Genomic DNA, 101,118 nt, shown 5'->3' on the forward strand with positions numbered 1-101,118 from the left:
GCAACTGTGCAAGTAGCAGGCAGTCATGTATTATAGTAGCCTTTCATTGCTTTGCAACTGTATAGCAAATCATTTTTAGCAGCAGTCATGCAACTGTGTGACAGCTTACCCAAATTAAGGTAGCTGAGGAACAGCTGTGCAACTGTGCAGTTGTGATTTGAGTAGAGTGCATCACAAATGTTTTGGAATTGGTATTTGTCGAGCATTGGGAATTGGGAGGGGAATTCTGCACTCTTTCCTCTACAGAAATCTGAGTGAGTCTGGTGCACGAATGAAGTCTTCTAACCTGGAGCATGTAGTAAGGTGTTGGTTTACCTTTCATATCTTAATTTCAATCAAACTTAAGACCCCTGCCATGTTTTAGTTTGGTTCAATGGACATCTTATTGTTTCTGTTAACCTCAATCATAAATAACCATCGTCAAACCATGCTTTACCAGCATACACCCCCTTTGGCCCCAGAGCCCTGCTTTGCATCTTTAACAAATTAAATAGAACTTCATGTAGGTATTGTGAGTACTGTCTGGTGGGAGAATGTGTGTGTAGAAACTTCTTCGTTTCAGATCGTCATTCTCTCGTCTCACTGTCCACTATGATTGCGCCTCCTGCATCTGAATGTAACGCCGTCGCTGGGAGCTGTGAACAAATGAGTGGCCCCTGAATGAAGTACCTACCATCTCCCCCTCTATGCGCTTGAGCTTAACGTCAACCCCAGCGTTCTTCACCGAAGTTTCTTCTCCCACTGTGCTGTGTGTTTGTGCCTCTTTTGGTTTCTCAGGTTAAATGTTTTTCATCTGAAGTTAAACTGTCTTGAATTGGGATCTGCCCCCCTAACTGCGTGATGGAACACTGAGAATCCAGTCACTTTCAGATCAAGAGCCACAAGCTTGTCTTGCTGCTATTTGAGCATCACTTCAGTTTCTTGGTTACTAAGTTAAGTAATTTTGGTTCCCTTTTTAATTTAACCACCCCATGGCTACGTGTAACTCAACCATTTGACTCTGCATGCACATCAGCTCTGAATAACATTTTGATTTTCAAAATGCGTTTACATGTTCAATGTAGCGAATGCGTAAGATGGGCACATTTCCGGTAGTGTGGGTGGACGCGGGGAGGGTGGGAACAACACTTTCTTTCTTCCTTTCAGATGTCTCTTGAGCCAACTTGTCGCTACTGAGCCCTGGGACAGCTTGCAGCTGCAGGGAGTCATGGGAAGTGCGTCTGTCTTGGTTCGATCCAGTTCTAGGAAGTTAAGCTCTTCAGTGTGGAAAACCCGGTTGGTCGTGGTTTGTACTGTTTATCAGTCAGTCACAGTAAATGGCCATCTCAAAATAATTTAAATTGAGTATCGGGGGCTCATTGGGGTGGGGGGGGAGGTAATTGTTCCTCTTTTCTCATTACAGCTTCAAATCTAACACCGCGATCCTTGCAAGTTTGACATCCTCTGAATACGGACCCATTTCGTTGATAAGATTGAAAGTAAAGTCTTTAAGTACTTGTATCATGGCTGTCAGTAATGTTGTGGAATTACTCATGGTATTCGTGCACCAATGCAGTGTTCTCGGGTTTGCTGGGGATGGGGGAAACGCAGTTGTCTTTTCCTCTAGTTTCAGGCTCGCGATGAAGCCAAAGTCCACAGGTTCGCGTAGAGCAGCAGGTGTTAAGGGTTTTTCTTTTCCTGGGGGAACAAACTTTGGTTTGTTCCTCCAGGTTTTGCTTTTTATCCTTAAAACCAAAAAAAGCAAAAGACTCCGGTGGTGGCACTCCTGATTCCTCAGGATGGGGTTCAAGTCCCTGCGGTGTCTTTGCTTTTCTCAACCTGCTGCTTAGTCAGGGAATATTAATTAAAATGAGTTTAGTGTCATTGCGTTCTTAGTCAAAGGTTCCTGTGAAAATAATCCCTGTAGTCATTTTACTGCTATTTAATATGCATACCTCCTGGCTAAGCGTCTCACTATCCAATTTAGTAATGTCATAGTTTGTCGCTTGTGTCCTGGTAGTTAATTTGGTCTTATTGTTTTTAAAGGTGTGTAGTCTCGCTGTTAGAACATCCCAGTAACAAAGGTTGTGCTTTTACCAAATCAAGGTAAATCAGTTCACTTGCTAAGCAAGGCTGTTAACTGTAATCACTCCCTGTTGGCTGTAATGGAATCATTTTGGTACATATGAAATAATTAAGGGTAAGAGTGACGTGTATCGTGGCTTTCAGTTGAAGAACAAGGATATTTGTGGATTACTTATCTACTGTTAACTTGAAATAAATTAAAGTACTGAGGTTTCATGTAATTTTTAATGCAAATACTCTGACCTACCTGGTTTCTATATGAATACAGGCCTGTCTCTTGCGGCTGAAACAGAACAATGTCAATGTACCGCTTGAACTTTCAGATGTTGTAATTTGTTAAACTATTTTAGTTGATCTGAATGTTTCCCAGAGGTTAATTTCAGGTGAGTCCAAGAGGTTAAGAGGCTTGTTTGGTGTATCTGCTACATAAGTGCATGACTGAAGAGACTGGTGTTAATATTGTAGGCAGCCAGCCGCAGGGACCACTGCATTCTCATTCATTGACAATGATGCATGAAAGATGCCTTATGTATAATCTGTTTAATGGGGGCACATGTCAATGGAGAGCAAAGGGTGGTGTGGTATACATTGCTGTATTCTAATTTTTTTGTTCTGATATTGAGCTACTGCATTGCAGATTTCCATGAGTTGTGAACTGTAATCAGGATTGAAATAAAAGGTTTTCTGTTTCACTGTCTAAAATGTATGGTGTCACTGATTTGCATTGTGGGGGGAGGGGGGCAAATCAACCTGTCCAAGACCATTTTCCCACACACAGCCATTGAGACACACAGTGCACTAAAATTGTAGTGATGTGGATTTTACCCAGTTAATGGATTACATGAATTGTAACAGCACGTTGGCCCACAGTTATGTCTTGAATTTAACTATGGTTTAAAGTTTTGGTGTTTTAACATCAGCTAGTTACTATAATACTAATTGACAATAGCCATCAAATGAATGGTTTGAATTATTTGCTGTTGCTGGTGTACCTACGAGTGTAGATTCATAAAGCATTCTAGCAACTAGCTATTGCGCTCTGGATAACTTTGCCAAACGGGCAAGTATTGTAAAGCTTTAACTATTTGGATTGCAACACTGTATACATTGTTATATAGATGTAGCCTATTGTGTACATATTTCTATATATTAGAACTAGCCAATGACCTGGACCTACTGGAAAGGGTTGGTGGGCAGCCCAGCTTATTTCCACAATACTGTTTATAAAGGAATGTCAAAGGAAAAGGGGCTACAGAGGTTTCAACTAATGGACACCCAAACCATGTCCACATTGGACTCTAACTGAAACCTCCCATCTGAGTGTTTCAGACAGGGTGTGTCCCTTTCTCGAAGAGCCACTTGAAGCATCCTCAGCAGAAATCTATCGGGAGAGGGTGATCAGACCCTGCTTGGATGTTTTAGCATTCCCTAATGATTATCTGTTTGAGCATTACTGTTTTCTGCATAATCAATCATTTACCGGAACACTGTTCTCAGCCCTTATATCGTTTCTATGATACATTGTGAACATGCTCTTAGTTTGGAACAAATCATTTGTGTTGCAGTTGTCTGTATAACATTGGTGACGCTGAAGTCCAAGGCAACCGTCTCTGTCGGGGTTTCAGAAATGAGACTTGCACTGAAACATGTTTTGTAGTGTTCCCAAGTCACAGACTCACAAAACTCATCAAAAAGATCCACTGAATTAAAGATATAAACATAAGCAGAAATCAGTTTATTTAGTATGACGCTTTGAGACTTGAAGCACTAATTAGCAGTACGGACGGGGGATCACCGGATGTTGAGCAGGACGGACGGCGATGAGTGACGTTTTGTAATGCAAGCCGGTGGAGGGTACCATCAGGACGCGCACAGCAACCTGTTGCTCACTCGAGAAGTCTGCATTTCCTATTTTTGAAAGTCCTAAGATTTGTCACATATTATGTTTAATTAAATATAAAAAGGAAAAATAATAAAACCCCATGACAATATATAGTTTAACAAGTGGCTACGTTAATATATTGGAAAAACAGAGTACCTTATCAATTTATAAAAAATACTCTGTTATGACACATTTGATAACCTTTCCGTTTTCAACTTCTGTTTTTGAATTCTTTCAGTACTCAATAAATGGTTCACGGGGGAGGTGATTGGAGCAGCGAATCAGCCACCCCAAGAATACGCACAAAGCACACTATCCGTATGACAATTTCTTAGGGTGCTATCCGACTTGTTGTAGCCTAGTTTTCTTCTTTATTACAAAATAATTGTCCCTTGTTTTTCTTTTCAAATGACACAACTGACGGGAAAATGTTACAGCAAAATACATTTTTATGTTGACTACTTCAAAATGTACTTTGTATGTTCCGAAAATATGCATCAACCCGACTGATCTTAGAACTTACTAATTACCAAGAGTTACTGTTAGCTTATTTAAAATTAATCAATTAACAAGGCTGTAAAGGACACATTCATTATATTGTTAGTTATAATACTAGCAGGAACAACAACAACAAATATATAAAGTCGTGGACTGTTCTTCAACATTGGCAACTATGAAATGTATTGAACGACAGTATTCAAAAACATTTCATATTTTGAAACAGAGCAAACATTTTCGTCTGAGGAGAATTTCTGCAGGAAAGCCGACGGCCTCGACTGTGCATATTGTATAGCGCAACAAGGTCTACGGCCCTAGCCAGCTCTCCTCGTGTAACGGCTCATCTCTTTGTATCTCCTATATGCTCTTGAGACTATACTCCGAGACACAGGAAACCTTCTAGCGACGGCACATATGGATTAGCCATCCTGGAGGAGCTGGACTGCCTGTGCAACCTGAATGGGCTGCAGGTACCGCCTTATGCTACCAGTAGTGACAATGACACTAGTAAAACGCAAAACTGAAATGCTGTCATTGTTTTGGTGGAATTTAGTATATATATTTTAACATTAAAATAAGGCCACCTGCAATTGTACTTACATTTCCTTGTTAATCATTATTTTCTATTTGTAGGACTTACACTACCGTTATTGTTTTGTTGGGAATTTAAATAAATAAAAAACCTAATTATCAATTAATGAGTTTTTTTCGGTATAGTAAGAAAGTTTAAGGTTTAAGTTTCAGTTTATTTATCAAATGCACCAAAAACATAGCGTCATCCTGCACAATGAAATTCTTGTCACATAGCACCCGAAATCTACGTAGTATGAATTAAGCAAAAAATATAGCGATACATAACACTGTAAACTATAGCCTAGCGACTATTTGTGCTACAAAACACATCATAACATCTTAAGACTTCAGTATCGTTTTTGTCTGAAACAAAACATAAACCCAATCGAAGAAAACAGACAGCCTAGCGTGCATTCTAGCATAATAATCACAGAAATAATGTTATTGGATAAAAGTAATTATTTGATTGATGATCGCTTCATTCTCCATTTTATTACGTTCAAAATATGTTGATACACAAGATATCCAGTTCGCTTCAATGTACATCCAGTTAGAGCTGGATGCTGACATCCAGGCCACTTTCCTGTCCGTCCGGACCATGCCCTCCATCCTCATCGCCCGTCTGCTCAAATTCCGCACACCTATGGGGGGTGGATTCTGCCACAGAGATGTAGATAAGCGACCTACCGTCAACTTGCTCCCATTTAACGTCGCTGTGAGCGAATCTCTTTGGCTTTACGTCGCCGTGAGTGAATGTCTCATGCTTTACGTCGCGGTGAGTGAATGTCTTATGCTTTACGTTTCCGTGAGTGAATCTCTTGTGCTTTAGGTCGCTGTTAAAAGTTTCGTTTGTGCTGATGCAGCGTTTTATATATTAGACATTTAATTTTAGCTGTCACCAGCCCCACAACCTCAAAATAGGCTCAATCATTTATGCTCGATTTGTGCCGCTGAAAGGTTTGTTTGTGCTGCTACAGTTTTTGGTACATACCTATTCCTACTGGATAGCGCACTGGCTTTACTATCTTTCCACTATAGCTCTGTAACTATCCGTAAGAAAGCAGTCGCAAAAACAAACCTTTATCAGCACAAAAAGAGCACATATGATGGAGCCTATTGAGTGAATTTGACCTATAAAATATTGTTTCATATCTAAAAAAGTATAGCAGCACAAACAAACATTTTTTCAACGCCCCTGGCCCCTTTTGCCGTTACTACTTTCATTTGGGCTGCTTCGGTGTTTTAAATATTAGATATTTAATTATAGGGAATGGTGTCACCAACATGCTCAAAATTCCATCTAAATAGGCTCAATTGTTTCTTCTCCATTTGTGCATTTACATTTTACTGATTTACTGATGCAGCGTTTTATATATTAGACATTTCATTTTAGATTACCAGCGCCCGAACCTGATCCAAACTGCGTCAAATTAGGCTCAATCATTTGCGTTCCGTTTGTGTCGCAAAAAATTAAAAGGCCACTGCACCTTTTTCTTTCCTTTCCAAAAAAAGTTGAAAAGGAAGGATTTGAGTGAGGAACAGAAGGTTTATTTCTCATGAGCTGTGGCTCTCATTATCCGTAAGAAAGACATTTGCAAAAACAAAACCGACCCAAACGAAGCACAAACGATTGAGCCTATTTTGAGTGAATTTGACCTATAACATATTATTTAATATTTAAAAGATGAAAGCAGCACAAAAACTATAACGGCACAAACAAGACTTTTATGGGTGGATTTGGTGGGCTGAGTGACTTTAGAATTAACTATAAAATATTTTTTAGGACTAATACTTAAAATGACAGCAGCCCAACTGGAGTAGAAGCGATTAAAGGTTTTTACCTGTGTAAAGATTGTCCCCCATCCAGCGCAAATTTACGGCGAAATAGGCGTAACCGTTCGTGCTGGTGTGCCGTCATTTTTTTTTGTTTGTGCTGCTATAATTTCTTAGATATATAATGATATTTTATAAGTAAAATTAATTAAAAATAGGCTCAACAATTTGTGCTCCTTTTGTACCGATAAAGGTTTGTTATTACAAATGCTTTCTTACCACTGCTTTCTTACCGATAGTGACCTAGTTATAGTGGAAAGAGTTACTGATATGGCCTAAATTGACTAACTTGCCTTGAATCTTGACAGTTTTTTCATGTTCACCACTAGAAGATGTACCAGGATAAGTATGAAGGACCGGTGCCCACTAACTGTTGATCGTCCTGTAGCTGGTCTATACACCATTGGGGGTGTGACAGGTAATAATGTCCAGCAGAGCAGGTAGCCTAACCACCAACCCTTCTCTATAAGGTATGGAGGCTGACCATGTCAGCTTAGTTTACACAAAATATATGTACTGCTTTTATTATAAATGTTGCCTTGTGGGAGAGATCAGGATGTCAGGCCAGACTACAATTTCTCTTACTACAGGTGTTTGAAAGGCATAAGTAAAAAAGGGCATTGACTTGGATTCTCCTTTAGCTATTACTGTAGAATATATGATTAGTTGAATATTAGTAAGAATGACAAGCATGGCAAACTGAAGAAGTTCTGTCTGTATGTTTATGGAAGTTCTCTGCATCCCACTGCTGGCTTGTGCCTCTGAAGCTAAGCAAGGTCGGGCCTGGTCGGTCCTGGGGTGGGAGACTACAAGGTCGGGCCTGGTCGGTCCTGGGGTGGGAGACTACAAGGTCGGGCCTGGTCGGTCCTGGGGTGGGAGACTACAAGGTTGGGCCTGGTCGGTCCTGGGGTGGGAGACTACAAGGTTGGGCCTGGTCGGTCCTGGGGTGGGAGACTACAAGGTTGGGCCTGGTTGGTCCTGGGGTGGGAGACTACAAGGTCAGGCCTGGTCGGTCCTGGGGTGAGAGACTACAAGGTTGGGCCTGGTCGGTCCTGGGGTGGGAGACTACAAGGTTGGGCCTGGTCGGTCCTGGGGTGGGAGACTACAAGGTTGGGCCTGGTCGGTCCTGGGGTGGAAGACTACAAGGTTGGGCCTGGTCGGTCCTGGGGTGGGAGACTACAAGGTTGGGCCTGGTCGGTCCTGGGGTGGGAGACCTGTTGCTTAAGTGTTGTGCACAGGTGCTGTGATTGGGATTGGATGGTAAATGGGTGTCCAGACTATTTGTGGTCTCCATAGGTCCCATGTCACTGATTGTAAGAGAAGGGGTGTTTACCAGTGTGATGGCAATATGTAATCATAACAGCATAGCTACCTAACCATCCCCAGCTTCCAATTGGTTGATCTCTCCTTCTCCTGTAACTATTTCCCAGCTTGATGCTCTAAATTAGACTTTTTTTCTCAGGCAACATACCTGGTAAAATAACAGGCTAGATAAAATAATCTCACACAACATGATTCATTCATTTTTCTTAATTGCTCTATCTTTAATGTTTCAGTCAATCCCCACACTCACCACAATGGTCTTTATTTCAGAGCTCTGATGTTGCAGACTACCAAAAGACAGACAAGGCCCACTGCAACGGTACTGGCACTGAAAAATATTAACAAAACATTATATCCGCTCACATCACCCAGTAATTGGGGAAAACTGGAGAGTAGGCTGGCTTTTAGTCATTTGCTAGTTAAAATTCTCCAGGTTACATGGTGAAACATGCCTCTGCCTTTACGCGAGGCACCTAATCCTAAATACTACTGTAAATTGCCCTGTGTAATAGTGTCTGATAAATTACTCCAATGTAAACATTTGTACAGATTAATGATGGGTGGGATGATCAATTCCAAATAAAAAGGGCCTTGCTGCATAAGGAAATTTGGCCATAACCAGACAAGTAATAACCAGACAACCAGATAAGTTTCAGTTTTGTCACAGTTTTTGTCACTCACCTGTCTCATAGTTTTCCATTCTTCATCTCAACCTCTTTCCAGGTTAACTGCCTGGGGCCCTACACTCTGTCCCCAATTCTGGCCACAAGGGTTCTGGATCACCATGTTCCACCATGGGTCCTTACTACTGAGAACACTACCGGGCTAAACATGCTCAGAGACACATGTCACTTATCCTTCTTGTAATGCCAAACAAGCATCTGTGTGTTAAACTATTCCATAATATTACTTGGATACTGCATACCACATAGTCTCCAACACCCCCGTCTCAGTCCTTAGTTTTTATGCTGCAAGTGTTTGTGCCTGGGGACAAGGGTCAGTCTGAATTCTGATGTATCCTTTTGGTGGAATGCCCCTGCTAATTACTGTTGTGTCCTGTTGAATCTTAAGATAACCTAAGTCCTTGGACTGTGTTTTAGGATTACCTGGCCTGATGTCTCCTAGTTGTCCCTGCTCAAATTCCACCTGGCTGTGTTGCAGATCTAAACAGTGATGACGGGCCACCTGGACACCCCTCTTTGTCCACCTGTTTGTGCTGCTGATCTGGATTCTGCCTAAAGACTCAGCCCACCTGTATTTACTGACCCGCCAGTTATTGGAACATGCAAAAATATTGAACCAAAAAGGTGATGTATTCTTATGAATTTCCCCCAGAACAGCTGAAGAGGAGCCCTCAAACTCTGTCTACACTCTAAGTTTCTTCTTAGGTCCCGTTCCCACTAGTGCCAATGCAAAAAGTGTTCTATAAAATACATTTGATGAATACCAGTGGGTGAGTGGAACAATTTATAACCCACCCAACATACGGTCTGTATTCCAGGAAATAAATCCTCCTGCTCTGATTTGTATTGAACACGGATACAACCTTACAGCATGAATATTTACAGATGACAAAGGAGAACCAATAGATTTACACACAGAAACGACAGCAATCAGTGTTCAATTGTAAATGAGTGCTAATTTCAAGCACACAACTTACTAGTAATAGATTGGGTGGACAGCCTGGCAGAATTTCTTAAGTCCAGCCTGACCCTCAACAACCAGTAAAATGTTTGATGTTCTAGTCCATTTTTTTAAATATATGAGAATCACATGAATGCCTGGACCTGTATAGCACACGTATTTTGGAGACATGATTTTTTTCTTAAAATCTAACATCACCAACATTGTCAGACTGTGGCAGAACAATTAAAACTCCCCAGTTTGAATCCTGCCTTGGTCTGATATAGAATGTATTAAACACTAGTACTTAGTGTGAAATGTGTTATTTACATTAGTGATGAAATAGAGATCTTACTGTTAACTCTATCGCCTGATTAGTACTACAGAATTATAAACTGAGCTGTTCAAACACTAAATGTTGATTACCTAACAGCTTTATAACAGTAATAACACGGGACGTTTCAGGTGAAGGCTGATATTCAATGTGAAGAACTGTATCCAGACATTCTGCATCACATCGTAAAACCCATACTCATACCATCAGTGCCATTGGATCTGTAGGGATCAGTCAGGACCCCGTTTAACAACCCATCCAAAAGTCAGCACAATGTTCAGGACACTTAGAGCAAGTCTGGTCTCCCAAATATGGACCTACCCTGATAACTTGAGAGATCAGCCAGCAATGGGAGACTTAGAACTTCAGAATGCCATGCTTACCATTCTCACAAGTACTCATGTAATCGCTACCTGCTCTGCTGGACATTATTGCTTGTCACACCCCCAACGGTGTATAGACCAGCTACAGGACGACCAACAGTTCGTGGGCACCGGTTCTTCACACTTATCCTGGTACATCTATCTCCTAGTGGTGAACATAAAAGTCAGTATTCAAGCAATTGAATCAACCAAGAATCAAGTTTAGGCTATATCAGTATCTGAAGCAATGGAGTGAATTTAATAAATACATTATTTATTGTTTGCACTTGTTTACATTGATTAACTAACAAGATACACATTACTGGTAGCATTTGTTATTACTAACGATTAGGTATGAGACTAACTTAGCAAACATTAGGTTAATGTAATTTAGCAAAACATTTGCTAACTCAGCACACAGTAGCTATTAGGACTCTATACTGGGGACTAGCTGTATCTAACAGTTTGCCGTAACTTGTGTCCACGGTGTCATCATGTTAATTTAGTTTACATAAAACATCTAGATACCTAACATTCATATAATACGAAACTAATGATGTTCACTTAAAGCAAATGTAGCTAAAACTCATACCTGAATCAAATGGATGTGCAAGCCAGGATGTCCTGAATTGGAGCTCACACCCCGTCCAGTCGAGGCGGGTGGCAGCCTCTCTCAATTCTGAGAAGCTTTTCTGGGAGACATATTTATTTAATATAGACTTCAATGGCATTCCCTAAACCACTACTTTACCAGCCCATCAGTGCATGCCACGCTTAAAAATAGTGCGTCCTACCACCGCCTGGTGGCAAAACATACAAATCTCCAAACTTATTTGCTGATGATCACTGCTGCGGTAGAAGTGTAGCATAAGTCACGTGTAAAAAGACAGCGAATTGAGATGCGGGTCTGAGTTGTTACTGATGAATTGTCCGTATATTTACATATTTGTCTACACATTCACTGATTTGTCTACGCATTTACAGATTATTTTACACCTTTACAAGTCTAATAACGCGCACACGGATTGAGATACGGTTACACAACTCTCCACACACATTTGTAAATAGTTTTGAGACAATAATGCCCCCATACGCTATCCAGTAGAATATTTGGTGTCCCAGAAACTGTAACAGCACAAACGACTGAGCCTATTTGAGTCAGTCTAGAGCAGGTTGGGCGGCTGGCACAAACTAAACGTGTAACGCACAAACGAAGCACAAACAAACGAGACTATTTCGGGAGAATCTGAAGTATGTCGGGGGACTGAGTGATCTCAGAATGACCAGTGAAATATTGTTTAATGTCTAAAAAAATATAGCATCACAAACGAAAATTTGAACAGGACGAACAAGCCCAAAGGACCATAAACGATTGAGCCTATTTTAGTCCGTTTGGACTTAGGTGGCTGAACAAACCGGCACAAACAAATGACACTATTTTGACCAATTTTGGAGGGTGTTGGGGTGCTGGTGCCTAATGTCTAATATTTAAAACACCCAAGCAGCCCAAACGAAACTTGTAACGGCACAACCCAGCACAAACGAAGCACAAACTTGTAACGGCACAACCCAGCACAAACGAAGCACAAACAAACAATACTTTTATGGGTGTATTTGGGGGGCTGAGTGAACTCGAGTTATCTATAAAATATTTTTTAGGACCAATATCTAAATATTTGAGAGAGGCTGTATAAAGATGGTCCCCCATCCATCACAAAACTATGGCAAAATAGGCTTAATCGTTCATGCTGGTTTGTGCAGTAAAAATGTTTGTTTGTGCTGCTATCATTTTTTTGATATTAAATAATATTTCATAGGTCAAATTCACTCAAAATAGGCTCTATCATATGTGCTCCTTTTGTGCCGATAAAGGTTTGTTTTTGCGACTGCTTTCTTACCGATAGTAACAAAGCTATAGTGGAAAGAGAGTAAGCCAGTGCGCTATCCAGTAGGAATGTAGCTATGTACCTAAAACCGTAGCAGCACAAACAAACCTTTTTGTTGTGGGGCTGATGACACCTACAATTAAATGTCTAATATATAAAACGCTGCATCAGCACAAACGAAACTTTTAACAGCACAAACCAGCACAAACAAAGGAGACTATTTTGGTTGAATTTGGAGCATATTGGGGGTCTGAGTGAGGTAATCGACAATTATTAAATGTATAATATTAAAAACACAGATGAAGAACAAACGAGCATTTTAACAGCACAAACGAAGCACAATATAGTTCAGAATTAACTATAGAATATTATTTAATAGTCCATCCTCTCTCAAGGAGTGTGGTTCATGGTCCTCAGTCGGAAAAGGGTGGCTTGCCCACTTCAGGTTGGTGGAGAGTGCCTGCCTCAAGTGGAGGAGTTTAAGTATCTAGGGGTCTTGTTCACGAGTGAGGGAAGGATGGAACGGGAGATTGACAGACCGATCGGTGCAGCTTCTGCAGTTATGCAGTCGATGTATCGGTCTGTCGTGGTGAAGAAAGAGCTGAGCCGCAAGTCGAAGATCTCGATTTACCAGTCAATCTACGTTCCTACTCTCACCTATGGTAATGAGCTTTGGGTCATGACCGAAAGGACAAGATCCCGGATACAGGCGGCCGAAATGAGCTTTCTCCGCAGGGTGGCTGGGTGATCCCTTAGAGATAGGGTGAGAAGCTCGGTCACCCGGGAGGAGCTCAGAGTAGAGCCGCTGCTCCTCCACATCGAGAGGGGTCAGCTGAGGTGGCTTGGGCATCTTTTTCGGATGCCTCCGGAACGCCTTCCTGGGAAGGTGTTCCGGTCCCGTCCCACCGGGGCCTGGGAACGCCTCGGTGTCCCCCCGGAAGAGCTAGAGGAAGTGTCTGGGGAGAGGGAAGTCTGGGCATCCCTGCTTATACTGTTGCCCCCGCGACCCGGCCCCGGATAAGCGGAAGAAGATGGATGGATGGATATTATTTAATATCTATAAAATGATAGCAGCACAAACGAAAATGCTAACGGCACAAACGAAGCACAACGATTGAGCCTATTTTCCCGAAGTTTTGCTTTGATTCATGTAGGTTCCAGATGGTGGTGAAGTCTGCGGAGCGCGTCATCGGCTGCCATATTCCCCCGTGCAAGGCATCTACCATACACGCTGCCTTGGGAAAGCACGGAACATCATCAAAGACTACAGCCACCCAGGCTATGGTCTATTCAAACCGCTGCTGCCGTCTGGTTGACTCTACCGGAGCATCACATTTGCAGACTCACAGTATTTTTCCTGAGGCCATAAGGCTGCTCAACTAGAAACAATGATCTATGATCCTACTGATCACACAATAAAATTCCAAATGCTCTGATGTCTTTCTATGTACATTTAATGTACATTAGAATATTATTTTCTATGTACCATTCATAGGCATATTACACATTATATTTATAATTTTCAATACTTCTACCCATTTTGTTCATATTTCCCATCCTACTCTCTTTAAAATTGCTGCTGGTTTACATTTTTATGTATATTATTGCTATATTTTTTTTATTTATATATGGCACACACGTAGATGTGTGCCATGTCACAGGAACGTAACTGTTCAGAACGACGCTGTGTTATTCAGTGCATTTGATAAATAAACTCTGAACTTGATATTACACACACACACACACACACACACATTATATACATGTTTAATGAGTGGAACACTCGTTTTTTTCAATTAATACTAACGCATTGTCTCGGTCAGCAATTTTCTGCCATTTTCTGTTCTTTTGATTTTGCTATTATATAGCTTTTTTTCTTGAATATATTCTCATATCCTGCATGTGCATTAATTAATATATCTAACTCCACTGGGGAGAAGTACGGGGTCCAAGACCTTTTTCTCCTCTTGCCATGATGAATCACGTTATCTGCATTCCATTGATGAGGGCTTTTTATCTCCTCGTGTTAACTTACTCAGAGTTGACTGAACTAGTATTACCACCTGTTCTGAAACCGTCAACTCTGAGTTTGACAGAGTCAGTCAATATTTGTATAAATATTTACTCTTTGTACACATATATATTTAAAAGTAACAACAATTTAATAACTGATCATTGAGGCTTAAACATGAATCCTGTTAGGTTTCATGTTTATTTGAAAACAAACGTTATTGAGAGTGAAAATGAATAGCTCCTGCCAATGCAAAATACATGTCTGGTTTATTTAGTGCTAATTGTTCTACAGGCAACACTTGATGCTTGAAAGACAAGTTGTATAATTGCATAGCCGGCTACATTAAGTGTTCAAAACCCCTTAATGAAGAATAACATTTTGAGTACCGTGACGTCGCCCGGTATGGCGCAGCCGGGGCCCCACCCCGGAGCCAGGCCCGGGGTTGGGGCTCGAATGCGAGCGCCTGGTGGCCGGGCCTTCCCCCATGGGGCCCGGCCGGGCTCAGCCCGAACGGGTGACGTGGGGCCGCCCTCCCGTGGGCTCACCACCCACAGGAGGGACCATAAGGGGCCGGTGCAAAGAGGATCGGGCGGCAGTCGAAGGCAGGGGCCTAGACAACCCGATCTCTGGACACAGAAACTGGCTCTAGGGACGTGGAATGTCACCTCGCTGGCGGGGAAGGAGCCTGAGTTAGTGCGTGAGGTTGAGAGGTTCCGATTAGAGGTAGTCGGGATCACCTCTACGCACGGCTTGGGCTCTGGAACCACACTCCTTGAGAGAGGATGGACTCTTCACCACTCTGGAGTTGCCCATGGTGAGAGGCGGCGGGCTGGTGTGGGTTTGCTCATAGCTCCCCAGCTCTGCCGCCATGTGTTGGAGTTTACCCCGGTGAACGAGAGGGTCGTTTCCCTGCGCCTACGGGTCGGGGATAGGTCTCTCACTGTTGTTTGTGCCTACGGGCCGAACCGCAGTGCAGAGTACCCGACCTTCTTGGAGTCTCTGGGAGGGGTGCTGGAAAGTGCTCCGACTGGGGACTCTATTGTTCTACTGGGGGACTTCAACGCCCACGTGGGCAACGACAGTGACACCTGGAGGGGCGTGATTGGGAGGAACGGCCCCCCTGATCTGAACCCGAGTGGTGTTCAGTTATTGGACTTCTGTGCTAGTCACAGTTTGTCCATAACGAACACCATGTTCAAGCATAAGGGTGTCCATCAGTGCACGTGGCACCAGGACACCCTAGGCCGCAGGTCGATGATCGACTTTGTTGTCGTCTCATCTGACCTGCGGCCGTATGTCTTGGACACTCGGGTGAAGAGAGGGGCGGAGCTGTCAACTGATCACCACCTGGTGGTGAGTTGGATCCGATGGTGGGGGAGGAAGCTGGACAGACTCGGCAGGCCCAAGCGTACTGTAAGGGTCTGCTGGGAACGTCTGGCCGAGTCTCCTGTCAGAGAGATCTTTAACTCCCACCTCCGGCAGAGCTTCGACTGGATCCCGAGGGAGGTTGGAGATATTGAGTCCGAGTGGACCATGTTCTCCACCGCCATTGTCGAAGCGGCCGCTCGGAGCTGTGGCCGTAAGGTCTCCGGTGCCTGTCGAGGCGGCAATCCCCGAACCCGGTGGTGGACACCGGAAGTAAGGGATGCCGTCAAGCTGAAGAAGGAGTCCTATCAGGCCTGGTTGGCTTGTGGGACTCCTGAGGCAGCTGACGGGTACCGACAGGCCAAGCGGGCTGCAGCCCGGGTGGTTGTGGAGGCAAAAACTCGGGCCTGGGAGGAGTTCGGTGAGGCCATGGAGAAGGACTATCGGCTGGCCTCGAAGAGATTCTGGCAAACCATCCGGCGCCTCAGGAGAGGGAAACAGTGCCCTACCAACGCTGTTTACAGTAGAGGTGGGCAGCTGTTGACCTCAACTGAGGATGTCGTCGGGCGGTGGAAGGAGTACTTCGAGGATCTCCTCAATCCCGCTGACATGTCTTCCATTGAGGAAGCAGAGGATGAGGGCTCAGTGGTGGACTCGTCCATCACCCGGGCTGAAGTCACAGAGGTGGTCAAGAAACTCCTCGGTGGCAAGGCACCGGGGGTGGATGAGATCCGCCCTGAGTACCTCAAGTCTCTGGATGTTGTGGGGCTGTCTTGGTTGACACGCCTGTGCAACATCGCGTGGCGGTCGGGGACAGTGCCTCTGGGATGGCAGACCGGGGTGGTGGTCCCTCTTTTTAAGAAGGGGGACCGGAGGGTGTGTTCCAACTATAGGGGGATCACACTTCTCAGCCTCCCCGGGAAAGTCTATGCCAGGGTTCTGGAGAGGAGAATACGGCCGATAGTAGAACCTCGGATTCAGGAGGAACAGTGTGGTTTTCGTCCGGGCCGTGGAACACTGGACCAGCTCTATACCCTCTACGGGGTGTTGGAGGGTTCATGGGAGTTTGCCCAACCAATCCACATGTGTTTTGTGGATTTGGAGAAGGCATTCGACTGTGTCCCTCGCGGCATCTTGTGGAGGGTGCTTGGGGAATATGGGGTCCTGGGTCCTTTGCTAAGGGCTGTCAGGTCCCTATACAACCGAAGCAGGAGCTTGGTCCGCATTGCCGGCAGTAAGTCAGACTTGTTCCCAGTGCATGTTGGACTCCGGCAGGGCTGCCCTTTGTCACCGGTTCTGTTTGTAATTTTTATGGACAGAATTTCTAGGCGCAGCCAGGGGCCGGAGGGTGTCAGGTTTGGGGACCACACGATTTCGTCTCTGCTCTTTGCAGATGATGTTGTCGTGTTGGCCCCTTCTAACCAGGACCTTCAGCATGCACTGGGACGGTTTGCAGCCGAGTGTGAAGCGGTGGGGATGAAAATCAGTACCTCCAAATCCGAGGCCATGGTCCTCAGTCGGAAAAGGGTGGCTTGCCCACTTCAGGTTGGTGGAGAGTGCCTGCCTCAAGTGGAGGAGTTTAAGTATCTAGGGGTCTTGTTCACGAGTGAGGGAAGGATGGAACGGGAGATTGACAGACGGATCGGTGCAGCTTCTGCAGTAATGCAGTCGATGTATCGGTCTGTCGTGGTGAAGAAAGAGCTGAGCCGCAAGGCGAAGCTCTCGATTTACCAGTCAATCTACGTTCCTACTCTCACCTATGGTCATGAGCTTTGGGTCATGACCGAAAGGACAAGATCCCGGATACAGGCGGCCGAAATGAGTTTTCTCCGCAGGGTGGCTGGGCGATCCCTTAGAGATAGGGTGAGAAGCTCGGTCACCCGGGAGGAGCTCAGAGTAGAGCCGTTGCTCCTCCACATCGAGAGGGGTCAGCTGAGGTGGCTTGGGCATCTTTTTCGGATGCCTCCGGAACGCCTTCCTGGGAAGGTGTTCCGGTCCCATCCCACCGGGAGGAGACCCCGGGGAAGACCTAGGACACGCTGGAGGGACTATGTCTCCCGGCTGGCCTGGGAACGCCTCGGTGTCCCCCCGGAAGAGCTAGAGGAAGTGTCTGGGGAGAGGGAAGTCTGGGCATCCCTGCTTAGACTGCTGCCCCCGCGACCCGGCCCCGGATAAGCGGTAGAAGATGGATGGATGGATGGATGGCTACATTATGAACGTTAGCTACCACATTGCTATTGGAGAGCAACTTGTTCATGTCAACACTTGGCTGGCTTTCATAACAGACATGATAAACTTTCATTAACAAATAATAAGGCTTTTTTTTTATTCTGGTTGTTTTAAAGTTATCATAGACCACCTTGTATTTAGATTTGGAGTTGTAGGACCGATGTAGTTTCTTTAAAAATAATTAAAATGTAATTTGCATAAAATCTGATTTCTGAAAAAAACACGTTTTGCACTGCATAGTTTGTCCTAAGGCTGCACAAAAGTATTTATTTACATTTTATTTTAACATATATATACATTTTCTATTTTGCAACAGCATACCATTCTTACCTTTACCACTGTAGATCAGCTTGTGAGCGTCCCAGAGCAAAACCAAAACCACTTCTGCATGTAGAAAATATTTGTTATTGTTTATAGATCCAACAGTAAATGTAAGGAATTTATTTGTAAGGGCACATACTGGTGATTTTACATTTTGACCAGCTATTCCTAGCACGCTTACAAGCCTAGTTGACATAATTCACACAGAAATTAATCACTTCAAACTCCTTGTATGAACAAGATGTGTGCCAGGAAAATGGCCTTGCCCCCCCCCCCAAAAAAAATAATATTTGGATACTCAAGTGGTCAACATGCAAAGGGTGACAACTTTTTGCTACGAAGATCAGTATAATATGTAGGCTAAACTGTCCTCTGAACAAGCAAACAAGTCGCCGCAATGAGTGCGCGTTCATGCGAAGGGGGGTGATTTCGGCACAACACCGGAACCGCTCGTTGATAGCCTATACACTCTAGCCTGTGAGACAATGGACTGGTACTCTGCTTCCGCCAAGCGGTGAGCCGAAGGATTCCTACCGAATAGCCAGCTTGCAGTTTACCATAGTCGTTGTTTGCTTTATGAATGCTAGTGTAGGAAAGGAGAGATGTGGTCCTTTTTCGCTCGGGATCCAGTCAAAGATTTTAATTATGACATTTTACCGGACACACAAGAAACGTCTGGAATATGGACTCTACATCGGGGAAAGCGAAAGGTACATGTCGCGAGTCACAATACTGTAAATATCCAGTAGATAGGACATGTTTAGCCTTGTTAGCAGGCTAACTACATTACCGAACTACATATGCTAGCTAACTGCTAACAACATGGAATTTGGGCAAGGCCTAACTGTGCTTTCATGATTTCGTTCGTATTGTGATAAAAAAAAATAGAAATCGCCAGCATTAGTATTTATTGTCACGTTGGGTGAATAGATAACGTTCTCAAAAGGGTATTGACTATTGACAAATTAGCTACCACATCACCGCTTGCTGCTACCAATAATACAGAGCTAGTCGTATTAGCTCGCTTGCTAGGTTTGGTTTACAGGGCCACGTATTCTCGCCACGTCAAACTCTGCTAGCAAAAATACACATTTACAGCTAGCTACAGGTACTAACAAAATAGAATAGAGGTTACCTAGTTAATTTGGACAAATGTGCTAATAATATCTTCTCTACCTATAGTGTGCTAAAAACCTGCCTACATAATCACATCCTAAGAAAATACTTAGGAGAAAGTGGAGTCGCTGTCATGTAGCGAAAATATAGGGAAAGTAGCTACTGTAGCTATAATCGTTTATTCAGGTTTTGACAGGTACAATAATGACCAGCAGCTTACGCTTGCTCACTCCTGCCATCAGACGTTCCTCTGCATAGCTAGTTGATTCATTTGTTAAATATTTTCAATGTATGCTTATTCAACTGATGAACATGTCATGATGATATTTTAGATAAAAGTCAGTGTTGTGTGGCTGTTTTTATAGATTTAACAACAGTACATCCTAAGTGTTCTCTCATCTGGTTTGACAAGCATTTTTCTGACCATGTGAAATGTGATGGCCTGCTCCCTACAGATCTTGCTGTATCTATGGGTTTTTCCTCTAGGTTCGAAATACTCTGTAAACCGTGGATTAAAACTAATAAAATGTTAACCTTGATTTTACCAGGCTAGTGAACATTTTATTTATACTAATGGCCTGACACGTGTGAAAAAGGCCTGTAGGGAATGGCATTTGGTATGAAATAAAGAGACACATGGCAACAGTGCAGTACTAACAAAGTGACAATTAATACTAAGCATGTTGTGAGACCACTAAATTACAGATAAAAAAAAAAAAACTATAACTCAGACAACAGATCCTGGCGGGCGCATGACAACAGCATACATGATTAAAAAAATATAGCCAAACAGCAGGACACAGACATGTTTGTGGTAGACAGTGGCAACAACCGGACATTGTGGCAGAACTGCAATGAACAGGCAGTTGTATCTGAATCAGGATGTGATGAAACGATTGGGTAAAGGATGAACAATTAAAGGTAGAGAACCAACTATTTAACCTTGGCCTGTAGCTTGGAGATGTGGTAAGGACAATATGCTGTCCATCCAAACTCCCAAGTACTTGTATGATGAGACTTGCTTCATCTCCTCATCGGGGAAGAGGTGCTGTTCTTTCTACCTAACAGCCTGACCTTTAGAGATGTTCAGTACCAGGTTAAGCGAAGAGAAAGCACTTGTAGAGCCCTTAACAGAAGTGCTCTGTTAAGTGCTCGGACCGATTGACTGAGTATAACGCAATGTTACATTTGCATACAAGTGGATGGGAAAGCTGTTACTTATGTAAATAGAAAAAAGTGTAGGGCCTAAAATCAAGCCTTGGTACTCCTTTGGTGACAGGTAAGGCCTGGGACAGCAGATGTTCTGGCTTTTCACTTTGGACTCTTAAAGCCTAGTTGGCAAACCAGACCAAGGACAGCTGAAACACACCAAAACCCGTTATCTGAAAAGAAGCATGGAATGGTCTACCATGTCTTGAGATTTTGCAAGGTCAATAAAAATTGCTGCACAACATTGCCACGGTAAAGGGCAGTGGTAACATAATTTAAGACATTTAGTGTTGCGGTGACACAACCAAAATCAGAATTGAAACCAAACGTGCATGCCAGAAAGGATACTTTAACATCAAGAAAATATGTCAGTTGGTTATTAACTGCACCTTTGAGATGCAGGGCAAGATAGAAATGGGCTTATAACATTTAGGGTCAGCTTGATCTTCCACTTTAAATAAAGGACACACTTACTTGCGTCTAAGCATTGGGTATTTATGCACAGTGAATTGGTGTTGTGCCCTTCACTGAATAGGCTAGGTGCTTCAACCCTTCATAGCTTTAAATCACATGCAACATGACTTCTACTCCTTGAAGGAAAGAAAAAAACCAAAACGTATGCTCTTTAAGTGCCAAAGGACCTTTCAAGATTTACTTTTATTACACCTCACTCCTTATATAAACAATACCAGCTGATATCTGATCAGTCTATCCACTGAATCCGTCAGACCTACTGTGCATTCGGGAAAGTGTTCAGACCACTTCACTTTTTCCACATTTTGTTACGTTACAGCCTTATTTTAAAATGGATTAGATCGATTTCTGTCCCTCATCAGTCTACACACATCACCCCATAATGACCAAGTAAACATATTTGTTTACAAATTTATAACCCACCCTGAAATTATCACATTTATATAAATATTCAGACTCTTTGCTATGACACTCAATTGAGCTTTGTTTCCATTCATCCTTGAGATGTTTCTACAACTTGATTGGTAAATTCAAATGCAAATGATTTAGAAAGGCAAGCAACTGTCTATATAAAGTCTCATAGTTGACAGTGTATGTCAGAGCGAAAACCTAGCCATGAGGTCGAAGGAATAGTCCATAGAGCTGAGACAGGATTGTGTCGGGTCAAGATCTGGGGAAGGATGCAAAAAAAAATCTGCAGCATTGAATGTCCTCAAAACCAGAATGGCCTTTTCATTAAATGGAAGATGTTTGGAACCACCAACACTCAGGGAGGTGACCAAGCTCCAGAGTTCCTGCCTGGAGATAAGACCACTTTCCTGAAAGACAACACCAATCAGGCCTTTACAGTAAGGTTGCCAGGTGGAATTCACTCCAGCGGCAGGGACTGGGAGACTAGTCCGAACAGAGGGAAGGGAGAAAGGTGCAAAGTACTGACTGATCCTTGGTGAAAACCTGATCCAGAGCACTCCAGGCTTGAGACGGGGGCAAAGGTTCACTGTCCAACAGGACAGCATTCCTGAGCACACAGCCAAGACTACAGCGAAGTTGCTTCGGGATGAGTCTGTGAATGTCCTTGAGTTGCCCAGTCAGAACACAGACATGAGTGTGATTGAACACCTCTGGAGAGACCTGAAAATGTTTGGTCATTGTGTTATTGAGTGCAGATTAAAAATAAATGAATGTAATCAATAGAAAAAAAGGCTGTAACATAAAATATGGATGTCAAGGGGCGTGGATACTTCCCAAATTAATTGTATCTACACTGAACAAAATTATAAACACAACACTTTTGCCCCCATTTATCATGAGCTGAACTCAAAGATCTAAGACTGTATGTACACAAAATGCCTATTTCTCTCAAATATAGTTAACATATCTGTCTAAATCTGTGTTAGTGAGCACTTCTCCTTTGCAGAGATAATCCATCCACCTCACAGGTGTGGTATATCAAGATGCTGATTAGACAGCATGATTATTGCACAGGTGTGCCTTAGGCTGGCCACAATAAAAGGCCACTCTAAAATGTGCAGTTCCATCACACAGCACAATACCACAGATGTTGCAAGTTTTGAGGGAGCGTGCAATTGGCATACTGACTGCAGGAATGTCCACCAGAGCTGTTGCCTGTGATGTTCATTTCTCTACCATAAGCTGTATCCAAAGGCGTTTCAGAGAATTTGGCCGTACATCCAACCGGCCTCACAACCGCAGACCACGTGTAACCACACCAGCCCAGGATCTCCACATCCAGCATCTTCACCTCCAAAATCGTATGAGACCAGCCACCCAGACAGCTGCTGCAATAATCGCTTTGCATAACCAAAGAATTTCTCAGAAACTGGGAAGTCCATCTGCATGCTCGTTGTCCTAATCTGGGTCGTGACCTGACTGCAGTTTGTCATCGTTACCGACTTGAGTGGGCAAATGCTCACATTTGATGGTGTCTGACACTTGGGAGAGGTGTTCTCTTCACAGATGAATCCCGGTTTTCACTGTACAGGGCAGATGGCAGACAGCGTGTATGGTGTTGTGTGGATGAGCGGTTTGCTGATGTCAACGTTGTGGATCGAGTGGCCCATGGTGGCGGTGGGGTTATGGTATGGGCAGGCGTTTGTTATGGACAATGACCACAGGTGCATTTTATTGATGGCATTTTGAATGCACAGATATACCGTGACAAGATCCTGAGGCCCATTGTTGTGCCATTAATCCACGACCATCACCTCATGTTGCAGCTTGATAATGCACGGCCCCATGTTGCAAGGATCTGTACACAATTTCTGGAAGCTGAAAACCTCAGTTCTTGCATGGCCAGCATACTCACCCGACATGTCACCCATTGAGTATGTTTGGGATGCTCTGGATCGGCATATACGACAGCATGTTCCAGGTCCTGCCAAATCCAGCAGCTTCGCACAGCCATTGAAGAGGAGTGGACCAACATTCCACAGGCCACAATCAACAGCCTGATCAACTCTATGCGAAGGAGATGTGTTGCACTGCATGAGGCAAATGGTGGTCACACCAGATACTGACTGGTTTTCAGACCCCCCCACCCCCCCCCCCCCCCCAATACAGTGAAACTGCACATTTTAGAGTGGACTTTTATTGTGGACAGCCTAAGGCACACCTGTGCAATAATCATGCTGTCTAATCAGCATCTTGATATGACACACCTGTGAGGTGGATGGATTATCTCGGCAAAGGAGAAGTGCTCACTAACACAGATTTAGACAGATTTGTGAACAATATTTGAGAGAAATAGGCATTTTGTGTACATACAGTCTCAGATTTTGAGTTCAGCTCATGATAAATGGGGGCAAAAACAAGTGTTGCGTTTATAATTTTGTTCAGTGTATGTATTTTGCTGTATTTAGTTTTTATTTGATTTTTGTCAGTCTTTTTGTATATTTTTGGTTTGTATTAATATTATTTTTTACATTATGTGGTTTTGTGTGTTAAATCATCTTGCAGGCAAGGTTTTCATTGAACATTCATTAACTGAAATTGTTGTAGCCTGTTAACTTTCATTATTATGTTTTTCTTTAAAACACAACATCAGTTACCTAGATTAACAGTATTTTGTTCAGTAACAACCAACCCTTATTCCACGGAACAGTGCCAGTCCTGTGATTTAGACATCTCTTCACACCCGAGATGGTGTGACTTCATCTTTCTCAAGTTCAGTAACATATCTCTGTCCTGTAAATAATTCTCATGCCGATGATGAAACCTCATTCAGTCACATGAATGTTTTCCTCTGTGTCCAACTCCAGACGGGTGGGGAGCCCGTTTCGGTGTTTGTTTATGAGATGTCAGCTGGGACAGAGGAGCAGACCCAGCTTGCCAAAGCTGCGTTTAAACGCATGAAGACCCTCCGACATCCCAACATCCTGGCCTATGTAGATGGTTTGGAGGTGTGTAAATGTTTGTGTGTGTTTCACCAGAAATGCAGCTAGCATGACATGCTTACTTCAGGATTCAGTATAACACGTGTTCTTTTGTGACTTCAGTCTGTATTTTTTCTCTTCACTATTATTCATGCAGAGTGTGGTGAGTATTACAAGTCTGGATCAGTTAGGTCAATGTCTACTTAGAGAGAAACAGTACCTAGCTGTATTGCTTTAGTTGGTGAACTGCTTAGAAAAGACTCAATGCTCCTTTCTACCAATTACCAAGACTTAATTAATATAGTGTTTATCTGGTGCCTTGCAGACAGAGAAGAGCCTCTACCTGGTCACAGAGCAGGTCACTCCCTTGGCAACTCACCTCAAGGCCCAGTCAGAAAGGGGGGGATCTGGGGAGCTGGAGGTGTCCTGGGGCCTCCATCAGATTGTGGTTAGTAGACTGAAGGGGAGATGGGCGCTCTGATTCCTGATGCTTCTGTAAGTTGTGTGCTGCCTGCGCTTTATCAAATCTATTTTTTTTTTCTCGACGGCCTTTCTCTGTTAATCACTCAGCCTGTTGTTTACAAAACCATCTGTGCTGAGAGGCTTAGTCAAACCATCAGCTGCTACAGAATCAGTGCCTTGGGCTCATTCCAATGTTAAACTTTAAACAACATTAAACACATACATTTTATACTGTATTTAAATAGGTCAAAGGTAGGAACAGCAGTACTTTCTTGCCATAGATGATTGTGGACTAAATAGTGAGAACTACTTAAGTAGTCATATATTTGTACCCTTTGACAGGAAGAAAATGGCTGATTTGGCCATTGGTGAGCAGTGTCTGCAGGGTACCATGCTGTACAGTCAGCCACTATGTTAGTGTGTACTCATGTTTATAGTAGTTTGTGCTCGTTCAGAGGGCATGGTAAGTTCTCAAGAAACACAGAATTTTAGGGTTCAAAGGTCAAAACGATTTAGGACTACTGTAGTGAAAGGGTAATCATCGACACGTTTCATGACAGTTTATATAGCAATGTGAGTGACACTGATGATATATTCTTTTGTGATCATTCAGTATATTGTGTTTCACCATACAACATTATCATATAATAAACTAAGATTTATTATATGACAGATTATTTTTTCTCGTTGTCCCAATCCCTCCTGCTTATCTGGCAACGTCTGATGTCAATTGCTTTCTGCAACTTTAAGAGGACTGAAAAGATGGGAAAGCATTATAATAATACTTTGATGTCACAAATTTAAAAACAATGTTTTGCCATCAAAACAATTATTGGGCCTATTTAGAGAAAATTTAAAACTGAAATACCTGCTGACTTACTTTTATTCTGGCCCTTTAGAAAGCTCTTAGTTTCCTGGTTAATGACGGCCATCTCCTCCACAACAACCTGGGTATCTGGGCTGTGTTTGTGGACCGAGCCGGAGAATGGAAGCTTGGTGGTCTGGATCACATGACACCAGAGAATGGGGATGCCTCCACGTTACTACCCTCCGCCAAAGACGTTCACCCTGACATGGACAAATACGAGCCCCCAGAATCCCCAAACAGTGGGGAAAAATGGTGAGGTAGAGACAATGGGAGTAGAAATGAGAAAGTGAGACCAATATCATGGCAAATTGTGTCCCAAAAAATATTTCAGTACCACGCTTCGTGCATTCTGAAGATAGATAAGTATCTTATCTTATTCGGTGTCTTTGTCCTTCAGGGCTGGGGATGTGTGGCGGCTGGGCTGTCTGATATGGGAAGTGTTCAACGGTCCACTGCCCAGAGCCTCCTCTCTCCGCTCCCTTGGGAAGGTACCTTACTCCCACACCCTTGACTTTCTATGGTCTTCCCATATTATCAATGCATCTTAAGTTATGTTCTCCTGTCAAAAAGATTAAAGGTAATTCATTAACTGGAAGTGATATAAAACAATCTTCTTCTTTTTTTTGTCCCATAGATCCCTAAATCATTGGTGCCACACTACTGTGAGCTGGTGGGAGCCAACGCCAGAGCTCGCCCCAACCCAGCCCGCTTCCTCCAGAACTGTAAAGCTCCCGGCGGATTCCTTAGCAACAGCTTCGTGGAGAGCAACCTTTTCCTAGAGGAGATACAGGTACACAATTGAAATTACACCGCTTCCGTTTAAATGTTGAGTGAGCAATTCAATGTTTTATTTTGTTACAAATCCAATGTATCGATCTGTACATGATTCAGATCAAAGACCCAGCGGAAAAGCAGCAGTTCTTTCAGGACCTAAGTGAGAACCTGGACTCGTTTCCAGAAGACTTCTGTAAACACAAGGTTCTGCCACAGCTGCTTACTGCTTTTGAGTTTGGCAATGCCGGCGCTGTCGTCCTCACACCTCTGTTTAAGGTACGTGTGCCGTGGAGACAGTGAGGAGGGATTCGGCTACAGGATCATCAAACTGCCATTTAATTGTGTCTTTGTATCTTGTACAAGTTGGATATGATTTTTAATTACAAGCGGTTTGGATTAAAGACATTTCTTTAGGGGGAATACACATTGGTAATAATTATTCCTCCATTTCTTGTCTTTGTCTCTGTCAGGTGGGGAAGTTCTTGTGTGCGGAGGAGTACCAGCAAAAGATCATCCCTGTCATTGTTAAGATGTTCTCCTCTACAGACCGGGCCATGAGAATAAGACTGCTGCAACAGGTAGACTGCAGTTACACAGGGTAGTAGAGAGATCACAGCCTTTACTTTGGAGGAAGAGTTTGCTGAAGAACCTTAATTGTATTCCACTTCTCAATGTCTCTTTGTCAGATGGAGCATTTTATTCAGTATCTGAACGAGGCAGCGGTCAACTCCCAGATCTTCCCTCATGTCGTTCACGGTTTCACAGACACAAACCCAGCCATAAGAGAACAAACTGTTAAGGTAACACGTATCACCTAACACCTACTGCCAGGACCACAACACGTATCACCTAACACCTACTGCCAGGACCACAACACGTATCACCTAACACCTACTGCCAGGACCACAACCCGTATCACCTAACACCTACTGTCAGGACCACAACACGTATCACCTAACACCTACTGTCAGGACCACAACACGTATCACCTAACACCTACTGTCAGGACCACAACACGTATCACCTAACACCTACTGTCAGGACCACAACACGTATCACCTAACACCTACTGTCAGGACCACAACACGTATCACCTAACACCTACTGCCAGGACCACAACACGTATCACCTAACACCTACTGCCAGGACCACAACACGTATCACCTAACACCTACTGCCAGGACCACAACACGTATCACCTAACACCTACTGCCAGGACCACAACACGTATCACCTAACACCTACTGCCAGGACCACAACACATTTTTCCAGACACCACCCACTGTAACTAACCCAGTCTCATGACCACGTCAACCACTCGCATCCATATTGCGTCTTAACCCACCATTTACTTCCACATGTATACAAACTAATGGTTGATTGGTGTCTGACCCTCTCCCAGTCCATGCTGCTGCTGGCCCCTAAACTGAATGAGAGTAATCTGAATCAGGAGTTGATGAGGCACTTCGCACGGCTCCAGGCTAGAGATGAGCAGGGACCAATCCGCTGCAATACCACCGTGTGCCTGGGAAAGATCGCCCCCTACCTCAACGCTGGGGTAAAGCTGTTACCTCCTCTGCCTCTATGTCTCTTCTGTCCATCTCCCTACCTCTTTTCAACTCGTCCCCCTGTCCTCCACAGACGAGACAGCGAGTGTTGATCTCAGCCTTCTCGCGGGCCACTAAGGACCCATTCCCGGCCTCTCGGGCTGCGGGGGTTCTGGGCTTTGCAGCCACGCACAACTACTACAGTGTGATGGAGAGCGCGGCACGGGTACTACCAACGCTCAGCACGCTTACCGTGGACCCTGATAAGAGCGTTAGAGATCAGGTGAGCAGCTCGACAATAAAATAGAGCAGGACGGGGAAGACCTGTGTAAATGCATCCAGTAGGATTAATCTTTAATGAAACGTTTCGCTACTTTCATGTTTTGTTTGGCAGAATTGTAGTTTGCATGTATTCACCTTGCCCTGTTTCATGTGCAACTGCATGTGACAATCTGACGACATTCTGTCCATGACGTGTCATCTCCCTCCCTCCCTCCCTCAGGCGTTTAAAGCCATTAAAAGCTTCCTGACAAAGCTTGAAACTGTGTCTGAAGATCCATCCAAGCTGGTTGAAATAGGTCTGTAGTTCACACACATTCAGAGATGTCAATATCTATCAAAGGCATGATTCACTAACAACCTCGATTCCCCCTTCTGGTTCCTTAGAAAAGGATGTGATGTCATCGGCCCAACCAGCGGGGGCAGCAGCCAGTTGGGCAGGCTGGGCGGTGACTGGCGTGTCCTCGCTCACATCCAAACTGATCCGGACTGGCCCGGCCGCAGAAGGCGTTGGCCCGGCTGAGAACAGACCTTCTGGTGCTGGTGCTGGTACTGGTTCTTTTGGCGCTGGGAGTCAGGTGACCCAAGGAGTTCCCGTGGGTGAGCAACTAAAGACCGCTAAACTAAGGGCTAGAGAACAAGTTCCCTTTTAAGGTGTTTGGCTGTTGTATACGTTGGAGAGGCATCCCTCGTGGAAACACTTAGAGCTGGCAAAAGCTGATGGTGTCCACAGTTTCCTTCTGCCTTTCACCTCGCTATTCACTGTATCCCTCCATCTCTCCTTCCCCCAGGCTCTGAGGTTAAACCACCACCAGCCTCTATGGCACTACCTGTCGCTTCGGGTCTTGCTATCCAATCAGATCGGCCTGAGGTGACAGATGAGCCAGTCGGAGAGCGGTGGGATGACGAGGACTGGGGGAGTTTGGAGGTAATTGACCTAGACAACATTTGGGATGGTTTTGGATAGCATGGAAGTATACACAGTACCAGTCAAAAATGTGGTCACCCTTTGGCATTCAAAAAAAGTAAACATATATATTATATAATATTTTTTAAAAGTGTTATGTCAGATAAGTTACTCAACTTCCAAACACACAGGACCCAGCGAAGGTACAAGCAGCAGACCCAGATGACTGGAACTCCTCTGATTGGTCAGGAATGTCATCAGTCAAAAAGAAAGCCAGTATAAGAGGAGTAAGTATATGGTTGTCCCTTGACATGGGGCTTATTCAGTCTAAACGTTTAAACAAATGTTATGGACATTACCATCTCAAAGAGATATTCCATGGTATCTCCCCAATACAACAACAGTGTAATAAAACTGTGCCCTAAGCTTTGTCGCCCCACCGTCTTGGAAAATGTAGAAGAGCCCTGTAAGTCCTGTGGATGAAAACAGTTTCTTCTGAGAGGTTTTAGGAAAACAGTAAGAATTGAGGGAGTGTATATGGAGGCCACATACGGCCAATGATGGCACTGTACAACATTGGAGGGGAGAAGGTCATCTAGTGAACACAAGCTGTTGGTCCTTTTCACGGTTGGGCTATTGCAACAGACGACCAAAAGACTTTGAAACAAGTTTGAAACAAGAAGCTCAACACCAATTTAGGAGTGGAAGAACATAGCCTGGTCTAGCAAATCCAGGTTCAGTTTAAACAGCCTACGGACTTCCCAGACAACCCAATACATCATCGTTAGGATGAGCTGGAACAGGCTTCACAGCATTAATGTGACTATAGCAGCTGTGTCCCTCCATTGTGTCAGTATGGACCAATATCTCTGTGGCATCCTTCTAACACCTTGTGGAACCCATCCCCCGATTTATTCAGGCTGTTCTGGAGGCAAAGTAGTCGTGTAGATTGTTTTATTCTGAATATTTAAAACTGAATACGTCTATATTGTAAAACTATTTGGGTGCTGACACTTCAGGAGTGACTCATTTATTTCTGTCTTTCCTTGTCTTTAGATGGGTCTAGCATCCTCTGAAGCAGTGAAAAAGCAGAGCTCTGACTGGAGCGGCTCGGGCTGGGATGCCGATGACAGCTGGTCCAATGAAAAGGAGGCTGATAGTCAAGGTCAGAGTTCACCAGGAGAGGAAGGTTGGGGAAACGACTGGGATGAGGAAGGAACGACCGTTCCGGCCACTAAGCGAACTGCTCTGCCGGAGGGGGTGCGGTTAGCCAGCGAGTATGACTGGGACAGCAAGGGACCCACGCAGACCGACTTCCTCGTGAATGTGTCTCAGAGAGCCACTGTCACCCCGTCTGCTGTGGTGAGAACATCAGCGCTGGTGTGTGGGGGGGTGAAGTAAAGATGTTTTAGGGAAATTACGCTTTAACATAATGTGCCTGTTTTGGTGGATATTAGACCGGTGATGGCTGGAGTGCAGAGCCTGCTGGAGACTGGGGTGCTGAGGAGAGCTGGGAGTCTGTAGATGGAGGTCAAGGTGAGTCTTTATTCAGCTTTATTTACAGCTGTAGCTAGAGTTTCTCACTCAACAAGTCCCTTGTCCCGATGTTATTTGTTATATGCCTAGTTTTAAACAATAACTGCTGTCTGTTCCTCTTTAAGCAGGCCTTAGCAAGGCAGAGTTGGCCAAGAAGAAACGTGAGGAGAGGAGGAAGGAACTGGAGGCAAAGCGGGCAGAGCGCAAGGCAGCTAAGGGTCCTCTCAAACTGGGTGCTCGGAAACTGGACTGAGGAAAGGAGGAGGAAGGAAGACAGGAAGCAAAGCAGACAGCTGAATACAGACTATTTCCTGATTGCTGCCCGGCAGGTGGACCTGTGGAAGGTTTGGCGTTCCATTATGGGAGGTTTAACATTCCATAATCAGAAGATGAACGAAGAGACACAAGCTGTTCCTTGGCTGAGGCAGGAATCTTAGTGCCAGAGGCTGAGACACATTTCATCCATGTTATGATCGCTGTTATTAGGCATCACATTACAGCTTTTTATATAAATGCGATATTTCCCTTGTAAAGTGTACATAGGATTTGTCTGAAAATGACAGTGACAAACTATCTTTTTTTTTTTTATTAAAGAAAGGTATAACGGTATATAAATTATGGTAGTATTTCATGAAGTGTGTATATGCTGATTGTTTTTCAGAAATATCATCAAATGGGTTATGAATGTTTTAGATGAGCTGTCACGCTGCACAAACGACACTGATAAAGTCTGCATGCATTGGTCTGTGCGACTGACTTACCAAACGGTATACGGGAGCCCCATTTTCCTTTGAACTGTAACACCCAGTCCCAGAACTGTTTGGCCTGTCCACACCTGCATGGAAATGCAGCACAGAACAGTTCTGGGATCAGGCTAGTAACACTAGTCTGGATTAACCGTACTTCCCTGAACACCGACCAAACGCCTCCCATTCAGAGCCAATGGGTCATTAGTGGTGGTAGTATGTTGAGTATGTATGGCGGGTCGATCTTTACTGTAGACTCCCACCTGTCCGGATATCTACATATAATTAATCAGAAGTGTGAGAGAATGGTAAAGGGAAGGTTAACTTATGTTCTTTATTTGTGCCTTTATTTGATGACAGAACTTTTTTTTTTATTGGTTTAAGGAACTTTGCTCTGTCATGGTGGTTAGCGGTGGCATCGGAGAGGAGCAAACCATTGAACACTTGGGATCTTGTGGACTATTCCAGAATAAAACCATGACAATGAATTTGTTGTTTGGGTGCTACTGTGAAAGCATGTACACTGTTTTACAAATATAGAACAACTTTTTACTTTCATGACGTGTGAACTTTCAAATCCATTGGATACAGCTTGTATAATCTATGGAACGATTTGCTGGACTACAAACAGGTGTTTGATTTATTCACCAAGACCAGTTTAAATGGATCAGAACCTAAATTCAGAGACCAAACAATGTTTATTTAAAACTGTGCATACCAATAAATTAGAATTTGTTAATTAGTAATACAGTTCAGTCTTCAATGATAAATAGCATTGATTTAAACAAAACCATGTGCAAACGGAAGCTTTAATGGATCAACATACTTATTAAAATGTTGATATTTTCGATTTAACATAAGATTCAAAATTCATTCATATTAATTTCTCTTTTTTAACATACCACAAGCACCAAAAAATGTGTGCAGACTCTAAACAGGAAATGGTCTATGTGCCAAAGAGACACATGACTTCATAACAGAATCAAATCATACTGTGAATAACTCTCCTTAGATGTAATCATAACATCCAAAAAGTCTACATATCACTGATTCAATTGTTTCTAAATAACTAACATGTTGCTTTGCAGTCTAACTTAATCTAGAAGCATGTATGGCTATGGCACATACAGAGTCCCTTGTGCTTCCAATTAATATCCAAAGTGTAAAAGATTATGGAATATATTAATGGAAATGAAACAACCTTAAAGAAAGGTCATTAGAACTGTAATAGTGTGAAGGGTTAATCTCTATTACATGAAGTCACTAATATTCTTCTTTATTCTTCTTTTTGCTTCCACCTCCAAAGATGGCCGCTGCAACACCCGCGACAGCAAGGACCCCAAAGCCCACCATTGCGGCCATACCCACTGTTTCCACAGCCTGCCGAACCTGTGCACAAAAGGCAAACATTAACCTCAACAATGCTGACCGAGGCAGTGTACTAGGTTTTGACGTTTATTTTGAATTTAGTGATAGTTTCAGAAAATATGCTTCAAACATGTAAGTAAATGTAAGCGGCAAGTTACTCTTGACCAACGTTCATAGGCTGTGATTTAAGATGCTCATTAGCTTACAAGATTATTCTACAGCCCAGTTTACCTATGATTAGGCACCAGTCCAGTGTACCTACCTGTCGAGACTCCGCCTTCCCATACCTCAGCTCTGTGGCAAAGTGCTCACAGTTCCCATTAAACACGGAGAAGGGCAGCTCTCTGTCCACATATGCCTGAGCATCCTTCAGTATCTGGTGGATGGGTCGCACCTATAACAATCATATAGCATATGCCCTTTTGCATGATTTTAATCAAATACATACAATACATCCCATTTAGCAAACACTTATCCTAAGCAAACAGTAGCGCGTGCGTACATTCTAATACAGATGGCCCCTGCAGGAGTCCAACCCCCAAGCTTGCAGTTATTGTGCTCTATTAACCAAGCAGGAGTCCAGTAATTCGCATACACTATTATCTAACCCACACATGATCACACAGGGTGTCCCGGATGGGCATGGTCTAAAATAACCTGACGTAGCCTGAACTAGATGCTACACATACTGGTCTTCAAGCGAACCAACCCAGTTAAGGTCAAAAAGGAGTTACAGTAGAGTACCGCCTACTAATGTACAAAAGCAAGAGATGTAGAACTGGAACATCCACATAGGGTCTAAGGAAATATACTATGTGAGGCATAGAAGGTGCCTTTACTCACTGGTCTACTGACCTGGTACTTCTTATCCAGCAGGTTGTTGACAGACCACTGATCATGACCCACAACATCCCATATCTCCTCCTTCTTCACCTTTGCCTTGTCGCAGAACACAGACATCATGTGGTTGGGCCCAGCATCAGGGACCTCTGCTGTGGAGTACGTGGGCGAAGGGTTATACACACAACGTCTGTATTTGTAAGTCACATAACATCAAATAGTACTGGTACCCTTTCATATTTTTACATTTAAACTGGTCATGTGCACTGACTGCCACCACAGCTTCCTGTATTTGTTGTTCAGTCTCTCAAATTGCTGTGGTGGAATCGTGGCCCACTCTTCCACATAGAACTGTATTGAAATGTGTAGGTTTTTGAGTACAAACTGCTCGTTTCAGGTCCGTGCCACAACATCAGCAGTAAGGTTTAGTTCTTGATATACACCCGGCCATTCCAAAACATTAAATGTATCGCCTTTCAGCCATTCTTATCCACACTGTTTTTGGATAATTTTCTTTCTTTCTAAGTGGACTTCAGATTCTGCACACAGAGGCAGTGCCTGTTGGATATATCAAACACTGCCATCCACAGAAGACTTGAGCAGTAGAACTAGAGGCTTTAAAATAGGATATACAAGTAACAGAAAGACAAAAAGTCCTCAAAGCAAACAACAACTGAAGATGACAGAGCATCACCAGGGAAGAGACCCAGCATCTGGTGGGGTCAATGGCTCACAGATTGTAGACATTGTCGCACACAATATATACGCAGCCAGACACAAGACAAGTGATTCATTTGGAAATGATATTATTGTTTCCCAATACTTTCCATGCCCTGAAATATGGAGATTATATAGGGGTATTATACTTCCTAAATGGTAAAAACAATACACACATAAATACCCTCAAGTAAAAGCAGAGCATTTTCTACTTTAATGTCATAATATTTTATTTCAAATCAAAGCTTTTCAAGTATAAAGCCAAAAAAGGCTAAAATCTTCACTGTCTCAATGCAGAGGTTCAATGGAACAAGCCTTTGTTTATGTCAGATAGAACCTTGACAAAAGTAAAATATAAAACATCTCCTACACTACATTTTCAAAATCTACTAAAGTTTATTTTCTCTTCACCAATAGGAGGAATTTGATTTAATTGTACTATTTAAAAGTGGAACATGAATTGCATCAAGTCAAACATGTATCCCAAAGTTAAATGGTTTAATGATCCCCTCGCTACTCTACGGAAATCAGTTGCTATGGGTTGGTTTGAGATTCATGGTCAAATGCAAAGGCCAGGACTGCACACGGAAGATTAATGAATGTGTAGGGACAATAATGTTTTCACAGGGGGACATTAGGTGGTTTAAAATTTATAAAAACATTCAGAGACAGAAATAAGAAAAAATACAGAAACAAATCGTTTTTTCCCCACACTATACTGCTTGAACACTGTGTAGGCTACTCTATTTAATTTGGGTGCATTGCAACTTCTGATAGATTTGATAACACTCAGGATCGATACTCACTGGCGGGGGCCAGGTGAACGACAAAGCCTTCACCAACATACAATGCCCAGTGCTGGTAGTTCCCTCTGAATATCTCAATCAGATCCCCTGGCTCTGGCTTCTCATCATACTGCAAAGGGAAACATGCCAGAACAATTAAAGATATCAATGTGTGTATTGACCCCATGCAGTCAGTGCTGTTAGATACACTGATGTTGAAGTATGCAACTGCCAAACATGTAATTCTGAAAAATGAATGTCAAACTAAAACTAACAATCAATCTTTAAATATATGCCACACAAGCAGGTAGACCACTCATAGTCATACACAACACAACATTAGAATTGCAATTCACTTACCAAGGTTGGAGCCATGGTTACTCAGGAGGACCCTAAAAAACTATGGGTTGTTTAGTGTTTATACATATATAATGGCAAAATTATAGCAAATAAATTAGACAATAATTTGACTGAACGTTGTATATAGAATACATGAATTAGCTATCTAACTATGATTTGAGCTAACTATATTTTGATACAATTGGTATGTTTCTGAGCAAGCTCGCTGGCTATGTATTAACTTCCCTTGGTAGACCGCACTCGGCGGAGACAGGGTTTGCGTCATTACAGTACTGTCGAGCATATTCGTTTTTTGTTAATAGGTTAAAAATGTGTAATATAATCTCAGAAATAGTTTAATTCCAGGCACTAGTTGAATTATATTCAAATTCGTACACCTTACAGTAAGGTTGGTCTCGTGGCCTCGATGTTGCTCGCTTTCACCTCGAAAACACAAATAGGACTAATAACTCAAATGTCAACCATCAGCTGACTCAAAAGAAAGCAAAACAAAACGGAGCAGCGTCCGTACGTACTGACGTAGCATCCTAGTACGTTATAGTTTCAGGCCAGTAGATGTCAGTAGAGAGAATTTTTCGCCCATTACTTTTCGGAAAGAATGATAGAAGAATAGAAATACTTCCGTTATTGTACCGCGGTCTGGATAATTGTCTTGAACATTACTAAAAAATAATATTGAATTTCACTTACAGTGTTAATTATCTGTAGTTTGGGAGCAGGTGAGAATTGTTAATGTGCGATATTCAGGTTGGGAAGTCGGACGATGTCTGCCGTGTTTGACGGGAATCCCTTGACAGTCACCATGCAGACCTCTCTCGCTCACACACTTCAGAATGCTTTTAGGTGAGTCGCTTAGCAAAGCTAGCGTGTTAGCTAGCCAGAAGTTGTAGCTATGTGGCTGCTTGCCAACTGTATCAAAGCCGTTCAGCATTTTCAGGCACATTTTGGCTATGAAACATTTCAGTTCTGAGAAAACAGAGAAATTATGCTGGCTTTAGAATTACATTTGTTTATAATGTTTTGTATCTGTCTTTCTTTGTCTAGTCCCCAGGAGCTGGCCCAGGAAATAAAGTCCTTCATCAGTGGCGTGGACCAGAACCAGGGTCGGAAGCTAAGCGTCCGCGAGCATGCACGCTGTGCCATACGTCTACTACGGTCCGTGCCTGCCTGTCGGGGGGCAGTTCTAGAGCACCTAAGGGGTGTGTACAATGAGCATGTCTCAGCCTTCCTCCATAACTTAGAGACGGACGGTGAGGGTGATGGGGACTCCAACTTGGAAGATGTCATTACAGAGGTCCATGGGGTCCTTTCTGAGTTTATACGCCTCAACCCCCGAGCCTGGGCTCCTCTGGTTTCAACCTGGGCTGTTGACCTGCTGGGGCAGCTGAGCTCCAAGCACGCTGGTCGCCGGGCCGCACCACACTCCTCAAGCCTCAACGAGCTGCTCCAGCTGTGGATGTCTTGTGCTGCAACTCGCTCCCTCATGGAGGCCTACACCCAGTGCCTGGCAGCCATGATAGCCTGGTGTCCGGACCAATGTGTGGACGCACTCCTGGACACCTCCGTGCAGCACTCACCCCACTTTGACTGGGTGGTGGCCCATATCGGATCATCTTTCCCGGGCACCATTATCAGCCGTGTCCTGGCCTGCGGCCTCAAAGACTTCTGCTCCCACGGGGCAGCTGAGAAATGTCAGGGAGACAAGAGTAGCAGGGTACCTAAGATCGGCTCTGTGGTGGGTATTCTGGGCCACCTGGCGGCCCGGCACTCGGACAGCATCCGGCGGGAGCTGCTCCGGATGTTCCAAGAGAGCCTCAGGCCTCCAGCTATAACCCCCAGTTCTGGGTCCACGTCCTGGGAACACTCAGTCCAGCTCCGCAGAGCCGCGGTCCCTTTTCTCCTACAGCTTGCGGCACTGTCACCTTCGTTGTTGGGCGCCGTGTCCGCAGAGCTGGTGGAGTCCCTACGACCGTCAGTTTTACTCCAGCTGCAGGCTGTTCTACAGGGGCTTCCCAGGGAAGAGCTGGACAACATGCTGGGGCTGGCCGTTCACCTCATCGCACAGAGTCCTGCAGGAGGGGCACGAGTCCTCCGTTTCCTGGCCGACACTGCCACCCCTTCCATCATCTCTGGCCCCACTCCCTCCCCCCACGAAGGGGTCAGGGAAGCCTGCGACCGCCTCCTCCAGATGCTCCTGCTGCACCTCCACAAGCTGGTGTACACCTGCTCTGAGGGGGAAGACGGCTATTACAACCGCCCCCACTCTCCCTCCTCCCAGGCCCCGCGGGTCGTCCCCTTCCTGGAGGAGCTGCAGTCTCACGTGGGGGAGCTGTGTGCCGAGACGCTGAGACTGGAGAGGAAGCGCCATCTCTGGCTACATCAGCTGCTGTGTCTGCTTTCTGTGTACGGTGGCCACAGTGTGGCCACGGAGGCCCTGTGTCAGCTGCTAACACTGGCCCGGAACCCGGACGAGCTGGCCCTGGCCTGGCAGCTCCACACCCCACTGTCTGCCTGCCTGCCGGGCCTCATCCCCGCCGCGGTGAAGCGTTGTGTCGCCCAGGTCCACACACACACACTTGGCCCCAAGCAGCTCTGCCAGCTCCTCCTCAACCTGGCCTCCGCTGTGCAGAGTGTACAGGAGGAGGAGCGCAGGGTTCAGGGAGGAGGCGCAGGAGGAGCAGCTGCCTGCCCCAAGTCTTCCATGGCCGTGCAGGTTGGCGCTGCGGTGTCGGGACACCTCCAAGACTTCTGCCCTCTTCTCCTCCACTGTGACCCTGCAGTATCCCACGCTGCCGTGCGGCTCATGTCCCGCAGTCCCCTCCCCCGCGCAGCTTCGCCTTCCCACCTGCTGCTTATCTGCCGGGCTGCCGTCACACACTTCTTCCTGGCGCTGCGGAGGAGAGGAGATGCGGCGGAGGCGAGAGGAGGGCAGGGAGGAGAGGCGGTGAACTGTTCGGTGCTCCTCCTGTCCCGTCTGGCTGGCTACTCCCCCTTGTCTCTGAAATGTGTCCTGCAGCAGCTGGTGGAAGGAGCCCTGCATAAAGGAAACGCAGACCTGTTTGGGGGCCAGAGCGAGGACATTGGCGGGGACACCCCCATCTCCCCGTCCCTCACACCGGACCGCGGGGGCTCCCTGCTGGACATCAACTGCAAGTTTGGCACCACGGTCAACTTCTCCGGCAGTGTGTGGTCTGTGTTCCACGCAGGGGTGATAGGGAACGGTCTGAAGCAGCGCAGCCCCACTCCTCGCCCCGAACCGGCCAGTGTCATCCAGAACGTCCAGACGTTGCTGGCTGTCACCGTCCAGTGCTGCAGCGTGCCACCTGGGAACGGTGGCAACGGCGGCAGCGCCCGACAGCAGCCTTCCGTTCCCAGCGAGCCACCGCCCATCGACGCAGAGGCGGCCAAGGCGATGGCGGTGACGTTAGTGGAGTACATCTGCCCAGACGTGGCCAACGGTGAACTGTCATGGCCGCCAGAGGAACACTCCCGCACCACCGTGGAACGAGACATCCACATCCGCCGCTGCTTCGAGGCCCACCCGGTCCTCTTTCCGTTACTCCACGTGGTGGCTGCCGGGCGCCCTGCTCTCTGTTACTGTTCCGCGGTGCTCCGGGGCCTGCTGGCTACCCTGCTAGCCCATTGGGAGGCTTCACGAGAGCCTTTGGCGGTGGATTCCCCGTGGCAACTCCAAGCTTCCTGCATGCTGGTGTCCTGTATGGGCGAAGGCCAGCTGCTGCCCCCCGTGCTGAGCAATGTCCACGAGGCCTTCCCGTACCTCACACCTTTTGAGGTGAGGCTTCTTCTCCTGGCTGTGTGGGAGTATGTCAGAGGCAACGGCCCCATGCCACAGAAGTTTGTCTTCAACTCTGAGAAGGGGCTGTTCTGCCGTGACTTCTCACGAGACGGAGATGTGGCGAGATATGTGGCGCCCATCCACAGTGTCCTGCATAAGAATATTGACCGGCTCGGGCATCTGTGCTGGCGCTTCCAGCTTTGAGAGATGGGATAGAACGACAGGAGGAATGGATGTATAGAGTGGGGAAGAGTGAGGGAGGATGGCAGCAGGGGAAAAAACAATTTTTTTTTCCTCAGTGGTGGAGAGGACTGTTTATACAGTGTTATTATGGGTATGTTGGTTTGCCATTTTCTAAGTTTGTTGTTCCTTGAGCAGTAATTTTGGTCTGTATAACCTCTGAAGCAGCGTTCTCTAAATGTTGAGGTTGTTTTATCTGTTGTTTATCTCTTCTATACATTTCTAGATTGACTAGGATTTCTAAGTAGCTGTATTTACAATAAATAAATAACCTTTGAAATTGTCTTTTTATTTCTAATATTTGGATTGTTTTGTAAACTTGATTTTCAAACTGTCAAGTTTGGGTAGCTATGCCTTTTGATTTTCTTTGTAATGTAAAAAAATAACTTTTTTGTGGAAATAATTATGCAGTTATTTTACATCAACAAACCGGTCCCACAGGTAGAAGTAACTCCATTCGCACCTCCCTCCTCAGTGCGATGACGAGGGAAAACCTGGGCTAGCTTAATGATGGGTATTATCCAAGGACCCCAGATAGGACCTATGTTTCGCATGTATTTCATCACCCAATCAGAATTCAGCAGATTGTTCGTGGGTTTATAACGTTGGTTTATTTTGGTTTCAAGTGTTAAGTGGAATTATTCAGGTGGATATTGAAAGTAATAGCGTAATTACTGTCAAAATCTCTTCGATGTAGTGGGCAGTGTCATTTCTTAGCCCAAGTCTAATGAAAAGGTATGTTAGCAAGCAAAAGAGGTTGATTAACAGCTTTCTTTTCTTAAGAGATCCCACTCTAGTTGCACCGACTTATACTCGCTGTCTTCTCGTGTACTTAAAATGATAAAAGCTGTCTTCTATACACTGACGTTATAACAGTTTGTAACAGTTATGATTAATAAAGTTGAACTTCACTGGCTGGAGTCATTCTCTCGAGATGAATGCAGTGGATATTACACTAGTGACCTGCGGTAACTGCAGTCCGTTCCATTAACAGTTCAGTGGCGTCAGCTCAGCTGAACATAGCAAGTTGCTAGGTGGTGGAGGCAGTTAAACATTAAAATCTTTCTTTCTAAGAATTAAAACGGTTCTGTTGGATTCAAATCATGACATCCACAACAATAATTGCTAATCTCCATATCGTCATAATTGATAGCTCCACAAAGCCAAAATGGCCTATACATTTGAACTGTGACTTCAAGTGGAAAAGCACACAGCAACGTGGACTAACATGCACTGCCAGGTCCTTTTTTTTCTCGCTTGTGAGGTCTGTGACTGGGTAAAAATAAGAAATGTCAAAGTCAGATTTACTGAAACAAATAAGCCTGGATGAAGCCGGAAGCGTAGATAGAAGTACAGGTGCTTTGTATCCTGATTGCTGGTTGGCTCATTGATAGCCGTAGTAGGGCCTATATCAGACTGTATACCACTGGTATGACATCACTTTTTACTGCTCTAACTGGCTGTTCTAACCTAAATATATTTATTGTATATTTGCACTGCAGAATCTATCAATAGTGTACCATGTGCATTTTTCCAGCAGGGTAATGTGAGATTAAAAAAAATATGGACAGGTAAGATGAAACCTATTTGAACAGGAATTTCATGGTCTAACATCATTCGACCCTACCTTACGCCTTTACATTGGAGGTTTGCAAATGTTTTCATTGTTTCTGGGATTATTATAAGCATTTTAAACGACAAGACGTTTGGGAGCCAAATGAGCCGGCTCTCAGGTGAACGGAGCCAGAAAAGACGCCTCACCAAAATGATTTGAAATCGCCCGGAATGCCCATCACAAACTATATAGAGCTGCTGAATTGTGATTGGGCGACCCAAGGATCCAGGAACACTCGCCTAGGACTCCCGCACAGACAGCATTTCTCCAGAACGGTAACCTCAAGCTGACGTGTCCGTGTATGACAGGATAAAGAACTACTCGAAGCGAGATATACAAATTGGATAACCTCCGAAATACTCAAATATGAATGAATAAATAGTTGTTTTTAATGTACATTCAAGTGTCAATAATAAGTTTAGTAGAATTGAATTACATTTCAATAATAAGAATAAAATGAATAATTTCTGCTGAAAAACGTCTATATAGATTTTTGTGGAATCTTGTGTTACTACAATATCTTTGCTAGTTAATGAGACGTGAAACCTCTGCGTGAAACGGGGCTGAGCTAAGGTTGGAAGTAAACCAAGATGGCCGCCTTCATAGTACGGTAAGACAAAGCAGTTGGGCGGTTAAATTATGTATTTTATGATTTCTATAAATATTTTGCAAGCTTATCGATTGTGGGACATCGATAAGTCGATTAAATGCCGTGCACTCACTATACAAGAGATCAGGCTTGTTGTCTTTCTCTAATCATTGAAAGAAGCACAAGCCCCCTGCATTGCCATCATTGGATTAGCGTCAATGAACTAGCCACATATAGCAATCTGGCTAACCATTTAGGATGATGACCCACATAATTAGACAATTATTAACATAACTACATTGGTATCTAATTCAGACGTTGAGGTATCATGACATGCATTTCTCTGTGTACAGCATAATGTTACACGACAGGGATTTCCCTAACTAGGTACCGGTTTTGGCTAAGTAGTTAGGCAGATTTGACATGAGAAGCGGACGTTAGCAGTTAGCTAGCTAACTGAAGAGATGCTCCAGCAGTTTTGTATAGAGCGAGGCAGCGAACCCAAATGAGGACAATTTAGGAGCCATGTTTGCCGAATAACAGTTTGCCTATGATTGGTTTCTGTTACTCATACGTAATCACTCATTATTAACAAAGATGTATAAACTAAAGCAAGACGTTCAAAAATACGTTGTTTTTGTATTTGTTTAAAAAAGTTAAGCTTTTAGATGTTCACTAAGAGCTGCTTCAGTATCTGTCTTCCGCTCAGGAACCTTCAGCCGTGTTTACGCGTTATAATGTCAAAATTCAATAGCTTAAGAAAGTATTCAGAGCCCTCCACGTTCTCCACGTTTTGTTACTGAATGATTTGTAGTAAATGTAATATTTTTTGCCATCAATGTACATACTATACTCTAATGACAAAGCCAAAACGTTTTTAGAAATGTGTGCAGATTTAATGGAAAATAAATCAAACTGAAAAATCTCATTTACATAAAAATTCAGACCATCAGTTCTTTGTAAATGCTGCTTTGTAAGTGATCACAGGATACAGTCTTTTTGTGTATCCCTCTGTCAGCTTTGCACACTTGGATTTGGGTATGTTCTCCCATTCTTTCTTGTAGATCCTCTCAAGCGCTGTCAGATTGACAAGGAGTGTTGGTGAACTGCAATCTTTCCTTTAGGCTATGCCAAATTGCCAATGTTGTCTTTCAGCCAAATATAAATTACCCCAGATAGTACATATCAAATAACAATTCAGCCAAATATAAATTACCAATTATTACTAGTTTGAGAAATAGTTTTAAGATGCAAATGGTACACTACTTAAATTCACAATATTGATTTTCACAATTTTTGTTTGTACTTATTTGTTTTTGTCAAAAACTATGTAAAATGGGACTTGAAATGTAATTCCAACAGATATTAAAATAAGTTAATAGATACTTATTAATATGTATGCTACTGTTTGAAGAAACCTTTTTTCAAAAAAAAATTTGGGGACTGAATACACACCAGATACACATGTGTATCTCTCATACCAAGGGTATTCCTGTAGTGGTGGTTATTAACATCTTCATCTCATATTGGTGACAATTATATTGAAAGTATATTAACTGGTTGCTTAGAATCCTGAGTGCTGATTGGCTGAGGTATATGAGACCATGACCGGTATTACATCACAGCACTTTTTACTGCTCTACTTGCATTGGTAACCAATTTCTATTCGCAATGTATTAAGACATCTCATCTTTTTATAATAGACTTGCTAAGCAAGTGGAGCCTTTTTTCTGAACTAGATGTAAGGTATATACTTGTTAGTGTAATTTTCGCACACACACTACAATGTATTTCCAGTAAGATGACTGGGGCACAGTGCTCAGATATTGACAGCTGAATTTGATGGGACAAACTAGTTGTCTTGGATATTTTCTGTTTGTGTATTTTGCATGAAGGTTAGTGTTGCAAAGGGGCCCTGAGGTGCAGATCATCCTCTTAACCTGTCTTTTCTGTTTCTGTCCTCTCAGGATGGGGCCTGTGTTGATGTTGTGGCTGGCAGTCTGTGTCAGTGGTTCCTGGGCCGTGGACCGGGGCAACTTCAAAACCTGCGACCAGAGTACTTTCTGCAAGTAAGTGCTGGGTAATATGCTTAGTCTATACTACTCAGTGATGGATGATATCCTCTACTCCTCAGAGATGTATTTATTAACAATCTGTGTACACTCAGGCGTCAGAGAGCGTTGAAGCCTGGCCAATCCCCATACAGGGCCCTACTAGAGACCTTGGAGCTCACCAACACCAAACTCACCTTGCAGCTCATCAATGACAATAACAAGGTCTGTTGCTCTCACACACACACACACCCACTCCTGTGTCACACATAAGAGGATACAGTTCCATGTGCTGAAAACCATTCCACGTCTGAATCCGTTCTCTCCCTCAGGTGCGTCTGCTGCTGGAGCTCTACCGTCTCCAGGGCAACATGACCCGGGTGAAGATAAACGAGCTGAAGCCGCTGAAGCCTCGTTTCGAGGTCCCAGACGTGCTCATCAACGACCCCCCCACTGAGCCGTAAGTCTCAGAGGCTGGAGTTGAGGATGGATGATGTGTTGGACGGAGCCATGCGGATGGCAGAGAAGTAGCTCATTGTTTACAGTACCCGGGGAATGCGGTTAGTGAATGGCCCGGACTGTAGATGGTGGTTTAGAAGTACTAATAATGTTGTTTCTAGCACCATAAGCGCTTCCTTGAATGGGGTATTGAAATAATGTAAATGTTAATCTGGAGTAGGTGCTAATGGATGCCTTGTTGCTTCAACCTATTAATATACCTCTTTCTGTCGGTCTCTGTAGACTATCTCTGCTGTCTCAGGATGAAAACGGGATGGTTCTGTCTCTGGGAGCAGACTCTCAGCGGCTGATCGTCAGCGCTAAGCCATTCCGATTGGACATAATGGAGGGGCGCGAGGTTCTTCTTTCGCTCAACTCCCGTGGCCTGCTGGCCTTTGAACATTTACGGATCCGCAAGGACACGTAAGGAAAGCACACACACAAAGGCATGCTTTCACAGATGAAAGAACCCCTTCACCAGGCATGCTTTCAGAGATGAAAGAACCCCTTCACTAGGCATGCTTTCACCTGTTTTCTCTTCTGAATGCTTGGATTTTCACACATCTTTCTGTTTCTTTATTTTCCTCCGTTCTTTCCGGTTCATCTCTTCAACCTCTCAGCAGCTTGTATCAGATAAAAACCAAGGTTAATAGCATGTGGGAAAATATCAAGTGGGTATTCTCTAGGTAATTTCCTTCAGCATTGTAGGTTTGTATTTGTCTGTGCTGGTAATAGGAGTATAACTTGTTTATACAGACGTGCAAAGAGCTTGGCCAAACGGCTCAAGGATGTGCTGCCATGGCTTGCTGCTGTTTAATGAAACAACTTTGTCTCGATATTACAGCTAGCCCAACTCTAGGCTCACTACCAGTGTTTTAGTCTATACCTTTTACAAACTTGATTCCAAAAAAGTTGGGTCACTGTACAATTGTGAATAAAAACAGAATGCAAAGATGTGGAAGTTTCAAATTTCAATGTTTTATTCAGAATACAACATAGATGACATAAAATGTTTAAACTGAGAAGATTTATCACTTTAAGGGAAAAATAAGTTGATTTTAAATTTCATGGCATCAACACATCTCAAAAGAGTTGGGAAAAGGCCATGTTTACCACTGTGTGGCATCTCCTCTTCTTTTTATAACATACTGCAAACGTCTGGGGACTGAGGAGACTGAAGTTGCTCAAGTTTATGAATAGAAATGTTGTCCCATTCTTGTCTAATACAGGCTTCTAGTTGCTCAACTGTCTTAGTTCTTCTTTGTCGCACCTTCCTCTTTATGATGCGCCAAATGTTTTCTATGGGTTAAAAAGCTGGACTGCAGGCTGGCCATTTCAGTACCCGGATCCTTCTTCTATGCAGCCATGACATTGTAATTGATGCTGTATGTGGTCTGGCATTGTCATGTTGGAAAATGCAAGGTGGGATGGGAGCATATGTTGTTCTAGAACTTGGATATAACTCAGCATTGATGGTGCCTTTCCAGATGTGTAGGCTGCCCATGCCACACGCACTCATGCAACCCCATACCATCAGAGATGCAGGCTTCTGAACTGAGCGCTGATTACAACTTGGGTTGTCCTTGTCCTCTTTAGTCCGGATGACATGGCGTCCCGGTTTTCCAAAATGAACTTCAAATTTTGATTCGTCTGACCACAGAACACTTGTCCACAGTCCATTTTAATTTATGCTTGGCCCAGAGAAAACGCCTGCGCTTCTGGATCCTGTTTAGATACGGCTTCTCTTTTGACCTATAGAGTTTTAGCCGGCAACGGCGAATGGCACGGTGGATTGTGTTCACCGACAATGTTTTCTGGAAGTATTCCTGAGCCCATGTTGTGATTTCCATTACAGTATCATTCCTGTATGTGATGCAGTGCCATCTGAGGGCCCGAAGATCACGGGCATCCAGTATGGTTTTCCGCACTTGACCCTTACGCACAGAGATTACGCAATTTTTCTGAGAAGCGCCTTTCTGATATTGCTCCACTATTTTTCGCCGCAGCATTGGGGGAATTGGTGATCCTCTGCCCATCTTAACTTCTGAGAGACACTGCCGCTCTGAGGCTCTTTTTATACCCAATCATGTTGCCAATTGACATAATAAGTAGCAAATTGGTCCTCCAGCTGTTCCTTATCTGTACATTTAACTTTTCCAGCCTCTTATTGCTACCTGTCCCAACTTTTTTGGAATGTGTAGCTCTCATGAAATCCAAAATGAGCCAATATTTGGCATGACGTTACAAATTGTCTCACTTTCAACATTCGATATGTTATCTATATTCTATTGTGAATTAAATATAAGTTTATGAGATTTGTAAATTATTCCATTCCTTTTTTACTCACAATTTGTACAGTGTCCCAACTTTTCTGGAATCGGGTTTGTACTTGTCATCAAAGGAGCCTTATTTTTACAATCAAAACCTTTCCCCAAACTTGTCCTTTGAGTTCAGATGTCTTCACGGAGCAGCCATTGTTCACCACATTGTTGGCCCAGTACAGTCACTGGATATGTCAAGGCTATCTAGTGTAGCTCCCATAGCACTGAGTAGACCTAGAGTGTGTGCTTGCACTTGGGTAGAGTATGTGCTCAGAGGAGGTCTGTATAAGGTAGGATAAGGCTGGGCGATTTGTGGAAAAAGGATAGCATTTCTATACGAATGACAATATATTTAAAAAGATTGTCAGTTCTGTGGAAATTAAGCTTAAGCCTCCAAAATAACACGGGTGTACAAGGTGTGACTAGATAGTAAAGACATTTTAGGTTTTCAAATGTTTTCTGAGCATTGATTTTGTAATATGAGACACTAGTCAGTAGTTTTCCTGTTGAAATCAGACTTAAGTTCATGGAAATAATTTGATTGATGAATTGAACCGACTATCTATAGCCCCGTTGCCCCAAACATAAGCTATAATATTTCATAGGAGATAATCTACTTGTGTGTTGCTGGAACTGAACAATTCTAAACGCAACCAACAAAAACATCTCATGGATTTGGGCTATTGAGATAATATTCTTTTGTAGGGAACCTGGTTCAAATTCATTAGCTTTTCATCTTTTATTCAGACAAGCAGTCCCAGAGCTTGACGAAGAGATGCAGGGTTTTAGATTAGATTAAACGTTATTGTCCTTGAACAGTACAAGTACAGAACAACAAAATGCAGTTGGCACCTAACCAGATGACCATACAGCGGCGTGTTGTGAGGGACATATGATAACCCTACAAGCGTTCTATAACCGCGTTAACTGTTAACTAGTATGTATCTACGGTTACATCATTGAGTCGTGTGCATTGAAACGGCCTTCTGTTTTTGTCAAACTGTTTTTCTCCTCTAGTGTTTTTAGTCTTAAACCTGATCCTTTTTTGCTCTCCCTTTTTATCGCCCAGTCTAGAAGCAGGCTAGTAGAACTGGTAGTCACTTTGGATTTTGTCCCTTGGTGTGTTTAGATCAAAATAGCCAGTGAGTTGTTCTCTCATTCCCTTTACTCATTAAAGTGAAATCTCCCAGGGTCTAGTTAGTAGTTTGGCACAACCTCTGTTCTGATACTGTTGACAATACATATGTCTTCTTTCTTTTACCTTTTATTTCTTGTTTTACAACTGGAATTTTCAAGAATTTGTGTGTTTGTTTTGGTGACACCTTTTTCCCCTCCTCCAGTCTGGCAGACCCAGAAGGAGCTGAGAAGAAAGAAGAAACCGATGCTGCCAGTGAACAGACAGAAGGAGAGGAGGTTTGTGTGAGGGATGAATGGAGAGGTTATACTACAAGCCAAGTTACTTCCTGGCTTTTGATTAGCGGTAGTTAACTGAACAGGATTCGTAACACTGCTTGCTGTTGTATCACTACAGCCATTGACAGTGGGCTTGAAACCCTACAACCAACCCCTTTCTGTTGCTTTTCCAATGTTCTCTCCCCACCACATGGTAACTTTACATCTGTCTCTACCTGGCAATGTTGTTCTGTCCTAGGCCACCAAGGAGGATGAGAAAGTAGAAGATGGAATGTGGGAGGAGACTTTCAAGTCACACACAGACAGCAAACCAAATGGTACAAAAACAAGTCTGTGGATTCGTCATTTCAGATGCAATGTCTCTGTTGGGCGACAGAAGAGTCTCGCAGTCAAGGACTTGGTATTTGGGTCCTAGGACCTCTCCTTGATAGATTATTTTGTGAATGGGGGATTTGTATTACTGTTTAAGACAGTTGTGAGTGTTGAATGGTTTGTGAAGGTTTCCTGATGTGCTGTGTTTTGTCTCCCTCAGGCCCAACCTCCATCAGTCTGGACTTCTCTCTACCGGGAGTGGAGCATGTCTACGGCATTCCCGAACACGCAGACACTCTCAAACTCAAAACCACTGAGTGAGTAGCATGGGCATTGTCCTTGACATTATGTTAAAGAATCTACTGCTTTCAGATGGTTTGCAGATGGTTTTTCATCCTTTATAAACTGTCATTCTATGTGTGATTTATTTGCTTTCAGTTGAATATTGATCCCTGGATACTAATTGGCTAAAGTCCATGTTAAACGATAACATATGCCTGAGCAAATATTGACTGTCGTGCAGTAAATACATTGGGAACTGGTTTATAATAGCATTAAGGCATCTCTGGGGTTTGTGAAATATTGCCAATATACATTGCCTGTTTGGCCTAAGAACCACTCTCAGCCTTGATTTATTGGTCGTATGTCAAACCCCCTCGTCACAATATGACAATATAATTTTTCCAGCGGAGGGGAACCATACAGGCTGTATAATCTGGATGTGTTCCAGTATGAGCTGTTCAACCCCATGGCCCTCTACGGTGCCATCCCTGTCATGCTGTCCCACAGCCCGCAGCGCACCATGGGCCTGTTCTGGCTCAACGCTGCCGAAACCTGGGTGGACATCAGTTCCAACACAGCTGGCAAAGTAAGGCAAGCCGCGAACACGCATAATCACAGCCTGTATATCAGTGAGGGCCACACACTCTTGTTACGTTGGGGTCTGTCACCCACACTGTGACACACACTGTTCCTCCCCTGTCTTGGTCTACAGACAGTGTTTGGACAGATGCTGGACTATGTTCAGGGCTCCAGTGAGACACCACAGACTGATGTGCGTTGGATCTCAGAGAGCGGCATCATCGATGTCTTCATCATGCTTGGACCCACTCCCACCGACGTCTTCGCACAGTACGCCTCGCTAACAGGTCAGGCTTGATACAGTAAAGATGCAAAAATGATCCGAAACAGCCCTATCTGTCCTCACGGTAGGCTCCCCTTGCCTCAGGTACCCAGGCATTCCCTCCCCTGGCCGCGCTGGCCTACCACCAGTGCCGCTGGAACTACAACGACCAGGAGGATGTGGCGGCTGTGGACCAGGGCTTCGACCAGCACGACATCCCCTACGACTTCATCTGGCTGGACATCGAGCATGCGGACGGCAAGCGCTACTTCACCTGGGACCCTCACAAGTTCCCCCAGCCCAAAGAAATGCTCCAGGGACTGGAAGACAAGAGACGCAAGGCGAGTCCACACATGGGAGGCTGACCCGAAGCGCTAAGGCCTTTTGGTTTCAGTGGGAGTTGAGAAGAAATAGGAGATGAGTAGTGTAATGTTTTCCCTCGCCTTCCCTGTGGGTCACTAGATGGTGGCGATTGTGGATCCCCACATCAAGGTGGACAACAGCTACAAGATCCACAGTGAGATTCGTTCCCGAGGCTTCTACATCAAAAACAAAGATGGTGGCGACTACGAGGGCTGGTGCTGGCCTGGTATGAGACGTGGTTATTAGTCTGACCCACAATCAAAGAGAAAAACGTATTGTAATTGGCATTGTTTTCTGCGACATAAATAATATATATAATTGTTCTTAAGTCTCTTTCAGAATAAAAAAAATAAATCCATCTTTAACTCAACCTTTTTACACTCCAGGTAATTCTGGTTACCCAGACTTCACCAACCCTGAAATGAGAGCGTGGTGGGCCAGTATGTTTGCCTACGATCAGTATGAGGTTTGTTTTTTTTCCAGCCCGGATTTGACTCCTGCCATCATGTCGAGTTCTGTGTGTCATTCTTAGGGTTAAACATCTCCTTCCCTAACTCCCCTTCCAGGGCTCCAGGGAGAACCTGTACACGTGGAACGACATGAACGAGCCGTCAGTGTTCAATGGACCGGAGGTCACCATGCACAAAGACGCCGTGCACGGGAACTGGGAGCACCGTGACCTGCACAACATCTACGGACTATATGTGGTGGGTTTCGGTCTGTCGTCTTTACTCTGAAAACTCTCCGATTCCTAAATGTTCTGCTTGAACTTGTGATAACTCTTTCTCAGCAAATGGCCACGGCGGAGGGTTTGATCCAGCGTTCAGGGGGAGTGGAGCGGCCGTTCGTCCTCACTAGGGCCTTCTTCGCTGGCTCCCAGCGTTACGGCGCTGTGTGGACTGGGGATAACGCCGCCGAGTGGGACCATCTGAAGATCACCATCCCCATGTGTCTCAGTCTGGGCCTGGTCGGTGTGTCTTTTTGTGGAGGTGAGTCCTGGCTGGTACCAGTGTTTCTCCTCACTAGAAACCGCAGGCAAGCTACTAACACAATGGAAAGGCTGTTTGTACAGTTCAGCTTGTTTACTGCAATGCACGGGTAAACCACATTGGCAGTTCTGTGAAACGCTGGATGACCACGGTGTTCTGGACTGTTCCTCTCCTAGCGGACGTGGGGGGCTTCTTCAAGTCTCCCAGTCCGGAGCTCCTGGTGCGTTGGTACCAGACTGGAGCGTACCAGCCCTTCTTCCGTGCCCACGCCCACCTGGACACTCCGCGCCGGGAGCCCTGGCTGTTCGGCCCTGAGAACACGGCTCTGATCCGGGAAGCTGTCCGTCAGCGCTACGCCCTCCTGCCCTACTGGTACCAGTTGTTCTACCACGCCCACCGGACTGGACAGCCGGTCATGAGGTACTGCCAGCAACGCGCTGTTGACGCTGTTAAAGCACCAATGCAAAGTTTAGAATTGCCTGTTTAAATAGTCCGGTATTTGTGAAAATAACAGAGACTTGTATATTCCTCTCAGCCTTCTTAAAAGGCTCAGTCTTACCATATTCAGTGTGTCTCTCGTATGCATGGCTTTGTCGTCTTCCCCCTTTTAGAGCCCTGTGGGTGGAGTATCCTCAGGACACAGCCACATTCTCCATGGACGACCAGTTCCTCCTGGGTGAGAGCCTTTTCCTGAGCCGCGCGCGCGGCCCGGTGTGACTTCCTGTCCCGTCTTTGGACTTTTTGAAACGGCGGGTAGTTGTCACCCTGCCTGTCCTCTTGTTTCAGGGAGAGATCTGCTGGTGCACCCTGTGACCGAGGAGGGGGCGCGGGGCGTGACCGCCTACCTGCCTGGAAACGGAGAGGTGAGTCCTAACGCGCTCATCACAGCTTGATGCAGGTCGCATTTCAGCCGACTAATAGAAAGCCCTCCTCGCCGCTCTGTTCCTCAGGTCTGGTTCGACGTCCACACTTTCCAGAAGCACAACGGCGGGCAGAACCTTTACATCCCTGTCACCATGAGCTCTGTAAGAAATGTTACAACTCTGAGCGGTCGGCTCACTCAGTCACACTCTGTCTGCTCAATAGCAGACCCACCCGGGAGACTCATTCCATGTCTGATTCTCTCCTTCCCAGATTCCGGTATTCCAGCGCGGTGGTTCCATTATTCCCAGGAAGGTTCGGGTCAGGAGGTCTTCCTCTTGCATGGAACACGACCCGTACACCTTATATGTTGCACTCAGCCCCAAGGTAACACATTGTCACTTATACACACCCATTACACGAATCATTTTGGTGTATATTTACAGGATTCATCCTTTGCGATACATTTTTGCTGTTGCAGAGGTTTGCCCAGGGTGAACTCTACATAGATGATGGCCACACCTTCAGTTATGAAAAGCAGAAGGAGTTCATCTACAGAAGACTTGCCTTTGCCAATAACACCTTGTCTTCCAGGTCTGTCGGATCTGTTTGTTCTCTATCGCATTTCATGTTTTATGTGTTACTGTGCTTGTTTCTTGTCTACAGTGAGTGTAACTCTATAATCCCTGTGCAGGAATCTAGCCCCTGGCTCCCAGTTCACCACTCTCTCCTGGATTGAGAAGATTGTCATTTTGGGGGCCAGTAAGCCAAGCAAGGTCACCCTCAAGATGCCTGGTGAGTTTCTCTCTTGTGCTGTGGCGTTGTTCGCAGCAGGTAACTGTCAGAATGTTTCACATTCTCACACCCAAGCAGGCCATTGAGTGGTTGGCCAAAAAGGCAAGATATAGTTGTCTTGTTGCGTATATTATTTTCTTGGTTTGTGTAACAGGGATTCAGACCTTTCTGATGTTATGTTTGTCTGTAGACGGTAAGGAGAGCCAGCTGGAGTTTGACTTCGATGCGTCCATGTCAGTGTTAACCCTTCGCAAGCCGGGTGTCAACGCAGGGGTGGACTGGACGGTGGTGCTCCAGTAACCACGGAGATGAGAAAGGGAGAGAGGGGGAACGACTGAACCTGACTGAACAGGAAATGAGGACTGGTTGGACATGGGCTACAATCTGAACACACCAAGCTAGATACCGAAGGACTGCTTTAATGTGTTAGACAGACTGGACGAGTGAGGTAGAACTACAAACACACTTGCACGCTTCATTACACACTTTGAAACACAAAAACAGGTGGACTAGGCTTGGGCCTGTTGATCCGAATCATGGTTAGAGCTAGGCCTCTGTTACATCTTCCTTTAAGACAAACTAATGGCTAGTCAAATTACACATGGGTTACTAGGTAGGTTGTTTTATTTTTTATTTTTTTTGTTTATGGAAAAACAAATTCTCAATTAAAATATCATGTTTGGGTGTATTGAGGTTTATGTCCAATAGATAATTTTTTATTTCTGTCATTAAATGTGAAAGATCACGGAATACATACGCTGACAACAAAATTAATGTGCACATTCAGATAGACAAGGATCTATTCTGGTTAGTATTTGTTAATTCCTTGTCTAGCCATTTCTATTGACTTTAAATGTTTTGACTTGTTTTCATTCCAACGACCTCTGTAAGTACTCAAGAGAAATCAACAGGAAAGCCACATGTCTCCCTTTATTTTCCTCAACTTTTGTGCCACATTTTATTCAGGTTTTATTTGAAGGAAACTACCAACCAACAATGCTTTGCTCATCTAAGAAGACCTGTACATTCCATAATTTTTTTTTGATATTGCCATGACCTTTTTTGAGTTTGAGCTGTTTGTTTCCAGCTTTAAGGTTACTCATTCCTTCATAGCTTGTCAGTGAAAACATTTGAGATAACAAACTATTGTTGAATATGCTGATTACAAGACTTTACACACATGGTTGTGAACTACTGAAACAAAAGGAAATTGGCTTATTAGATTTGCTCATATTTGGCAGGTCTTCAGGGGTTAAAATCACTGCCTTTTTTAAGCTTATCCTAAAACCATGTTTTCCATTTTGTTTCCACATTGTTTCAGTATGGTTTTGACTTCATGAGGTTTCATTTGTTTACTTGATTATTGAATTCACTTGAAGAGAGGAAGGTGGGAGCTTTTTGTGTAGATTGAAAGGCCCAGTTTTTGGTGTATTGTGGGATGGGTGCCAGATCATGGTCCAGTGTATTCACAGTCTTTATATTGTTGAAATAAATTGTCAAAATGTAACTGTGACCTAGGAAATATATATTGTTTACAAATATGCAGTGGATTCCCTGGAGGCAATGGACCGGTCCTGGTTAGTCAAATTATTGTTGGGTTATTCTATTACCCTACCCTCCTTGGTGATAAGGCATTTTGATTATTTCTTTCTTGATTTATGTGGTTGAGAATTTACAATCTTACTCCAACATTCTCAGGAATTGTTCTTAGGTGTTGGAACTTGGATACTGAGATGGTTTTGTGCTAAGACTGACAAAGTGGTAATAAACTTGACCAACTTTAAGAGGGTATTGTTGTTTTTAGTTATGTGGCTTACTTAGATTAGGTAGGGATGATAATAAAACTGTAAATTCCCAATCTGTTTCATTTGATTTATTGTTAAGATATTACTGTTGTTTTTAGGTTCTCTATAAGGTACAGAAAAATGTCCTGCCAATGTTGCAAGAAGATTACTACTTGTTTGCAAAAACATTGCAAGATGTACCTAGATCCTCATGAGGGTTGTTGCAGAAAAGGTAGAGAATGTTTAAAAACATCTTAATGCAAAATGTATAGTTAATAGACAGGCTCAGGATACATAAGGTCAACACTCACAGGTTCTTCATAGATAGCTAAAAAACAAAATGGATCATTGTATTATAACAGAACAAAGTATCAGTACTGAGTGTTTTTACATGGTGAGTGGGTTGAGTGCATGTGTGGCTAGTTGAGCAGAGTTATTTTTAGGTGGTCAGACCAGGTCAAGCATTTAGCGGTCAGATTGCAAATAGGAGTCTGGTTCTGTTTATATGAGACTCTGTACTGCCATACCATTTGACCAGTGATATGTACTGCAGGCTTTCACCAGGCTTTGTTTGGGATAGATTCCCTTGATGGATGGGAGCAGGTCAACAGATGTGCTCGGCCAACTTAGTTTCTCATTTGAGAACCTGTCAGTTGCCTGGAACCATTCCCATACCAGATTGTGATGCAACCAGTCAGTTATTGCTAGTGCAACTATAGTGTTCTGACCCAAGATGGTTTGGTTTCAGGTTCGCTACATTTCTTTGCCTTATTAGGGAGTTGAGTCCTTGTGTCCTGACAGCTTTTTTGGCATTGATTGTTTTTGACAAGTCTGCTATGTGGATGCTGAGGAACTTAAAATTGCTGTCTCCACAGCAGCTCTGTTATGGACTGGGGCGTTTCTTCCGCTTCCTAAAGTTAACAGTCGCCTCCTTTGTTTTGCTGACCTGGAGGCAGAGGTTATTGCATGGACATTGCTTGACAATTTGGTTATATCCTCCATGTAGGGGAGTGGTTATCAAGCCTGGTGTCTTTGGCAGACTTAATGGATTAGTGTCTGTAGATCCATGCAGTTATGGTTTAATAGGGAGTAAAGCAGAAAGCTGCAAATGCCATTAGTGGGCCCTGGTGTTAAGTCCAGTATCCAATTTCACAGGTGGTGTCCCGATGACACAAAATAAATGTATACAATTGACATTATCCTTAAATTCTATAGGCCCTTGAAAATAAGTCACAAAAAAAGGGATTTAATTATGGTTGCTATAACCTGTATGACACCTGGGACCAACTTGTCTGTTTTCAGTTCAGAATTGAAATGTTTCATGCCACTACAAAAAAACATTAAACTGTATTTAATGATGGCAAACGTTCCTCTTGTTTGCATACATTTGCAACCTTATGCTGTAATTTGCATCTCTGATAGACCAGTTCACACCTAAAAGCTTCTGGCCCCCCACAAGGCCACTTTGCAATTTTACTTGCGGCACAACATTCCAACTTTGGAGGACGCAAGTGACAATTAGCTCCGTGATATCTGGACACAATGTTTTAGAAAAAGGGTGTTCCCTACCAAATATCCAACGCCTGAAGAATTTCTATGACATTAATACTGTTAAAATGACACTGATTTTACCTTTCCCTATCAACACTGCGGAAAAACTGATTCTGCACTTAGAGGAAATTATCCGTATTGCATACTACTTGTCGCTTAGATGTGACGTATTTCCATCGTTTTCAATCATGGCGGCAGAAGGCTCGGACTCAGAAGACCTGAGCAGCAACGGGCTAATAGAGGCTCCTTCAGGTTATTGAAACATTAATTAATGCAAATATTTTGAAGTAGTTACTTAGTAAAGGTACTGATGTAATGTCCATTCCATTTGTAATTTTAAAGGTCCGCAAACAGTCGCAACTATACCTGTAAAACGTTGGCTAGCTACATGTAGCAATCTAGCAAACTAGCCAAAATGGCTAGTTGATTACGTTGCGTTAACTGGGCGAAGAGAAAGTTACCTCCACCTAGTTAGAAACCATAAATTAGCTACCTTTTATCAAGCTAGGCCCTTTATTATAGTATACCATTCGTATCTAGCCTTTAAGATGCACAAATGCACTACATTTCTGCAGTTTACGCCTTCTGTTGACGTCTTTAAATACTAGTTAGCCTACAGATTTCAATGAATGAATGAACAGTGGCTAAAAACACTGTGACCGGATTTCCTCTTACAATAGCAGTAATGTGCTTAAATAATCTGATTGTACATTATTGAGTTGGCCATGTACTATATATGTGTGTGGGTATATATATATATATAATATATATATATATATATATATGTGTGTGTGTGTATTTTCTTTTCTTGCAACATTAACTTTCTTAATGTTCAATGATAGCTCCGGAAGCCATGGAGGCGGTCCAACCTCCTCCAGAGACGGTAGAGGCAACAGAGGAGAACGGTGGAGAACTGGCCTCAGAGGCTTCTGAAGCTGCGACAGCATACAACATGCCTCTGGCAGAGAACGAGGAAGAGGATGGCGAGTTGCCGGCGGACTTTGACCGACTCTGGAAACTGGCCCATGACAATCCACAGGACTTCTCTAGCTGGACTGACCTGCTGCAGTACTGTGAGCAAGAGGTGAGGGACTTACCAGACTCCTAATGTAATTTCATCATAACCGACACAGTGAAAACTGACTTTTTGAAGCACGGCGTCACTGTCAGCTAATTCAGATTTTCTATTGTCCGCAGAGTCACATGACTGCATCGCGGCGGTCACTGGTGGCCTTTCTGGCACGGTACCCCCTGTGCTACGGGTACTGGAAGAAGTTTGCCGACCTGGAGCGACGTGCTGGCTACACCAATAAGGCTCAGGAGGTGTGATGGGACAGGAGGAGGTGCAACGGTGTTGAGCACGTGGCTGTGATGCTTGTCATTTTGCTCACCACTGACAGGCACATCAGTCGTCTCTGTCTCAGCGTGTCATGGCTTTGGTTGGGTAACGGTCGTATGTTGTTTCAGGTGTGCGTGCAAGGTCTGAAAGCCATCCCTCTGAGTGTAGATCTGTGGATCCACTACATTAACCTGCTGCTGGGCACACTCAACATGAACCTGGCCGAGTCGTCTCAGCGCATACGCAGGTATGCACGCGCACACTCGTTTCAGCTCACAGAATAAATGTGCATTCAGGTAGGACATCAGATAGTTCTATTTGTATGTGAGAACACTTGAGGGTAGTGATAGTACCTCATCCTCTACACTAAGAAGCAAACATGTAGTGTTGCGATATTAAAAGGGCATTATGTTGAGCTTTAGCCTTGTAATATAAGAACAAATTTCCAAAATGAGCTGCAGTGATAGTGGAAGAATATAGTTTCATAACTTCATCATTGAGACACACAGTCATCTGTCCGTCAACAAGCAGCAGCAGACGGGAGCAAGAAAAATATGATTTTCTGTTTGCTAAAATTCTAAATAGTTGGCCCAATTACTGTTCAAGTGACAAAACGATCACTCAACAGTGTATGGAATCATTGTGACATCTAAATTGCTTTTTATTTATTTTTTTAAATATCCCCAAATATTTTTACAGCTTTTGTAAGCTGTCAGCCAAAAGTGAAGTGAAGTAAAACTTGGTTTGAATGTGCTGTTGCTGTATTTCATCCTACTTCCACAAGGTAGGAGCAAATTAGAGATATCCCCTTTAAGGTCACATACTGTCAGTCACAAACATGCAACACAGCCTTTTGTCATTTCTTTGCATACTGAATGTTATCAGACCTTGAAATGAAGATAAACTGAGAGAACAAACACCTACGTTTTAATATTTTAGAATGTATGTAATGATCAAAGCAGTGCAACATTGGGGGAAAGTAATGACTTCCGTACACTCAGCAGCTGATACCTTTAGCTGCAATGGGTGACACCACACACTTGTTGTACTTTAAGTTCAGCCTCTCACAACACTGTAGAGGACAGAGCTGTTTTACCTCAACCACATTTACTGAGTTTTGAGCAGAAACTGCTGGTTTCACGAGCCCTCAACTGGGTTTTGGTTTGGACGTTGACCACACCATTCCAAAATCGAACATGTATTGCTTTTAATCTGTTCTGATGAAGACTTGCTTATGTGTTTTGGATCAGTCTTGCTACCTCAGGATCTGGATGTCTTCATTGAAGGAACCAGGAATTCTGCTCTGCATGAGAGAATGTCAGACCATCCGTCCATGACCTGAAGTTTACCTGGTTCATGCAGCAAGACAATGATCCAAAACACACAAGCAAGTCTACATGGGAACTGCCTAAGAGCAACAAACTAAATGTTTATAATCACATGTCCAGAATATTTCTTTCCTTTAGTACCATTCTTTTGAAGATCAAATTACTTTCAGTGACAAACATGCCAACAATCTGTAAGGCTTATTCACACGCATGCTGACTGACTCATGTGCCTCTCCAGTGCGTTTGAGGAGGCGGTGGCTGCAGCAGGGCTGGATTTCCACTCAGACCGCCTGTGGGAGCTCTACATAGAGTGGGAGAAGGAGCAGGGAGACATGAGGGCTGCCAGTGGAGTTTACGACAGAGTCCTCAGAGTACCCACCCAGCTCTACAGCAGCCACTACGACAAGTGAGTCTGTTCACATTTACACCCTTAATCCTTTAAGACAAAGCAGAGTCTTATAGTGCAAACTAAAAAACACCACCTTGTATACCCTTCTAGATGATGAACTTTTTGGGGCGATAGCTACTTTAACCTAGCAAGCTACTCTTGCGCTGATAAAAAATAAATAAGGGTTAATAAATAGCTCTGAGAAAGGCCTTATGAAAATTGTCCATTTTCATAATTAAATCACATTGGAATGTAATTCCTCTGTAATAGCACATCTGGACCTAAAATTTAGCATCTTAAAAAAAGTTCAGTGCATTTGTGGTGCTATAAATCTGTAGCATACTGCTGATGTAACTTCATACTAATAATGGATTACAATTTGGTACTTCATTTCTTAAAAGTACATTTTGCTTGGTTCCAAACACAAACAGCATGTAAAGTGCCTGAAATTACAAATCGATGATATCAATGATTTTGTCTGCTTAGCTTCATACGAGCAACCATAAATGAATGGACGGTTTGTTCAATGTAAAAGCATGAAATACTGTAACATGAGCATTCATCATAGGAGATCCAGACATGTTTACTAGCCTGACAGCTAGCCAGCTCAATTCACTCAACCATATTGGACACGTAGTTGATGGATCCCTACGGACACATCAATAATCAGCCTATTGTAGCTTCACCGATCGCTCTGTTTCCATTTGCGGTGTAGCAAGTTAATTAGTAAAGAATTGGTGAAGTTCGCGGTTTCGCTTGTTGCAGCTGATGATTAAACTCTTGCACAACACAAACAAGGGCGATATGCTGGAAATGAACTGACAGATATGTTTAGGTTTTAGTCCACTAGTTGCTAAATGGGGAGATCATGTCAATGTTACGCTTGGTAGATAGTCCCTAGGAGACTGGTAAATTTGACATTCTTGGAACCCGTGAATGGGCTGCAAACTAGATTTTGGTAATTGTATATCCTCAAAGAGGGCCTTGATCTTTGCTGACCTGATTAATCCCATCAACTCCCTCCTTACCCCCTGTCTCCCAGATTCAAGACTCACCTCAATACCCATGCACCAAAGGATGTCCTCTCAGCAGAGGAGTATGGGAGGTTACTTGAGGAATGTAAACAGAGCCACAAAATTGAGAAGGCTGAGCAGGCTGAGGGGGAGGAGGAGATCCCCCCTGGAGAGGAGAAGGAGCCTACAGAGGTGCTTTGCTAATTTAAAATCCCTGGTAGTGTTGGAATGAAAGATTTAACATGAGATTAATCAGGAGCGGTGATTGCTATCAAAAGAGTTAAGTAACATATGAGCAGATTTTAAAACAAGTAATCAAAACTATCTTGTTTCATCCCATCAGGAAGAGTTAATTCCAAAGATGCGTGAGCTTCTATTGGCTCGCAGGGAGAAGGTATTCCAGGACCTAGAGGGTGAGGTCAGGAAGAGGTGGAACTTTGAGGACGCTGTGAGTTACCCGACATAGACATGACTTCTATGCAAGCCTCAGAAACTACGAATGAGACATTATACTTTCATTGGTTAGAAACATTGGCTTACTTCCTGTTCCCGTTCCTCACAATGTTCCAGATCAAGCGTCCGTATTTCCATGTGAAGCCATTGGACCGGACCCAACTCCGGGCCTGGCACTCCTACCTGGACTGGGAGCTCACCCAGCTGGACGCTGGGGATGAACAGGAAGTGAGGACTGAGGTGGAACCAGAGGGCATGGAGGGCTGGGAAGAAATTAAAAAGGAGGACAACAATGGGTCAAATAGCAGCGGGATTGTCGCCGGGGGTGACCAAAGAGTGCGAATTTTGTTTGAGCGCTGTCTGATTGCCTGCGCTCTCTATGAAGAGTTCTGGACCAAGGTAAAGAGGGGACTGTGTTTGTTGTCCGTGCCGTGTGTCCGTATGTATGTGTGTGTCCGTGTCACTAATGTACAGTACATGGCTGTTCCCCAGTACATTCAGTACCTGGAGCCCCAGAGCCTGGATGAGGCGCGGGCCGTGTTCAGACGAGCCTGTGAGATCCACCTGGCCCACAAACACACCATGCATCTGCAGTGGGCCACGTTTGAGGAGAGACACGGTGAGAGGACGCAGCGGTCACCTCTTCAGTTCCAGGACACCGTTCCACTTCCCCACCAAGTGTTGTGGTCTGCTAACACCCTCCTCTGTCCATCAATCTCTAGGTGACCTAAACGAGGCGCGTCGGGTGTTAGAGGCCCTGGAAACCTCTGTCCCCGGGTTGGCTATGGTTCGGCTGCGCAGGGCGGGGCTAGAGAGAAGGGCGGGTCGGCTAGATGAATCTGAAGCGCTGCTCAGAGACGCGGTGGCCCAGGCCAAAGAGACACCACACCTCCATGCATTCTACTCCATCAAACTCGCCCGTCTGCTTCTGAAGCTCTGCAAGAATCCCAGCAAGGCGCGGGGTGTTCTCCAGGAGGCGCTGGAGATCAGCCCGGTGAGAGAATGGGGCAAGGAGCCCAAGAGTGGCGACAGAACACAACGGAAGCTTTGTGCCCAAAAATCTCAACTGCTGTAGCATTTTCCTCAGTCCACATGTCACATGAGTTGGTGGCAGGTCTCATCAGTTCTCTCCCCTCCCTCCACCAGGATAACAGTAAACTGCACCTAAACCTGCTGGAGTTGGAGGTGTCTGGTGACCCCAGAGGGTCAGCCGAAGGTGTGCAGCTGTGTGTGTCTCGAGCACTGGCTGCACCCCTTTCCCCACGGACCAAGATCCTCTTCTCCCAGAGGGGCCTGCAGTACGCTGAGGACTACGGGACATCTGTGCACAGGTTTGGGGTTACACTGGTTTCTGTTCGTTTTTAGTTTGTATTTATTCAGATGGGTAGAATGGACTGCCTAATAAGGACTGTTCTGTGGCTCTCCTCCCCATTGTCCTGCAGTGTCCTGACCGTCTATGAGGAGCATCAGAAGCTGCTGAAAGAGCTCGGCAACAAGAAGAGAGGGGCTGAGAACGGGTGAGATTATAGCATGAGGGTCTGAGAACATAGCATGAGGGGCTGAGAACGGGTGAGATTATAGCATGAGGGGCTGAGAACGGGTGAGATTATAGCATGAGGGGCTGAGAACGGGTGAGATTATAGCATGAGGGGCTGAGAACGGGTGAGTTTATAGCATGAGGGGCTGAGAACGGGTCAGATTATAGCATGAGGGCCTGAGAACGGGTGAGATTATAGCATGAGGGGCTGAGAATAGATGAGATAATGTGAGGGGATGAGAACGGGTGAGATTATAGAGTGAGGAGGTGAGAACGGATGAGATGATAGGGTGAGTGGCTAAGAACAGGTGAGATGAGTAATGTCGGTCAATGTCAAGGAAGGCTTTATGACTGAGATGATTTAGGTTCTTAAAAAAATATTTACAAGTTAATGGATTCTGTTAAGTGACTTGTGCTATTAATCTGCAGAGACAATGAGGACCCTGACAAAATGCTAAAAGGAGAAGACGGATCCGCTTTGCCCGCCACACCACAGCCCCCTCCCACAATGCCTCATGTTCCCATAACAACACCACCACCACCCATGATGGGTGCAGACATGAGTGCGGGCTATGGATATGGAGGCTGGTATCAGGTAGAGGTTATTACACTTTTTACTAACTTTATTCCACTAATCTGATGCAGGGTTACCCAAACCTCTTCTTGCGCTGCCACGGGTGTTTCACATTTGTGTTTTAACCCTGAACTGGCACTATAGATTCAATTGATCAACAGGGCTGTAAATAATTGAATCAGGTATGACGGTTTATCCCAGAACATCTGGAGGCTTGGGAAACTTTTCAATATAGGCTACATACCCTTATATATGACTAAGACCAACTGAAATTAAAGCAGATAAGACCAAAGCATTTCAGCATGCCCTCTGATCAGGGACTGGTTTAGACTAGGGGCACCAGGTGAGGGATAATAATTACCTGGTAGAACAGTACCAGCAGACACCAGACATAAGTGTTGATTTTAGCTAGGATGTTCCCCTTTTAATTTATTTAACACTATTTTCTCCTCTTACAGCAGCCACAGTATGGGGGATATGGAGGCTACCAGCAACCCTGGAACTACAATCAGGGTTACTACCCTCCCAGCTAAGGGGGAAGAGAAATAACGTGACATCACCAAGCAGCAGGGGTTAACAGGGAGGATTCAGCATTGAGGACCCAGTGAACTCACCACCCACTTCACCTTAAACTCCATGGTTACATCCCAAATGGCACCACATTCCCTACATTAACACCCCATTGAAGGAATAGGGCACCACGTTCCCTACCTTAACACCCCATCGAAGGAATAGGGCGCCATTTGGGACGCAAACCCATATTTTATCAGGAACAGGGTCGTGACCTGCAATACTTGTCGTTCCCTCTTTGAAAAATGTGCTCCTGAACATTGTTTTAACGATAAACTATTTTTGTATGCTCTCTTCTACACGCAGCCCCTATGGCGTTCACTGTAAGCAACACAATCTCCCCACACGTCCTGTATGGTTTCAAGTCTTGCATCATTCCAGGAGTATAGGCTAGTCTTTTTCTTTTTTTTTGTAATGTACATAAACGTGTTTTATAGTGTGAAGTCAGAGCTCTTTTCATATTCTAGTCGATTAAGATCAATACAGGTCCCTCACCCAATGCTTGTGAACTGCCATTCCTTTACATGTTGTATAAAAGGTGTACCAGTGTCTTTTAACATTTGCATAGAGGTAAAGAAAGAAATAGTAACTGAATATTGGCTGTACTATACCTAATAGATGTGCCCAAACCTAATCCTGCTAGCCAGAATCATGGCACTGTGAGAAGACTAGACCCAGAACAACAGGCCGTCTAGGTTCACTTTTAATGGAATTTCAGCAGAAAATGGCAGAACCAAAATGTTTGCTTTCTCGTGTCACTCCTTGGTTTTTAAAAAGCCATTCCATTACTGTTGGATTTTAGAGTGCATCCGATCCATTGTACACTGAAAAGGCATGCACAAATACACTGCAAATGAGTGACAATGTAACTTTTTAATGTTGGAGTTTCATTTCGACTTTTACATCGCTTAAATAAAGATTTCAGTGAACCACAATATAAATTTTAGGAATACTAATGAGACATGATTTGTTTCGTATGTAAAGTGTGTAGGTCATCACAGATGACCCCATTTCTGACCAGACAGTGGAATACAAAGCCTGGACCTGTACTGTGCAGCTTTATAAAGAAACAGGCTATTCCTGGAGTTACGATTAACAAGGTTTTGAGTTGTCACATTCTCCACAGAAAGAATGGTCAAGTCCATCACATTACTCTCCAAGTCAGTTTTATTCAAGCAATTGTTTTGTGGTTATGCAATAACACCACTCAAATTATTTAACGCAGAAAAACCACAACTTTTGTAGTGGAAAGTCTGTCAGCACAAGCCTGGTCTTAAAATAGGACCCATGAGAATCAATAGTCATCCATTTGTGTTGCTACATAAGATTCAGATTAAAGTTCAGTGTTTGTTGAATGAGTCAATCCATAGGTGAAATCCCGGTCTTTGTCCTGTGGCGGTTAATGATGTATTGAATAGAGGTTGTTTGGCTCACAGAATGGTATTACTCCAATGTCCTTATTTCTTGGCAACGACCAGCACAGCTGAAGGCACCAACCCTGAAAAACAACAAAATATTTGATGGTACTACAGTAGATTCGAGTGGGTTAATGGAGACATCTTTTGTTTTAGGACATCCATACCAATTATTCCTATTTTTGTACGCTTAAAAACATTACTGTAACATTTACTGATTTGTACCAATCTAACTTGAGACCATCTACAGAGAATGGAATTTAATGCTGTTTTTCAGACTGGAATGTAATGGTCACTACTGACCAATAAACAAACGTGGGCATGGGTCTGGCATATAAATCAATAGAAATCCGTGAACGATTTTCATATTTGACAATAACATTCATACTGATCACAGTTGTGCTATAACAGACTCATTTTATGTCTACTGATCTGTTTGCAAGTGATAAAACAACAAACATGCTCAAGGATAAGTCGTTGACCAATGAAATCTAAAACACCACTGGCCCGACTCACCCAAGTTGGGTGAATGATGCCTCTTGCTCTATAGAAGTACCCTTTACAGATATGAAGGACAACATGTCAGTTGCCTTTGTTTAATACTGTATTATTCTATACTGTGGGCTAAGGTGGCCTGGTGGTCTAACCTGTGGTGCCTCTATGCAGCATGGGTTAGATGTCAGCTGACCTTTTTTAGAAGAATTTTCTACATTATTTTTTGTGGAGAAATAAAATGTCTCCACAACAAAATATAGTACCTGTCAGTATTCAGACCCCTGATTAAAAGAACATCTAATTCTGTTTGATATTTTAACTTCAACAATTAACAACAAAAATAATTATGGGAATCCCTGTAGGGGGATAGCCATGGGGTCTAATTTCCTGCAGAGGGGACAAGATGATAGTTGGACGTGACCGACATGCTCTAGCACCTCCTTGTGTTAAGGCCAGACACCTGCAAACCTAGCTGTGGATGTATAGTTTGGGAATGCGTTATATCGGCACACACATACCAGCTAAAGGCTTCCGTGTTGAACAAGCAGTGTGATGAGTATCTGAACAGCTTGGTGAGGTATGCTTGGAAGAAGCATGTTTCTATCTTTGACCATACCACACCTGTAGATGAGCAATCAGGCAAGGCCATAATGCGAATTCCAACACTAAATTGGAAGTGGAGAAAAATGTAATATTCTTACAAAAGTATTAAACACCGACACATTGTGATAAAGCTGTTATTGTAGTGGGTCTAAGTATTTTATGGTTAATATGTACCAGCTTTAAACAATGTGTTTGTGATTTTGGCTCATTCTTAGCAGATTTTATACAGGTGATTCAGGTTGATTAGATGGCACTAAACACAATTTTAAGTGTCACAGGTTCTCAATGGATCAAGATGCCCTGTCTCTGCTGATAAACATCCCCACAGCATGATGCTATCGCCATCATACTTCAGTGTATGCAGTGTGCATTCAGGCATGGGCAGTGTTATAGAGAGCCCTTGATACGATTGACTAGGGCAGCTTTACCCTCTCACGACTCCTCGATTGCGCACTAAGTCGAGGGACAGCCTTTTACTGGAAGTGCCTGGATGGTGTGATGCAGCTTGCACTTCCTGATTATTGATCTAACTGGGCTCACTGCTGTATCCAAAGACCGGGATGTTATTTAGGACCCTTTTCCTAATCTAATCATTTTTAACACAGCATAGTAAAATTCTCCTTGGTATTAACTTTCCTTCAGATTCAGTCTGACCAATGACTTATCAACAGTGAGGCTTGAATCCAGAAAATGGACAGCAATTTGCAGGTGGAGGCCAATGTTAGGGTAACAGTATCCTCATTAGATCAGTTTATTTCATCTGCATAAACTGGAAGCTTCCACAGCACCAGGGTTGAATAATGACAAGATATTTCAGTTTATTTCCCAGGTTGTGCGAGATTTAGTTAATGTCCATCCTGTGACCCGGAAACAGAAGTGTTAATTAGTAAGCTAGTTGATGGGTATCCTCCCCACCAATCAGCCACACACCCTTTGAATCAGCTTTTATTTTGTTGGGGGGAAAAAACATGCACATGTTTAAAAACAATTTGCCTTACATAATTGTTACATTACTGTGCACATTTTACTTTGGTATCCATCGCTGCAAAGTATTGTGCTTGATGAAATACTAGCGGAGAAGGCAGGTTCACACTAGCTCTTCACAGCCCTAACATCTGAACTCTTAAAAGGAGGCCAGAAACAACATTACTGGTGGTGAGGAAATCCTATGGCATGAAAGGGCTTCCAGAACATTCCCAAATCATTTGTGACTCCACCAATAACCAGTCACTTCAGGACCAGCTTCCTGCTTGGACGGGACATCCTACCCCAGCACACCTTCAAGTGGACTCACCTAAACACAGCCAATGGGAGCCTTTTCAAGCATGTGGACTCCTGTGTGTGCCAGTTGAGTTCTGAGGAATGTTACCCTTTAGACTAGTTTATACTTAACTGTATGAGTTAACTCACATCTCTATCTTTGTTTGAGAATATTCAGATCCCAATTGCTGGATGGTGCCTAGTTGATGGCAGATTTTTTGTCATTTGCTCATTAGAATACCTTGAATTCCAATTCAGTATTTATGGAGGATGAGTTGGGTGAAAAGAGGATAGTTTCTAATTGAAACGTGACTAGCAGGCTAGTTGGCTATGAGCAATTGTGCTAAGATAATACGCTAAACCAAAAAAATAAATGGTTTCCATCAGTTTGGAGATCTCTGGGTAGGTAGAACATTACTTTAAACATAAAATCTAAATACTAAACAATCCTTTTAATGATCTCTTTTTGCGAACTGTCCCATTTTCACAATTCTAATCCCATACGCCTCAGTTCCTTTGTGCATGGTTAAGCATAATATGTTGATTAGTCTTGAGTTTACATTCATGTCTAGACTGCCTTTAAGACTGCTCCTATTTTTGTCCAGTAGGCAAATCATTCCATCATCATTTAAATTAACAGTCAAGGCTACTTGATCAGTTCTTTTCAGTCCCTTTAATCCAGTTCAGGTCAATGAGGTGCACGACATGCTCAAACATTTAATCCTTTACAAATCAGATGGGCTCTCTTCCTGGAGTGCCTATTTGCTGCCTTTTCAACCTCTCACTACACATTTCTGAAATAGTTCAAGATTGGAAATCTGTTACAGCCTGATGTCCATCCTGCCACCATAAAGTCCCACCATGTTTTTCTCTGCGGTGGATTCAGGCTTCGGAGCTGGCCATAAATGTACTTCATAAATGACGTTCTGCTATTGACAACAACAGCACTGATCAACTGTTTTTATTGACCTGGACAAAGCCTTTGACTTAATCAATATCTCATACTAATTAATAGAATGAACTACCTTTGGTCACTCAAATTGGTACCATCTTATCTGCAAGCCGCTCTTAGACATCCTCAGCTAACCCTTACCTAAATGTAAAATTGTGCTCTGGTAGATACCTCAGACTGGTCATTCCTAAAGTCAACACGTTCTTAGGCCATCATCACTTTCAGTTCTCTGCCACTAAAACTAACTGCAAAAAAACTTACCACAATTTCTTCACATTTCCTAATTACTGCATCAACTAATCCCCTTTTTGTGTGTGTGTGTGTGTGTATATATATATATCATGTATATAGTGTTGTTTTACTGATTTCTTGCCATATCCTTGGTACATAGTTTTTTTAATGTGTAACTCCTGTCTTTGGTCAGGTTGTTGTATTTAGAAATGTCTCAATTGATATACCTAGTTAAATAAAAGTGAAATTCAAAAGTCAGATTAACGAGAAAAAAAAAGTGACCTGTAAAACACCTGTAAAAGATCAGTTAGAGGGGCCTCATCCTTTCTGCTTACCCAGCTCCCGTAGAGGTTTCTCCATGTCCAGTTCTGTGTAGACACGACGGGGGTAAGGGGAAAGAAGCGTGAAGTCCTGGCCCTCAGGGGCATTGCCATTCATCTGGATGTAGACACGCACGGCAGCCAGAGGCTCCTGTGCCTTGAAAACGGAGGTCAACGCTGAGCCATCCAGCATACGCACCTTAGAGGGAAGAATGAAGCACAACACTGACTGACTACATTTTAAAATCCATTGAACACCATAAAAAAATCCATCATTTTAGGCAGGACACAAGTATGACATTAAGGAAATCCTATGTTTGGGTCCTTTTGATGCTGGGAAAATGTGCATATGGAGGGTAATGTTAGCTACTGATGAAAAGTCAAACATGATAGATTACAGTCAATCAGTTGGGAGTACTAACTATGCCACAGGCAGCCATGGCCATTTACCTGTATCCTGCATTCGTCGTAGTCCTTCTTGGCGGGTGGTGGGCCTTGGCTGGGGGGAGAGGAGGGAGGACCCTCTGCTGGGGGGGAGGTGAGGGCTGTACTGGAGGAACTGCCTCCAAACTGGAGAAGAGACACGTAGAGAAGTGATTAGAGTTCAACTCTTTCTACGAAATGTATGGACGCATTTAGCAACAGTTCAGGGCAGTCAGATGGATCTATGTAGAGTCAGTACCTTCAGCGCTCGCTCCTCTCTGTCACGAGCAATCTTCTCTCGCACCCGTTGCCTGCAAGTCAAAGATAACCAGAGTTGTCATGGATTGATCGAATCCTGTTTGATCGAAGCAGACTAGAATAACTTTCTGGAAACAATACTAGCTATACTGTTCCCGTAGCTGCCCACAAAGCTCATTTGAGGCAGCTCAGTTGGATCCCCCCCTCCCTTCAACATGCTTTGAGAGCCATTGATCTTTCAGGATACTCAGATCAATTATTCGCCCTGGGTAACGGTGTTAATACTTATGATGCATGGTCATTTGTACACCAGGTTTTTGGCAGTCGCCTGCAATGTTGAACAGGCCGTTCGACCTCCTGGCTTACTTGGCCAATTTGTCGTCGTCCTTCTCTCTCCGGCGCAGCTCTGCCATTTTCTTCATTTCATCCTCCTGCAATTTCTGTTTGACCTGCAGTAACTCCTGGCCCTGCCGCCTCCTCTGCTTCTCTCTCTCCACCTCCTCTGCTCGCTCCCTCTCTCTCCGCTCCTCCTGCTTCACCCGCATCAGCTCCTCTAGCCTGGTACGCACAAAAACACACACAGAATTAAAAACAAATACACCCACATACAACGCACTGTATGTCCCAAAGCATACTGCTTTCTGCATTGGCTGAAAATCTTTTGTAGAATACGGACAGGACATGTTCCCAATGAGAGAATAATATACTTGTGCAAACAAAACTTCAGTGTGAGACAACCCTGCTTCAGAGTAGTCAGTTGTGGTGTATCCATTTGTCTGACCTCTTTATCTGCTCACGTTTCTCCTCCTCTGTCATTGGCCGTTTTGTGTCCCCATCTTGAATCATCTGGTTACCAGCATCTGGAGCTAAAATGGGAAGTTCACATACAATGAATCCCATTTCAATCAAGGGTGGAGGACGGAGGGGATCAACCAGAAGCTTTACCATTAATGGAAAGTCATTGGTCAGTGGTGGTTATAACCAGCGTAGGAATTTCATGACGGCCACGAAATCTCACGGTCAGCAGTTTGTTCGTAAGTTTGTTTGAAGTTCGCAACTGAGAACAACCACAAGAACAGACTACATGCAGGTAAGCAAGCTAGCTAGTTATCGATAGACAGCTGACTTATTTAGAGCTTACCTGAATCAAACCTCTCTGTTTTGGAAAGTGCGTTCATGAGTAACTGGGAGGTGGGAAAGATCCGACCTCCGAGTGGGAGAATACACCTGAACGCTTTTTGAGAGCTCCGAGAAGTAACGATAGGTATGACATCACTTGACATGGCAGCGTTTGTGGTGAAAGATTAAAAAACAAAAATTACTGGCGCCACGCACAAATATGACACTAGATTTGTTTATTTAGGTCATACTCATTAGCGCGGGTGATTGTGATGTTAAAGGATACTTAGCAGTTTACTTTTGGGTAACTGAGGTAATGTTATCCTTCTGGCTAGCTAGCCTTAAGATTACTTAACTGTCAATGCTGTTGCCTGTTTGTTGTCATCATGTGATCGCTCCTAACTAAAACTTCTGAAATGAAACATATTCCAGAATCTATAAAAATTGAGGAAGGAGTAGATGTAATTTCAAGGATTAAAACATGAAAATTAAACATTGTGGAAAAAACATCAGTTATAATACGTAATGATTAAAAATATACATTATTCACTTTTTAATACCATATGTTCTTATGTCATGCATGTTTTTTTCTTATCAACATTTCAACTTGTTTATTTGTAAGCTCCAAATCCTCTTATTTCACTCAATGGCCTTTGTGCCCTGGCATTTGGCCTTTGTGCCCGAAACATTTTTGTGATACCGAAGGCCAAATGACCTTGCCCCTAAAATGACGAAATTCCAAGCCTGGTTATAACAATGAGTGATTATCATACAATATGCTGCCATAACAATAGACCACTTAGATACCTGAGTCTGCTCCTTCAGCCGTGGGATTTGCTGATGGACTGGGCTGTTGGTCAGTTCCTCCAAGCACATTCCCCACAGGAGGTACATAGGGCTCGTCAATATCTGGGTCCCCCTCATGTTCCATCAACCTGTGATGGAAGAGGGAAAATACTTCTTGATCGATGTAAAGAACCTATACATACTACTGCATTACAGACAATGTATACACTACCAGTCTGGAACCAACCGGACCATACACAGGAAGGGATATATGGGGATTTTGGCAATGAGGCCCTATATCCATTTCCCCAGTCACTGCTCTTATGCTGGTGGACATGGGCTCACAAAACGACATCTACTCATACTATACATAGAGAAATTAACATGGTATTCAGAAGTAATGCTTTACCAAGCTGATAAAAGGCCTCATAGCCAAAACATTACCAGTATACCTTTAACCAACCATAGCGACTAGATAGCTGATGTCTGGTTTTCACTCACCAGTCCATGGCCCGTTCTATGCCCTGGTTACCGGTGTGTGCCACAGCCTTTTCCCTGTGAACACAAAGGAAGGCTGTCTGAAACTGACACGTTCTAATATGCCATTAGTTAGGCTATATCAATTTAACCAGAACGAACATAGCAACTTACGCTCTGTTTCTGTCAAAACCCATTTCCAAAAGGCTGTCCAACGTTGTTTGTTCTGCCATTTTGCTGAGAAAAAAAAAGTGTGTTATAATTTCGCTTTGTATTTAATTAGGTAGGGAAATCATGTAACGTTAGCGGGGAACATGTAATGTTCCCTTAAGAGCCACAAACAGGTAAAGTTAACATTTAAGTTAAAACAATCAGATACCACCTCTACAGCTAATTACAAAGATTGTTATTAGCTACAAAGGTTCAGAATATGCTAACGGTAGTTGTGTGACGTTAGCTACATCATGACTGGACTGAACTGGCTATTTATGAGGACGGCTAACAACGCACTAGCACACTTAGTTAACGTTTTGCAGCAAAAATAGATCAGACCCCCACAAAAAAGTAAACCAAATAACAATTGTAAATTTTACTTAGATACGTATGTTGATGTGTAGCTAACTAACCGGCTAGCAACGCTGTCACGAGTTTGTGAGGTGGATGAATGAGATTGCTAATTTCAGTTAGCCTTTCCTGCTTGGTAGCCGTAACAATAAAACTGTTTTGCGGAGTAAATTTACAGTGGTCAATACAATATAGCTAGGCTGACTATTGCATTACACCTCTGAAAATGGAAACCGCTCAACCATTTCATGGACATTATTTCACTTAACACTTACAGTATTTGTTTGGGCAGAATGAACAACTCACATTCGGAATCAGTCAACACACAACACTGCTTGCTACTCGACGTTCCTGTTCTGTCCACATGGAAGTACGGAGGCCCCATAGGATACAAAATGACAAGGACAGAAAAACAAGTGTAAGTGTGTGTGTTTCTAACGGAACTACTTTTAACAGTGACAAAAATATCCCCAAACTGTTTTTAAATCAGACAAAGTTGACTAATGGGGACATTTCTCCTGTAACCATATAAGAAAAGCAATTTTGTAGACTTCAGTGTTAGATTTAGGTAAAAAATGACAGTTGGGGTTAGGCTTGGTTAAGAAAAGTCATAAATACTACATTATTGAGATTTGTTTGTTGTTGGGGTTAGGTTTAATAAGTCAATGAATCTTGGCATTAATACCAGTATAGAAAAATTAGGGTTTGGGATTCTTTTTTTGAATGGGAATCTTTTCTGGATCGCCAGATATTGTAAAACAAACATCAGTCATAACATTATGACCATCTGACTAATATTGTGTAGGTCCCCCTTTTTGTCACCAAAACAGCCCTGACCCGTCAAGACATGTACTCCACTAGACTTCTGAAGGTGTGCTGTGGTATCTGGCACCAAGACGTTAGCAGCAGATCCTTTAAGTCCTATATGTTGCAAGGTGGGGCCTCCATGGATCAGACCTGTTTTTCCAGCACATCCCACAGATGCTCGATTGGATAGAGATCTGGGGAATTTGGAGGCCAAGTCAACACCTTGAACCCGTTGTTGTGTTCCTCAAACCATTCCTGAACCATTTTAGCTTTGTGTAAAGTCGCATTATCCTGCTGAAAGAGCCCAATGCCATCAGGGAATACTGCTGCCATGAAAGGGTGAACATGGTCTGCAACAATGCTTTGGGCAATGTTCCCAGCAGAACATTGCGCAAAACATCAAACTGCCTCCGCCAGCTTGCCTTCTTTCCATAGTGCATCCTGGTGCCATGTTTTCTCCAGGTAAGCGACGCACACACACCCTGGCCATCCATGCAATGTAAAAGAAAACATGATTTATCAGACCAGGCCACCTTCTTCCATTGCTCCATTGTTTCCATTGCCCATTGTAGGCACTTTCAGTAGCGGACAGGGGTCAGCATGGTCACCCTGACTGGTCTGCTGCTATGCAGCCCCATACGCAACACTGTGCGTTCTGACACCTTTCCAGCAGTACCAGGATCAGATCACACGGGCTAGCTTTCGCTCCCCGTGTGTATCGATGAGACATGGCTGTCCATGACCCTGTCACCGGTTCACCACTGTTCCTTCCTTGGACCACTTTTGATAGGTACTGAGCACTGCAGACCAGGAACACCCCACAAGGGTGGTAGTTTTGGAGATGCTCTGACCCAGTCATCTAACCATCACAATATGGCCCTTATCAAAGTTGCTCAGATCCTTGCACTTGCCCATTTTTCCTGCTTCTAACGTATCAACTTTGAGGACAGAATGTTCACTTGCTGCCTAATATATCCCACCAACAGACAGGTGCCATGACAACGAGATCATCAGTGGTATTCACTTCACCTGTCAGTGGTCATAATGGTATGGCTGATCAGCTTATGTGTGTGTGTTTGTGCATACAATTAACTCTAATTGAGCCTGTAAGTCGCTATAGATAAGTGCCTAGTAAATGACTGAAATGAAAAGCTTTGTAAAAATCAATGTGTTCATGTTCCACTATGTTTAAACCTGCTACGTAAAGTTAGAGTGTAGATATGTGTAAGTGGTTATCTAGCTCTACTGTATGACTACACCTGTAGGCGTTCAAACAGGATGCAGAGTTTATGGGCACGGCCTGTTATATATTTACTGTATGTATAATGATTAATTTCTCTCTACCTCAGCTCAGTCTTAAGCAGCCCTTTTTTACTTCCCTGACCTATCTATCTGACTGACTTGGTCTGCTTCTCATTCTCTACACACTTATGACCTCTCTCTACTGTATTTTTGCATCTTCTGATCTCATACACGGTCATTCAAGTTCTACCCACTCTATTTCAGGTCTTCTCTCACTTCTCAACTCCCAGCTTTCCCAGTCCAAACAGACCCATTGAACTTCAGTTCCTGAGGGTGAGTTAGTAAAGTTTGTTTTCAAAATGTTGTTTCAAAATAAATCTGTCTGCACAGGTTGAGATCCCTTTGAACAGTAATTGGATCAGATAGTGAATTTAAAAAGTGTGTTATTAAAATAGCTAATTCTACCCACAGTTATTTTACGGAGGACACTAGTTACTCTTTATTGTTGTTTCCTCTTGTGACTGACAGGCTGTAACTGGCAGTTACAGAGAAGGTTTATAGATTTCCAAACAATGTATTACACATAAGATTACATTTCCATATGAGTCATTTAGTATATGCTTTAATCCAATGTGACTTAGTTAATGAATTCATCGTAGGATAGCCAGGTGACGGAGAACGACGAAAAGGGGCCAAAGTCACTCTCTTGTGAATTGTTTCATTGTTTTGTTGTGCAAACTTGGTATATAGAAGGGTAAAGTTCAATGAGTCAAAGTCTTGAGAAATTCTGAGGACAGGAAGAAAGAGAAGACATTCTGGGATAAGGGGCCAGGGAACTAAAGGGTTAATAAAACCTTTGATGGTAGTTAAGTCAATTTTGTTTGAAATCCTGTAACTTCCTGTAATCCTGTAAGAAGTGTATTTCATTGAATAAAGTTAAATAACTAACCCACCTTTTCAGGGAACCAAGACTACAAACCCTTTGAGAGCATCACGCAACACAGCACAATCACTGTGCCCTTTGGTCATTTTTTTTCATTCATATAATTGCCATGATTTTATTGCTACAATCTTTAAGAGAGGAATATGCTAAATCTGGGGTAATAAATGTATAAACATTCACGATTGGGCCTCGGCAGCATAATCAAAAACTTTATGACTTACAACGTTTTTGTCATTGTTCTGCTTAACCAACAGGGGGCAGTCTAACCCAAACTATGACAGTCATAGCACAGTTGAGCAAGATAAATGAGGCTTTATGAACTTGTAATATCTATAGTTTGGTGCTCTCTGGCTGTAACAGCATCTCCATATGGAAGAGTTCACGGTTCCAGTGGAGCTGCTGTTATGGGCGGAGAAACACCTTTGGTCATCACCCTGGATACACTGTAGATTTAAATGTATGTACTTGTTCGAACTTGAATGACGTTCTGTTGTAATTTATGTCAAGTGTTTCTTTTCACAATAAAGATACTAGTATTCAGTACTATTTTACCTTTTCGCAACCGGGTCTTCTGTCACAGATACCTGAATATTTGAAATGATTATACATTCAAAAACGAACGCACACGCACAGCCTAATTTGCAATGGTTCCCCATAAACAACCATGAACATACACATAGCTTCTTAGCTTTTAGGGCAGTAGTCCAACTTTTAGTGAATATTGCAGTATTGTTCCGTGTATGTAAACCGAACATATAGCAAGACTGGGGTTTTCTTCATCATCAACACAACCATTACTATCCTTCTGCATAATTCACAATTTATTGAGTGATACGCACTAAAGTAATCTGATTACACTTTTATTTTGAAACTTTAAATTCCACTTCCGGTTTCTGCTTGTCAGAGACACACAAGTGTCAACTAGCCAGTGAACGCGGCCGCAGAACACAGCCTACAGGTAAAAGTGAATTGGGTTTTATTTTATAGGTGTTTATTATTCATTTGTTGATGAGAAAATAAAATGTGGATCTATACAAAATGTTGTAGCCGCCTGGCTACATACATTCACTCTCAATTTATTGAGGGGATTGTTGCCGGTTGATTGACTTTAAGTAAAACTTAGCAAGTAGGGCGTGTTTGGCTAGCTATGACTAGTAGTAGTGCGTGGAGGAAGGGATACTCAACTCAAAAACCTCGCCTAGTACGCCTACTTTAGCATCTCTGCGTTGCTCTACTTCCAATCAAAGATTTGAGCAAATAACATAGCTATATCCCCGTCTGTCTCTGCTGTTTTCAGATCCAAAGCGACACTGCTGTGTCAAACCAACAACAGCCCATAATGTTCCGCAGTAGGGACTCAAAAAAAGCTCCTGAAGCGTTCAAGGATGTTTCGGCAGGTTTAAAGAAACTCTACCGTACCAAACTCTTTCCCCTGGAAGACTCATACCAATTCCACGACTTCCACTCACCAGCGCTCGAGGATGCCGACTTCGATAACAAACCTATGGTCCTCCTGGTCGGTCAGTACTCAACGGGTAAAACCACTTTTATTCGGCACCTGATGGAGCAGGACTTCCCGGGCATGAGGATAGGGCCGGAACCGACGACAGACTCTTTCATTGCGGTGATGCACGGTGATCAGGAGGGGATGATACCTGGCAACGCATTGGTTGTCGACCCCAAAAAACCCTTCCGCAAACTCAACGCCTTTGGTAACGCGTTTCTAAACAGGTAAATAGAAGCACGTTCCCTCGACCAATGAGGGCTTTTACCTCATAAAATACAGTGTGAAGTATATTATGCCACCATTGTTTGAATTATCTGGTGCTTATTTCATGATTTGAGATTGTGATTATTAATTTAGAATGTAAGACTACTAGTAAAGGTAAAGCACTTGAAATATATTGATGATGGTCTGATCAGAGGAATTGTCAGGTGACTAAGGTAAGTGACACTGACACCTCATCTAGGCATTTTATATAATGCCTCCCTCACAATCCTCTGCATGTAAGCACTCTGCGGTTTAATATTTAAACCCATTTTGTCCAAATGTCTTTTCCACCTTCATTTCATCATCATATCATGTGGTAGTCTCCACCATCTATTTATCCACAATCACAACACATACCTGTTGTTCACCCACATGGAAAATGTCACCTTGCTATGTTGACACAACCTTTTCCCCTTGGTAATTCGAACAGTGTACCAACACCTCATCAAATTGGGCGTTATGTCCTAGTATTTTTAACTGGCAACATTTTTGGGGGGGCTGGAGCAGATTGCTCTGTGCTGAAGTCACAGTTATTTATGTAAACTGAAAGTATGAATGATTGTTTCCGGTACCCCGGCAACACAGTGAGTTATTGGTCTTCTACTTGATCATTTCAAGTTAATGTGCACTTTTTTTTATTGGGCCTGTCTATACCAAGGTTGTCCAGTTTCATTCATGGAGGGCTGAAACACTTCTGGTTTTCTCCCTCTCCTTTTAATCAGGGATTAATGCTGATATGGGACACAAGGTAAGTGCTGTGAACTACCATGTAGAAACAAAAACCAGAAGTGTTCCTGCCCTCCAGGTAGCAGATTGGGGAGCCCTGGTTTAGGCTGAGCATTATGATGTCATAGTGTTTTGCTCTAGTTTATTCTGAGTCACGGTCAAATGCAGTTTGATTTGTAACATGCTCCATTTACATCAGGGTTACACTTCCAGTGTATTGCTTACTGTAGGGCCAGTTTCCAAAAGGCAAAGTGAGAAAGAAGGAATAAATAAAGACTGCAAACATTTCCACAAGATGTACAATATACAAAAAGTGATAGGATAACTATCATTAGGCTATATTTAAAGTTATATGGTACCAGTATCCATGCACAGCAACTTGTTACAAGGTAATTTAAATTTATTTACTGTATGTGATGGGGAATTACCACATAAGTAATAAATAGTAGCAGCTGCCACATACCTTTGGCCAGGTAGTGTACGTGGACACCTTCAGATTAGTGGGTCTGGCTATTTCAGCCGCGCCCTTTGCTGACGGGTGAATAAAATTGAGCACACTGCCATGCAATCTCCATAAATAAAACACTGGCAGTAGAATGGCCTGTACTGAAGAGCTCAGTGACTTTCAAAATACAGCTGTCATAGGATGCCACTTTTCCAACAAGTCAGTTTGTAAAATATCTGCCCTGCTGGTGATCAACTGAAGGAGCTGGTATTGTGAAGTAGAAGTGTCCAGGAGCAGCAACTGCTGAGCCGTGAAGGGGTAGGCCACACAGTCATAAAACGGGACTGTCAAGTGTAGAAGAGCATAGTGTGTAAAGCTCATCTCTCCTCGGTTGCAACACTCACTGCAGTTAGAAGCCATTTCTGGAAGCAACGTCAGTACAAAAACAGTTTGTCTTCTGCGTCATGGATGAGATGTATACAAGCCTAAGATCACTATGCACAATGCCAAGCTTTGGCTGAAGTGGTATGTCCCCAATGGACTCTGAAGCAATGGAATCACCTTCTCTGGAGTGATGAATTATCCTTCAGCATCTGGCAGTCTGATAGACAAATATGGTTTTGGCGGATGCCCTGGATAACGTTTACTGCCCAAATGCAGTGCCAACTGTAAAGTTTGGTGGAGGAGGGATAATGATCTTTTGCTGGTTTTTGTGGTTTGGACTAGACCCATTAGTTCCTTTGAATGGAAATCTTAACTCTACAGCATACAGTGACATTCTAGACGATTCTGTGGCCCTTCTCTTGGCCCTTTCCTGTTTCAGCATGTCTGTGCCCCAGTGCATAAAGTCGGTCAAGATCTGTGTAGAAGAACCTGACTGGCCTGCACAACACCGTGACCTGAACCCCATCAAACACGTTTTGGATGAATTGGAACGTTGACTGTGAGCCAGGCCCAATATCCCAACGTCAGGGCCCGGCCTCACTCTTGCGGCTGAATGGAAACAAAGCAGTGTTCCAACATCTAGTGGAAAGCCTCCCCCGAAGAGTGGCGGCTGTTATGGCGGCTGTTAAACATCTTATTAATGGGCATAATTTTGGAAGGAGATACTTTGGCCATGTAGTGTGTATAATGATTGTAAAATTGCGTGCATGTGTGTTGCAGTGTGTTGGTATAATTACGTATGGGTGGAGACTATTGTATGGGCATATTGTCTGTACTAAGAAGAAAGAAGAGCTCTGTTATCGGCACCACCTTGTGCCTGGGGATGGTGCAGTTGTCATACCAAGCTGTTAGACCGCCTGTCAGGCTCCTCCGTTTTGAGGGTATGAGAGTTCTTGTCATGTCTTCTCAATCTCCCAAGGGGTAAGAGGCCCTGACGTGTTTCTTATAAATCTGGGGGTATGTGTGGACCATGTTCGTTTGCTTTGTTGATGGCCTAAAATATGTGTTGTCCAGTAGAATATCTATAGCGTTCAGATACTTCCAATTGGTGGCAATGGTTTACATCAATATGATCCTCCCAGACACTCTGAATCCAGTCCAGTTAGCATACCATCCCTACAGATGAAGCTGTCTCTGTTGCACTCCCCACTGCCATCTCTCACCTGGACAACAGGAACAGAATGTGAGAATGTAGTTTCTTTATTATAGTCCCAATATTAACCTCAACACCGATATCACTCTCTAAGCTCATCACAACTGAACACCTCCCCCTGCAACTGGCTCCTGGACCTCCAGACAGGGCTCGCCCCCAAGACTGTGTGCTTAGTCTCTTTCTGTACTCGCTGAACATTGGAGTTCAGCCTTATGCCATCTGTGTCCTTGTGTACTCTTATCCTTCAAGCCTGAAACACACAATGCCCTAGGTTGGTTCATGGTGGTCTTTGGAACTGTTGATATAAAATTGGCAATTGCTACACCAGGGTTGTGGGTTTGATTCCCATGTATAACCAGTACAAAAGGTGTATGCAGTTACTGCTGAATGACTAAAACATAAAAATGAACACAGACTCATTAACAAAGTAGGGTTGCATGATATTGGAAATAACTGACATTGCATGGTGAAGGCGGCAGCCTTCACCATGTTCGTGGCATTGTGTGTTGTAATACAGACTAGACAACTCTCATCTAGGCCCCAATCAGCTAAAGCTTCTCTCATCCCTGTTGTGATGTTCTCACTTGTATGATCCTCTTGGAAAAATTCAGTTTTCAGGTGCAAGTCCTCATTAATAAAGTGTACGGTCAGACTTATGTTGGGCTCCGTTATCCGGCTGGACCACAAGTCCGTTGTTGCTGTATAATATTCCACTTGTGACAGCTCCGTTTCAACTTGTGTCTTGCATTTCTCGTACAGCTCTGGGATGGCAACTTGAGAAAAATAGTTGAGTGATGGCATTACATACCGCTTGTCAAGCGACCGGATCATGTTTTTAAAACCCTCTTTGGTAACCGTGTTAATTAGTACCATGAAATGTTATTGAATCTGTGATTTTTCTCTGCCGTTATGAACCTTTCTTGTATGGTGTTTTTGCTTTGGACGGCATTGAGATGCTTTGCACTCATCATACGAAGATTTGTGGTGCCGCCTTAAATGATCAAACAAATTGGTTGTGTTGCCTCGTGTTGTGGCAACAATTGCAAGGCAACCACGATAAAGTACCTGTTTTTGGACAACATCATCCTGTCTGTAGCTGAAATATTTCCATATAATTGACGATGCATTTCTTTTTGCAACCAAATTCTCAATTTTGGCCTTTTTTGCCTGTTCTTTGCTCATCATTTCGTCACGCGCAAGCAGAGCCTGCATGTCAACCTTGTGCAGCAACAAACTGTTTAAAATAATAATTATAATTAACTGTGTATCCAATAACCAATAAAGCGGAGTAAATTACCTTATATCAGACAGATATAATGCTAGTTTTCCATTTGAAACATATATTGTAGACTGATATGTTTACCTTACTAAATCGCACGTTCTGCGATGTGACTATTGCGGATGCTTACATCGCAATGTCGATGCCGAAACGATATATCGAGCAGCCCCAACACAGAGACTCCTCTACTTCTTCTGATTCTCTGTGACAGTTTGGCCTGTTCAACTAAGACTTCCAAACAGATGGCAAAACGAACCTGGCCTTGTCTCTCTCTCTTTTGTTGACACTGACTTGGTGTGTTTTAAAGGGAGTTGTGTGCTTATCCTGGCAATGGGGGATTTCCTCAGGCCCAGATTAGCAGCAGTGCCATATGCTGGATCAAAATACTGATGCTGGAGTACAACCCCTGTCACCCTTTATCTTGGGTACTTTATTACCCAGGCTGCACTACTTCATTGGATTTCTATGAACACATAGCGGTGAATATCAATGAGGGTCAATTGATAATTAGTCTTGTTTTGGCATCCCACTATTCTCATTTACATTGAGCACCACATAGCCCCCGAGGCACTGCTGTTTCACAACAGGACGGATGTCTATCATACCGGCCTCAGCACATTGTGAGAATTATAGGCCTGATATAATCATTGCTTTGCTACCACAAGCAGCCGTTGGGCCCGTCTGTATGTTTGTATTCACAATGGGAGTAGTAAGAGTCAGCAGAGTGGGACTGGGGGGTTCCGTTTTACTGAACTCCGCCCGTTATTCCAGGATTCTGCTGACTGACTCTGCATATTACTGCATGGGGCCTTTGAGTAATACGTGTAAAAGGAAACACATAAAGCACTTAGTCTTGTCTTGCACAACAGACTATGCCATGTCCTTCACGTCATCAGTGCTCATGCAGTAGCGATCCTGATTCTAATAAGCAGTAATAGTACTTCACTCAGGGAAATGGAAGGGATGTTTGGTGAGGGACTCGGAGAGGAACGGGATGAGGGTTTGTGCTGGAGTCGTGTATGGCAAGGAGAGATATTCTGAGGTTAGCCCAGTTGTGTGGAAAATATTAGATTAAAGGATCCTTGGACAAACCTCCACAGAATGTATGAGAGATGATGGGCAGATGTGGAGGAAAAAACGACTTTTGTTATACTTTGTTATCAAAATATTTCCGTTGTAACATGATACTAGTCTGCAGCATGAATTTTCAGCCCGAATTCCTTGTCTTTTTGTTTGGCCTTCAATGTCCTCTCTCTTCTCTCTGAAATGTCTGTTGTAAAACTGTCCAGTTATAGGCTTTATGTAGGACAGTTCTTCTGTATGTTTCTGTGAGAATGTAAGCTTAGTTCAGTGATGCTAGTCTTGTGACCTAATGTCATGAATATTTCCGAGCGAGTGGTGGCCAGCTGAGTTCTGGGATAAGAAGTGGTAAAGCAGAACAATTCCCCCTTTGTTCCTGCTTGAGGAAACGTTCAGTCTTCTATTTGACTCAACTAGCTCTTTCTCTTCAGATGCCAAACATTTTAACATATCTGTCATGGTTTGCTGTCATTTATAAACTCACCCACTCTAACATTTAAGATGTCATTTTTGCATGCATGTTTTGGCTGAGTATAAAACAACTATAACCTAATTTATGGTTTGGGCTTAGGCAATAAGGGAAGGTTACTCAGTGTCATAATCCTTGGTGAAGTTATGCAAAGTCAAAAAGAAACCAAACCTTTCTTCCATTGTTTGGGTCCACTAAAGGGCAGTCTATGTATCAGTTCCTGTTTCTAGCAGAGTCAGGTTGTCTGTACACATAGTTTAGGCCCATATTAATGTCTAGCTTTTTTTATCTTCCCATCCTCACCTAACTGGTTCTGAATGTCCATATCTCTCTATCTCTCTCACAATTTGTTTTTATTGCTTTCGCCCTTTTCTCTGTCTGTTCACAGGTTTATGTGTGCTCAGATGCCCAACCCAGTCCTGGAGAGCATAAGCATCATCGACACCCCTGGAATCCTGTCAGGGGAGAAACAGAGAATAAGCAGAGGTCAGTCACATAAATTCACCTTTTATAAAACACAACAACTCTGTCTTTTCCAGAGCTATTTATCATTGTAGGCTCAATGCTTTTAGACTCAACAGGGGAAACCACTAAAAATACCGGGAGGTCAGATGTTACCGGTGACCTTTAAAACAAACGTACATTTTTAGAATATCGGCATGCCTGCAGTAGTGTTAAAGATAATGCTCCCAGGAAGGGAAGCTGACTAAAACTAAGATTACTGAATTTCTACATAACCCCTGTGTTGCACATTCTGCTGGTATTACTAAGCAAATACTATTGACTCAATCAAGAGGTACTATTAGGGTAAATACTCATATTGGGTAATTTGAGAAAGAAATGGGAAGAGGCCCTAAGAGAGGAAAGATTACTATTGTTCTCAAAATTGAGAACCATAAGAAATATAAGAACTGCTGACAGCTATCCCCAAAACGGTTTGGAGGAATCTGTGGCCGTCCAGGGGGACCCTCTTTAGCCATGGGGGGTGAGAGACGCATACCTCTGACGAATATGATTCCACAGACACGGACACACTGAATGCATTCTTCCTCAGGATAACATTGGCCCAGCGGCTGTTAGGGGACTGGCTGTATGTTCGAAGCAGTAGTCATGGTCATTGTGTGGTTTAGTCCTGGTCATTGTTAGACCGGAGAGAGTTGGCGCTGTCGTTGGCTGAGGACGGTCATGTTTCAAACGAGCCATTTGACGGAAGGAATATAATCTAGGTCCCCCTGGCCTCTTTCACTTTAAGATTCCCTTTTTTACCCCTCTCTCTGCCTTTGTCTCCTCTTATCTACATGTGTGCCAGGGAATATCTTCCTGTCTCTCTCGCTCTCCCCTTCTCTCCCGTCTTCCTTGAAATTCTATTGTGTTCATCTGTCCTTTTCCTCCCTTCCTGATTGTCTCTGTCGGTCACTCTTGCTTCATTCTCCTGCTCTGCTCTTTCCCCTGGTGTCCCACTCCACCCCCGCGCTGTTTCACACGACACCCCTGCTCTAAGCCGTCCCAATGGAATGCCTGTGCTGCAGATCTGGTGCTGATTCGGCCCGCTAGATTTTAGGCCAACTGCATTCTTTTCAGATCCAGATGACACAGACACTAACCAAAACCATAACTGTCCCTCTTTATTACCTTCTCTCTCTTCCTTTATTAAAAGCGCCTCAGCTGCTCTGTGCCAGAACTCCCCCTGGCATTTCAGAAAAAGAAAAGGCCTCTCTGTTCCCATTGCGTTTCAGCCTCATCTGTTTCACGTGTATTTTTATTTTTTTTCGTGGACGAATTCCAGGTTGGGAGTGAATAACTTTGAATGTTTTGACAGTATCAGAGACGTTTGAAATGCAGCACATTCTGTATTTCTTCTGTATATTTTACTATGTAGGGCATAGAGGTGGAACGGTACATGTATTCATACTGAACCACTCTATACTGGCGCCATAGTTTCATCTGCACTGTGACCTGACAGAATACAGGGGTATAATATGTTCCTCAAAGAAAACACTGGGCCTATATGCAATGGCTACGCTGCCATGTAGGCCTATGCTTTTTAAGTGAATCGCTGATAAAACGTATACACTTTAGACTTCTGTTAGTAAAACTGGAGCCTATGTGGACGTTGGGATCACATTTCCAATCTGTTATCCTGCAGTGATCTGGCGGTCTGGCTTAGTGACAGTTCCTCTGGTGCGATGTGCTCGTGCAGCCGGGGTTTGAGTCCGAGCCCAGTGCTCTCTCAGCCAGGACTCCGCTATCTTTCACTACTGTGTTTATCAAATAAAGGATCAAATCCAGGAATATATTTATTATTAAAACATCTGATAACTGTTGGCGCATGTCAAATTGTCCTTTAGTGAGGCGCAGCAAAGGGCACTGGAGGTTTTCTCCCATTCTCAGAGGTTGAGGTCTGGGGTGGCAGCTCATTACATCAGTGGTTATCAAATGTCTCCTGTGGATCCCCCAGCCGTTCCCATAGTAGCAGGAGAACCCCCGCAATACATTTCCCTGGAGAAGGAGATGAGAAGTGGCTTGCTGTGCTGCCGACATTCTCCCTTCGTAGTCTGAAATCCACTACAACGGCCTACAAATCGGTAATTACTGGTGGGAAACTGAGCTCCCACAAGGTGACTGCTACTGAGATAACGTCCTCTGTAGCAACATTTACTTGCAGTTAAATGTAACAGCAAAACAGTATTTTTACTCATTGGTTTACAACCGCTATAGCTGTACTTTTTTGGTTGACACAGCAGGTTGGCCTGTATCCAGTCTGGATTCCCCAGTGAGTTCACAGCACAGGAATGTATCCAACTGGTATTTAGGATGTCAAAACCAGTGAATTCCCACCTGGCCCAACATCACAACTCTGTCACAACCCACAATGGCAGGAACATTGTGATGCTTCACATTATGAATGGCATTCGTTTTGGTGCTGTTCCAAAACCAAACCACAACCCAAATCCCCTTTTTCTCTGAATTTTGTCATTGCCACCTCATGTTTCCTCCTACAATCTCGTTTGGGGTTCCTCCTTCAGATAAGTTTTGCTGATTGGCACAGTGCGGACGTGTGCGTGTGCGTGTGCATGTGTGCATGTGCGCAAGAGGGAGTGAGTGTGGGAGAGTGTGGGAGAGTGTGGTCACCATTACCCACTTCCCCTTGACTTCCTCCAGGCTATGACTTTGCGGCGGTACTAGAGTGGTTTGCGGAACGTGTGGATCGCATAATCCTCCTATTCGATGCCCACAAGCTGGACATCTCTGACGAGTTCTCCGAGGTGATCCGCGCCCTGAAGAACCACGAAGACAAGATGCGCGTGGTGCTGAACAAGGCCGACCAGATCAACACGCAGCAGCTGATGAGGGTCTACGGCGCCCTCATGTGGTCATTGGGGAAGATCATCAACACCCCTGAGGTGACCCATTTATGTGGGGGAAGCTGTGTCCGAAATGCACCCTATTCACTAAATAGATTTTACAAAACACAGTAACGGTTACTGACTTCTGTGGTCCTGCTGGGGCCACCTACACCGTAATATAACTTGTTTGAAAATGTCCTTTAGTGTGTTCTTCAAGGAAAACCCAAATGCTTGTCCTCAGGTGGTGAGGGTGTACATTGGGTCGTTCTGGGCCCAGCCGCTCCTGATCGCTGACAACAGGAAGCTGTTTGAGGTGGAGGAACAGGACCTGTTCCAGGACATTCAGGGACTTCCACGGAATGCAGCGATACGGAAACTCAATGACCTCATCAAGAGGGCACGGTTGGCGAAGGTAAGACTCGGGATAGACAACGAAGGCAACTGGAAGGCGGCCGTGGCTGAGGGGGAATAAGGAAATATCCAATGGGGGCACTTGGAGAAATAAAAATAATTTGGGCAGTTAAGCCAGTTATGATTGTAATCCCGGTTCACTGAGGAGGGGAATGAGGTACGACCCCATTATCACGTTAACCTCCATGTCACACATTATAATCACGCCTTTCAACGCCAAGGTAGGCTCCAGCCCATTAGAAATCCTGTCGTCCCAAACCATACAATCACAGGTCATTCCCTCCTTCAGAGAAGGATTAGTCGCAAATGTCCGTTCCATTTTAGTCCATTAGGACCCATGGATGTCACCAGACCCTGGTTTTTAGGGCTTTAGACTTTGTTTGTTTTTTGCTGAGCCCAGAGTTCTTTGATGAGCGGGGATGGTGTGTTATGCATGCATGAGCAAAACAGCTGGACACTTTGTTTCAGTTGCACTGGGCAGCATAAAATGAATCGACTGTCCTTGAGGCGTTGTGCTTTTCAAACACTGTAACACCTTCCGATGTTCCCATCTATTCCCACATGACATTAGTACTGTCATGAGCGACAGGGCACATTTGAGTGGAATTTAAATGACCAATATGGTGACAACGTGACAGGCGTCCAGTCAGAGAGTGAGAACCAAAGGCGTTTCAGAGAGTCAGATGAGAATGAGAACCAAGATGTAATTGGGGCCTAGAAAGGTGAGATATCAGATGCGCTCAAGTTCTGATTGTAGAGTGTGTTTGAGAAGTAACACTCTGCAATCATCAATTTGTTTTGTTAACGTTATATAAACATTGAGCCCTTTTCCCAGGTCCATGCCTACATCATCAGCTCTCTGAAAAAGGAGATGCCCAGTGTATTTGGGAAGGAGAACAAGAAGAAGGAGCTAATTGCCAACCTGGGAGAGATCTACCTAAAAATAGAGAGAGAACATCAGATCTCCCCTGGAGACTTTCCCAAACTCAAGAAGATGCAGGTGAGTGGTAGACCCAAAAATATATATATATGTATTTATATACACACACTCACCTAAAGGATTATTAGGAACACCTGTTCAATTTCTCATTAATGCAATTATCTAATCAACCAATCACATGGCAGTTGCTTCAATGCATTTAGGGGTGTGGTCCTGGTCAAGACAATCTCCTGAACTCTTAACTGAATGTCAGAATGGGAAAGAAAGGTGATTTAAGCAATTTTGAGCGTGGCATGGTTGTTGGTGCCAGACGGGCCGGTCTGAGTATTTCACAATCTGCTCAGTTACTGGGATTTTCACGCAAAACCATTTCTAGGGTTTACAAAGAATGGTGTGAAAAGGGAAAAACATCCAGTATGCGGCAGTCCTGTGGGCGAAAATGCCTTGTTGATGCTAGAGGTCAGAGGAGAATGGGCCGACTGATTCAAGCTGATAGAAGAGCAACTTTGACTGAAATAACCACTCGTTACAACCGAGATATGCAGAGCATTTGTGAAGCCACAACACGCACAACCTTGAGGCGGATGGGCTACAACAGCAGAAGACCCCACCGGGTACCACTCATCTCCACTACAAATAGGAAAAAGAGGCTACAATTTGCACGAGCTCACCAAAATTGAACAGTTGAAGACTGGAAGAATGTTGCCTCGTGTGATGAGTCTCGATTTCTTGTTACCACTGGGCTGCTGGTGGTGGTGTAATGGTGTGGGGGATGTTTTCTTGGCACACTTTAGGCCCCTTAGTGCCAATTGGGCATAGTTTAAATGCCACGGCCTACCTGAGCATTGTTTCTGACCATGTCCATCCCTTTATGACCACCATGTACCCATCCTCTGATGGCTACTTCCAGCAGGATAATGCACCATGTCACAAAACTCGAATCATTTCAAATTGGTTTCTTGAACATGACAATGAGTTCACTGTACTGAAATGGCCCCCACAGTCACCAGATCTCAACCCAATAGAGCATCTTTGGGATGTGGTGGAACGGGAGCTTCGTGCCCTGGATGTGCATCCCACAAATCTCCATTTCTAAAGAAAGCTTTCAGCACCTTGTTGAATCAATGCCACATAGAATTAAGTTCTGAAGGCGAAAGGGGGTCAAACACAGTATTAGTATGGTGTTCCTAATAATCCTTTAGGTGAGTGTGTGTATATATATTCAGCCTTATTGTCCTGTTGAAATGTTGATGGAATGTTTCTTGCATAGTCTACGCCAGAAGGTTGAGGTTGATCAGTGTGACTACAAACAGACGGGTTGTGCGTTTCGCCTGCATTGTTGTCTTGTAACGGATGCAACAAACGTTTTCGACGATTGGCAATCAAAATATTCACCAATCAGTATTCGCCTCTCCACCCTCTGATATCTCTAGGAGCTTCTGGCTGGCCATGACTTTTCTAAGTTTCCTACCATGAAGCCTAAACTGCTAGAGGCTGTGGAAGACATGTTGGCCAACGACATAGCGCGCCTCATGACCCTGGTTCGTCAGGAAGAAGCTGCTATGCCCAGCCAGGCGGTCCACGGAGGTGCCTTCGAGGGCACCATGACGGGCCCCTTCGGCCATGGCTATGGCGAGGGCGCCGGGGAAGGCATCGATGAGCTGGAGTGGGTGGTGGGCCGGGATAAACCCTCGTACGACGAGATCTTCTACACCCTGTCACCGATCAACGGTAAAGTGTCCGGTGCTGCGGCCAAGAAGGAGATGGTGAAGTCCAAGCTGCCCAATACGGTACTGGGGAAGATCTGGAAGCTGGCCGACGTGGATAAGGATGGTTACCTGGACGACGAGGAGTTTGCGTTGGCCAATCACCTGATTAGGGTGAAGCTGGAGGGGCATGAACTGCCAGCGAAGCTTCCAGAACACCTGGTGCCGCCGTCTAAACGCCACCAGGAGATCGACATGGGAGAATGACGTGAGTATGAGGGGAGGGTGGGAAAACCACAATCTAATGAGCCAGAGAGAGACTGGGGAGGGTTTGAGAGGAGTTTGATATAAGGACATTAATGGCCTGCATTTGGATGGACTGCTGCATGAGGGGATGGGATTGGGAAACTACAGAAATGTTCTTTTTAAACCATCAGATCAGAGAAAAATGTACTGTCAATATGTTGATCCAAATAAACATGAACGTGTCCTTTTTGGAGAATAACTTTGAATTGTTTTATCTATATTTTTATATTTCCTCACTGTTTGCTAAGAAGGGTTTTCAGTAGTTTTTGTTTTATTTTTTCCCCAGATGAATAAAAAGGAAGTATACATACCAAGGAAGTAGTCCATTATTTACTATGTTTAAAACCTTTTTGGGAATTTACATTATATACATTACAGTGCCCCCTGTTAGTTGTCATTATCAGCTGAGTTGAGAGCAAACGGCCCACAGCTGATCCATCTTATATTATATTTTTGGACAGCTGTTAAGATATTGATGGAGTGAGAAGGCACAGATTTTGAGATTTTGTAACGCACTGAACATGTGGAGACAATTTAGAATGCTGGAAACTGGAGGACATTCCAAGAACGTTAACACAAATCAAAGACAGATCGACAGATATCTCACGAGTTAGAAAATATATAGCTGAAAACCTAACCTTGAAAAACTGGTTAATTTACTATTCTGAGGCCACCTCAGTCCTAGATAAAATGTGGGATGTTGGAAAGTCAAGAGAATGGCCTGTTTTGTATAATTCAAATTCTTATTTCCTTATTTGATATTCAAGCTGAGAGGACCAGACTACACTTCTAGATATTTCTAGTTAAAGAGATAAAGGTGAGAGTCTATATGTCATAACATTTTATTCTTAGCTCAGCAGGAAAAGAGTTACACAACGTAATGTAGCCTTTCTAAATTCCCTTGTTTCTTAGGAATTGTGTGTGTGCGTGTGCACGCGCGCTTTTCTAATATAGCAAGGTCAGCAAATAACATCTCTTCCTGCAAGAAGGGTGAACTGTTTTGACAAATGGAAATGTACTCTACATGGGATATATAAATCATCTGTCCCTGATTGTACATCTGTTTTTTCATCTTCCTTCACATATTAGAAATAATAATTGCATGTGTTTCTTTTCTCAGATTGATAAGTTACTATTAAAAGGCAGTTCATTTAAAGAAACACTTACACAACATGGATTCTTGACTATTTCCATCACAATCACTTTTTTTTTAAATGTTTTTATTCAATCCACCTGACAATCTTTGCTCACCGTGTCCATGGTGACCATAGATCTTTCCACTCATATATGGTATCTGGCACTCTGGTGACGTGGAGTTGAGAGTCGCCCAGGGACATTGTCTCCTGTGTGTTGGTATGTCCTTTCATGTTGATATGTATAGCAACGTCATCTGATGTTCTGTGCTGCATGTGATTTGTTCACATCTCTATTCGAATGTACCTTGCTTCTGTTTAGTGTTTCAACTCTTAATAATTAAACTTGACCACTACACGAAATGAAAGTTATAGTAATTCACAATGATCTACAGTGTGGGATTCTACATTGCTTACTGTGTTTGTTTTTTCATGAAAGTTATTGTATATACTTTTCTTTCCATTAACTTTCATAATTACTCCTCTTTCCCCTCAGAACCAGTTTTCTTAGTGGTTATCTTTTGATTGCATCACAAACACATTTTGCTTTGTGTCAAACCATTTCCTGTGGGCCCAGCATGAAACTCAGAATTTTAGTTATTGTGTCATGGTCTAACCCTGCTCCACATGATCTCCACAACATGCCTCAGTCAGTGGGACTGGGTTCAGTTTAAACTGGTTTACACAGTTTTGAATTTCATCTGGACCGGGGCGCCCTCTAGAGGCTTGAGTTAAGACCACATACTGCCCAGTGTGCCAGCTACTTTTCTACTGAGGTGAGTCTGTTCTGGGTTGTTTGGTGTGTGCGTCATGGACATGGATGAGATGCTGTTCCAGACGTTTACATTAGTAGTAAGTTATTTTGTTGCGTTCTTGTGATAGGCTATGATATGTCTATGTTGAAAGTACTGTACACAAGCTGTTTGAGAAGCAGCTTAAATGATCTTGCTTACATGATTCAAACTAATTATAATACTAATCGTAGCATAAGGAAGAGAAGGACATGCCTAAGGAAAAACCACCACAGTTTGTAGGGTTCATGACACAGCACTAATTTGCTATTTCACAAGTCTTCCTTAGCCTCGCTCTTTGTTTTTAACACATTTTATTAAATAGAGCAGCATGCAAATTGTTTCAGAAATAACCTTGCCACTAATGACACCGACTGTACTAGGCTCCATATTTACAGCTGAGTGAGGCCCAGCTAGTTGTCCGGTTCAAACCACTTTTCAAAAGCACAATTCCAGTTCTAGAACACCGTGTGCAGGGGGTGCTAGAATGTCCGTGTTGGTGTGAAGTGAGTGGTTGTGTTTCCAGACCTTATACCCCCAACTGTCTCCCCCTTTCCCTGTTTCTCTCTCTTTTGTCCTGTTTACCTAGCTGTCTTTCTCTCGTGTCCTGTTTACCTAACTGTCTTTCTCTCTTGTCCTGTTTGTCTAGCTGTCTCTCTCTAGTCCAGTTTGCCTAGCTGTCTCGCTCTCTCTCTCTTGTCCTGTTTCTCTAGCTGTCTCACTATGTTTCTTCAACTCGATCAGTCCATTTTTGGGTGACTGTCATCCTGTCCTCAAGCCTCCATTCCTCTTCGATAGCCCTGTGACACACAGACCCCTCCTAACACACACTGGCAGCCAAGGGTTTATGTAACAGATATGTGTAGGCAGAGGTGTCACATCTAAGACAGAGGTGGGAAGCCTTGTGTGTGTGTGTGTGTGTGTGTGTGTGTGTGTGTGTGTGTGTGTGTGTGTGTGTGTCGTGGCATGCCTTAGTTTGGGACTCTTAGTAGCCTGGTTCAGGAATCAAAACCGAAAAGAGATGCTGTTACATTACCACAAGACTGCCGTGAGGGTTCTGTGATGCTGTAGGGAAATAGTAGATAAGCTTGTTTTGATTGGCCAAAATGGAAACCATCATATCAATTAAAAAGATAAGGAGTTTATTGGGGAATTTCAATTGCATTTGATTTTCTAGAGCACAGCACAATTAGATGTACAACACGAACACCTTACAGTTGTTGTTGAAAGTAAACTGTTCAAATAGCACATGTAAGACGTTGTCTTAACCTGTAACATTCTGTGTAAAAACACTATGCGTGAAGATCACAAATTCACATTTTGTGGGAAAAAATAAAGTTTCACGAGCAAAACCAAAGGGAGAACTTTAAGTGCTAAGAAGTCAGAATTGATAAGCAGCAGACATTGACCTCATTTTCGTGTTTTGACATGTTTCCTTTGAGGGGCAGAGGAGCTGACTGATAGGAGATACAGGGTCCCCAGAGCACCTACAGGACCTCCGTGGTTCCTGGAAGTGATTTGTTATCTCAACAGGAGGGAATTCCACTTGTGTCAGGTTGAGTCCACACAAAACCCCTCTACAAACCTTCTCCAGTGTTACCACAATGACCTCTTCTGATATTTGAGTCGTTAGCTATTACAGAGGTTTTTCTTAAATCTAATTGAATAAATCAATAAATCAAATGGAGTTGTCTACCTTCTCAGTCTAATCATCTTAGTCCTACTAAATTGGATGTGGTCAGAAATCAACTATAAGAAGGACGAAGTTACCGTACAGTGATTCGCAGTCCATTTATGAGGTAGAGGAGCTGGATAACAAAGACTGTAGCTCAACCGCAATTGCTTTAATATCAAACCTCTCCCCGACTCCTTCCTTTCCCTGTCCCTTCATGAGATTAAAACAATATGGTGGGAGCTCATCATTACTTGGACAGGCTTTCAACTGGTCAGGTCTTTCCGGTCAGTGAAAGACGGGAAGCGAGGAGAGGACAGATCTTTAAGCCACTGAGAGGGAGCCCATGATTTGGCTTCAACGGGGTGGGGTAGCATCCGTGTCCCCTCCAAACATGTCCTGTGAGGCATAGGTAATGTAAAGAAAGCCATCGGGATCGCGGTACTGTGAGTAGATCTCCCCCATACTACAGGACATGCTGGACATGCTCTTCTCTGACACCAGTAGGTACAGAGCCTGGGTGGACTCCAGGTCAATCTTACTCCTGAGCAGAATTATGAAGGGGGAGACAGATGGAAGAGTTAGAGATGGTCCTCAGACCTGCAAGGATTTTGTAAATACGTGGCCTGAGTGGGTCCAGTGATCCTAGATGCTGCCTCTGGCTCACATGTACCCTGCAGGTTGGGTCCAAGTTTCGCCCACTGCTCTTTGAGCAAACACTCTCCTCTGTCGTTTCTTGTCAAATAAAGCATAAAAGTCTATATTTTTATATACAGTCAATACCATTGCCATTTTCTAAGCTATTTATATGACTCCTAATCTTGTAAATTATGGACATGCGCGCACACACATGCACACACACTTGTCAGTACATTTTAACACTTCTCATTTGTCTGATTTTCTCACAATGCAAATAATCGTTCAAACACCCTCAGCCCTCACCTGAGCAGACAGAGGAACTGACCCAAGGTCAATTCAAATGGAACAAGGAATTTAGTCTTGTCCAATAGGGGAAGGGTCTTCTCGCGGAGATAACGTTCTACGATCACCTGTACAGTTAATGTAGAAGACAACTTTCTTTGCAATTACCTGGATGCAACAAATTACAAAAATGACCAAATTTGTTTAATTTGGGTACTCACGGGTAGCTTGTTTGGGAATTTGGTACGAATACTGCACACTTCATGTTTTCTTGTTGCTAAAAAAAGCATAAAGAAAAGTATTACCGCATTATTACAAGTCACTAGAAGATTATGAGACAATCGTTATAATCATTGTAATTAGCATTAATATAATGTAGCCTAGCTTATAAAGCTGCGCCTATGAAATAAATAATTAATTACAGAACAGAAAAAAGTATTATACCAAGGCATTTCCTTTGCTTGAAAGGCATCAGCTCCATAGATTTCTCGAAGGGAGGCATTTTTCTTATCGGGGTGGTTTGGTTTTTCTTTGCGGCTGCAGGTTGCTTTACGTGCCGGTGACAGTCCTTGACCCAGGCTGACGGCAATAGTCCCCTTGGGTGGACGTTTTCACAAACCCCAAAGCTTCACCGTTCACCTCGGGGTTTTATAAGGAAGGGGACTGCCCGGGGAGGGGTCGAAATGTTATTTAACTACGAGACATGCTTACATGCACAATGCTTGGACTCACTCCCTGTCCTGACCGCCTGTTGCATGCAGCCTCGGCCGTGTGATTGGTTCAGATCTACTTCACACTTACTGGTCATCTCAGAGCCACTACAGCATATCTCGGACGTTGGTGTCATTAGGGCAATCACATGCGCACTGTTTAATAAAAAAGAACCCAAGAGGATGCGGTATAACAAAAAAAGCAATTATTTGGATTTGATATTTGATAATTATGAATTGATAGATGTCTTACGTTGAACTGCGTAATATACGTATGCAGAATGATGGTTGTCTGTCTCTTTCAACCTCCACCCCTCCACCACACACCAATTGTTTTAGCTAGACTGCAAGCAGTTCTATCCGACTACACGTGATTATTAGGGACGTACTGTAAGAATATTTCGATAAAGCTGATGTCAGGTTACATGTTTACTTGGCTTATGTATATTGCCTAACCCATTTTGTATTATGCAAATAGAAAACCGAAGAGGAAAAGGGAGATTCATGTGTCATTCTCTGTCGAACGGAGAGTATTGACCTATTTAAATAATTTTAGTTTGGGCAACCCCCTCCAGTCTGGGAAGTGTTTCTGGGAATCCAGTTCACAGGTGTTTGAAACACACATATGATTACAACTGTAAACTCTGAAATATTGTCATGTTTATTTTACAGTGAGGAAATAGGAATAGAGTAGATATCCAGATCAAAGAAGCGGCTGAAGGCCAAACCAAAGCTACTCTTGAAATGAATTAACGGTCAGTAACCGTGTTATAATGGGCTAAGATCGCTCTCTGCTGGTTAAAGACGGAAATTACAGAAAGCTTTTCAGCATGGTTGGGTGGAGCGAGGTGCACCTGTCTAAAGGGGCTGAACTTTTCCTATACTGTAAACCAAATAGATGGTTGAAGCAACTGTAATTGAACATTTCATTTTCTAATCATAAAATTGAAGTTAGTAGTAGGCCTTGTTGATAATAGGCCTACTACGTTTTGCTACATGCATGCGTCCGTGTATCGAGGATATATAGTCATTGGGCTAGATACACGCTGTGAACGATTATCTTTATTATAGACCTTCACTCTTATAATAGCGTATTTGAGGGAAGATTTTGTGTCTTTTGGAATAGTTTGACGGTCAAGAGGTTTTCAAGGGGTTGGTTCGAAAACTTCCCTGACCAATCCTTTTTAAACTTTGGTATGTTCTTTCTTTGGCTCCTCCCCCTGGACACTTTTTTTTCTGGATCCAACGTGTAACGTTATTTCCAGCAGCATTGTTACATCGGGTCGATCATGAACAATGGACATCATCTGCATTTAGGACTGACTGGTCGGATATAGTTGGGTGATCAGAATACGAAACTATTAAGGATTAACATGAATATGATTTGATAATTTCCCTGTTTGGGCTAGGCTACGTGTGTATTTTTAGTCAGCATGTTTCAATGTAATCTAATGTCTTAGATATAATTAGCCTAAGTAGGTTATTCTGTCAACGAATCGTTTGTTTAACTGGGAGGGACGAAAGGTACAATGTTGCAATTGTCGATTATCAGAACGTTGCACTGACTTGTGCTGGATCGTAGCCTATTGTCAAACCAACCGAGCTCCTAGTTTTGAGCGCCGCAGATTCTGCCTCCACAATGGCTGGTCGTCGCAACTGTGTGAATTCGCTCTGGTCAGGCACAGAACGGGTTCGGATTGGTGAGCGGCTAAAAGCGACCCTTGCCGGGATCCTAGAACTGGACCTACTCCGGGGCCAACATCTGGACATGATTGATGCGGCACTAGACCTAAAAGACACCAGCAGCGACCGTACTACAGTGACTGTCATCACCGATCAACAGGAGGAAAACCTCAAGAGCGCAGCCACGGATGGCTCTGCGACATCCCGCAGGCAACAGGTCAGTGTCTAGTCCAATATTTCTTGACAAGATTCTTATTAAATATGAATGCATGATGATATCCCAACAGGGCATTCTTATCCGGTTGCATCAAGTAGACTGCTGCGCTGCGCTATAACAGTCTCGGTTGAATCAGAGCTAGAGCCTACTGATTACACAATGGTGTTTGACCTGGCTAATAGATTTGGAATCCATCCGCCTTCACTACTACTTATTCTGTCCTGTAGGCCTACCAGTCAAGGTTAGGAACAACACGACAAAAGGTGTTTGGGTTTCTTCCCCTTTATAGAGCCGATGATGAGTGCCAGTGTACACGTTTTTTCTCCAAGGACATGACAAATAAATGAATTGATTTTAAAAAAAATACACTGTGGTACACACCTGAGAGATACAATCATACTCCTTTAGGACAGGTAATAGCAGATAATAATGGGTATTCTATAAGACCAAACGTCTTCTTAGTTATCGGTTAATCTAATAATCTTTTTACCAAAGATTATTTGATTGGAAAAGACCAGTAGTTAGACAGCTTTGCACCAACGAAGTAGACATACCGAGTACAGAAATCACTGTTGGAGTATTTCAAATACTTATAGATACTACTTTTGAGTATTTTGTTATTCATTTCACTGGCTCTTGCTAAAGTCCTATCTAGTTCAGAGAAAGAATATACATTTTTATAGAGAAAAAATATACATAGATATTTTTTTCTCAGTGTAAACTATATTGTAATAATTATAGAAGGCATTGCAAGTGTTTATTCTGTACATTGATGCATTTTGTTGATTTATTACACAGAGAAACTCCAGAACACTTTATATTTATTTTGTAAGTTGGATATAAATCATAGGCTATTTACATTTCAACATGATATAGTACTTTGTAAAAGTACTTCATTTTTTAATTTATACTTTGGTCATTATGTTTTTGTGCAGTTTGTAATTGTATTTTATAACTATTAAATACATATCCTGTTAATCATTTCAACTGTTAGGAATTGCAGGTTGGACAACTAGTTCTAGACTAGAACACTCTGGGCCAGACTAGAATACAACTAGAACCGTACCAAGAGCATAATGCCTTGGAACACAGGTTGATACGCTGCCTCATACCTGAATTTGAATTCTGATGCAGCCTAACCTGGTAGTCAGTGTGAAGCCTCTGTCTTACGTAGGAATGGCTTCCATATTGTTTTGTAACAGTGTTGGGTCACTTATCTCCAGTAACAGGGAAAACTCATAGTTTTGTAACAGTGTTGGGTCACTTATCTCCAGTAACAGGGAAAACTCATATTGTTTTGTAACAGTGTTGGGTCACTTACCTCCAATAACAGGGAAAACTCATATTGTTTTGTAACAGTGTTGGGTCACTTACCTCCAGTAACTGGGAAAACTCATATTGTTTTGTAACAGTGTTGGGTCACGTACCTCCAGTAACAGGGAAAACTCATAGTTTTGTAACAGTGTTGGGTCACTTATCTCCAGTAACAGGGAAAACTCAAGTCCTTTATAAATCAAATGATTCTGTAGGACGGAATCAGTACAGAATTCTATATAATGCATTTTTCTTTACAAAAACACTCCACACACCAATTTGATATATTCCCCATGTCTTGTTCAATGGTATTAGTCATCCCCAGCACCATAGCTGCCCCTCCATCCGCCAACGCAGCCCAGATTTACATATTAATAAATAACGAATGGAGACACCGCTAGCTTCTGCTGTTGAAGTTGGTCATGGCCAACATCATAACCTCTCCAACCCTGCCCACTGGGGAGAAGAGATAGAAGAGGACACGGAGGGAAGATGAGAGGAGAGAGGAGAGAGGAAAGAGGAGAGAGGAAAGAGGAGAGAGGAAAGAGGAGAGAGAAAAGAGGAGAGAGAAAAGAGGAGAGAGAAAAGAGGAGAGAGAAAAGAGGAGAGAGGAAAGTGGAGAGAGGAAAGTGGAGAGAGGAAAGAGGAAAGTGAGAAGAGCTGAGAGAGAGAATGGGGAAGATGACTGGATATAAAGATGGTAAGTTAGTCTCTCTCTCTTGCTCTCTCTCGCTCTCTCTCTCTCTGTCACGTATTGCTGGTCATGTATTGACCCCTATCCCACACACAGATAAACATGATGTCAAAGGGCGTTATCTTGGATGGAAACATCAGGCTGCACTTTCATCAATAATACAGACCGTTAGCCAAACGCACAATACATAAGAATATGTTTATCAGTAACCAATGTCTGCCTGCCAAGGCTGTTAAAGATGACCTTTCCCTGAACACGACACTTTTAAAAACACTATTCAGCGTTGTCAGAATGACACGTCACAATTTGCATAGAACAACAAAATACAAAGCTCAGACAGAGAGAGCATTCACAAACGGCTTGTAAGCCTTATTAAGATGTTTCACAGTTGTACGTCACATAAATTCGGAGCCACCTAATCATGCATTTTGCCTGTGCATCGTGGGCATATTCTTTCCCTTGGTTTAAAATGGCTGTCTGTATGTCTCACATAACAGGATATCATGTTACAGAGCTCTTAGTGCTAAGGCCCCCACCTGCCTCTCGTCCTGATTTGATCATAACCATCTAACTGTAACAATACTCTGTGGACACACGGTTAGCACTCCGTCCATGGAAGACTGTGTGTACACACTACGTGTGTGTGATGGCATTGACAATTTTCTGTGTTTGTGTGTGCGCTCAACTGTGTGTGTGTGTGTATGAGAGAGTTCAGTGCATTTGGTATTTGTGTTTTTTGTGTACTGTGTGGCAGGTTGTGGATGAGTTATATATTCTCCTACCAGGTCTGTTGTGTGGGTGGAGAGTGAACAGGAACAGGCGCAGGATAGAGCAGCTGTAGCTATGGCGAGGAGGGGGTGGCTTTAAGTTATTGTGGCGTGGGGGTGGTGTTATCCGTCCAGGGTGGGGGGCTTTAAGATGCCACTCTTCCTCTCACCAGGCAACCCCCTCCCCCGCTACCTCTTTCACACACTGGTTCTCTCCTTGACTCACTCGATCTTACAATCCCCTCTGTTCCTTCATCATTAGCTCTCTCCCACTCTCAAGATCCCACTCACTTCCCCTTGCAAAATGACTTTTCTAACTTCATAAAGTGTGAGAACAGTAGTGAAGGAGGGAGAGAGCAGAAGAGACTGATAGAGGGGGAGGCAGATAGAACGAAGCCTGATATGCTTATAAGCCACAGAAGAAAAGATAAGCAGGATCAAAGTCCAACTTTTTTTGTCTGCTCCCCCTTCCCCAATCAAACCCCATCATCCCCCTCTCCTGCTCCAACTGCTCTTTGTTACGTCATCTGTCTACCCTATTCTTCCTTTAGGTCCTCCTCTCCCCCATCTGAGTTGGGCTCTGTCCTAAACGGTTCCCCCGTTCCCTTTGCGTCGCACTACTTTTGGGCCCGTATGGTAAAAAGTGTACAGCGTGTAGGGGAATAGGGTGCCGTTTGGGACACAAGCCCATTCTCCCCTTCCCAGTTTGGCAGTGTGAGTCATCGGTATTGTCTTTATCTCCGTAGTAACAGGGGATTGATCAGGCCTGTCTGTGAACAAAGCCCCCTGTTGTCCTCCCTTCTATCAGCCTCCAGTCACCCTATCAGGCTGATGTAGGCTGCACCACAGGGGTCACGAGTCATCACATTAATCCAAGTACGAAGAAAGTCATGAACTGGCTATTGAGAAAGAAGAAGACATCACGTATTGTTTTGGTGGCTGACTCCGAGTCTTGGGACCCCAGAGTTCTAAAAGTTCCAGTGAGGCTGATGACATCAGTGTTTGGTATATAATCATATTAGAGCCCTATTGTACACCCCTCTCTCATTACCATCACTTTAAAGACATGTTGTGACTGGGAGAAAACATGTTTGATGTCTTTCAGGTTCCGTCTCCCTCAGAAACAGTGTTGCCGTGCCACACCAGCACGCTGGATGAGGACACTGGGGGGAACTCTGGAGATGGGCCTGTTCGTACCAAAGCGGTGGCAGCTGGGGATAACTCACGATGGTCCACCCTTTCTTGGGATGCCCCGCCTGACCTTCTGTCGCCCCCAGATTTTGATGGTGCGGCCCAGCTGGACTGTGACTCCAGGCCCAGCTCAGGTACTGGACTTGTGTGTTCAGGCACACCATCGTTGGTCTTCTGGGGGTAGTCGCCCCCCCCCCCCCCCAGAAGACCATCACCCGTAGGGCCAGGAACACTTCTCGCCTTTTGTTGACTTTGTGAGGAACTGTGTTGCAAAGCCATATTAAATATTAACCCTCTCCTTGTCTTTACTGCGTTCCTTTATTTACTGATCACGTTATCCTGCTCTACACCACCTACTTCATGCTTCTAATCATTCGCTCACCCTCTGCTCACTCTCGTGACCACCCTCTCGTCCCCTAGCGTCTTTCTTTTTCCACTCTCTAAACGTCTTTCCCTTCCTCCCTCTAACGCTGTTTCCCACTCTCTGGGATGGTTCTCTCCCTCTGCAGGTTTTTATTCGGTCAGCGGGAGCTCCCTGTCAGACTCCTGCTACTCCGTGTCCAGTGAGGCTGCCCTGGCCCAGGGGGGTCCAGTAGCAGGCGGCCTGGTCCGGTCTGCACCGGGACCATCCTCAGGGGGGGCCTTCAGGCTGTGGGAGCAGCGACCCCTCTCCGCGGACCACAGTGACAACCAGTGGCCGGAGGCAGCGCAGCAGACCAGAAATCAGAAAGCCGATGAGACCAGAGAGCCTGCTGCCGACCGGAGACCGGCGTCTACAGGTTAGACAGGACACGACTTAGCGTACCCTTAGGCTGAGATTCATTCAAAACCGCCACAGGGTAGCACTGTCTAGAAATGTATTG

General features: G+C 43.7%; 8 protein-coding genes across 21 annotated transcripts; 5 read left to right on the forward strand and 3 right to left on the reverse strand.

Annotated features, from left to right (window-relative positions):
* The first annotated feature begins 18,774 nt into the window (after window positions 1–18,774).
* On the forward strand, window positions 18,775–32,105 carry scyl1 (SCY1-like, kinase-like 1). Of its 2 annotated transcripts, none has more exons than XM_010898347.4 (18): window positions 18,775–19,017; window positions 24,385–24,525; window positions 24,824–24,946; window positions 25,860–26,080; window positions 26,226–26,316; window positions 26,463–26,618; window positions 26,720–26,878; window positions 27,073–27,180; window positions 27,289–27,402; window positions 28,005–28,160; window positions 28,244–28,432; window positions 28,652–28,727; window positions 28,816–29,028; window positions 29,220–29,356; window positions 29,527–29,622; window positions 30,392–30,697; window positions 30,793–30,871; window positions 30,997–32,105. In XM_010898347.4, the coding sequence occupies exons 1-18, from the start codon at window positions 18,910–18,912 to the stop codon at window positions 31,122–31,124; spliced, it is 2,601 nt and encodes an 866-aa protein (XP_010896649.1). In that variant the 5' UTR covers window positions 18,775–18,909; the 3' UTR covers window positions 31,125–32,105. The 2 variants fall into 2 exon arrangements, with proteins under 2 accessions (XP_010896649.1, XP_019901382.1); XM_020045823.2 differs by having other exon boundaries at window positions 31,000–32,105.
* Window positions 32,106–32,296: 191 nt separating this feature from the next.
* Window positions 32,297–36,175, reverse strand: LOC105026712 (retinoic acid receptor responder protein 3-like). 8 transcript variants are annotated; one of them, XM_020045631.2, is made up of 6 exons: window positions 36,070–36,175; window positions 35,688–35,719; window positions 35,349–35,457; window positions 33,829–33,974; window positions 33,248–33,379; window positions 32,297–33,006 (listed from the first exon to the last, which is right to left on the reverse strand). In XM_020045631.2, the coding sequence occupies exons 2-6, from the start codon at window positions 35,700–35,702 to the stop codon at window positions 32,881–32,883; spliced, it is 528 nt and encodes a 175-aa protein (XP_019901190.2). In that variant the 5' UTR covers window positions 35,703–35,719; window positions 36,070–36,175; the 3' UTR covers window positions 32,297–32,880.
* A 105-nt stretch (window positions 36,176–36,280) lies between these two features.
* On the forward strand, window positions 36,281–40,639 carry ints5 (integrator complex subunit 5). Its single transcript, XM_010898350.4, has 2 exons — window positions 36,281–36,530; window positions 36,732–40,639. The coding sequence occupies exons 1-2, from the start codon at window positions 36,451–36,453 to the stop codon at window positions 39,685–39,687; spliced, it is 3,036 nt and encodes a 1,011-aa protein (XP_010896652.2). The 5' UTR covers window positions 36,281–36,450; the 3' UTR covers window positions 39,688–40,639.
* An 894-nt stretch (window positions 40,640–41,533) lies between these two features.
* Window positions 41,534–54,511, forward strand: ganab (glucosidase, alpha; neutral AB). Its single transcript, XM_010898351.4, has 24 exons — window positions 41,534–41,613; window positions 41,868–41,948; window positions 43,895–43,996; window positions 44,095–44,203; window positions 44,311–44,438; window positions 44,720–44,899; window positions 48,138–48,210; window positions 48,449–48,527; window positions 48,743–48,839; window positions 49,210–49,390; window positions 49,517–49,670; window positions 49,751–49,986; window positions 50,108–50,234; window positions 50,395–50,474; window positions 50,575–50,715; window positions 50,799–50,997; window positions 51,174–51,417; window positions 51,609–51,673; window positions 51,784–51,860; window positions 51,948–52,022; window positions 52,132–52,245; window positions 52,340–52,452; window positions 52,553–52,653; window positions 52,844–54,511. Exons 2-24 carry the CDS (start codon window positions 41,929–41,931, stop codon window positions 52,951–52,953), a joined length of 2,805 nt encoding a protein of 934 aa, XP_010896653.1. The 5' UTR covers window positions 41,534–41,613; window positions 41,868–41,928; the 3' UTR covers window positions 52,954–54,511.
* Window positions 54,512–56,132: 1,621 nt separating this feature from the next.
* Window positions 56,133–64,131, forward strand: si:ch211-114c17.1 (pre-mRNA-processing factor 39). 2 transcript variants are annotated; one of them, XM_034291691.1, is made up of 14 exons: window positions 56,133–56,240; window positions 56,831–57,072; window positions 57,186–57,311; window positions 57,456–57,574; window positions 58,894–59,061; window positions 60,086–60,248; window positions 60,400–60,504; window positions 60,627–60,908; window positions 61,002–61,128; window positions 61,232–61,503; window positions 61,656–61,840; window positions 61,952–62,026; window positions 62,476–62,647; window positions 63,079–64,131. In XM_034291691.1, the coding sequence occupies exons 1-14, from the start codon at window positions 56,177–56,179 to the stop codon at window positions 63,151–63,153; spliced, it is 2,175 nt and encodes a 724-aa protein (XP_034147582.1). In that variant the 5' UTR covers window positions 56,133–56,176; the 3' UTR covers window positions 63,154–64,131. The 2 variants fall into 2 exon arrangements, with proteins under 2 accessions (XP_034147582.1, XP_034147583.1); XM_034291692.1 differs by having other exon boundaries at window positions 62,476–62,641; window positions 63,079–64,130.
* Window positions 64,132–64,334: 203 nt separating this feature from the next.
* Window positions 64,335–72,490, reverse strand: ubxn1 (UBX domain protein 1). Of its 2 annotated transcripts, none has more exons than XM_010898356.5 (10): window positions 72,369–72,490; window positions 71,704–71,766; window positions 71,554–71,607; window positions 71,074–71,201; window positions 69,929–70,013; window positions 69,514–69,705; window positions 69,149–69,200; window positions 68,917–69,036; window positions 68,482–68,665; window positions 64,335–64,688 (listed from the first exon to the last, which is right to left on the reverse strand). In XM_010898356.5, exons 1-10 carry the CDS (start codon window positions 72,476–72,478, stop codon window positions 64,648–64,650), a joined length of 1,029 nt encoding a protein of 342 aa, XP_010896658.4. In that variant the 5' UTR covers window positions 72,479–72,490; the 3' UTR covers window positions 64,335–64,647. The 2 variants fall into 2 exon arrangements, with proteins under 2 accessions (XP_010896658.4, XP_010896659.1); XM_010898357.5 differs by having other exon boundaries at window positions 72,400–72,488.
* ehd1a (EH-domain containing 1a) lies at window positions 72,443–89,476 on the forward strand. 3 transcript variants are annotated; one of them, XM_020045821.3, is made up of 8 exons: window positions 72,443–72,511; window positions 74,407–74,475; window positions 76,383–76,816; window positions 82,841–82,938; window positions 85,615–85,856; window positions 86,041–86,211; window positions 87,046–87,210; window positions 88,584–89,476. In XM_020045821.3, exons 1-8 carry the CDS (start codon window positions 72,458–72,460, stop codon window positions 89,121–89,123), a joined length of 1,773 nt encoding a protein of 590 aa, XP_019901380.3. In that variant the 5' UTR covers window positions 72,443–72,457; the 3' UTR covers window positions 89,124–89,476. The 3 variants fall into 3 exon arrangements, with proteins under 3 accessions (XP_019901380.3, XP_010896655.4, XP_019901381.3); XM_010898353.5 differs by lacking the exon at window positions 72,443–72,511 and adding an exon at window positions 74,154–74,216; XM_020045822.3 differs by lacking the exons at window positions 72,443–72,511; window positions 74,407–74,475 and adding an exon at window positions 75,956–76,043.
* A 2,731-nt stretch (window positions 89,477–92,207) lies between these two features.
* On the reverse strand, window positions 92,208–94,425 carry map1lc3cl (microtubule-associated protein 1 light chain 3 gamma, like). Of its 2 annotated transcripts, none has more exons than XM_010898360.3 (4): window positions 94,124–94,409; window positions 93,901–93,956; window positions 93,701–93,807; window positions 92,208–93,302 (listed from the first exon to the last, which is right to left on the reverse strand). In XM_010898360.3, the coding sequence occupies exons 1-4, from the start codon at window positions 94,179–94,181 to the stop codon at window positions 93,116–93,118; spliced, it is 408 nt and encodes a 135-aa protein (XP_010896662.1). In that variant the 5' UTR covers window positions 94,182–94,409; the 3' UTR covers window positions 92,208–93,115. The 2 variants fall into 2 exon arrangements, with proteins under 2 accessions (XP_010896662.1, XP_010896663.1); XM_010898361.3 differs by lacking the exon at window positions 92,208–93,302 and adding an exon at window positions 93,309–93,493 and having other exon boundaries at window positions 94,124–94,425.
* Window positions 94,426–101,118: the final 6,693 nt, after the last annotated feature.

The sequence above is a fragment of the Esox lucius genome, chromosome 4 (genome assembly GCF_011004845.1).
Source record: "Esox lucius isolate fEsoLuc1 chromosome 4, fEsoLuc1.pri, whole genome shotgun sequence".
Classification (NCBI taxonomy): domain Eukaryota; kingdom Metazoa; phylum Chordata; class Actinopteri; order Esociformes; family Esocidae; genus Esox; species Esox lucius.

Excerpts from the sequence above, each read along its gene's own strand:
- scyl1 (XM_010898347.4), top strand. The coding sequence starts at position 18,910 with ATGTGGTCCTTTTTCGCTCGGGATCCAGTCAAAGATTTTAATTATGAC. Across the intron at positions 26,619-26,719 it reads TTTTCCTAGAGGAGATACAG|ATCAAAGACCCAGCGGAAAA; the intron begins GTACACAATTGA and ends TACATGATTCAG. Across the intron at positions 26,879-27,072 it reads TCCTCACACCTCTGTTTAAG|GTGGGGAAGTTCTTGTGTGC; the intron begins GTACGTGTGCCG and ends TGTCTCTGTCAG.
- LOC105026712 (XM_020045627.2), bottom strand. Across the intron at positions 33,978-35,348 it reads CGTTCACCTGGCCCCCGCCA|CAGAGGTCCCTGATGCTGGG; the intron begins GTGAGTATCGAT and ends CGTACTCCACAG. Across the intron at positions 33,007-33,247 it reads GGAAGGCGGAGTCTCGACAG|GTTCGGCAGGCTGTGGAAAC; the intron begins GTAGGTACACTG and ends TTTTGTGCACAG.
- ints5 (XM_010898350.4), top strand. The coding sequence starts at position 36,451 with ATGTCTGCCGTGTTTGACGGGAATCCCTTGACAGTCACCATGCAGACC. Across the intron at positions 36,531-36,731 it reads ACACTTCAGAATGCTTTTAG|TCCCCAGGAGCTGGCCCAGG; the intron begins GTGAGTCGCTTA and ends TTCTTTGTCTAG.
- ganab (XM_010898351.4), top strand. The coding sequence starts at position 41,929 with ATGGCCGCCTTCATAGTACG. Across the intron at positions 50,235-50,394 it reads CGAGGGCTGGTGCTGGCCTG|GTAATTCTGGTTACCCAGAC; the intron begins GTATGAGACGTG and ends TTTACACTCCAG. Across the intron at positions 50,716-50,798 it reads ACATCTACGGACTATATGTG|CAAATGGCCACGGCGGAGGG; the intron begins GTGGGTTTCGGT and ends ACTCTTTCTCAG.
- si:ch211-114c17.1 (XM_034291691.1), top strand. The coding sequence starts at position 56,177 with ATGGCGGCAGAAGGCTCGGACTCAGAAGACCTGAGCAGCAACGGGCTA. Across the intron at positions 61,504-61,655 it reads AGGCGCTGGAGATCAGCCCG|GATAACAGTAAACTGCACCT; the intron begins GTGAGAGAATGG and ends TCCCTCCACCAG. Across the intron at positions 62,027-62,475 it reads AAGAGAGGGGCTGAGAACGG|AGACAATGAGGACCCTGACA; the intron begins GTGAGATTATAG and ends ATTAATCTGCAG.
- ehd1a (XM_020045821.3), top strand. The coding sequence starts at position 72,458 with ATGGAAGTACGGAGGCCCCATAGGATACAAAATGACAAGGACAGAAAA. Across the intron at positions 86,212-87,045 it reads AGAGGGCACGGTTGGCGAAG|GTCCATGCCTACATCATCAG; the intron begins GTAAGACTCGGG and ends CCCTTTTCCCAG. Across the intron at positions 87,211-88,583 it reads CCAAACTCAAGAAGATGCAG|GAGCTTCTGGCTGGCCATGA; the intron begins GTGAGTGGTAGA and ends TGATATCTCTAG.
- ubxn1 (XM_010898356.5), bottom strand. The coding sequence starts at position 72,478 with ATGGGGCCTCCGTACTTCCATGTGGACAGAACAGGAACGTCGAGTAGC. Across the intron at positions 71,767-72,368 it reads ATTCTGCCCAAACAAATACT|CAAAATGGCAGAACAAACAA; the intron begins GTAAGTGTTAAG and ends TTTTTTTCTCAG. Across the intron at positions 64,689-68,481 it reads GAAACCTCTACGGGAGCTGG|GGTTGGTGCCTTCAGCTGTG; the intron begins GTAAGCAGAAAG and ends GTTGTTTTTCAG.
- map1lc3cl (XM_010898360.3), bottom strand. The coding sequence starts at position 94,181 with ATGCCTCCCTTCGAGAAATCTATGGAGCTGATGCCTTTCAAGCAAAGG. Across the intron at positions 93,808-93,900 it reads AATTCCCAAACAAGCTACCC|GTGATCGTAGAACGTTATCT; the intron begins GTGAGTACCCAA and ends TTAACTGTACAG. Across the intron at positions 93,303-93,700 it reads CAGTTCCTCTGTCTGCTCAG|GAGTAAGATTGACCTGGAGT; the intron begins GTGAGGGCTGAG and ends AATTCTGCTCAG.